The 112,597-nt window shown below is 42.6% G+C and overlaps 1 long non-coding RNA gene and 1 pseudogene across 17 annotated transcripts; both read right to left on the bottom strand.

Moving 5' to 3' along the window:
- Positions 1–4,583: 4,583 nt before the first annotated feature.
- On the bottom strand, positions 4,584–97,748 carry Gm6999. Of its 17 annotated transcripts, none has more exons than XR_874850.1 (15): positions 97,584–97,748; positions 91,714–91,825; positions 90,553–90,716; positions 88,127–90,382; positions 84,924–85,126; positions 55,473–55,559; positions 16,714–16,877; positions 16,296–16,410; positions 15,740–15,852; positions 13,254–13,348; positions 12,567–12,648; positions 10,752–11,057; positions 6,259–6,333; positions 5,793–5,880; positions 4,584–4,903 (listed from the first exon to the last, which is right to left on the bottom strand). It is a non-coding gene; the product is annotated as a predicted gene 6999 (long non-coding RNA). The 17 variants fall into 17 exon arrangements; XR_001781405.1 differs by having other exon boundaries at positions 10,988–11,057; XR_874852.1 differs by having other exon boundaries at positions 10,992–11,057.
- On the bottom strand, positions 40,441–41,041 carry Gm18605 (predicted gene, 18605; annotated as a pseudogene).
- Positions 97,749–112,597: the final 14,849 nt, after the last annotated feature.

Here is a 112,597-nt window from a genome sequence, read left to right as displayed (position 1 = left end):
ATATATCAATAATTGAAGAAGAAAGAGGCTATAAATCTGAAAGAGAATGAGGTAAAGGAAGTACATGAAAGGGAGGAAATGGAAGCAAAGAAATAATGTAATTACCTTAAATCTCAAAAAATTAAAAAAGTAGTGTTTTTAAAAAAGAGTTCTCATAAGGGGACAGGCCATTAGGAGCCAATTAAAGTCAAATTAAAGGTAACATGTTGGTGGAATGTAAGAAAGTAGCAGCTACCAAAACTGAGCAAGTAGGAGCCAGAGAGTTCCTTTAGGAAGTAAAGTCTGAGCTTCCCAAAGCAAGTGACAACAACAAGAACTGAGACTCAGAAGGAGGGACAGGAAAAGAGATGAGGACAAAGGGAGAGTGTCTGCAGTGTCTGAGACTGAGAAAGAAAACGACCTGTTCTGGGAGCTTCACAACGTTCATTATTATTATTCATTATTAGACCATAACATAGAGTCTACAGAAGAAGATGAGAACTTAGACCTCAAAGCAGAGGGACCAGTCCAGGAGGGCTTTGTGAGCTACAGTGAAGACAACAGGCTACCTCCTGATGAGGATGAGAGTTGTTAAGAGATTCTGAGGAAGGCTTCTTGACTGTCTACTTTCTAAGCCCCTCAGCTGAAATGAAGAATAAAGAAACTGTAGGAGAAAGAATGAGGGTCTTTAAGATCCCCTACTGGATGGCAGCAGAGCTAAGAACTCAGGGTCCTGATCCTGACCCCATGAGGCCCTTCCATTGTTCACCTCGCAGAACACAGGCATGTCAGAGCAGAATCGGGGAATGCCATTGTCCCACATACCTGATGCTGAGTACAGAAAGGATCACAGGAGAAGGTGAAGCAAGAAGATTAAGATCTAAACTGTATAATTGTCCAGAACAGACAAAGTGGCCAAGGCACTGCTCACCTGTCTGAGCTCAGGCTAGCCTGAGGAGAGAATTCCCTCTGATAAGAAGAGAAAGTACTGTGGCTTAGCACAAACTATCTTGGGAAATAAGGAAAGCATCCAGCCCAGAAATCCAGCAAGCGAAAGAAGAAGTCTGCAATGAAGTCTTGTCTTAATATGAAGATATGAAAATAACATTTAAGCTGGACACAACTAGAAGGCAGTCCACATTTATCCTGTCCTCTAGCCTGCTAGAGACAAAGAGCTCAGAGGCTCAGCTTAGCCAGCTGTTAGGTGGGTCAAGAAAAAAAAATGTCATTTCTCTAATGACATCCAGGGTGGGAGCTGAGCTCAGAGCCCAAGTCCCCTGGCTCCCTGTTCACTAGAGTGTAAAAAGTGGTTGGAATCACAGTTCTTCATTACTCTGATATTCCACCATTTTGTTCTCTGTGTCAGTGAATTCTTAGCTCCAGTGTCCTCCAGGACACAAATACCTCAAGGAAGGTTCTGGTCTTAAAATACCATCCATTAACAGAAAGTAATCTAAACAAATCAGGAATTGGCCCCTAAATCCCAGGAAAAGTTAATGGTCAGAAGCTAGAATGCAAACTCTTTCAGCCTGCCCCCCCCCCCCCCCGTCTCCCTATCCCCACCCCCAAATCCCGACCCTCAGTGATAAAGGAACCCAAGGACAAACAAAAGACAGCTTTGTCTCTTTGTCTCTTATCAAGTTTCTTGGAACCAGGCCTGAAGCCATAAGCAAACATTTACTTAATGCTTAATGTGTACCGGGCACCGTGCAACCAGCTGAGGCGTGTGTTAGTTTTCCATTCCATTGCTGCTGTAACCAAGCACGGTAAGATGAGTGGTTTAGGTCAGCATACATTTAGCATCGTATTGCTCTGGAGGTCAGATCTTCCACACCTCTCCTGCTTGATTAAAAAGTCAAAATGTGGTCACAGATACATTTTCTTCGGAAGTCTCCAAGGGGGAATCTGTTGTTCCTTTGCCTTTGACAACCTCTAGGGGACAACTGCTTTCCTTAGCCTGCGGCTCCAGTGCCTGCCTGTCTGGAGGGGCTCCCTTCATGTCACATTATTCTGACACCAGTTCTTCTGTTTTTCTTTCTATTTTCAGGGACCTTTATGGTTACATTGAGCACAAGAGTATAATTCAGGATCACCACATCTCAAAGTCAGGTGTTTATCTAGCTTCAACTCCACCTCCAGCCTTCCTTTCCTTTTTTGTGTAATATCACATGTTCCAAGGATGGTGGATAGCAATTTTTTTCTTTCATTTTTGAGGGATATCATTAGTCTGTTTACCCTAGCGAGGTCAAATCCAATATAAAGTTAGTCATAACATAAGGTAGGAACCAGGTAGATCATAAGTGCAGTAGAGTTGAGGAACAAATGTCATTTCCTGCTAGGGTCATTGGAAAGACCGGGCAGAACAATGGGCTATGTAATATGTATAGGGTACACAGTCTTTGTGACCCATGCAATAGCATCACCCCAAAGATTCAGCTAAAGAAACCATGGACTCTGCTGAGATGAGGTGGTAAGGATGGGGGCCATAGGAATCTCAGCATACCAGGCCCACAGGTGGAACTTTGTATCTTGGGCTCTGAGTTGCAAAGAAAGTAGACCCCCAAAATACATCAGGTAATAGTTCAGGGACAACAGTGGGGTAGAGAATGACTTGGTGAGAGATAGGATGGTACTTTTAAGAATACAAAGATAAACAAAGGGAAGGGAGTTCTCCAGACAGAAGAGTGCAGAGCATATACCTCTACTAGCGGAACACAGAGAGCTGGTGACAGGTGGGTTGGAAGAGCTGAGCCAAGAGAGACACACAACAACAGGAGGGAGACAGCACAAAGCAGGAAGCATGTTTCAGCTGGTTCCCAAGAAGAAGTGGTCCAGCTGGCAGAGGAAATGCAGGCTGGCCTGGAATATTGTCAGGGCTGGAAGTCCAAGGGGAATGAGTATCTGTGATTATGAGTAATGTTGAACTGGACAGGAGCATTGAGGACATCCCCTGGGGGACAGGCTACTTAGGGCCTGGGAACTGAAGAAGCCACTGAAAGAGCAAGAGGCAGATAGAATCCCTGGCATGAAAACACCTCGCTTTACCAGGACAGCGGAATATAGTGACTTATCTACCACAGCACTAATCAACTACTAGATTATCAAAGCCGTAGCTCACGGAGAACAAAGGGGTTCCTGAGATGATGTGTATCAAAACCTGGGAATTTGCCAAGGAAATAGGACTCAAGCAAAGCTGTTTCTCTCCAGACTAAAACTGGTAGTATTACCCTTCCTTATGGGAGGGGCTTCCAAAAGGCCTGGGAGGGGACTCAAGCCAGCTGGCTTAGAGTGGCCTCAGCTCTCCTGCTAAGCCCTGAGACCACAGGACCAAATAGGGCCCCTTCCCAGTTTCCCCATAAAGCCTCAGTTGCGGATCTGCAACGTATCTTAGGCAACTGGGTATGGCCACAGTCTCTGGAGCAATGCCCCATGTGTAACGGACCAGCCGTGCCTACTGTTTGCAAGAAAAGACGGAAGTATATGACAGAGCTACTCAGAGCACTGCCCAGAATGATCTTTCTCCACACAAAATTATGCTATGGTGAAAGAAAATGCCTATTATGCAAAAGGAAAGAAAGAAAAAAAGAAAAGGGAGAAAGAAAAGGAGAGAGAGAGAGAGAAGCAAAAGAGAAAAAATACTTGAAGGGTGAAGACACTGTCAGGTGCTACAAGTCAGAATAGAGGGGACAATACGCTTTCATGGTCTGACCTTGTCACATGAGAAAGCTGGCAATGAATTTGCTAATGAGTGTGCATTTGTCTGCATTATACACTACTCATATTCAAAGAGTAGCCCTTACATTTCTTAAAATGTAAGGGCTAGAAGATAGGAGATCAGCTTTAACAAAGATCTAAGTTTAACACACAGAACTGGTCTTGAGAGACAGACACAGAAAGCAAGAGAGAGAGAGAAAGAGGGGGGGAGCAAGGCACACACACACACACACACAGAGAGAGAGAGAGAGAGAGAGAGAGAGAGAGAGAGAGAGAGAGAGTCATAGTATTAAGTACTTATAACCCCCAAACTATGGCAGAAACAGGCTTATCCCTGTCATACTCAGCTCCATACTCAGCCAGCCTACCTGAATCAACAAACAAACCAGTGAAAGACCTTGTCAGAAATGAAAACAAAAATAAACAAACAAAAGGTGTATTATGGCACCCGTGGGTGCCTCACAAGGTTGTCCTCTAGTCTACACATGTGCTTGTACACATACAGTCGTTATTCTCCCTCCCTCCCTCCTCTCTCTCTTTCTCTCTCTCTCTCTTCCCCTCCCTTTCCCCCTCTCCCTCCCCCTCTCCTTCTCTTCTCCCTCCCTTGCTCTTTTGCTGGAGAAGCCTGAGTGATACCATGCCCAGAATTCTGTTTCAGAAGCCCAGAGCATCTTCCTCCTTAGACCTCTGAAAGCAGACAAAGAGTTTGTGGCCTGAGGTGTAAAGTCAAGAGTTCTCTTCTAAGATAAAAGAAACCCCCAATCAATGCAAGGGTCTAAGTGCCAGGTTTGCCTTTACTCTCAGTTCAGCTAAGTCACCATGTGCTAACACTCGTCTCAAAAAGGCCAAGTGCTGAAAGAAAATATCAATAGAAACTCACATGCCTTCAGCTTTTCTGCTAGGGGTCCTTACATGACTTCCTCAGGGTTCCCACAAACTTAAAGTCAACAGCCAAATTCTTGATGGCGTATACAAGTCACCTAAGTCACTCTGACCCACTTAGATGCAGCCCAAGGAGTGGACAAAACAAACAAGAATGTTTGCTGGTGCTTTAATCTTCTCCAAACACTGAAATATTGAGATGTTTTATCTTCTCTTGCACACAGAGGAGATTAAAAAGCCATGATAAATGGCGTGCTCTCCAGGAGGGAATGTCATATATAGGGCAATACATAATTTCCTGCTTCTTCTACCATTTGGGATAATTGTCCTGGTAAAGTGAAAACAGGGGAGATATTAATTTAAGATTAAAGCACAATTATAAGTTCTGTCATACTGCTAATTTCTTTTAAATGTTCCTCTGAATAGTTCCACCTTTGCAAGATGGAATAAGTACACAATTAAAAACTGCATTAAATAAATGAATAACTGATTAATGGATAAAGAGAACTCTGAAAATACAATAGGCCATGCAAATCCTACACAATAATTTTAACAGGTTATTTTTTTATCCCCCATCTCTGGAGGAATAATGCACGGGGGCTGATGGATAACCTTTCCTTTGGATGTGAACCTGGAAGGAGTATGGTTTCCACTCAAATGTTGCCTAGAGGAGCTTTAGGAACCAACACACAGGCAGGCAGGCACAATGGACCTTTTGGACACCCTCTGACTTCCCCGACCTTGCCATTGCCTTCCACACAATGCCTAAAATCCTGCTTCCCCTTGTCTTCCAGTTAGAAGTCCCGCCATGGTGACTCTACCACGGATTAGGATTTCCACTGAAAGGTACAAAGTTCCTGAAAGGAAAAATAAAACAAACAAGCAAAACTCCTGAAAATGGCAAAGGTTGATTGTCCATTGACACTTTCATATAAATCTCTTAAAATCAATTGCTTTCATCCCAAAACTTCATTGAGGCAAGCATTTGGGGGGGGATCATTTTGCAGTAAAAGGTAATAGTAGGCAGTGAGTTCTAGAGGGGCTGGATGTGGCTCAGTGCTTCAGGCTTGAGCTGATGAATAGGTAAAGGGAGTATGGGACATAGACACAATGAAGACCACTCAGCTGTGACAACAAAGAACTTTGTGACAACACAGATGGAACGCATTCTGTTAACTGGAATAAGACCAGCACTGCACAATCTCACTCATACTTACTATGCGTCTAGAACGTTGATCTTATAGAGCTAGACAATAGAACAGTGGTCTCCAGAGGCTGAGGATGGGTCCATCAGTGAGTACATTGCTATTGGAGGGGCAAGTATTTTATTATTACACAAAGTGGTGACCCTAGATACTAACTATATAATGTATATCTCAAAATACAAGATTTTGAACATTTTCACCATAAAGAAAAAAATGTCAGAGGAGACAGGCATGTTTAACATGATTTAAATATTATACAAAAGCTATATGTATTGAAATGTCCTACAATACTTCATAAATGTATAATTTGACACTTTTGTGTGTTAGTGAAAAATACATTTTAAAACTTGAATTAAGAAACCTAACAAAAAGATCCACATATCCACACTACATATTCACAAAGAGGCTGCAACTTAAGCATGGGCCAAGCCCATGAAGAAGAGAACGAGGAAGTGAAGTCTCAGAACTACAATCTAACCTGCTGCCAACATGGTTGTGTAGAATCTTCATGGTCCATTGTACTTTCAAGCCACCGAACTGGAGCCTAGTGTCCCTGTACCAAATGGAAGTGACTATGATTAAACACTGTTATACACTTGAGGAAGCTGAGACTCATACAAAATTGTTGGGAACTCAAGACCACCCAGTACTGTGGCAAATGGAAGAGAAGAAATTAAAGCACTCACCACATGACCCCAGACCTATGCTCTTTCAACCACCCCCACATTTCCTCACAGCAACCCTAGGTTGCTCTTATCAAACCTATGCTCTTATTGTTCCCACTTTTAATGTCAGTAGAGTTAGGCCTGCAGGGATTAAGGTAGCAGTACCATGATTCAATAATTCAGTGTTCAGAGCCTACACCAACCAGGGCCCATGTAGTGAATGCTGGCTAAGCAGAAGGTGAGGTTGAAGTGAGTGAGGCAAATCTGTGGAGAACAAGAACAAAACAAAGCAAAACAAAACAAAACAAAACAAAACAAAACAAAACAAAACAAAACACTAAAGCTGTCCACAAACATAAGACTCAGGCTGAAATCCTTGCCTCCAGACTCTCACAGGACACTCTGGTTTTGCTGTAAGCCCAGCCTTGAAGTCTTGTTTTCATTGCAAAGCACCTTGCTCTAACAACAACTGATAAGAGCTGCAATTAACGTACAGATGCTGGGGGCAAATCTACTGATGTAAGATCCTGTGGTTATTAAAATTATCACTGATAATGAAATAGCTCACTTCAGCAGGTGCCAGGTGAAGAATTGTGATACAAGTCTCAGGAAAGGGTCTGAGACTCAGACCCAAGGAAGGTTCTCATGAGGCTGGTGGCGGCAGACATAACAGAACTCTGTTCTTTGGGGAACACCTGCCTTCCTTCCAAGCGAGGGAGTCCCTAAGGCAACCCCTCCCTACAAACACACAAAAGCCCTGACTTAGAAAGCTTGGGTCATGTGCCAGCAGTCCCTAACAGCCCCACAGGGTCCTCAGAGATATCCTACCACCTGCCGTGCCCCAGACAGTTCTGTGGTTCTAGCCCTTTTTCAGTTCCCCCGGATGCTTGGACAAGCTGGGAACTCAACACCTCAAGTCTCCAAGACCACTGAGGTAGCAAAGGTACCTACGAGAACCCCTTTGTTCCTCGCCCACCCTGGGCCTTAGCTCAGTCCACATTCTCCATCCTCCTGATTCTTCCCTCTCCTAGAATGTTCTGGTAAACTCACAATCCCTGCTACACCTCACTTTCAGGATTTCGGCATTGCAGAGGGATGTGGCCGTGTCTGTCCCACACGTAACTTTATTGTTTCCAGTGTGTCCTTGGCACTGTGGGGTTTAGGACCCTCGTTGCACTGTCCCTGACAGTTTAGGCCCTAAACACCACACAACCCATGGGGCAACATCAAAGATAAGGGATGCATAAAAACAGTCACCAGGTTACTTCTGCTATCTTAAAGTACTTGGGGACCAATGACCAAAAGACAATCAATAGGTTTACCAGTGTAGATAATTTATTTACATCTTAATGAAAGCCATTAATCCTATAAAACTCATCTAACCCTTCTCCCCGGACACACACCCACAGTTCTCCTAATTAGGATTTCAGTTTCTGGAGTCCAAGAGGAGACATTTGAAGGAGAAGCCTTCTCTAACACCATACAACAGGAGCTTTCTGTTACGGGCAGCATTAAAAAGAGACTTGTCCCCCTGTATTTACTGCATAACATCTGGCCACCCTCCCTATTTTACAGCATCTGGGATTCGAAAACTTCAAACAGAGACAATTCTTAAATTTTTTAAATTTTTAAGATTTATTCTTCTCTCATATACAACATCTTGATGGCAGTTTCCTCTCTGTAGTGGCTATTCCTGGTTGTCAACTTGACAATATTTGGAATGAACTACAATCCGGAATTGGAAGGCTCACCAGTGACCCTTATCTGGAGGCTTGGAGATCCTTATCTGGATCTTGGTTTGAAGATCTTGAGCCATAGTGGCTATGGATTCCAGAAGATTGAATCTCTGAGTTTAAGGAACACACCTTTAATCTGGGCTACGCCTTTCATCTGGGATTAAAGGTGTGGTGGAACACACCTTTAATCTGGGCTCCACCTTCTGCTGGAGACAATATAAGGACATTGGAAGAAGGGAGTCTAGCTCTTGCTCTTGCTCCTTTGCCTGCTTGCTGCGTGAGACTGAGTAACTGCTAGATCCTTGGACTTCCATTCACAGCTGCGACTGAATCATTGTTGGGAATTGGGCTGCCGACTGTAAGTCATCAATAAATTCCTTTTACTATCTAGAGATTATTCATAAGTTCTGTGACTCTAGAGAACCCTGACTAATACACTCTCCCTTCTCCGTTCCCAGTCCCTCCCCCACTATCTACCCCACCCCACCCCCCAATTCCCAATCCATGTCTCCTTTGTTTCTCTTCAGAAAAGAGCAGGCCTCCCATGGATAACATCCAAACATGACATATTAAGTTGCTGTAAGACTAGGCACCTCTCTTCATATTAAGGCTGGACAAAGGCAACCCAGTATGAGGATATGGCTCCCAAAAGCAGGCCAAAGCGTCAGAGACAACCCCAGCTCCCTCTGTAAGAAGACCAAGTTGCACAACTGTAACATATATGCAGAAGGCCTAGGTCAGACCCAGATTGCCACTTCAGTCTCTGTGAGCCCCTTTGAACCTGGGTTAGTGAATTGTGTGGGGATTTTTGTGATGTCCTTGACCCCTCTAGCTCCTACAATCCTTCTTTCCATCTCCCCAAGGGTTCCCCAAGATCCACCTAATGTTTGGCTGTCGTTCTCTGTTTCCATCAGTCACTGGATGAATCCTCTCTGACAACTTAGCTAGGCACCAATCTATGACTATAGCAGAATATTATTAGAAATCATTTCATTCTGTTTGGTTCTCTCCTAGGGCTCTGGGATATCTATCCTCTGGGTCCTGGCCCTCCAGGCAGTGTCAGGGGTAGTCTCCCTCTAGAAGCATGGGTCTCAAGCTGGACCCATGGTTGTCATTGGTTGGCCACTCCTACAATTTCAGCACCACCTTTACCCCAGCACACTTTGTAGGTAGGACAAAGATTTTGTGGCTGGGTTGGCACCCCAATGCTTCCACTGGAAGTCTTGCCTGGTTACAGGAGATAGTCAGTTCAGGCTCTACAGCATTCATTACAGGAAGTCTTAGCAGGGGTTACTCTTATAGATTCCTGAGAGTTTCCATTGCACTAGGTTTCTAGCTCATCTCAGAGATGCCCCCCCCCAACTCCAGATGTTTCTCCTGTACTCTCTCCATCCTTCCCAAACCTGATCCCTCCTGCTCCCTCCCCTCCCCCAACTCCCCACCACCCACCCTTCACCTGCTATATCCATTCTATTTCCCCTTCCCAGGAGGATTCATGTGCCCCACCCATTGTGAGTAAAGGATAATGGTGCTACAATCCTCAGACCCAGGGAAGCAAAGGAGAGTTTCAACCACAGTTGTTTCACATGGACCAATGTTGATCTGTAGCATCCAAATGTTATGAAATACATTTCAGTTTGCCACCGGCCTCACTGGCCTCTGTTACCTTACATCTTCTACACTTAACAAGGTAGCATTGCTTGTCTACTCTTACTATAGGCACGCACGTTTAGATTTGTTTATTCGGGGCTGATCTACAGCAATTTAAAAGTTGTTTAAGATCCATAAAGAGGTAAACGGGGACTATCACAGGCTGTACTGTTTTACAGCTAAGCTCAGGCCACAGCTCCATGAATCTCTGTATTCAATAATTTTTGTGGTCCCCTGGTCTCTGTTCTCAACCTCTCTAACTGAGTTTTCAGTCTAGGGTTGTGTCAGTCCCCATTGACTTTTGCCACCATCGTGATGGCTGCTGGGGTCCACTCCTCTGGAAGCCTCAGAGCATGTCTAGAGGCATATCACAGACCTAGAGGTACAGCTTCCAGGGTTCCTTGGTTTCTTGCACACAATCTTATATGTGCTACATGGCGGGTAAGTGTCCAAGACTTCCAACCACTCCTTAGGAAATGTACAGTAACAGCATGGAATGCCCACCAGGTCAGCAATTCTTTCCTGGAGCCCTCCCTTTTCCACCACAGGTAAAAACCATACACAGCACCTGGGAATTTGACATTAGCCAGCTAAGAGGATCATTGTCTATTCTTGACAGTTACATCCTGTAAGTGGGGGAGAGGGTTGAAGTTTAGTTGCCCATTTGAATGTGTCTCTCACATGGAAGAGGACCCAAGCCCTTTTGAAAGTACTTGTCACTAACAGCAACATGGTGGCATCACTGCCCAGGAACACGGAGGAAAGACACTACGTCTCATCTAAATTTATCAAAGCAAACACTGAAGGCACTGGGGCTTTCCTAAAGATGAGGTAGGAAGAACAAATCTAGAAAGCAAAAATGTCCACAATACCAACTCAAGCAACCACACTGGGCCTGCTATACTACCCACAGTACCCACCAAAGCCCCTCACATCTCTCTCATCCAGAAAGATGATGATCCAGTCGCCTCCTTCAAGCATCAAAGTTGATACCAGTGGTCAGGTTAAAAAAAAAAAAGGCAGGTAAACACGGCTCTGCTTGAATCCTAAAGATGTGTGGGGCTCAATAATTAAGCCCTCCTGTGCTGTGCTTCCCTCTGTAAAGTTTGTATTTTAGGAGAATGAGATGTTTTAAGTGAACAGAATGAATCTGTACCCACAGGATTTCCAGCATCAATCCAGCAGTAAGTGGGAGGAAGATATCTTTGTTGCTATTGTGAGAACACCTGGAGAGACAGGACAGGAAAAAAAATTTAAAAAAGGAAAGCCAAACACAGAAGACCTGGGCTTGTCAGAATAATTAAATTATCTCATGTATTAGGCTTTTGATAAGCATTCATTTAGAGAAAATATTGCTTCCCTTTTTAAAGTACAAGACAATTAAAACCACAGTTTGAAGATATTTTAGGTTCTCAACACTAAAAAGCCTTTGATTCCAAAGCCTGCATGAGAGGGATGGGTGAGTGAACGTGCCCACCTCCAAGCCTGACAACTTGAGTTCAGTCCCCAGGACCAACGTAGTTCAGTGCCTGCAAGTTGTGTCCTGACCCCCACGTGCACGCCCACACATATTAAAAAAAACCTGTAATTTAAATTATCCTTTTAAATATTTGATTGCAAAGGTCGGATACCATCTATCCTTGTCATATACAAACCCATCCTCAAGTCTAGCCAAAATGTCCTGGTAAGTATTCATAAAAACTAACTTTAGGGTTTCACACTCTCTGGCTAGCCAATCCCACCCATCCTACCTCAAAGCCAGGGTTTCGGGACCCTAATATTCACCCTCGTCCAAGAGCACCAACATCTACTAGTAAGCTCAGACCAAACAGCCCAAAGTCATAATGGATTTTCCCTTCCTTGATCTCCACATTGCTCCCATTAACAAATTCTTTTGGCTCTACCTCGGGAACACATCTGGAACCTGACCTCCCCAGCCTTCCTGCAACAACCATCAAGAACCCTAGTCTGGACCACAGGAAAAGTTCCTAACTGGTTTCCCATCTTTCTTTCTCAGCTCTTCTCCCCAGCTTGCGACAGCAGGGATTTTAAAGTATAAACTGAGAGGGACCATCCAGACAGCTCAACAGATAACGACCTTAGTCTGACATTGAGGGTCCAATTCCCAGAACCCACATGGCAGAAGGGGAAAATGTCTCCTGAAATGTCTCTGATTTCCAACATGCATACTGTGGCACACATGTATATACACACAGAGAGAGTAACAAATACAAAATAAACGAGTAAAAGTATTTACTAAGCAGACTTGCTGTGCTTAGAATCTATTTCTCTAATCCACACTCTCACCAGAGCCTTGCAGGGTTTGCTATAAATTAGGTAAGTGGAAAGAAACCGAGGGTTCCATCATCTTCCCCCTCTACTTCATCTCCTTTTAACCACCTTTGGGTTCCTTTCTCCCATTGGCCTCGCCTGAAATTGCCTTCTCTATTCAAGTATTAGCAAACACCTACTGGGCAATTAGTGACAGACACTCAGTACCTAGTCTAGGTCCTAAGAATATAGTAGTGAACAAAATGGATTTTTTAAAAAAGAAAAAATCTGCTCTTATAGAGTTCACATGCTGGTAAGGGTGAGTAGGGAAAATTACTTGCTTGATGGTCGTTTGCCTTTCCAGCTAGACTGGCAGTACCTTGGGAATGAGGACTTTAACTGTCTTGATCTGTTTCTCCCTCCTCAGAACTGTGACTAATTGTTGATGCCCAATCAATACTTACTAAGTAAATAAGTGAGTGAGAGACTCTTGGGTCAAGGTTGGTCTGTGCTCTTCTCAGATGGAATATCAAATCGCTTTCTGCTCTGGAAAACAGGACAGCCACCTATGGAAGAGGCTACTAGAGTGTCCTCATCTGTCCTCACCACACACTGGGAAACCTAGGGTCCAGATGTTTCAGCCATTTCTGAGCTAGAAAAATTGGATTAGAAAGTCACTATTCCAAGCCTTCGGGTGCCTGTCTGTTTTGGCTGGGTGGACATCCTCGTTTCAAGTATCTGGCAGGCTGGTCCCAGTCATGATGTCCACATCTATTCTCACCAGTACCTAGGATAAGAATCCCAGAGAAGGACCTCTTTGCTTTGGCCAGGGTGACATCTTGTCTCCCTTTCCGATGTCTTCACAAAGTGAGTCCATTAAACTGACAGCTATTCTAGTTCATCATCAAGTGATGAAGAATAAAGGCATCCCACCCTGTCCCTGGTGAGGCGAGGAACATTAATTTTTCCAGGGTGGGTCAAGAACCTAACCTCAGAAACAATGCTCAGCATCTCTCTCAGAAAGAGCCTCAGACACCTATAGTCAACATCTAATTACTCTCCTCCCCCCAGTCCCTAAGAGCGAGAAATAGCATGTTTTTTTATTATTATTATTATCCTCTTTCAGTGACAGAGGAAACATGTAGACTCACCATTTTCCTCTGCAGTGTAGATCTGGCCACACTACACAGCTGTTGCCTCCACAGAAAACTCTGAGCAATGGACTTGGTTGCATCACCCTGGGAAGCTGCAAAAGAGGAAGAGAAAGAAAACAGAAATCTAAAGACCCCCGAGCTGCGACAGGACAAGGTGTCAGAGAAATCGTGTGTTGTGCAGCTCTCGGGATGCTGCCTTCTTGCTCTGTCCTTGCAAAGTACCAGCATGCTATCTTTGAGACGTAACAAGCCTTCACACTGAAAGATTCTTTTTTATCTCCTTGGGAAGTTTGGATACCTGGAGACTGTGTTTTGAAATACATATATTGACAACCAATTACATAGCTCTGTCTCTGTGGTGCTTTCGCCTTTGTCAGGTGGCTTTCCAGTGTCGACTGTGATCTGCTCATAGCAGCTTCATTTTCCCTGGGAAGTCTCTCTCCCTCTCAGGGCTTCTCCTCAGCTTATGGTCCCCAGGGGAAAATGATGCTGACTGAGCCTGGAAGGAGACAGAAAGGAAGAATTGGGGAGATGAGAAGTGTGGGTGCCCCATAAACTCAATTACATCCAAAATCCAGGATCTGGAAATGCCTGTTTCACTGTTTCCCTATTCTCTGCCTACATCAAGCTGGATCCAATGTTGCTCAAAGGATAGGCCAAGGCTACCGTGAGTCTGATGAAAAAAAAATCAGATAACTCATTCCAGTGTGGACAGAAGCATCTGAGACTTAGTGTCCAAGGAGCAGTGATTCAAACTAGGCATCATAGTGTGTCCCTAACCTAGGGATTCTTAGTGAGGAATTCAGGAGCTATCAATTCAGAAGCCACAGGGGAAACTGTATAGACACATAAATATGTATATTATTAAAGGATTCAAGGTTTACGTTTAATTTGCACATGGACCTGTCCCTTTATAATAAGAAGAATTATATAGCCAACTGGATGAGATTTTTTTTTCCAACAATCTGACAAGAAAATGGAAGGAGAAGTGAAAGACAAGCAAGTCCTCCCCTGGTCCTTAATTCTGACAGCTGACATGCCTGGGAACGTCTCAGGCGCTAGAGGTCATTCTAGATACTCTTTCTTTATAAACTTCCCTATCCCTCCTAACAGTATGTGAAAGTCTATCATAAATCAGCCCATTATACAGTTGATAAAGTCAAGACACCATCAGGCAAAAATTAGGCCTGGACCTGACACCAGATAGCCCAGCTGTGAAACCTCTGCTCTTCTCCACAGCATCATGAGTATAACTGTCTGACCTTCAGCCCCACAACTGAAGGCTCCTCCACACCCAGGCAACCCTAAACCCCACATCATCCACGTGCCATAGAGACCTTGTTCTTGGCAAACCTTCTGCAGAAACCAGACATGAGATGGTCTATTTCAAGCAAGCGCTTTGTAAGCTGCACAGTGCAGTATGAATGTCAATTAGGATGGCAACTGATGTCTACATGTTGCCTGAGAAGGTAAAATAAAAAAAAAATCATCCCAAGTGCTGCAGGACATACCTAGTTGAGTGCATTTGCTTTTTGATTAAGTCTCTGGTGACCACACTTTATACATAGGAGACATCCTTCACAAAGTACATTTAAATGCATGAAGTATGACACCCGTACTTCCAAGTACTGGGTGCATAAAATTCCCCAGCTAGAACATCTGGCACAGATGTGTGCATAGTGCATTCAAAGTGTTCAGGGTTTTATTTTCCTCCCAGTGCTCTGCAGCCACTGGGTGCTCAAATATTTTGTCAGTACCAATGGTGACATCATGAGAGGTTGCATTTCTCCTAATACTGTTATACCTCATTTCAAATTCAAACTGTCTAATATGATCAAGTAAGAGGATTCAGTCATAATTATTCCAATGAAAAATCCTCTTCAACTGATTGAAGGTCTTTTTTTTTTAACAAGATCTCAAAACTCCTGAGATGTAGAAAATATATCTTCAAGCCAATTTGATAAATCTTCTTTTCCAGCACTAAAGAGCAAATAAAACTTGTGATGAAAATTGAACTAAAAAAGATTAGACTACGAGAACAAAATTGAATTAGTCCTGCTTTTTTTCCTTAGTATTAAAATTCCTCAGGATGGCTATCTCTGACTTCGTGTCTATCTGTTCACCTATTCATTCAACAAACCTCTCCTGAACACTTCCTATATGGCAGGCACTGTCCTAGACTCCCCAGATCCATCTATAAGCAGAACAGATTCCAATCCCTGTAGAGTCACCTATGAAACTGTAGAGAAACAAAAATCACAGTAGCAAGTGGATTAGATAACAAGCTATGTGATAATAAATGCTCTGAAGAAAACAAAGCAAGGTAAGGCAGTCAAGACACCTGGCAGACTGAGGAGTTCCCACTTTACATAAGATAGACAGGATGGACTTCACAGAGAAGGCAGGTGTGAGGAAGAATGTGACATGGATAATCTGTAAGGCTGGGCAGGCAGGAGCGCCAGTGAGGAAGAGGCACAACTCACCTTTGAGACACAGGGAGGCAGTATGAATACACCGGGGATGTGGTAACAGAGAAGGAGATCAGAAGCAGGGGGTTAGTCATGTAGAGCTTTCTTCTGTGGGAGATGGGAAGCCGCTGTCATGTTGGAATCAAGAGGAGAGTGATGGTTATTGAATTATTAACTTGACTAGACTGAGAGGGCCCAGGCATTGCCGGTGAGAATTATCTAAAGGGGGAAGGACCACTCCAACACCATCTAGATGCTCAAGTCCGGGACGGAATAGAAGGATAAAGCCAACTCATGATTCCTGGCTGCCGTGAGGTGAGCCGAGACGCTCTGCCACATCCTCCCAGCCATGATGGATCAACACCTCTGAGGCCATGAGCCAAAATAAATTCCTGTAAGTAGCTTTGCTCTGGTATTTTGTCATGGTGGTGAAAATCTAACACAAGGAGATGGATTCTGTTAAGAAGACCACAGCTTCTGGCTATGTGAAGACTAGATGGTATACATGAAAGGACAGAAGCCACTCAGGGACCTTAGGGCAGGAAGATCAATTAAGACGCTGTTGAGTCACCTGTACAGAGAGACGCTCAAGTGAACCTGTGAGAGAGCTGTGAGGCAGTGGGATGTGGCCAGGCTCTGGATGTCAGTTTGAAAGTAGAGCCTATGAGATCTCTTGAGGGATGGATCTAGGGCATAAAATGAAAGAATTCGGAATGACTGGGCTTTAGAGACTGCACTGTTTACCATCAAAACCAACCAATTCCTCCATTCTCTGTATGAAGAGTAAAGGAAAGGAGTGGGAAGAAGAAATGCTCTTGGCTTATGATGGCAACAGGAGCTGTCCCATGACAAAACTCAGGAGCTGCTGTATCCCTTTCAGCCACAATGGCTTCCCAAAGAAGATACTGGAGGCATTTATTCTCTGCCCTTTGACCTCACCTGCTTCCTGTAGACAAGGAAATCAGAGCCTTAAAGGCTGTTGGGCCCACCTAGTTTTAGTATTTCTTTTCTTTCCCTTTATGGTGCATTTGTCTTCATCTTTATTCCTTGGGCTTCCGGGCTCACTCAGAGCCCTGATCTTATGGGACTGGTGAATAAATGTGCTGTTCAAGAGGTCGGAGATGTAGGTTGTATTCCCTTTCGACTTCCAATTCTACAGACAGAACGGGTTAAACACAAATTTCATGGATTAAGGAAATATCATGGACTTTTTCCAAATATATCTATAAAGTGGTTTCGCAAGTGACATATTAGTTACAATCTAACCCAGGCCCCGAAGTTCATATTTGTTCTTTTTATAAAAGGCACCTCATTAAATCACTGTCTAGTCCGTAACTGGCTTTATTGGGACATAAATTCATCTCACTAAACCAATAAATGTTAATTCTTCACCCTGGAGACGCGAGTCGGTCTGGTTTTATCCTGCTCCAGCTCCTGAGGCCGCCATCAATTACTCATGTTTGGGTTTATATGTCATTATGGAATCACTTTAGCTAGAACTAACGGGAAGTGAAAGGACAATAAAGCCAAGCCTCGTTCCAGAGAGAATATACCGAGGAGGGCATTCACCTGAACCCCATTATTCTTTTCTATAAATTAAAATACCCTGGCATTCTGCAGCAGCAATCCATTATATTTAGATTCCCTGCAAAAGCCAGGGCAGGCGAGAGGCGGATACTAATGAAGGCAGCTGGAGGGTCTGGGGAGGAGACAAGTCCGACTCACAAGGTTTGGGTTGGAAACCTACTTTGCAATAACTAAGTGTGACTTTCAGCCAATTGCTTAATGTCACGGAAACTCAGACTCACCGTCAAATTGCATACAAAAAGGGCACTTTCAAAGACTGGGGGAAAAGCTCAAGAGAGAGCCAGGCTGGGAGAGGAAGGGTGCCTAACTGAAAGTTGTTTTGTTTTGTTTTTTTTCTCCCTTCTTTCCCTATTATTAAGCTGGGTACTAAGCCAATTGCTTACATCAGCACCCTTCCATTATGGTCTTAAACAAGTGATGTAACCCCTTTGGGCTTCAATTTTCCCATTAGAAAAATAGGCCTGATCATATCTATCTCCCACTTACCCTGGCAAGGTATACTGATAGAGATCATCTCTATAAAGTCCTTAACATCTGACCAGAAAGCGGGTCAGTTTCAGAAAATCAAAAGACCACTGGAGCAAGATCCCATTAAAAACACAAACACAAACACAAAAACAAAACAAAAAAGCAAAAGCATTATCTCTTCAACCAAATGCTCTCTCCTATGATGGAAGGTTTCTCTTTAAAGCTGTCAGCTCTTCTCCCCTGCCCCCCCAAATAGAAAATGGCTTCCACTCGCAGAACCATATATAACTTTAGAAGCAAGGGTGAGGGGGGTGGGGTGAAAAAGCAGACTTGGCAAAAAATGTAGAGGTGAATTGAATGCCTGTACATCCCATTCAGGATAAACTGCCCTTGGTGTAAAACAGTCAGTAACATTTTACAAGGAAAAAGTGCAGATAAATGACTGCAGTCCCAAGATGGTGCTCCTGATGGCTTTTTATAAACCATGCACGCTGCCTGGACGCCTCTGTGCCTGCTGCTTCTGCTCTGAAGGGAGTGTGAAAGAAGGGCTTCAGGCCAGCCACGTTGGCAGTGCCAGCCAGCTGTAGCCAGCCCTCTGTGCTGCAGGCCAGGGAGCCTCCTCCCATCAGCACCAGCTCCTGTCCTTCAGCTAAGGACATCTGAGGGCCAGACTCAGCCCAGGAGAGGTGAAGAGGGCTTTTCCCACTGGACAACAGAGCTACAGAGTGGACTGGGAGAAGCATGAGCTTGGAGTGACAGTGAATGGGAAGCTGGCTCCCCCATTGACAAGCATTATGACCTTGAATCTCCTTCTAGAGGATGTGTGTTGAGAGGATGAGCCACTGACGGATTCTCCCATTCATTATGTTGGTACCTCTTCTCCTTGTTACTGAGTTGGGCTCTCCTAGGCCACACCAGAGTGTTGCCAAGTAATGGGGAATTTGTACAGAAGGACACTGAGGCATGAAGCGATTTACTCAATAGCCATCAGTGTTCAACTCCATATGTACTCACTGCAGAATCCCAGTTCTTTTTTTTTCTTTTTTTTTTTCCATTTTTTATTAGGTATTTAACTCATTTACATTTCCAATGCTATACCAAAAGTCCCCCATATCCACCCACCCCCACTCCCCTGCCCACCCACTCCCCCTTTTTGGCCCTGGTGTTCCCCTGTACTGGGGCATATAAAGTTTGCAAGTCCAATGGGCCTCTCTTTCCAGTGATGGCCGACTAGGCCATCTTTTGATATATATGCAGCTAGAGTCAAGAGCTCCGGGGTACTGGTTAGTTCGTAATGTTGTTCCACCTATAGGGTTGCAGATCCCTTTAGCTCCTTGGCTACTTTCTCTAGCTCCTCCATTGGGAGCCCTATGATCCATCCATTAGCTGACTGTGAGCATCCACTTCTGTGTTTGCTAGGCCCCGGCATAGTCTCACAAGAGACAGCTACATCTGGGTCCTTTCAATAAAATCTTGCTAGTGTATGCAATGGTGTCAGCGTTTGGATGCTGATTATGGGGTGAATCCCTGGATATGGCAGTCTCTACATGGTCCATCCTTTCATCTCAGCTCCAAACTTTGTCTCTGTGATTCCTTCCATGGGTGTTTTGTTCCCAAATCTAAGGAGGGGCATAGTGTCCACACTTCAGTCTTCATTCTTCTTGAGTTTCATGTGTTTAGCAAATTATATCTTATATCTTGGGTATCCTAGGTTTGGGGCTAATATCCACTTATCAGTGAGTACATATTGTGTGAGTTTCTTTGTGAATGTGTTACATCACTCAGGATGATGCCCTCCAGGTCCATCCATTTGGCTAGGAATTTCATAAATTCATTCTTTTTAATAGCTGAGTAGTACTCCATTGTGTAGATGTACCACATTTTCTGTATCCATTCCTCTGTTGAGGGGCATCTAGGTTCTTTCCAGCTTCTGGCTATTATAAATAAGGCTGCTATGAACATAGTGGAGCATGTGTCCTTCTTACCAGTTGGGGCATCTTCTGGATATATGCCCAGGAGAGGTATTGCTGGATCCTCCGGTAGTACTATGTCCAGTTTTCTGAGGAACCGCCAGACTGATTTCCAGAGTGGTTGTACAAGCCTAATACAGAAACTGAGACTGGGAAAAGTGGGCTGCCTAAGCACACTTCCCAGGCCTCTTGGCAAATATATAGTTCAGGACAGTTTGTTCTGATCCAGTGCTCTTTGCATTAGCCTTCAACATTAGAATCATCTTTTTTTTAACAGATAAGGAGACTAAAGCCCTCCCAAAAGTAATTAGTTGCTCAGAGCCATCCTCCAAATATTAATAAAGAAACCTGAGATCTTTCAAAGTCCCCTTAGGTATGCTGGTGTTCAGTGAGCCCACAGCCTGTTATTCTTGAACTGGCAAGAATTGAGAATCTGATAGCTTCAGCTCTCAAGGAGTTCACAACCTAGTCTGGAGAATATGGTCCAAATCAAAGTCACTTGAGTGGCAGGAGCCACTACAGAGGGAGGGAATGTGGGGGTATGACTTCACGAGAGAGGCAAGACTTCAACTAACAGCACAGTAGACTCTAGTCAGACCAAATGAAGGAAGAAAACTACCCAAGAGGTAGAATTGGGATATCAAGAGTCACAGGCTCAGTGACTGTGGCTTATTAAGAAGAGCAGAGCTGAGAAAGACATGAGCTCAGAGAGAGAGAGAGAGAGAGAGAGAGAGAGAGAGAGAGAGAGAGAGGAGATTAAAAGTTAAGTTAGCTGATTCAGTCTGAAAATTGAATAGAGTTTGGACCTGGTGGTGTCAGAGACACCTGCTGCTTGTTCCATGATGGACTATTTATTGCACATATATGTGACTAGAAGGGCATGAGCAGTGACAGCTAAATCTTTGTCATATACAACATACTTCTTGATTCTGTATCAAAATATTTTTGACTTTATATCACTCAAATTTATATGAGTATGCAGTAGAAAAAATAATTCAGCAGTTAAATAATGATCTCAATGTTTTGTGGGTCACTTCTCCATAAACAATAGTTTGGACAAAACAATAGTTTGGAAAATAGTCCTAATCTAAGGCAGGAACCTAGCTGACTGGGCAGCTATTCAAAGAGCTGATTAAATGGCCAGTGTTTTGCTCAAGCAAATTCTCTAATACAACCCCATAGCACCCTCTCTCTTGGCCATCCACGAGAGATGTGTTCAAAAATGTTAGGGAAGAAATGGAAGACATGTTTGTCAGGCAGGAAGATCATTCCCACTCAGGAGCAACACCACACACTGCAGGAAGAGTGATCTTCCCAACATCGATAAAGTCACAGAAGTAAAATTAGTTGTGAAATGAACAAATGCAAACGCTGTGCTAAAACTCGGAGTTTACAGCAATATGTGGAACATTTTAATAGTTGTGTGTGCGTGAGCACCATATTTTTGTTCCCTCCGTGACGTGATTGCCAAACAAAAGCTGGCTGATAAAATTCTCTATTAGAAATGGAAACGAATTGAATGAATGAACACAATCGGGCTTCTGTTTTAAGATCTAGGGGGACCCAAGGATGGTCCCAGAAGGTAATATGAAGCAGTTAATTGTTTTCCAAGACACTAAGGTGTTCCTGTCTACCCCAACAGTAGTGACATGAAATCTTAATCTTCCCACTTCTATGATGGTTTTGCAGGTAGCTGGAAGATGAGTCATGGATTGCTATGACATCGCCTGAATCTCCACTGTTCACTTCATTAATCTTTTGGAACATGGCTTTCATTGTAGCACTCAAGGACTTAGAAATTTTAAGTATAGCCCTTTTGTCTTAGGTAGGGTTTCTACTACTGTGAGAGAAAGCACCTTAGGGAGGAGAGGATTTATTTCATCGTATAGCTGTTGGGTCAGACACTTATTCTGTTCATGAGGGAAATCAGGGCAGGAACTGAAAGCAGGACCTGGAAGCAGAAACTGAATCAGAAGCTATGGAGGAATGCTGCTTACTGGCTTATCCTTTGTGGTTTTCTGTGCCTTCTTTCTCATACAACCCAGGACCACCTGTCCAGGAAAGGCATCGCCTACAATGGGCTGGGCCCTCACATGTCAATAATTAATCAAGAAAAATGACCTACATAATTGCCTACAGGCAATTTGATGGAAACATTTTCTCAATTAAGTTTCTCTCTTCCCAGATGACTCCTAACCTGTGTCAAAGTTGATATATAAACAAGGCAATGAACCTTTCGAACTCCTGAGACTCTCAACAAATCTCATATTCTGAGAGTTCCATTATATGGTCAACTGTGTTCGTCAGCATTTCTTTTTACTAGTGCAGGTTTCTTATAGATCAAGTAGACCTGCCAGCTAAGACTCCCTGGTCTGAATTCTCTGAGTATGATCTCTTTTTATTTTTTTATTTATTTTATTTTTGGTTTGTTTTTTTTCCCCCTTTGGAGACACGGTTTCTCTGTGTAGCCCTGGAGTATGATCTTTTAGCTCCACATCCCTACATGGATGATTCCTTTTGTGTACTAAAAGAGGCCATGCATTCGTTTTGTCATCAACGTTATCAAATCTATGACAAGACCATTGTTTAGGAGACCACAGTCCATCAAGGCGAGGAGGGCATGACAAACCAGAGATGTTCACATTATGTCAACCCAGTAGCAGAGAGAACAGAATACAGGAAAGGACAAGAATGCCTATAGCCACACAGATATAGATGCACAGTGACCTAGGTTGCTCACTTCCTTTTCATTGCCTCCCAATGATAACATGTAGTTCATGGATAAATTAGAGTTCTCATGACTCTTTTTGACCATCACAGATACAGTTCCCCATGACCAACACATATTCTTTGGACATCATGCTGTAAGGCCATTCTCAAACTAGAATATTTTTAGGAAGAACTTGAGCTCCTTATCTGAAAGAAGAATTAGTATAGATGTGGTACCTGTCTTCAAACATGTAAGCAATTATCCCATAGGTAAAGGGAGCCAGCATATTTTGTAGAGTTCTAACCCAAACAACTCTGTTTAAGATGCAGAAGATGCAATTACCAATATTTTGGGTCTTGATAAGTCAGAGCCTCCTAACAATTAAAGTGATCCATAAATGAAATGACCTGCCTAGAAAAATAATGGCATTCACAAAGAAACTCACACAATATGTATTCACTGATAAGTGGATATTAGCCCCAAACCTAGGATACCCAAGATATAAGATATAATTTGCTAAACACATGAAACTCAAGAAGAATGAAGACTGAAGTGTGGACACTATGCCCCTCCTTAGATTTGGGAACAAAACACCCATGGAAGGAGTTACAGAGACAAAGTTTGGAGCTGAGATGAAAGGATGGACCATGTAGAGACTGCCATAGCCAGGGATCCACCCCATAATCAGCATCCAAACGCTGACACCATTGCATACACTAGCAAGATTTTATTGAAAGGACCCAGATGTAGCTGTCTCTTGTGAGACTATGCCGGGGCCTAGCAAACACAGAAGTGGATGCTCACAGTCAGCTAATGGATGGATCATAGGGCTCCCAATGGAGGAGCTAGAGAAAGTAGCCAAGGAGCTAAAGGGATCTGCAACCCTATAGGTGGAACAACATTATGAACTAACCAGTACCCCGGAGCTCTTGACTCTAGCTGCATATATATCAAAAGATGGCCTAGTCCGCCATCACTGGAAAGAGAGGCCCATTGGACTTGCAAACTTTATATGCCCCAGTACAGGGGAACACCAGGGCCAAAAAGGGGGAGTGGGTGGGCAGGGGAGTGGGGGTGGGTGGATATGGGGGACTTTTGGTATAGCATTGGAAATGTAAATGAGTTAAATACCTAATAAAAAATGGAAAAAAAAAAAAGAAAAGAAAAGAAAAATAATGGCTTCCCAAACACTGGGATTGTTCCCAGCACATTCCTAGAGGTCTTGGGCAGGATGATTGAAGAAAATAGCTTTGCTTTGGTTGGAAGTCAGATGAGATAGTGGGATATTTCCAAATTCCCCCCAAGAATCCAAATGGAGATTCTTCAGGTTGCTAGGTTTTCACTTAAATGAGTGAGATGTTCTGCGTGCTCTGTGGCTCCCATATGAAATGTGCAGGCTCCTGGGTACCTAGACAGGCCCAAAAACAGAGAGAAGTTGACTTTTTATCTAGTCTATCCTCCTGATTTTATTACATGAAATGGATGAGACTCAGGAAATTACATTATTTCCCCAGATAAGCTATTCTAGTTTATATCCCTGATCAGAAAGATTTCTGCTTTTTTTTTTCTTCTCCCTAAATCTCTAGGCCTAACTCTTAAGCCCATTCCTTCTGGCTTTATGCTCAGTGAATATGAAGAACAATCAATCAAATTTCCTCATTATACCAATTCACACAACTCAAAATGGATTGCATAAGGCTTCTCCTCTCTAAACTGAGAGATTCCAGTTCATTTCCTGCTCTTCTTAAATATTCTTCCTAATGATCACTTCCCCCAAGTTCCCCTAAAAGTTCTCTAAAACTGAACACAGAACTCATAATGACTCCCTGTTTTCTATAAAAGTGTTTCCCAAAAGTGCTCCACGGAACATTAATTGATAGTTATTGCTTTTAAGTACTCTGTGACCAAATAAATGTGACACATTCCAGACTAAGTAAGGTTAATTGGATTCCTCAAAGCCCTGGATGTGTACCATGAGTCTCCTAGACCGTAATACTGCATGTCGCATCTCCCAAACTTATTAATGCAGAGATCTCTTTCAGAGCATGTCTTACAGCCAGTGCTCCAGAGAACACCATTTGGGAAGTACTAGTGCAAAGTGTTAAACATGTATCACTCCACAGAGCTCTACAGACTGAACTATATGCTCTGACCATGATTGTAGATAACTGCCTCCATCTCGCCAGGAAACATCCACCCTGACAGGTTCTCCCCTTCCCCCCTCCAACTGTGTTAGCTTCCCCCTCACCAAAAGCAAAGCCAGATCTTTTCCAAACATCAATCCAGGCTGCTGGGGTTGAAATGTGTTTGAATACTTGGACCCCAGCTGATAGTGCTATAGAGAAGGTTGTGGGGCCTTTAAGAAGGTGAAACCTCACAGAGGGAGGGAGTCACTGAGGGAGGGGCTTGTCATTTGACAGGCCAGCCCTACTTTCTGATCACTCTCTGCTTCCTGACTAGAGTTACAAGACAACCAGCCAGCATTTGGCTTCCGCCGCCCCACCTTCCTTTCCTGCTTTCTCTGCCATATATATTGTAATGATCTCCTCAAACTTCAAGCCAAAATAAACCCTTGCTCCCTTAAATTACTTTTTTTGCCAGGGATTTGGTCACAGCAATTAGAAAAGTCACTCACTGGTTTGAGCTGAAACAGTTGAGCATCTATTCTCAAGAGAGAGACAATGAAGAACAGAGAAGTCGACTTGCTCAGATCACACAAGTGGGCAGGGAAATTGTCAAACTGAGACTCCAAGTTCAAAGTGCTTTTTGCTACACTAGTTGACTGGCCTGTAAGCCAAGAACCTGCTAAGAAAACATTTCTGGCCCTCATGTCCATCCCCCTGCATCAGATCACCCCTTAGCTCTTCTTTCCAAAAGCCTCACCACCAAGTTTGAGAACTTGCATATTCCACAGCACCAGCAGCATCTCCGCCATGCAGGGTCCCGCACACAGAACAACCCGACACCTGCCAACAATGTATTGAGCAGTTTATCTGAGCCTGTCTCTGTTTCTGTGTTGGTACACAGAGTTGTTAGACCTGTGTTCCTCTAGGCTCCCTTCTAGCAATTTGAGCCTGTCATTTCTAAGTGCTACCTTAGCTCTGCCTGCAGTGTTCTCTCCAGCATCCTTGTACTTCGATAACTAAGATTAAATTATAATATATTATGCAGTATGCCGACTTAAAACAATGTTTTTGGCTTCTCTCCAATGTGGCAGGTGCTCTACAAATGTTGCTAATGCTCACAGCAATCCTAGATTATGTCCCCTTTCTCACTGCTGTGATAGGAAGCCTGGTATAACAATTTAAAGGGGAAAAGATTTGTCTTAGCTCATGATCTCAGACAGTTTCAGTCTGTGGTCCCTTGACTCTGTGTTTCAGGGTCTGCAGTGAGGCAGAACATCTCAGCAGCAAGTGTATATGGCTTTGGGAGCCTATTTGCCTCATGTCAGGCAGGAAGCAGAGCAAGACAGTAAGGGCTATGGACAAGATACCCACAAGGACTGTCCCCCAGTGACCTAATTCTTCCACTTGGCCTGCCTCCTCAAGTTTTCAAAACCTCCCAAAGTGCATCACCAGGTAAACAGCAAGCATTCGACACAGAAGCAAGCCTGTGGGAAACACTTCACATTCAAGCCAAAGCAAATTCCAATGTGCTAACATCTCCATTTTAACACAAAGAAACATAAATGCGCCTATAAATGTGAAAATTTTAAGATCAAGCCATTTTAAACCTGTAGAACTGGATTTCTTTTTTTATGTATTATTTAGTATGTGGTTATGGTGTGTGCTATTATTTGTGTGTGTGTGTGTGTGTGTGTGTGTATGTATGTCTATGTGTCTCTCTGTTTGTGTGTCTCTCTGCCTATCTCTGTCTCTCTGACTCTGTGTGCATGTGTGTGTGAGAGAGACAGAGACAGAGAGAGACAGAGAGACAGAGAGATACAGAGAGAGAGAGAGAAAGAGAGAGAGATGGGCGGGCATACATGTAAAGGTCAGAGAACAATTTTGTAGAGTTGATTCTCACCCTCTGCTGTGGGTCCAGGGACTGAACTTAGAGCATCAAGCTTGTATGACTCATGCTCCTATCTGCTACACCATATTGCCAAGCTGTAGATCTTTAAACCATGTGGGCCCGCATTTCAGATGCTGTTCTCATGGCCACCAGGCCATGAGCTTCCAAATGTGAGTCATGTTTTCTCATTAAAGGTGGCATCTCTCTTCACCACACATCCCCTACAACAACGGCGCCTACCTGACCATCAAGTAAGCATTCAGTAAATACTTGCTGACTTGATTAGCAGATTAACTCTCCTTCTACCTGGCAGTCAGGCCATATCTTTTTGGATGCTGTGAATACATGTTACACCAAGAGACCATCTGTAAGTTCTCAGTTAACACAGAGCGGAAAATTACAACTGCATAGACTGCACCTGTAGACGTGAGCTTAATTAACAGGCTTATCATGGATTGAATGAGTGGCAGATACAGTACCTTATGCAAGAGGCACTGGAGAACACATCAGTGTAGAGGGGCATTTTTTCATTTTTCTTGTTTCATACTATTAAAACCATGTTAATGAAAATGCATTATTAGTGGTAATAATAATAAAGATGAAAATCCTCCCTCTCCTGATCCCTTACAAATGTTGTTTTTCATTTCGAATCCCACATCCTCTGGGGAGAAGTGGGAGGGAGTGTCACAAATCCAGATAATGATCTTGGGTATTACACTGTTCATTTGGAGCTCTGATTTAGCTAAGCTGACAGATGTTGGGGAAAAACATGTCTAGCCTGAAAACTCTCTGGTGGCTGCCCAGCTGTGGCTGCAAAGAGGAGTGAGGCTTCTCACCAGAGCTTCACATTCATTTAAATTCAGGATTTGACATGCAGAATCGCTTTGCTGGCAAGGTACAAGTTGAAGCACCCTGACATTATGAAATGACTCTAGCCTGCTGCTTTGTGGAAGGATTTGGGACTAACCACACTGCTCCTTCCAAAGCTCCTTCAAATGGCTGTCCCTGGTTATGCTCCGCTGTCTTGACAAAACCTGACTTGTCCTAACGTAGCCGCCATTTACACTAGGAAAGATATAACAAACCAACAGCAAAAATTCCTTTGTTCTACCCACCAGCATGTGACACTTCTCCTTTCCTCTCCCAGAGATGTTTAGAAGAGGAGGAGTAGGGGAATTTGATTCGCATTAAATGATTAAAGCTTCCCTAACAACAGCCTGAACTCAGGGTTTTAGTTTTTCAAAATAAATAGTCAAGGGGCACCATGGGAAAAGCTGACTCTGGAGGGACAAAGCCAGTTGAAGAGTGACTTTTGAGGTCCTTTGGGCCATGATTTTCCCAGATGAAAAAAAAAAGGCAATTTTGATCTCCGAAGAGAAAATCTGCTTATTAAACATAAGGCAGAGGGCAGCTTCTTGTCAGCAGCAGTGCAGGGAGGTCAGTCCTCAGCTCAGCCTGCAGCGAGCACCAGGGAGATGGTGACAATGCCAAGGATGGCTCTGAGCTGGAGAGCTCAAAGAAACAAATGAGCCTGCATTTCAGAAACCTGTAGAACACAATGTGTGTGCTCTGGAGAGGCAGAGCCTTCCTTCCTGGGATCTAGACTATGTGGCTCACTTTGGTCATGCAGCAGGCTGCTTATGACAACAGGGAGGGGCAGAGCCTTCCTTCCTGGGATCTAGACTATGTGGCTCACTTTGGTCATGCAGCAGGCTGCTTATGACAACAGGGAGGGGCAGAGCCTTCCTTCCTGGGATCTAGACTATGTGGCTCACTTTGGTCATACAGAAGGCTGCTTATGACAAGAGGGAGGGAGTTGCTTGTTAGGACAGTTCAATGGATTCACAGAGGGAAGGAAAGGTATCAATAGGTAATTTTTCACTATAGATGAGTCCTAACCACAGGTCTCTTGGAAATAGAAATCGCCTCACTCCTCCTTTGCCAAATAAACAGATGCAGCTGCAAACAAGGTATGAAATGATGTGGTAAGGAAGGAAGTGACTCAGATATCAATGACACCAGAGGCACGGAAGAGCTGTGGGAAGATTCCACGCCTGCTTCACTTCCAGGCTCTTGGACTGATATTCCCTGCTAGACTTGAAGTCCTACACACGTTCTCAATATTTTTTTAAGCGAGCCATCTCCTTTAGGCGACATTAGTGAACTCGCTTTAGCATGAACAGCTCTGTTAGAAGCTCATCAAAATTCACCTGCTTGACACAAGCTAGAACGAAAGTATTACTCTGGGGTCAACTGTCCTTGAGAATGCCTAGAATTTTTAGTGTGCATTTAGCATTAAGAGAATCCAGAGTTGCCAGAGAAAAATCCCTGTGTTTAATTGGGTCACATGTAATATTTATAAGGTAAGGGAAAGACAGCATGGTCCTGATCTCTCCCTCCATGCTGATGAATGAGAAGACAATGAATGGTTCCTAAGCAGAGTTCATGCATCTTCTTAAGGTCACCCAGCTCATCATTCCACTCTCTCACTCAATGGACCTATGGATCTATGGACCACATTCTGATGGCTATTGAGATGACTAGATTTGTAAAGAAACTGCAAAGAGAAATGGTGAGGTTGTAGCTGAGTTACATACAAGGGCTGGAGAAAAGAAAGTCCCTGTGACCTGAAGAAAGACAAAATCCAGAGTAGAACCTGAATCACAAAGCAAAGCAAAACAACTCAAAACCTAGCTGAGCCTCTCCTGGGATACTGCTCCTCAGCTGTGACTATAGACCCTGAGTCATGTGAAAGTTTTCCAAGATGTGGAGTATACACCCTTCTATAGATCAGGTGAATCATGTCTCAAATGCTAGACCCAATCAATTGTCTTTTCAAGTAATTCCAGGCAACCCTGTTACCCAGTATCATTTAAGAACCTCTGCCTGAGGCAAGGCCATCTCCGCAGAAGCCCCGAGCTTAAATAATAATGTAATGTCAGTTTCCAGTTTCTCTTCACTCGTGTATGTGTATTCTCCATTGTCTATACCTGCCTTCAACATCAATGATTCTCAACCTTCCTAATGCTGTGTGACCCTTTAATATTGCTTTCCATGTTGTGGTGACCCTCCGCAACCATAAAATTACTTCATTACTACTTCATAACTGTAAGTTTGCTTCTGGTTTGAATCATGATGTGAATATCTGATACGCAGGATACCTGATATGCAACTCCTGTGAAAGGGTCATTCAACCTCTAAAAAGGCTATTTTCAAAGGAGTTACAAGCCAGTATTCTAGCTCACCTGCCTCTTCAGGAGAAGAACCCAGGAATTCACCTTTCCTACACTCCCGTTAGTCCCCACCCCCAATCATGGGACCATACATACTAGATCTACTTCAATACAGAAAGTAATAGAGCGATGCTTGAGTTGCTCAGTGAATCGCTGATGTTTATGACTCAAAGGCTTATGATGTACCAACCCAATTTAAAAAAAAAAAAAAAAAAAGCAAAGCAGGTAAATGCAATTCAGCTGGATCCAAAAGATATGTATGATCAAATCCAAAGTCAATGATAGACATGATAACCAGCCACCATCTGCTAATGAGTTTTTCCCCCTAAAAGAAAAGTAGAAATAAACAAATGTTGCCCAAGATGATAGAGTGTCTTTAATGAGAGGGCAAAGGACCTCAATTCCAGAGAAATAGAATTAAAAGAAGAAGAAGAAAAAAGTTGAGTTGACAGCATCCAGCTCTCAGCTGGCAATCAATGGGTATAGAGGGAAACGAATTCAGGCTTTTGTTAGACTAACTGCTGGCCTTGTAAAACGGAAGCCACCAAGAAACTGCGCCAAGTTTGGGGTCCACTAAATCAGCCAGAAGTTTCTATCACTGAAGTCTCCCTGAAAATGGTTGTCTGGGACAACAAGGCACATAGCAGTGGCTGTCTGTGGCCTACCTAGCATGACGCTGCTTATTCAGGTGCCCATGCCAGCTCAGCTTCCCCCATGCCCAAGACAAGAGTGGAACTTTTCTGACTGAACTAAATCCTCCAAGCCTCATTAAATCACACTTTAGTACCACATTGTTCGGCCATTGCCGTTCCCAGTGTTGTATGTCAAACCTGTCCCCTCACCGTCTCGGATAATAAAATGTTTTATGGTTTTGCTGGATGATTGCTCCGCGTCCCTTTTATTTTGAAAATGGCACATAATAAATACCCCCGCAGAGCCGAGACCAGCTTGATGGAAAACACTGCACTAGCAGGGCCAAAAGCAATCAGCCTCACCCAGAAAATACAGCACAGCTGGTGGGGATGCTGGAACGGTGTCCTTTGCAAACATTTCCTCTGCCATTCATAAAAAAAGAGCCCAGCCAGGAGGATGTGGCTCTGTGCCCCCAGAGAAGTAGTACCGCCAGTTCAGCTGAACGGTTCCCTCATAGGTCAGCCTATGGCTGGCTACGATGACCACCCTTAAATTCAGTCAAAGACACCCCACAGAATGAAGAGATGGACTCAGGCACTGCAGGTTAAGGAAGGGCCGATGGCTCACGGTCAGCACAGGAGAGTCAGACAGACATTGTGATTCTGGGCACATCTGTACCTTCACTCTGAAGGCTACCACAGTGCTATCATTTCGTTGTCTGATAGTGAAACTGTCGTTCCCTCTCAACCAGCCCAATTTAGCTCATAAAGGAGAAACTTATCTATAATCAAGAACATATGGAATTCTGACTCAACCTCAGCCTGATACTTTGATAGCCCAATTCAATTATTTTAATAATACATAGGCTCGAGTTTTAATCCGACCTAGTTCAGTCGACTTTTTCAAAAATGAAACTTTGATGCCTTTTTTTTTTTAAATTAGCATTTGACTTTGGTTTTCAGTTACTAAATTGGTGTGATAGATTCCGCTCTGGCTTTGGAGCTTTAGTTAAGTGCTTCACTACAGTCAGACACATGATTGTGGAGCTCACCATACCTGTGAATTGCATGCTCAACAGGATGATCACTGCCAGCACATCCTGCATATCATTTAGCCCAGAGTTAGCAAACTCCACTCCCCATCAAGGAGTTATAAGCATGTGTCTCCATTACTGTGCACTAAATCATTTCTCTCCCCCCCTACTAACAGTTATTTAGAAATGGAAGGCCTCTCTGTAGATTACTCAGAAGCGTTCTGATTTATCCAGAGAACTCGTTCGCTTCCTAGCAGAAAATGTAAACATCAACCATCTTCCAAAGGTGGGGCCGGCACATTCATCCGTGGTCACTAATGGCCACCTTTAATCAATGACACTATCTTTTAAGGAAAGAAATGAGTCAAATTTGTCTTGCAAGAAAGAGGTAATTCATTAATGAGGTTATTACTCTTCCTAACCAGGACATTAGCCAGCAACTGGCAAAAATGGGTTCTTCTACCAAGGTCCTATCAATCTAACAAAGGCAAGCGTTTCTCTATCATGAGTCTCATCTCCAACTTAAAAAACTTTCTCCAAAGTGAGAGAGCTTTATAGTCTCTGCAGCACTCAAGGGCAACACACGGCACATGGGAGGAGATGCAGCTACTGTTCTTCACGAGATGCTGGTACCAAGCAGCCAGGTCATCTCCAGCCAACTGTTGCTAATACAGACTAAAATGGCCATAAGCCACCACCTCCACGAAGCAATCAACACACCTCTGAAATCTTTCAAGATGCAGGAGGTTAAAAGATTAACCAGCTGTATTTGCATGATTCTTGGAGTGTACCCTAGAAATGAGAATTCTTCAGAAGGATTCCTGAAGGTCCCAGAAGGTTCCAGCAGTCTTTCAAGCTTCCATTTCCACTCCACCATCATGTCTACAGCATTCAGAAGATGGATAAGGGTCAGGGAGTGACTTGAAGATGTGACATCTGGTAACATTTTTGCTCATTTATAAATTATGTACATCCGTCTTAATTACGAGATACTGTCTTAGTTTGTGAAAAATACATGCAATGCATGTTATACAGGCATTACATAAGAATGAGATCAAAAGCAAACCTGCAAATCTCTCATCTGTTGGGATAGACCGGCTATCCCAATCCTTTCTGGTGAAAACAAACATGCTAGCTGCATAGATTTTTTGTGTGTGTTCATCTGTGTAAATGCGAGGACGAAGCAGCAAGAAAGTAATGAATTTCCAGAGGCCAAAAACTAAATGAAGCTCGATCCTGAGACGTTCAGTGGAGCAAGGAGGCATAATCAGGACATTTGCTTAGTCTGATAAATTTAAGCTTCAATTTTCACAGCCTGATGGGCTGAAGAGTACAGGAAATAAGGACCATGGCCTCTGCACAGAGTCAGAGCTGAGATCCCCGAGAAGCCACACCCCCAAGAAGCCACACCCCAAGAAGCCACATCCCCAAGAAGCCACACCCCCATATTGGATGGAAATAACTCCGCCTCCTCTGAGGGGGGAGCTGAAACCCTGGACTGTTTTATAACTTGACTGGAGAATAAACAGCCCTTCAGAGTTTGCAGCCCATAAATTACCCTGATGCTGCTTTTCAGCCCAGTTACTGTGCCTTAGGCCAAAACCTGACGCTACAGTGGTCCTCAGCATAGAATTCCCACAAGAACACAACTCAAGCTGTAAGAGCTCCACATGATAACAACATCCCAGGACATGGGATCTCGTGACAATAAGCAAAAACAAAAAGATCACTGGTCATGGAAAGGAAATGTGGCAAACTGTAGGACTGAAGAAACAGTTATCAACAGATCCACCCCAGAACATTTGAAACACAAATATTCAGACCACCCAAGAAAAACACCCTACAAAGACATGGGACTCAAACTCCACTAAGAAAGCATCTTACCTCAGTAGGAAAGGCAACCATGACAGAAACATGCTAATGAGAATTTGGACAAGGGAATCTTTGTACACTGCTGGGCAGAATGCAAAGTAACCCAGCCTGTACGGAAGTCAGTATGGAGTTTCTTCAAAGACTAAAATGGAAGTTCCATAAGACCCAGCTGTGGTATGCTTGAATATTTAACCCAAAGGACTTGAGTCAACTTGGCACAGAGATGCCTGCACATCAGGCTTATTGCAGGACTATTCACAATACTCATTATGCAACCAACCTAGATATCCAACAGAGGAATGGATAAAACAAATGTGGTATCCATAATTAACGGACATTTTTCAGCTATAAAATTGAATGAAGCCATTTGCAAGAAAAATAGAGACATATGAAAATAACAATAGTAAGATAATTAAGGTAGACTCAGAAAGACAAATGTTTTCTCTCATTTCTAACTCTAGATTCTATATAGATTCATAAAATCATGTATGTTTATGTGGCATAAAATAGACATGGAACTGGGAACAAAGAGGATTAATGAGAGGGAGTTGGGGCTATGGGGAAAAATGTGTTCATCATGCAATATATACTTTATGAAAAAACTTAATTTTAAGCTATATATATAATCATATATATATATATATATAATTTTTTAATGAAAGAAAGAAAATACATGTTGGAGACACAAAAATAAATTCTCAAACCTATTTGTCAGGAAAAATATATTTGAAATTAAAGCCCAAAAGATAACCTCAGTAATAGCTTATATCTGGGAAATAATAACAATAGTGATGAACAATTTGCAAAACTTCATACCTACAAGGACAAAAATTGAAAATTGCTTATGAGACCCAGAGTGCAGTTTGAAGTGGACTTTCATATACTAATTAAAGCTGCAGAAGGAAGAAGAAGACAGAGAAGAGCTAATTACCAAGATGAAATAGTAAAGGATTTCCCAAGCTGAGGGACGAGAGCTCAGACCCAGACATTGAAAGAATCTAGTAGAGTTTTTTCTTTTTTTATTATTATTAGATATTTTCTTTATTTACATTTCAAATTTTATCGCCTTTCCTCATTTCCCCTCCAAAAAGCCCCCTATCCCATCCCCCCTGCTCACTAGCCCACCCACTCCCACCTCCCCACCCTGGCATTGCCCTACACTGGAGCATCGAGCCTTCACAAGACCAAGTGCCTCTCTTCTCATTGATGTCCCACAAGGCCATCCTCTGTTACATACACAGCTAGAGCCTTGAGTCCCTCCATGTGTACTCTTTGGTTGGTGGTTTAGTCCCTGGGAGCTCTGGGGGTATTGTTGGTTCAAACTGTTGTTCCTTCTGTGGGGCTGCAAACCCCTTCTGCTTTTTTGGGTCCTTTCTCTAGCTCCTCCATCGGGAACCCTGTGCTCAGTTCAATGGATGGCCATGAGCATCCACTTCTGTATTTGTCAGGCACTGACAGAGCCTCTCAGGAGACAGCTATATCAGGCTCCTGTCTGCAAGGACTTGTTGGCATCCATAATAGTGTCTGGGTTTGGTAACTGTATAGAGGATTGATCCCCAAGTGGGACAGTCACTGGATGGCCTTTCCTTCAGTTTCTGCTCCAAACTTTATCTCTGTATCTTGTCCCATGGGTATTTTGGTCCCTCTTCTAAGAAGGACTGAAGTATCCACAATATGGTCTTCCTTCTTGAGCTTCATGTGGTCTGTGAATTGTATCTTGGGTATTCCGAACTTCTGGGCTAATATTCACTTACAGTGAGTGCATACCATGTGTGTTTTTTTGTTACTGAGTTACATCATTCAGGATGATATTTTCTAGTTCCATCCATTTGTCTAAGAACTTCATGAATTCATTTTTTGTAATAGCTGAGTAGTACTCTATTGTGTAAATGTACCACATTTTCTGTATCCATTCCTCTGTTGAAGGACATCTGGTTTCTTTCCAGGTTCTGGCTATTATAAATAAGGCTGCTATGAACATAGTCGAGCATGTGTCCTTATTACATGTTGGAGCATCTTCTGGGTATATGCCCATGAGTGGTATAGCTGGGTCTAAGATCAAGAATTGACAAATGAGAACTCATAAAATTGCAAAGCTTCTGTAAGGCAAAGGACACTGTGAATAGGACAAAATGGCAACCAATAGTTCAGAAAAAAATCTTTACCAACCCTACATCCAATAGAGGGCTAATATCCAATATATACAAAGAACTCAAGAAGTTAGACTCCAGAGAACCAAATAACCCTGTTAAAAAATGGAGTACAGAGCTAAACAAAGAATTCTCAACTGAACAATACCAAATGGCCGAGAAGCACCTAAAGAGATGTTCAACATCCTTAGTCATCAGGGAAATGCAAATCAAAACAACCCTGAGATTTCACCTCACACCAGTCAGAATGGCTAAGATCAAAAACTCAGGTGACAGCAGATGCTGGCGAGGTTGTGGAGAAAGAGGAACACTCCTCCATTGTTGGTGGGATTGCAAGCTGGTACAACCACTCTGGAAATCAGTTTTGGTGGTTCCTTAGAAAATTAGATAGTACTACCAGTAGAATTTTTAAAGATTTATTTTATTTGTATGAAGGGATGAAGATGATGATGGTGGTGGTGGTGGTTGTGGGGTGTGTGTGCATACGTGTGTGTGTGTGTGTGTGTGTGTGTGTGTGTGTGTGTGCATCTATAAGGGAAAAGTGACATCAGAGTCTTGAAGGAAACATCAGATCCTCTAGAACTAAAGCTACATCAAGTTATGAGCCACCAGATATGGATGCTGAGAACAGAAGTTAGTTCTGCTGCAAGCATAGATGTTCTTACCTGCTGAGCCATCTCTCCAACCTCTCAACCAGCAGAATTCTTTGAAAAGAAAAATCTAGCCCTAGATACAGAATACTGAAACTGCAGAACAACACAAAAATAAGACATGCAAGAATACACACACTACCCACGAAAGAGGGGCAGTTAGTGAGCTGAGCGCTCACAGCAACCAGAAGGCCGGAGCTCATCACTGGCTACTGAAAGGGAATGACCTAGAATTGGATGATGTTCCTCAACAAATTCTAAAAATCTGAAGGATGTATAATTCAACCTGGAAAAAAATGTACCTCAAAGTATCTGACAAAGAAAATATTAAGAGGAGAGGAAATGATAAACAGGAATCGACTCTGAGCACATATGTACCATGTAATATATAAAACACATAAAAACAGGGGCTGGAGAGAGGGTTCGACAGTTATAAGTGCTTTCTGCGTATAGAAGACCTCAGTACACTTCCTGGGATCCTTGTCTGTCTGGTGGCTCACAACAAAGCTGTAACCCCAGCCCCAGCTCTGGGGCTCTGGTGCCTTTGTCCCCATGCCAACCACCTGCACACACACACACACACACACACACACACACATCCCCATACAGGCACACAGACAGAGACACATGATAAGAAATTAATAATAATAATAATAATAATCTTTTTAAAGTACATAAAAACATAAATTACAATCTGCATGGCATAACATGAGAAGGAGCCTAACTCACTGGTCTCGTACAACACTTCTGGTTGCCTCTGGTTGCCTTCTTTGTGGTAGTAAGAACCACTGAGCTACATTCCAAGCTGAATGCCCTTCTTTAACTTTTCTCAAAATATTATGGGTGAAATGTGAGAGCTTACAGGATAATGTATATAGAATAACATGCACATAATTTTAAATAGTCCCTGGAACAAATTTTGACAATTATATATAGCCATAATGACCAACTAAAAATTGTATTTCTTTTTTTCACTTCAGAAAATTCCCTTGTGTCTTTTCCTGGCAATATGCCTTCCCTGGAGACAACCACTGTTCTGACTTTCATAATCTTAGATTTTGTATGTCTGTTGCTGAACTTCATGTAAATGGAGTCATATGAACTATTCTTCCTGATCCCAGGTGCTCAATATAATATTCTCAAGATTCATCTTTATTTCATATTGATAGATCGGCCTTTGTGTTGCCAAGTAGCATTATGATATATACCTATAAAAATAACTTGTTGTTTCTCCTGTAGGCAGACATTGGGGTTACTTCTAGCTTGGAATTGTTACTAATAAGACCATTGTAAGCATTGTTATACAAAATTTTTGGAGATACATATTTTTATTTCTGTTCAGTAAATACACAAGAATAGGATTTCTTGAGTTATGAGGTTTGTATAAATTTATAAATATGTAACTACCAAGAATTTTCCAAAGTAACTACATATTTATAGTTCTACCAAGATGCACTCCTGATGCTCCAACAACTGATATAGTCAGCTTCTCACACTTCTACCATCACTCCAGTAGATGTTTATATCCATGCTTCCCCTCTGACTAAGAATATAGAGAATATTTTCACATGCACATTAGCTATTTGCATGTCTTCTTTTTTTAAAATCTCTGTTCAAATGTTTTGTCCATTTTAAATCACATTACGTGTGTGTGTGTGTGTGTGTGTGTGTGTGTGTGTGTGTGTGTGTGCACAGTCCAAGTCAGAGGACAACTTCCAGGAGTCAGTTCTCTCCTTCCAACATGTGTGTTCCGGGATGGAACTCACGGATCAAGCTCTAGCCCTCAAACTTGGCAGCAAATGCTCTTCCTCACCGAGCCAGCTCCCTGGCCCTGTTTTGCCTGCTTTTATTGCTTTCCTTTCCTTTGTACTGCTGACTTCTAAGAATGCTTTGGATACTCGGAAAATGACAATTTCATCAGACATAGGCAATCTGGTAAGTAACAATGTTTCACTTCAATAGCCCGTTTTCCTAAAATTAATCTTTGGATTAAATACAATCCCAATCAAAATTCCATTCTGGTTTTTTGAGGCAGCTGAGAAAGTTAACCTTAGATTTATGTGAAGAATTAAATGTTTATACACAGTTAACTGGACCGTGAGGAAGAGGTGTAACATCTAACCTACAGAACTTAGCACATTCTTCAAAAAACAATGTGAGTTTTGTTTGAGAAACTCAGAAATAAATTCATAGATATAGATGAATCTATTATGCAGTAAAAATGGCATCAGAAATCAATGGGTGAGAACAGAAGGCTTAGTAATATCGTTACCAAAAATGTCTTGCAGCAAAAAGAAACATAAACCAGATTCCTTCCTTGCCTCCTTGCTCTGCACACAAAGATGGACTCCAGGGGATCAAGGACCATAAATATAAAAGGTAAGAGAACAAAGTTTCTAGAAACAAGCATAGCTTTTCTTTATAACATGGTTTGGAAAGGGCTTTTAAAAACTTCAGGTAAGCCATTAGCCCAAATAGTGGAAACTAAGTGCATTAAATGTAAGGATTTCCACTCAGCAAAACTCATCGTGAAAAAGATTCATAAACACCCAGAAAAATCAGAGAACATACTCACAATCTAAATCTTACAGAAGACCGAGGCAAGCAAGAAACGCCTTCAAGCCAACGGGCAAAAGACAGAAATCATAATAGAGGGGAGTTGTTTTGTTTTGTTTTAAAATCAGGAAAATGCTTGAATAGGCAACATACAAATGAATACTGCCAGCAGGCAATAAGCACATAAGAAAAAAACACACCAATAATCAGAGAATGTGAGTACAAATAAGAACACTTGCCATGTTGCAACTATGGAACTCCTAGACATGGAAGGTAAAAAAATCCAAGTGCAGGAATGAACATGAACATAGGAACAACTGTCCCCTGTCAGGACCAACAGCGGAGATTGTCCCTATTCACCCACACTAGAAACATAAGCTTAATGGCCCAGAAAGCCTGATCCTGATTAGGTAAGGTTAGGTATGCCTACACAAATGCATAGGAGACATGGGTATCTATTGTAGCATTGTCTAGAATATAGAGATTTGGGGAAATCTGGGACTCATCACTAAAAGGGCTGATACAATAGAGAATTTGCTGGCAAAACCAAAACTGGATAAAAGACAATACTGACAGACTACTAATATATCAAGATAAAAGGCACAAATATGTGTTCACAGGAATTAAAAAAAGAATCACGTGAAGAAAAGACTAGAATAAATAAGTCTGACACAAAGTTGAAAAGTTGAGGTGAAGAAATTTCTAGAAAAAAAATTCTACAAATAGAAAAAAAAAATTAACCTTAAAATTTGAAAAAAAATCCTGTGAAAATAAATTCAAGCATATTCATTTTCTTTTCTACCATTTCATTGTATCAGGTCTCATTAGTCTGCAGTTGAATTTTATTCAGGATGAGAGATGTGGGTAGAATTTCATTCTTCTATGTAACTACCTAATTTGACCCAACAGCATTTGTTGAATATGCTCTATTCTTCCATGTGTATTGTTGGTCTCCTTATCAAAAACAAAATGGCTATAGGCAGTCATTAAAATCAATGATTGGGGCTGGGGAGTTAAGACTATTCTTAACTCTTCTCCCATAAGACCTGAATTTGATTCCCAGGGTCCACATGACTGCTTAGAGCTGTCTATAACTCCAGTTCCCAGAAATGCAATGCCCTCTTCTGGTGTCTTCAAGCACCAGGCACATATGTGGTACAGACATACATGCAGGCAAGACATCTATATACATAAACTAAATAACAGAATACTTTTTTAAGAGTTCAACAGTTAGCAAATGGAATATCATGAAATTAAGAGGTTTGTGTACAGTAAAGAATATCAAGTACCCAAGGAGCTGAAGGGATCTGCAATCCTATAGGTGGAACAACAATATGAACTAAGCAATACCCCCCCCCAAGAGCTCCTGTTTCTAGCTGCATATGAATCAGAAGACGGCCTAGTGGGCCATCAGTGGAAAGAGAGGCCCATTGGTCGTGCAAACTTTATATGCCTCAGTACAGGGGAATGCCAGGGCCAAGAAGTGGAGTGGGGGGGGGGGGAGCATGTGAGGGACTTTTGGGATAACATTGGAAATGTAAAAGAAATAAATACCCAATTTAAAAAAAAACAAAAACAAAAGAAAAAAAAAAGAATATCAACACTCTAGTGAAAGTAATACTAGAGAATGTGGACAATTCTTCCCCAGCTATGCTCTGGACAGAAGGTTACTCTCTATAGATTATATAGACTCAAACATGTAAACACCAAGAAAATGAGCAGCCCAACTTTTTTAAATGGCCATGAAACTAAACAGAGAGTTCCCAAAAGATGAAATGTGAACAGCTAAAACCATTTTAAACAAATGTTCAAAATCCTTAACTACCAAGGAGACAGGCAAAGTTTCTTAGTCAAGAGGGAAATAGCCAGTTCCATGGAAACTGTTTGGTCTCTGGGAGAAAAGTGGGTTTGCTGCTTTGGGAACAATTTGGTCTACAGATGTTTAGGAGGCATCACTATCATCAAAATGGTACCCTTTTCCATCTTTATCTTTTACAGTGGCAGTGTGATGTCCTCTTCCCATCACTCCATTGTGGTTGGAAACAACAACCAGATTACGGACACAAGAGCCTGCATTAGAATTAATTAGGAATTCTGACACATCAAGTCATTGATAGGAAAAATCAATTAAAGTATCTAAATTGCCTCTCAGGTATCGACTTTAAGAAAAGCTTGAGATGGTCCACAAGTCCTGGAGACAGGAACCATAAATCTAATTTCCCTGTGGTTTGCAGATGTTCTTTACATTTCAGACAATCCCACCAATCTGAGCCCCTTGACTTCCTTCTGTTGTAAAACACTCAATGCAATCTTTTAATCTCACAAATGGCTTTATTTGGGGGAAATGTATTCTACATGTTCATGTTTTTTCATAATCCTTAGTGGTATTTTCACCAAAATATTTTTTTCAAACCAGGATCCCAGTCCAAAGAGAGAAAAGAAAAACTGTATACACTCTAATTGATGAAAACCTTAGAAGTCATAAAAGAGAGATTCTCTACTGGTAGTGTCCAGAAGGGAAGTCATCCACCAATGAAAACAGAAGTCTGCATTGAGGATGTTCACATAGCCCAGTGTCTCTCATCAGATTTCAACTTGTGTGGTCTCAAGGTGAAACACAATGGAAACTTTAGCTGAAATACTCTATTAGTACATTTACAGTCTTGTATTTGAAAGGAAAAAATCTAGAAAATCAAGGATAAATCCCTTTTACATTTAGAAAAACAAAAGAAACTGCTTTGAGATTTCATCTTCTCCCAGTTAGAATGGCTAAGATCTGAAATCTGAATGATGACAAATGTTGGCATGGATGTGGGGTAGGAGGATCTCCTATTCACTGCTGTTGGAAATAGAAACTTGTGCAGCTACTATGGGACTCAGTGAGGAGGCTCCTCAAAAGGGTGAAAATAGACCCATCACATGAGCCAGCTGTACCACTCCTGGGCAGAAAGGACTCTGTATTCTATGATAAAGATACCTAGCTTATCCACATTCATTGCTGCTGTATTCACAATATCCAAGAAGTAGACACAGCTTATATGTCCACCAATTGATGAAAATGTGGTGTATTTACACAGTGGACTATTATTCGGCCGTTAAAAATGAAATTATGAATTTCAGAGATAAGTGAGTGGAGCTTGAAGCCATTATTCTGAGTGAGTTAACTCAGACTCAGAAAAACATGTTTTTGATTCTCTCTCAATTACTAATGTTACCTTTGAATTTTCAGATATGTATATTTAATTTGGAATAGACATGGAGGTCAGAAACTATTAAGGAACCATGAGGAGTAGTTTTCAAGTGAGGGAATATAGTGTGCACTGTTATAAAGGGTTAAAGGGAATAAGGGAGTAGAAAGGATTGAGTTTGAGTGGAGGAGGGGATAACAAGGTAGAGAAAAACATACGGAGAGGGATAAGTAGCACTAAAGATCTATCCAAAAGTTCATATGGAAACCTCTAACTGTAAATCTTACAGATACATACATACATACATACATACATACATACATACATACATACACAGAGAGACACCTAGAGTTTTAACATGAAGTTTCTCAATAAAGGGGCAATAGTGCCCCTGCTAGACACCAGAGGTAATAAATTAAAAGCCTAGTGCCAAGAATGGATAACTTCTTTTGGAGTTGTTGGCAGTAAGATCCCAAAGACACCTCTCCCCCAAACATTACACATATGTGTTATTGACAATGATCTTGGTTACTGTGCTAGACAGTTTTATGTCAATTTGACACATGCCAGGGTAAGCAACCATTTTCTGAACAGGATTTAAGTCCTGCTCCACAAGATGGAATCCAAACTCCCACCATTGTGACAAAACACCATGACCAAAAGCAACTTAAAGAGGAAAGCCTTTATTTCAGCTTAAAACTCTCAGGTCATTCTTCATCACTGAAGAAAATTGAAGCCAGACTCAAGGTAGGAACCTAGAAGCCGGACCTTAAACTGCTTTCTAGCTCAGTTTGTTCCTATTGGCTCAGCCTGTTTTCTTTCACAATCCACTCCCACCTTCTCAAGCTTGGCACCACCCACAATGGGCTGGCCCTTTCACATCAACCATTAACCACGAAAGTACTCAACAGATTTGCTGATAGAGCAATCTTATGGAGGCCTTTTCTCAATTGGAAGTTCCTCTTCCTAAATTGTATGTTAAGTTAACCTAAAACTAACATCACAGAAAATAAGAGAAAAGAGGGTAAAAGCCAGAGGCAGTGGATACCTGCAGTGAAACAGGGACCTTTGGATACAGCAGAGGGGCTGTACATATGAACTCTCAGTAATTGGAACAGCATGCACAAGACTTGTGAAAGTCCAAGCAGGACTCGATCCAGCATGGAGAAATGGCTAAACTACAAAATCCCATCCCTAAGTGTGTAGCTACTGGCAATTGTTATTGTTGGAAGAGGAAGAGTCATTTTTCTCTAAGATTATTGCCCCTGGTAAGCCAACCACACTCCAGTGATCCAAGAATATCTGAGAAAGACAAATCACTATTCATATTGTGTTTTGGTTTTGGTTTTTAAAAGGAGGCGACATTAAGTTGGGTGGATGGAAAAGAGGGTAGATCTTGGAAGACTTGAGATGAATATGATCAAAATATATTATCAGAATGTTAAAAGAATCATAATTTTTTAAAAACTTGGAAGCAATAGTTTTAAATGTTCTCATGCAAAAAATAAAAAGACTTTATTCAATAAATTATACCAAACATTCAAGGAATAATAATTTTAGTCTTTGCAAAGTCTACTCCAGAATAGAACAAAAGAGAACATATTCCTTAATTCAGTTCACTCTATTGGTTTGGCAGCACAACCTTTATTCTAAAGCTGGCAAAGATAATTATAGAAAATTATGTATGCAACCTCATCCATAAACACAGATGCAATATCACTAAGTAAAAATCATCAAACCAAATCTAACAATTTATTAAAAATGCCACAAACAACTTGAATTTGTAACAGGATTAACAGGATTAAAAGTCAGCTTAACATTAGGAAATCAAGCTAATATATTTCACTACATTAGAAGATAAAATAAAGTATGGTCATTTTGATAAATGCAAAAAAAGGTATTGGATAGAATTTCAAATATGTTCCAGAAGAAAATGAAAAGTTCTTAACTGATAAATAACATTCACAGAAAACCCATAAATCCTCATTGTCTTGACTTATGCAAAGCTTTCTTAGATGTTGCACTAAAGGCACACATAGCTAAAAATAAAGGAGTAAAGCCAATGTTGCCTAAATGAAATACATTTGTGCTTAGGAGAATACTGTTAGACTGTGGTGTAGCTCAGGTAGAACACCTGCCTAACAGGTATAAGAATATAATCAAAAGCATTACCCCTCAAAATTGGAAAAGGACCCAAGATACCTAGAACAATCCTGAGCAATAAAAGAACTTCTAGAGGTATAGCCATCCCAGAATTCAAGTTGTATTGCAGAGCTATCTTAATAAAAATAGCATGGTGTTGGCATAAAAGAAAACAGACACATGGGTCAATGGAATCTAATTAAAGACCCAGACACACCTACAGACACCTCACTTTTTACAAAGAAGCCAGAAATGCATGCTTGAAAACAGACAGCATCTTTAATAATCTTTGAAAAGTCCAAAATAGGGCAAAAAAAAGAGACTATTTGGTTTTTAAGAGGAGAAGACATTAAGTCAGGTGGATAAATAGTCGGGTGGAATAAAGAGACTATTCTTTAATTCAATTCAAATTATTGGTTTGGCAGCACAAACTCAATGGCTGCATAGAAAAAAATGAAAATAGATCCATATTTATCACCCTGCACCAAACTCAACTCAAAATGGATCAAAGACCCTGTACTGGCTAGTTTTGTGTCAACTTGACACAGCTGGAGTTATCACAGAGAAAGGAGCTTCAGTTGAGGAAATGCCTCCATGAGATCCAACTGTAAGGCATTTTCTCAATTAGTGATCAAGGGGGAAAGGCCCCTTGTGGGTGGGACCATCTCAGGGCTGGTAGTCTTGGTTTTATAAGAAAGCAGGCTGAGCAAGCCAGGTGAGGCAAGCCAGTAAAGAACATCCCTCCATGGCCTCTGCATCGGCTCCTGCTTCCTGACCTGCTTGAGTTCCAGTCCTGACTTCCTTGGTGATGAACAGCAGTATGGAAGTGTAAGCCAAATAAACCCTTTCCTCCCCAACTTGCTTCTTGGTCATGATGTTTGTGCTGGAATAGAAACCCTGACTAAGACAGACCCCAGCATAAGACCAAATACACTGAACCTGATAGAAGAGACATTGGGGAATAGCCTTGAACTCATTGGACCAGGAAAAGACTTTCTGAACAGGAGGCCAATAGTACAGGCACTAGGAACAACAATTAATAAAGGGGATCTCATGAAGCTGAAGATCTTCTTTACAGTAAAGGACACCACCATTTCAGCAAAGCAACAAGCTACATGAAAGGTATTTATAAATTATACATCTTGTAGATCTTGTTAGTATCTAGAGTATATGAAAAAATGAACATCAAGAAAACAAATAGCCCAATTAAAGATGGGGTATAGAATTAAGCAGAGTCTCAAAAGAAGAAACGCAAATATCTGAGAAACACTTACATAAATGGTCAACATTCTTACCCATCAGGGAAATGCAAATTCAAAGTATTGTATCCCAACCAGACTACCCAAGATTGATGAAACAAATGACAGCACATGGTAGTGGAGATGCTGGGAAAGGGGAAACTTACTCATTGCAGATGGCAGTTCATATTGATACAGTCACTATGGAAACCCTAAGGAAGCTGGGCCTAGATCCACCTCAAGATCCAGCTATACAAATCTACATCCTACTATAGAGATATGTACCCATCCATCTCACTACCACTCCATTTATAATATCTAGAATCCGGAAACAGTTTATATGTCTATCAGTTGATGAATGGGTAATGAAAGTGTAGTACATTTACACAGTGCAATATTAGGCAACTGTTAAGAAAAAATGAAAATTTTAGGTAAATGGATAGATCTGGAAAAAAATACATTCTGAATGAGATAACCTAAACTCCAAAGAAAAATACGTGTTCCCATATTGGAGTTATATTTTTAAGCTTTTGATATGAGTTACATTACAAATAACCAGAAACCATAGTAAGAAACTATGGTTGGGGAAGGAAGCAGAACTCCCAAGAAATGCAAAATGGACCATCTAGAGACTGCCATATCTGGGGATCTATCCCATAATCAGCTTCAAAACGCTGACACCATTGCATACACTAGCAAGATTTTGCTGAAAGGACCCAGATGTAGCTGTCTCTTGTGAGACTATGCTGGGGCCTAGCAAACACAGAAGTGAATGCTCACAGTCAGCTATTGGATGGATCACAGGGCCCCCAATGGAGGAGCTAGAGAAAGTACCCAAGGAGCTGGGGGGGAATCTGCAACCCTATAGGTGGAACAACGATATGAACTAACCAGTACCCCTGGAGCTCGTGTCTCTAGCTGCATATGTATCAGAAGATGGCCTAGTCGGCCATCAGTGGAAAGAGAGGCCCATTGGTCATGCAAACTTTATATGCCTCAGTACAGGGGAACACCAGGGCCAAGAAGTGGGAGTGGGTGGGTGGGGGAGGGGGTGGGGGAGCGGGTGGGGGAGCGTCGGGGGGACTTTTGGGATAGCATTGGAAATGTAAATGAAATAAATACCTAATTAAAAAAACAAAACAAAAAATAGAATATAGTGTTATGTAGAGATAAAGGAGAAACTAAGATGGGATTAATTCTTGGGGCGGAGCAGTGGGACGGTAGGAGAGTAGGGTAAAGACTGGAATATGGGGAGAGGCAATAAACATAAAGGCCATTTGAAAAATCATATGAAACCTATGACTGTAGAAGGTCCTAAAATATAGATACAGATGAAAGGACTCTAAATGGAGTCACAAAATAATAGTTACAACTAAACATCGTATGGCACCAAGTAAAACCTCCAGTGTCAGGATTGGATTACATCTTACTGGATAATTGGCCAAAGGGGTTCCACCAACACCCCTACCCCAAAGATCACAAGCTATAGCTAAGGCTATTAGTTGTTCTCCATAACCTAATGGTGGGATTTTATTGCTAAACACAACTCTTATGTCATCAAGCATGGAGAACACAAGATGACACCTCTCTAGAGTTACTCCCATTGACTAGCATTTATGGTGCTGGAAGGTACTGTCCATGCTACCAGAGGAGAAAGGTGCTCATCAGTACCATCCAACTACAAATCCTGTGAGCTGCCTGCAAGATATACTAGTACAATTGTGGAACAAATGTTATGAGAGGAACTAACCACTTTTTTATTAGATTTAAGGCCCACTCCACAAGATAAAACGCATACCTGACACTGCTAAAGCAGCCAAGAATTTGAGACTAGATCAGCCGTAGGCCTAAGGGAAAACCTAATTCTTATTCTACTGAAAGAGCAGAAAAAATAAAATGATTCCTAGTGGCAGAATGGTATGCTCATAGATCAGTGCCTTGCTTAACCATATCCAAGAAGCTGCTTCTTGCAATAGATTGGAACAAATAAAGAGACCCACAGATGGACAATGGACAGAGAGTAAGAGACAGTGGCGCACTCAGTCTTAAATGGAATGCCTTCCCCAAGCTCCTCCCATCATGGCTCCAGGGTCTATGTGAAAGTGTAGGCAGTGTGATTGTAAGAGCCAGAGGAAATGGTTAACAATGTGACAGCATTTACCAGTCCTACACAGGTTCATGCTAGATGGGGTCCCAGCAGCAGCGAGAGGAGGACATATTCATGAGGTCCCCCCTCTAACCAAGAAGCTATTGGCAATTTATTCTCTCTGGCATAGGGGAAATCAGTTTTCTCCAGTAGAGTGTCACTAGGTGTTATCAGCTGCACTCCAGGGCAGACCCCATGCCCAGGAGTAGAGGGTGACATAAAACAAACTCCATGGCTATATTTTTGTGTGTGGGTTTTATTTTATTCTGTTTTGTTTGGGATTTTTTTTTTTGTCTAAGGCTTTTTGCTTATTTTAATTGCTTGTGTTTTGTGGAATTTTGTTTTTGTTTTCTGGAATAAAGAAAGAAAGGACATAGAATTGAGTGGGTAGGGAGGTAAGGAGAATGTGGGAGGAGCGGGGGAGAACATAAATAAGTTGTTTGGAATTTTAATTTTAAAAAGTAGAGGGGTCTGGAGAGATGGCTCAGCAGTTAAGAGCACTGGCTGCTCTTGCAAGGATCCTGAGTTCAATTCTCAGCAATCACATGGTGGTTCAAAACCATCTGTAATGGGATCCGATGCCTTCTTGTGGTGTGTCTGAAGACAGCTACAGTGTACTCCCATACATAAAATAAATAAAGAAAATTAAAACATTTGGAGAAAGTGTGAGGGGGAGGGGAAATCAAGAAAGTGGAAAGACCACATCTGGGGGATAAATTCTGAAAGCACAAATCTAGTAAGAGACCATATCTCAACTGCATGAAGAACACAACTCAAAATAAGGAAATCTGGTCAATATTTCTCAAAAATTGGGGGGGGATAACAAAGATGTTCTGTATCATTAACAATTCCCATACCCTGATGAGGTAGCCCTTTACGTCCTTCAGGATAGTGCTGACCAAAAATAAGAAATAACAACAACAACAACAACAACAACAACAACAAATGTTGGCAGTGATGTAGCGACATGGAATTCTTGTGGAGAGATAAAACAGTGCAGTTACTTTGGAAAGCAGTGGCCTCAAAAGATTACGGTAAGACCCAGAATGCCACTATTAAGTATATTAGAGGATTTAACAGAACAGAAAACATTTATCCACATAAAAACATTATTCATAATGGCTAAAACATAGTAGTAAGCAAAATGTTCAATCAGCTAATAGATGAATGGTTAAATGAAATATGCATCTCCATAAAATGTAACATTTGTCAATAAAAAATAAAATAATAATAAGCACTATAAGATATGAATTTTGAAATTATTGGCCCAAGCATCAAAAGCCAATCACCAAATATCACATATTCTATTTTTATATCTTGTGAAAATGGACAGATCTGTAGAAACAAATTATATTCGTGGCTTCATAGATCCTGGGAAGAGACTCAATGTTAGGAGGGACTGTGAATGACTTTCATAGATATAGAGTTTCTTTTGATGATAAATAAAAGGTTTCTAGTATTAACTTGTAGTGATGATCGAGTCGTTTTGTGATTTACAATAAACACTGAATTATATTTAAATGGATGAATTGTATTATGTATGAATTGTATCTCAGTAGAGCAGATTTCTAAGCAGCAGAGGCTTACCATCTGTTCAGCATTGTATTGCAGAGCCTAAACAGATGAAAAACCATGAAAGAAGAAAGAAAAGGAGGGAAAGCAAAAGTAAATGATATAGGGATAGGCTGGGACAATAGGCCTGCACTCAGAGCACAGAGACAGGCAGAGCTCTGTGAGTTCGAGGCCAGCCTGGTGAGTTCTAGGACATTCAGAGCCGCATAGTGAGACACACACCCCCCATCTCAAAAACAACAACAAAGACACAGGAATAGAAAATATAACTGGAAAAGACCATTGAAATTGACAATATTAATATTACACGGTTGCCTAAAGGAAACGCATATTTATTAACAATAAAGTTACATAATGTTGTTAAATACAGAAATCAATGTTTTAAAAATAAATTTAATTTCTATACATGATTTATGGCACTTGGAAAGCAGAATGTTTTTAAAGATATTAATTAATACTGCCCTTCCAAAGACAGAGACTACTATAAATAAGTCCAGTAAGAGAAATACTAAATAAGCATGACAAAAACCTATAAAACCATTTTGAAACATTGAAGACCATCTAAATGTGCAGAGATATACTAAGTTCATGGATTAGAGAGCTTAATTTTGCAAACGTTATCAGAGCTTTCAAAGTTCATGCAGAGATATAATTCCATGAAAATGTCTATGTCTATTTATGGAATTTGACAAATGATTCTAAAATAACTGTAGAAAATCAAATATCAACAGAATAGTCGAGGTCTAGGGAGACTTCTCAGTCAGTAAAGTGCTTGAAGACCTGAGTTCTATACCCAGAACTTATGTACAAAAGTCAGGTATGGTATGGACTCTTGGAATCCCTGCCCTGGGGCAATGGAAACAGTAAGATCCTGGGGCTTTCCTGGCCAGCCTAGTCTACTTGAAGGTTGCTGGCCAGCAAGAGACTATGTTTTTAAAAGATAGATGACGCCTAAGGAATGACATCTAACATTGCCCTCTGACTTCAAGTGCTCATGCAGAAAGAGGGAGGGGAGAAGAATACACAAGATATTCCACACGTACCAAGTAGACAACGCGGTGTAGCATGTATGTTCAAGGTCCTGAGCTAAGTCCTTAGTACCAAAAAAAGGAAAAATAATTTTATGACTAGTAATTAATTTTCATGCAAAGTAGATCTAGACTATACAAGGAATAAGAATTTTATAATTTTTCCATAGTTATACAGAAACCACAGCAATACAAACACAAAACACTAATGTCCATGCACATTAGTGATGCTGGAGTAAAGAAGACACAAAGAGGTTTAAGACTCTTCGGCTCTGTTTGCTCATTTGTATTGCTGCAATGGAATACTGACAACAGAACTTTAAAAGGAGAAATTTTGTTTTGGATCCTAGTCTAAGAAGGCTTAGTCCATGACACCGTGGCCCTGTACAGTTGAACAGGGAGGCAGGAGTGTGTGGTACAGAGAGCTCTGCCCTGTGTGCGGGGTGTGAAACAGAATAGACAGTAATGGACCAGAAACAAGGTGGCCCAATCTCCAAGGAGATCTGCCAGTGATCTACTTACTCCTTCTAGGGCCCCACCTCCCAAGGTTTCCAGGGCGTCCCAAGATAATGGCAGTAGCTAAGGACCTAGGTTCTATCAACATGAGAATTATGTCACGTTGAAACCTCAAGGAGCATCTCTGTAGATCCACATAAAGCTGCATGGTAGTGTTGAATTAAAGAGAAATACCAACAGAGTCAATGTAAGGGCCCCAACCCGACCTGCCCATAGGTGTAGATACTTGACGAGAGATTAAGGTGGAATTGCAGATCAGATGGAAAAGGATGGGCTTCACAATACTAGAGTAATTAATTACATTGCAGATTCCTGCATAACATAATCCAAAATCAATTCCAAGTTAATTAAAAATTGTTAACATGGAAGGCCATCCTATAAAATGTATAAAAGAAAAATGCTTATACACACACACACACACACACACACACACACACACTATGGAGATTTCTTTACTGTTTCACATCAGAGAAGAGTTGTTAAAATACAAAATGGAAATACTGTGGAAGAAAACATGTTAAAATTGGACTGCATTAAATTAAAAACAAGTTTGCATCCAAAAAATATAAAAAGATAATGAAACAAAATACAAATTGAGAGACTATATTTTAAAAATACACTTAATTGCCAAAGGATTAAAATCTAGAATATATAATATTTCATCATTATAAGATGCAAATTTCTTTTCTGTCTTAGCATCCATTTAATCAGAGTGCATCTTACAACCCACTGTGCGTATTTCTGTATTTGTTACTATATTTCTTTCACGGCAATAAATGAAAGAGTAGCACCTCTTATAATATAAGAGATCTCAAAGATTCAATGAAATATACCATAGAGAACTAGAGATCAACATGCAAAAGAGGCAAACAAAACTCAATCAAAAATGGGCAGGATATTTGAACAGGCACTTCACAGAAAAGAGCACTTGAATAGCCTATAAATATGTGCAGAAAAGGCTCAGCCTCATTAGTAATCAGAGAAATGCAAATTAAAACTATAATGAAATACCGCTTCACACTTGCCAGCTTGGTAAAAATTAGAGGTTTGACAACACAAAGTGATAGAACGTTGAACTAAAATGCTTAAATTTGCTTCTGGGAGTGTAAATTCGTACAATTACTACAAAAAGCATTTGGGCTTTATCTACTCTTGGAGGCACATAACCTATGACTCAGCAACTCCAATCCTGGATCCAGAGTGGGATATTGTACATCAGGGAAATAATGAAACTACAGCTGTACTGTGGACAACCATAGCCCTTGCAAGCATAATCCTCCATGAGAGCTCGCTTCTGAAGACTGGGCCCCACTTAGAAACAATCACAAATATGGGAACTTAAATAAAATAGTGTTCAGGTTTCAAAGATGAACTTTGAAGCCTCCAAAATGGAAGATAATTAAGATGAAAAAAAATTAAAATAAAGTTTTGAGGAAAGTGGTTAGAAAGAATTACCTGCATCTCTGAGAAGCCACTGAAATATCCTATTTTTAGAATGGGGTTGGAGACAGACACAGAATTGTGGTACTGTTATTCAGTTTTACTCTACTGATAATTTGAAAATTTTGAAAATATTTTAGTAATGACTCAATATTCCATTTCTTACATTAAAAAAAAAGTCAAGGTCTGCATAGCTAACATGCTTCTTTACCCCATATATTATACAAACTTGTAGCAATCAATCATAAGTACATTTTACTTTCTAATGTCCCTAAAAGTTGACAGCATCACCAGAAAAAGGATTGACATCAGTGTGTTCTTTCAAGAAAAAAAGAAAGAAAGGAAGGAAGGAAGGAAGGAAGGAAGGAAGGAAGGAAGGAAGAAAGAAAGAAAGAAAGAAAGAAAGAAAGAAAGAAAGAAAGAAAGAAAGAAAGAAAGAAACAACAAAGAAAGAAAGAAAGAAACAAAGAAACAAAGAAAGAAACAAAGAAAGAAACAAAGAAAGAAACAAAGAAAGAAACAAAGAAAGAAAGAAAGAAAGAAAGAAAGAAAGAAAGAAAGAAAGAAAGGGAGGAAGAAAGGGAGGAAGAAGGAAAGAAAGGAAGGAAGGAAGGAAGGAAGGAAGGAAGGAAGGAAGGAAGAAAGAAAGAAAGAAAGAAAGAAAGAAAGAAAGAAAGAAAGAAAGAGAAAGATCTCTGTACATAGTAGAAATACTTTGTTCAATATAAAATATATTTTAAGTGTTTTTGAACCGAATAAAGTAAGATGTTTATTTAGAAAATTCACTGAAGTGGGAAGACGTGAATATTCATGATGACAGATGAAATGTTATAGCGCATCGTATTTAAATAAATTCATTATGAATAGAGGTTTCCATTTTTTCTTTGCACGTCCAGTAGAACAAAACCCCACAAATCTCAATTCCCCAATTCTGCTCATTCACTTCTCCCAGTCCTTCATCCAAAGGTCAACCTTCCAACCAACATAGTCAGAAAGAAAATTTCCACAAAACTAAACTCATAGAACATCTATCTTAAATCAATAAATAGTGAATAAATATCCTGGTTAGTTTTTATTACCAACATGACACAATTCAGAGTCACCTGGGAGAAGAAGGACCCTCAATGAAAGAATTGTCTAGATCAGACTAGCCTGCTACCATGCCTGGGAGAGGGTTGTCTTGATTAATGTGAGAGGAGAATCCAGCCCACGGTGGAAAAGGTCATCCCTACACTACCAGGCCTAAGCTGTAGAAGAAAACCAGTTGAGCCAGTCAGAGTGCAAAGTCAGTATATACCTCCCAGTTTCTATTCTGGTTTCCTGCTTTGAGTTCCCATTCTGATTTCCGTCAGTAATGGATTGTGACCTGGAAGTGTGAGCTCTTCCCCCCTCAAAATATTTTTATTCATGGTATTTAAAACAGCAACAGAAACCAAACTAGAACAACTAAATAATAAGTAAATAAATCTATGTGTGTGTATATATTTGTTGGGTCATTTTGTTTTGACTTGTTTTTAGGTTAGTTTGGGTTTATTTTGTTGTTATTGTTGTTGTTGTTGATTTCTGGTAGTGGTGGTCATAGTGGTAGTGGTGGTGGTGGTGGTGATTTGCCAAGCTGGAGATCAAACCCAGGAATTCATGGCTGACAGGCAAGTTTTCAACCCCTGAGCTCCACCTGCAGCTGCAAAGCGGGGTTTCAACGGTTTAACTGAGCTCCTACAAAAGGCTGTGGATGAGACAGAAGCAAAAACCAAACAGGACCTTACACTGGGGATGCTTCCTCTCTAGGGAGTATGCAGTCACTAATCAGAACAATCACTCAGATCAAAATCCAATTTTGGCTGCTACATAATGCAGTAAACATTTAAAATAAAGAGAAAAATATTAGTCAAAGCCAGCTGAGATGTGCCATGAAGAAAGAGGAGGCATGAGGTGGACTTGCATGTTGTGGTAAGGGAGTAGTGAGGGCCAAAGGGAAGAAAATTCCAGGCAGAGGGACAGATAGTGCAGAGCACAGTAGTTACTGCATATAATTTACAGTCAGTACTCACAACAAGGAGGACGGAATACAAAGTAATGATTGTATGCATGGAGTGGCTTGCTCAGGTGTAAAGACTGTGTGAACGTTTTGAATAAATATCAGCTCTTTCTTATCCAGACTTAAGTATTCAGAGCTAATCTTTGTGTGTGATTGATAGTAGTTGTACTACCCACTTTTTGGCTCCAATTCAGGTTATACTTGGGAACATATGAAAATTTGCATAATGAACTCAAGAGTATAATGTAAAGACAAGAAGAAAGGAAACTGATGGATTCAAACAATTATATTACCATATTTTACATCTGAAAGTAAGCTCATTCGGGCATATAAAGCCTAAACTCATTTGTTCAACACGCTGTGAAAGTGCAGTCATTCATTCATTCATCAAATAGTTGATGAACATCCATCTAATACATGCAGATGGAAGGATACAGTGCTCCCATCAAAAAGCATGACACATGTGGAAAATTCACAACAAAGGCAAAATTATATGGAAGACTGAGAAAGGGGGACATATTTAGTTGGGGTTTGATACAGCCTTTCCAATGAGACTGGATTCATTCAAGGTGGTATGGCCAAAGATTGATAGATTCTTTGAATGAGAAGACCACAGAGGTTGATGGGGAAAAGATGATCAAATTACATCTTATTCATATATGAACATATCATACAGAAATTCATTGTCATATTATTCATACATGCTAAGAAAAGACTTCTTAAATATGAAATTATCTAGTATGTGTCAAGGACAAACAACACACAGAAGAAGGAAGTCAGTTAGAAACTGAGGAAAACCAACAGCTATTGAAGAAATTGCAATCATGGAACTCCACTGACTCTTAAAAAAAGTCACTGCACACAGTCAGTCATTCTAGAAATTTCCCTTGGGAGAAATGTATTCTACAGAGAGGTATTTAGAAAGTTATAACAGTGTAGTCACATCATTTTGATATCTGAGAAACATTTTTTAAAGGACAGAGGAAGAAGGTTAAGGAGTGAATTATAAAGTAAGCGACCATAATGCACAAGGAGAATAATTAACGCCTCACATTGATAAGCCTAAAAACAGCAGTAACTGTGAGGAAACAGCTATAACTGTTCAAAGAGGTTGTTTCTGAGAAATAGACAGCTGAGAGTAAGGCAGCTTCTGCTGCCTTCCACAGCAAGCCTTGAGCAGCCTGACACTTTTCATTACATCCACATACTATGTTGATCATCTTTAAGAGATGCTGATCTTAATAATGTTTTATTTTGTTACTTGAAAGTTTAATGCATGCATATAATGTGTTTTGATCAAATCCACCCTTAACAGATGCTGTTCTTAAAGGAGACTATTACAATACAAGGCCTATCTAACCATTTAGGTTATGTATAAATAAATGAGTGACCTTGTCTCCAGAGAGACACAGTGAAATCTCTGCTCAAAGGCTCAGCAAGTTTGCCTGCTGTCATTATGAGGCCATTTCCATTTTCACTGAATCATGCTAATCAGCTTTCTAGTGCTTTGGCAAAACACCTTTGATAATGACATCATAAAGAAGGATGTTGGATAGTGACTCACAGTTTTGAGGATTTTAGCTTATGACCAATGGTTACCCTTGTTGGTTTGGGTCTTATGAAAGGCACATGGTGATCGCATCATAGCAGCCTAGAAGAGAAAGAAAGACAACGAGACTGGAATTCCGCAGTCCTCTTCAAGGACAGGCATCTAATACCTTACCACTGTCCGTTAGATGCCACCTCTCTCTTACAGGATTTACCACCTCCTGCTAGCACTATGGACCAGGGACAAAGCCTCCCACAAACAGGCGTTTAGGAAATTTCCAAACCCAAATTATAGGCAGCCATGTTGTTATACTTGGTAGGGTCTCCACAGTTCAGCTTTTAGGACACCTAACCTATGGAACTGCTGTGCACACTTCCATTTTTCTCATTGTTCGTCTTCTCCTGAGAAATCATCATATCACCCAGTTCTACTTCCACATCTACAGAGTAGTAAACTCTCCATTAAAACAACACATGTGCTTCAAAAATAAAAAATAAAATAAAGGAGTCACTAAACATGTTCAGTTGTTCTAAAAAGCTCTCTAGGGAGAGATTTATTTTACAGACATTTTCTTTTGCATGGAAAAGAGATACAACAATTAGCTTATTCTCTAAATGTTGGGCATCGTGCCTATAATGCCACATTCACAGAGTGAGGATGGCAGAGTTGAACATCAAGAGCAATCTGGGCTATATATGGTGTTTCAAGCCAGCCTGAGCTTCACAGTGAGATCCCCTTTCACACAGAAAACAAGAAGAGAAGAGAAGAGAGGAGAAGAGAGAAGAGAAGGGGAGGGGAGGGGAGGGGAGGGGAGGGGAGGGGAGGGGAGGGGAGGGGAGGGGAGGGAAGGGAAGGGAAGGGAAGGGAAGGGAAGGGAAGGGAAGGGAAGGGAAGGGAAGGGAAGGGAAGGGAAGGGAAGGGAAGGGAAGGGAAGGGAAGGGAAGGGAAGGGAAGGGAAGGGGAAAAGGGAGGAGGAGGAAGAGGAGGAGGAGGAGGAGGAGGAGGAGAGAGAGAGAGAGAGAGAGAGAGAGAGAGAGAGAGAGAGAGAGAAATGCTGACAACCAATTTATCCCTGCTCTACAGAGCCATGCAGTCAGTCACTCACCTGTCTTGGGGAAATGTGAACATTTAGAGTGAATCTCTCTCCTGGATTCAATACATGAAATAACCATTTAGCTTTGGGTGATTCTGAAGTATCTATCACCCAACTCACCTTCGCTCATCTATTCTGCTTCCTCCAAGCCCAGAAGGATTAATGGAAAGCTATTGATCTTGTTGAATGAAATGCTGAAAAGGTCACGGAGAGTCAAAGGGACCCAGCTATCAAGGAGCAGGAAGCAGCCAGGCTTCCAACTCCATCAAGCGTTTATCTTCAGAGAAACATGGTGTATACTGACAAGAAGCCCTGCCATTTTGCTCTGAGAGAAAGATGGTGGCTCTCCTTTGCGTGATGCCAAAGATTCTGAGGTAAGAGCTTGGATAGGTTTGTTGTTGTTGTTGTTGTTGTTCTCCATAGCTTTCAAATGAGTGAACAAGCTGCTGTTGCTGCTGTTGTTGTTGCTTAACCCTCTGTATTCCAGATCACAGACTAGCTTATGACTTAAAGGGTAAGAAACATAGAAAAAAATCAAGGGTTTCTGAGTGTGGAAAGGGCAACCAGAAAGATTCCGATGACCCAGACTCTTGTTTAACAGTGACAGAGATTCAGAATGGCAAGTTCTGGAGAAGAAAGGAAGGAAGCTTGGTTGCATTCTCCATGGAGAGCCATTTGCCACTTGAAGTCAAGACTTCTATCACTACTATCATGGTGAGTGACTAGAGACATGGCAAGATTCGGAGGAAGATATTATTAAAATAATATGTGTAGGAGTGATTAAAGAAACAATATGCTTAATGAAATGTATGGATATACCTAAGTCGCACTTCAGCAGGGAGCCTTCTGCAGAGGGATGCTCTTCAGGTAGGTGGGTAGCCTCACCATCCATCTTCTTTATTAAGGCAGGCTCTTGGGTAGCCTGGGCTAACGTCAAACTTTCTGTATTGCTGGAAATAACGTTGACTTTGACTCTGCCCCCATGGGTTGGAATCACAGGCATGTGACATCGCACATGGTTTACATGATACTGAGAATCGAACCCGGGGCTTTGTGCATAACAAACAAGCATTCTACCAAATGAGCAACATTCCCCCACAACCATCACTTATGACAAGAGGGTCTGGACACTCCTTGTGCCTGTATGTTGAAGATAAGGAAAATGAGGCACAGCATGCCTTACCTTCCACAGCCAGAAAGTGGCAGAAGCAACATAAATGCCCACAGGCTTTTGGGGTTTCTGAACTCAAGTCTATAACCATCAGACCACTTTGCCTTTCTACTGTGAATTCCCCTAATGAGGACTAGACTCCATAGAAGATACCACCACACACCTTTGTGGGGTGCACAGTGCACCAGGAGTAAGGAGAGAGAGATTAATCACAGCTGAGGAAGTGTGTGAAGTCAGATTTGCCCTCTCTGTCCTCTCCCTCTCCCAGTCTCATAGACTCTCCAAGCAACCAATTTTGGAACCAAGTTCAAAACTTCAGAACCAATTGACATCCAATCAAATTCAGTGCCCACCATTTATATGGAAAACTGAGGACTTGGTTCTAATAAATTTCAACACTGGGCCACAAATTATGCTGTGAGTGGAGCCGGTAAAATTCTTTACCTCCCAGATGAGAAAGAATAAACTTGCTAAATATTATATATGGCACAATCTGACATAAAATATTTTTAAAAGAAAGGACTCTTGTCCTGACTTCTATATTTATGGGCTTGAAAATTGAAAAGGTTTAATATGAGGGGTTTTATTCTCTTTTCTTTTTATGTTTGGCTTTTCTTCTCTTTTACTGCTTTGAAAATAAAGTGGCAATTCACAGCCGTAATGTAAAACTCTACCGTTTTCTGTCTGGAGAATAAGAAACAAGGCACCCTTCATAGTTGATATCCATGGGTTCCTGGAGGTCGTGAGCTTGACCTTGTGACCTTTGGTGATTAATGGGAAAAGCCAAACCCATGTCCTTCTCATTCTTGATCTTGTTCAGAAGGGACCCCTGGCATCTTCAAAGGACAATGAAAACATTCCAGGGCATCTAGTCTCCTTAACCCCATCCTACTAACAGCTTGCTCCATCTTGGATGAGATCAAGATTTAATATTGTACTAACAATCATCTTCATACTTCCTGGCAGCAGGAATGGCTGAGAACAGCTGAGGAAAGGCAATTCTCCAGGGTAGAAGAGGAGGCAGGCTGAATGTCATCAGTCAGAGTTGTTTGGGTGCTTACCAGAAGTCTCTACGAGAAATCACTGAAAGTCATCTTTATAAAATAGAAATTCCTAACTAAGGTTTTTAGACTCCACTACTTTATACACATACTTTTCCTTCCTTCTGAATTTAAACTTCAGGAAAGTCCAGAATGGTATCCATTTTCTTCTCCACAAAGACAAGAGGGTGACACATTCCCCCACAACCATCACTTATACCTTCCTGATGGGACATTTCACTGGTAGAGCAATTAACGCATCACGATACAGAGGAAAACCACAATGAGGTCAAAGCAGAGACAACATGGCAACATGCCCGGCTCTGGAGACAGCTCAGTTGGTAACTTCCTGCCTGGCTCTGGAGACAGCTCAGTTGGCAACTTCCTGTCAGGCTCTGGAGACAGCTCAGTTGGGAAAGTCTTCCTGCACAGGTGTTGAGGACCCAAGTCCCAGAACCCACATGAAAAATCAGAAGAACAAAAACAGATGTGAGAACAGTGCTCTTGTAATCCCAGGGTGAGGGAGGCTGAGACAGGCAGATCATGGAGATTGCTGGCTAGCCTCCCTGGGAAGCTCCTTTAGACTCCATACAAAGAATCTGTCAAGCAGAAACCACCATAACACAAAGTCCACAATTATCCTTCAAGCAACTGCTAAGCATCCTTCTATTGACAATTAAGTGAATTATCTCTCTCCCCTCATCAGCCAATTCCTAGAAGAGTTACTTTTTCCTCAGCACTTTCATCATTATCATCACTCCCACCATTATTATTATGACTACTGTTCAGAGAGCTGTGCTAACAGGCAATGTTCCCAGCATGCATTGCTTAATTTACTTCACAATAGTGCTCTGAATCAGGCAATATTTTTCCATAAAAACTAAACCACTAAGAAGTTAGTAAAGTACTTGATGTTATGAGGAGCACAACTAGGATCCAAATCCAAGACACCGCCTCTGACACCTTACAGGCCCTCAGACAGACCTAAGTGGTATCTGTTTCCTCATGTTTTGTGGGTTTATAGTGGCAATTCAGAAGACATGTGGGGCTGGAGTTGATATTAGCTCTTTGCCATCACAGAGGAAGAATCTAACTAAACTGAGAAATCACCAATTCCCCAACCTGGAAGCTGCCTTAGGATGACTTCTTAAGCCTTTGTACATTATAATCTAATCATCTGGAAGCCTTGTTCAAAGGCAGAGTCTGATTGAGCAGGTCTGAGTGGAAGAGAGCTCTACATCTCATCTGCCCCCTGAGTAATAAGTGTTGCATTTCAGAAACCACATAGGAGAGACAAAACCCTAGATGAGATCTATTCCAATTTCTGTCCCAGCATATGTTCTACCCAGACTTCCTGTGGTGGTTTGAATAGGTTTGGCTCCCCATAGATTCATGTGTTTGAATGCTTGGCCCTTGAGGAGTGGCACTATTAGGACGTGTGGCCTTGTTTGAATGGATGTGGCCTTGGAGAAAGTATGTCATTGTGTAGGTGGCCTTTGAGGTCTCACATACAATAAGCTCACACTCCACCCAGTGGAATCTAGTCTCCTCCTGGCTACCTTCAGATCAAAATGGAGAGATCTTGGCTCTTCCAGCACCCTGTCTGCCTTCATGATGCTTCCCACCATGATGATAATGGACTGAACCTCTGGAACTGTAAGCCAGCCCCAATGGAATGCTTTTCTTTATAAGAACTGCCTTGGTCATAGTGTCTCTTCACACCAATAAAACCCTAACTATGACGCTTCCCAAGGTCTGAAAAACCCTAAGGAAAGACCCTGAGGCTGATCAATCATAATCTAGAAATCTGGAGCCTCAGCTTCTTAAAGGAAATGCATTCCCACTCAAGCAGTAGAGTAAACGCAGAGTTTTGTACTGTGAGTTTCCTGTGAACAAGAGTTTACCTATATGCATCCCAGCTGATGTTCAGGCAATATCAAAATAAAGGGAGAAAGAGCCCCCCGGAATGCATTTAGTCATGGAAAAACACACTGATCTTAACTTGTGTTGTGACACATGAAGGTTTAATTATTTACCAGTTCTTAATGCCTGATTCATAATTAATAGCAGAATATACTTCTCTCCCTAGCTGCTCCTTGATTGCTGCCACAGCTAGGGGATTAGCATATCAAGATCAAATTCATCTTTTCTTAGGAAACCCATGAATATGTATCCAGCTCATTGAAGGGAGAGTTTAGAATGCAATTTGCCAAAGCATTAAGGAACTAATAGGAAAGGAAATTGATAATGGTCACCTTCTTAATTTGAGTTAATTTAATTAAATTTAAATTAAAAATTAATATAACCAGAAAGTATAAGTGGGCCTTTTTCACATTGACAAAATAGCAAAACTCTGTGTGTGTGTGTGTGTGTGTGTGTGTGTGTGTGTGTGTGTGTGTGTGTTTTAAAATGTCCCTTGTGCAATGATTAGAAGTAATGCCAGCTTTGTCCATAATAGCCTGTGTTAAAATATACAATTTGTCCCTGAAAATTTTCCCTTCTAAAAATCCAGAATAGCAAGAGTTCTCATGACAGTGTCTCCCTTAGGACTGGGGACATGGCTCAGTTGGCAAAATGCCGTGCTGTGTAAGCATGAAGACCTAAGTTCAGACCCCAGCACTCTTGCAATAAACCTGTGATCCCAAAGCAGAGAAGGCTTAGGCAAGCAGATCTCTGGAGCTGGCCAGCCAGGCTAACCAAATGGGTGAGCTCCAGGCTCATTGAGAGACCCTGTATCCAGGTAAAACCACCAACAATCAATAAATCAGGTGAATATCAATAGAGAAAAGTTCCTGATGTTCATGTCAACCTCTGTCAGTCTCTCTGACTTCCACCCACACATGCACACACATACACATGTACACATCTCCATAATAAGAATCTGTGGCCTTACTGACCTACAGCCTTGGTCCCTGGATCCTGGCCTATAAGCAAACTGCTTTCATCCTCAGAACTAAATGAAGGATGAAACAGATGTTTTAAAGTATATCTGTGGCATTCTTGCTATGATCATCTCTCTGGGAAATTTGAAGGCTGTTCTCAATAACAAGCAGAGGATTTAGAAAAACAAACAACATTAATTTGGGCTTCTAGTTTGAAGTATAAAAATGAATTTGCATTTGGAAGGTTTGAATGTGCCTTGCTTGCCTACTTTTTTTTTTTTAACTGCTCCAGTTCAAAGTCAGAATGTATAATTTTGAGAGCTTCTAAGATTTCATCTCAGTAGCATACTAATCAACACTGATACACAGAGTCCCAGGAAGAAAGCACTGGCCTCCTTCCACCTGCCTTGTGGGCTCTGTGAGCATCAATCATACCTTCATCGCCTCCTAATGGCTGGACCACCTCACCTCCGATTTCCACTGTCCATCATCATCTTGTCCTGACAACTCTCCTCTCTCAGAACCCACTTCACAAATCTCCTATGAAAATCCCCATAACCGAACTGTCGACCACCAGCTCTGACGGGTGACTGGCTCTGTGCCCTCCCCGCATTCAGAGAATATCTCCTCCTCATCACACTATTTCCTTGAGGGTCTGTTGACAGGCACAGAAAGGGTTGAGCTCCTCAGGGAAGATTTCTCACTTTTCCTGGCATCTTAAAAAAAAATCACTTAGTGAATGCTCATTAAGCCTAATCAATGAAAGGATGACTGGATGCATGGATGATTAAATTGTGGACTCATTCTTTTCATTCTCTTGATCCAAACCAGATCCACACCAGCCCTTCAACCTATTGCTCGGTGATCAGAGGTTCTGACTAAGCTATGGACCCCAGAAGGACATAAAGTACATCTGTAGGCCTGATGCCTAGCACGCTGTTTGCACATCCAGCATGTTCAACACATATTTCAAATGACTGACAGATACATCCGTATAACAAACATCAAACTATTCAACCCAACACACCGCAGAGAGAATCCCTGAAGCATCTCTCCGTAGACAAGTCACAAAGCGCATGCTCCAGGCCTGGCAGAGCTTCGATCTGTGCCCTACTATGGCTCAGCTCTAGCCCCTGAATTTTCCTCTTCTCGGGCCTTTCACTAAACAGCGTCCAAAGACAGCATCCCCCGTACCATAGTGAATCACCTCTCCACTGGTTTCAATCCAGATTCATTCATTTTTTTTTTCCATTTTTTATTAGGTATTTAACTCATTTACATTTCCAATGCTATACCAAAAGTCCCCCATATCCACCCACCCCCACTCCCCTGCCCACCCACTCCCCCTTTTTGGCCCTGGTATTCCCCTGTACTGGGGCATATAAAGTTTGCAAGTCCAATGGGCCTCTCTTTCCAGTGATGGCCGACTAGGCCATCTTTTGATATATATGCAGCTAGAGTCAAGAGCTCCGGGGTACTGGTTAGCTCATAGTGTTGTTCCACCTATAGGGTTGCAGATCCCTTTAGCTCCTTGGCTACTTTCTCTAGCTCCTCCATTGGGAGCCCTATGATCCATCCATTAGCTGACTGTGAGCATCCACTTCTGTGTTTGCTGGGCCCCGGCATAGTCTCACAAGAGACAGCTACATCTGCGTCCTTTCAATAAAATCTTGCTAGTGTATGCAATGGTGTCAGCGTTTGGATGCTGATTATGGGGTGGATCCCTGGCTATGGCAGTCTCTACATGGTCCATCCTTTCATCTCAGCTCCAAACTCCGTCTCTGTAACTCCTTCCATGGGTGTTTTGTTCCCAAATCTAAGGAGGGGCATAGTGTCCACACTTCAGTCTTCATTCTCCTTGAGTTTCATGTGTTTAGCAAATTATATCTTATATCTTGGGTATCCTAGGTTTGGGGCTAATATCCACTTATCAGTGAATACATATTGTGTGAGTTTCTTTGTGAATGTGTTACCTCACTCAGGATGATGCCCTCCAGGTCCATCCATTTGGCTAGGAATTTCATAAATTCATTCTTTTTAATAGCTGAGTAGTACTCCATTGTGTAGATGTACCACATTTTCTGTATCCATTCCTCTGTTGAGGGGCATCTAGGTTCTTTCCAGCTTCTGGCTATTATAAATAAGGCTGCTATGAACATAGTGGAGCATGTGTCCTTCTTACCTGTTGGAGCATCTTCTGGATATATGCCCAGGAGAGGTATTGCTGGATCCTCCGGTAGTACTATGTCCAGTTTTCTGAGGAACCGCCAGACTGATTTCCAGAGTGGTTGTACAAGCCTGCACTCCCACCAACAATGGAGGAGTGTTCCTCTTTCTCCACATCCTCGCCAGCATCTGCTGTCACCTGAATTTTTGATCTTAGCCATTCTGACTGGTGTGAGGTGGAATCTCAGGGTTGTTTTGATTTGCATTTCCCTGATGATTAAGGATGTTGAACATTTTTTCAAGTGCTTCTCTGCCATTCGGTATTCCTCAGGTGAGAATTCTTTGTTCAGTTCTGAGCCCCATTTTTTAATGGGGTTATTTGATTTTCTGAAGTCCACCTTCTTGAGTTCTTTATATATGTTGGATATTAGTCCCCTATCTGATTTAGGATAGGTAAAGATCCTTTCCCAATCTGTTGGTGGTCTTTTTGTCTTATTGACGGTGTCTTTTGCCTTGCAGAAACTTTGGAGTTTCATTAGGTCCCATTTGTCGATTCTCGATCTTACAGCACAAGCCATTGCTGTTCTGTTCAGGAATTTTTCCCCTGTGCCCATATCTTCAAGGCTTTTCCCCACTTTCTCCTCTATAAGTTTCAGTGTCTCTGGTTTTATGTGAAGTTCCTTGATCCACTTAGATTTGACCTTAGTACAAGGAGATAAGTATGGATCGATTCGCATTCTTCTACACGATAACAACCAGTTGTGCCAGCACCAATTGTTGAAAATGCTGTCTTTCTTCCACTGGATGGTTTTAGCTCCCTTGTCGAAGATCAAGTGACCATAGGTGTGTGGGCTCATTTCTGGATCTTCAATTCTATTCCATTGGTCTACTTGTCTGTCTCTATACCAGTACCATGCAGTTTTTATTACAATTGCTCTGTAGTAAAGCTTTAGGTCTGGCATGGTGATTCCGCCAGAAGTTCTTTTATCCTTGAGAAGACTTTTTGCTATCCTAGGTTTTTTGTTATTCCAGACAAATTTGCAAATTGCTCCTTCCAATTCGTTGAAGAATTGAGTTGGAATTTTGATGGGGATTGCATTGAATCTGTAGATTGCTTTTGGCAAGATAGCCATTTTTACAATGTTGATCCTGCCAATCCATGAGCATGGGAGATCTTTCCATCTTCTGAGATCTTCTTTAATTTCTTTCTTCAGAGATTTGAAGTTTTTATCATACAGATCTTTCACCTCCTTAGTTAGAGTCACGCCAAGATATTTTATATTATTTGTGACTATTGAGAAGGGTGTTGTTTCCCTAATTTCTTTCTCAGCCTGTTTATTCTTTGTATAGAGAAAGGCCATTGACTTGTTTGAGTTTATTTTATATCCAGCTACTTCACCGAAGCTGTTTATCAGGTTTAGGAGTTCTCTGGTAGAATTTTTAGGGTCACTTATATATACTATCATATCATCTGCAAAAAGTGATATTTTGACTTCCTCTTTTCCAATTTGTATCCCCTTGATCTCCTTTTGTTGTCGAATTGCTCTGGCTAATACTTCAAGTACTATGTTGAAAAGGTAGGGAGAAAGTGGGCAGCCTTGTCTAGTCCCTGATTTTAGTGGGATTGCTTCCAGCTTCTGTCCATTTACTTTGATGTTGGCTACTGGTTTGCTGTAGATTGCTTTTATCATGTTTAGGTATGGGCCTTGAATTCCTGATCTTTCCAAAACTTTTATCATGAATGGGTGTTGGATCTTGTCAAATGCTTTTTCTGCATCTAACGAGATGATCATGTGGTTTTTGTCTTTGAGTTTGTTTATATAATGGATTACATTGATGGATTTTCGTATATTAAACCATCCCTGCATCCCTGGAATAAAACCTACTTGGTCAGGATGGATGATTGCTTTAATGTGTTCTTGGATTCGGTTAGCGAGAATTTTATTGAGGATTTTTGCATCGATATTCATAAGAGAAATTGGTCTGAAGTTCTCTATCTTTGTTGGATCTTTCTGTGGTTTAGGTATCAGAGTAATAGTGGCTTCATAAAATGAGTTGGGTAGAGTACCTTCTACTTCTATTTTGTGAAATAGTTTGTGCAGAATTGGAATTAGATCTTCTTTGAAGGTCTGATAGAACTCTGCACTAAACCCATCTGGTCCTGGGCTTTTTTTGGTTGGGAGACTATTAATAACTGCTTCTATTTCTTTAGGTGATATGGGACTGTTTAGATGGTCAACTTGATCCTGATTCAACTTTGGTACCTGGTATCTGTCCAGAAATTTGTCCATTTCGTCCAGGTTTTCCAGTTTTGTTGAGTATAGCCTTTTGTAGAAGGATCTGATGGTGTTTTGGATTTCTTCAGGATCTGTTGTTATGTCTCCCTTTTCATTTCTGATTTTGTTAATTAGGATTTTGTCCCTGTGCCCTTTAGTGAGTCTAGCTAAGGGTTTATCTATCTTGTTGATTTTCTCAAAGAACCAACTCCTCGTTTGGTTAATTCTTTGAATAGTTCTTCTTGTTTCCACTTGGTTGATTTCACCCCTGAGTTTGATTATTTCCTGCCGTCTACTCCTCTTGGGTGAATTTGCTTCCTTTTTTTCTAGGGCTTTTAGATGTGTTGTCAAGCTGCTAGTATGTGCTGTCTCCCGTTTCTTCTTGGAGGCACTCAGCGCTATGAGTTTCCCTCTTAGAAATGCTTTCATTGTGTCCCATAGGTTTGGGTACGTTGTGGCTTCATTTTCATTAAACTCTAAAAAGTCTTTAATTTCTTTCTTTATTCCTTCCTTGACCAAGCTATCATTGAGAAGAGTGTTATTCAGTTTCCACGTGAATGTTGGCTTTCCATTATTTATGTTGTTATTGAAGATCAGTCTTAGGCCATGGTGGTCTGATAGGATACATGGGACAATTTCAATATTTTTGTATCTATTGAGGCCTGTTTTGTGACCAATTATATGGTCAATTTTGGAGAAGGTCCCGTGAGGTGCTGAGAAGAAGGTATATCCTTTTGTTTTAGGATAAAATGTTCTGTAGATATCTGTCAGGTCCATTTGTTTCATAACTTCTGTTAGTTTCACTGTGTCCCTGTTTAGTTTCTGTTTCCACGATCTGTCCTTTGAAGAAAGTGGTGTGTTGAAGTCTCCCACTATTATTGTGTGAGGTGCAATGTATGCTTTGAGCTTTACTAAAGTGTCTCTAATGAATGTGGCTGCCCTTGCATTTGGAGCGTAGATATTCAGAATTGAGAGTTCCTCTTGGAGGATTTTACCTTTGATGAGTATGAAGTGTCCCTCCTTGTCTTTTTTGATAACTTTGGGTTGGAAGTCGATTTTATCCGATATTAAAATGGCTACTCCAGCTTGTTTCTTCAGTCCATTTGCTTGGAAAATTGTTTTCCAGCCTTTCACTCTGAGGTAGTGTCTGTCTTTTTCCCTGAGATGGGTTTCCTGTAAGCAGCAGAATGTTGGGTCCTGTTTGTGTAGCCAGTCTGTTAGTCTATGTCTTTTTATTGGGGAATTGAGTCCATTGATATTAAGAGATATTAAGGAAAAGTAATTGTTGCTCCCTTTTATTTTTGTTGTTAGAGTTGGCATTCTGTTCTTGTGGCTGTCTTCTTTTTGGTTTGTTGAATGATTACTTTCTTGGTTGTTCTAGGGCGTGATTTCCGTCCTTGTATTGCTTCTTTTCTGTTATTATCCTTTGAAGGGCTGGATTCGTGGAAAGATATTGTGTGAACTTGGTTTTGTCGTGGAATACTTTGGTTTCTCCATCTATGGTAATTGAGAGTTTGGCCGGGTATAGTAGCCTGGGCTGGCATTTGTGTTCTCTTAGTGTCTGTATAACATCTGTCCAGGCTCTTCTGGCTTTCATAGTCTCTGGTGAAAAGTCTGGTGTAATTCTGATAGGCCTTCCTTTATATGTTACTTGACCTTTCTCCCTTACTGCTTTTAATATTCTATCTTTATTTAGTGCATTTGTTGTTCTGATTATTATGTGTCGGGAGGAATTTCTTTTCTGGTCCAGTCTATTTGGAGTTCTGTATGCTTCTTGTATGATCATGGGCATCTCTTTTTTTATGTTTGGGAAGTTTTCTTCTATTATTTTGTTGAAGATATTAGCTGGCCCTTTAAGTTGAAAATCTTCATTCTCATCAATTCCTATTATCCGTAGGTTTGGTCTTCTCATTGTGTCCTGGATTACCTGGATGTTTTGAGTTAGGATCCTTTTGCATTTTGTATTTTCTTTGACTGTTGTGTCGATGTTCTCTATGGAATCTTCTGCACCTGAGATTCTCTCTTCCATTTCTTGTATTCTGTTGCTGATGCTCGCATCTATGGTTCCAGATCTCTTTCCTAGGGTTTCTATCTCCAGCGTTGCCTCGCTTTGGGTTTTCTTTATTGTGTCTACTTCCCCTTTTAGTTCTAGTATGGTTTTGTTCATTTCCATCACCTGTTTGGCTGTGTTTTCCTGCTTTTCTTTAAGAGCCTGTAACTCTTTAGCAGTGCTCTCCTGTAAATCTTTAAGTGACTTATGAAAGTCCTTCTTGATGTCCTCTATCATCATCATGAGAAATGTTTTTAAATCTGGGTCTAGATTTTCGGTTGTGTTGGGGTGCCCAGGACTAGGTGGGGTGGGAGTGCTGCGTTCTGATGATGGTGAGTGGTCTTGATTTCTGTTAGTAGGATTCTTACGTTTGCCTTTCGCCATCTGGTAATCTCTGAAGCTAGCTGTTTTAGTTGTCACTGTTAAGAGCTTGTTCTTCAGGTGACTCTGTTAGCCTCTATGAGCAGACCTGGAGGGTAGCACTCTCCTTAGTTTCAGTGGGCAGAGTATTCTCTGCAGGCAAGCTCTCTTCTTGCAAGGCATGTACCCAGATATCTGGTGTTCGAACCAGACTCCTGGCAGAAGTTGTGTTCCACTCACTAGAGGTCTTAGGATCACGTGTGGAATCCTGTGTGGGCCCTTGCGGGTGTCAGGCGACTCAGCTGGCAAGGTAGCCGGGGCTCGAGTGGAGTTGAAGGGGTTTGTGCCCCAGATCAAGCCCGGGTAGCCTGCTTCCCTATGTACCGCAGTCTCAAGTTCCACGCGATTGGATTGGGGCAGGCACTGTGGTCCACTCACCAGAGGTCTTAGGGTCCCGTGGGGAGTCCCGTGTGGACCCTTGCGGGTGTTGGGCAAGACTCTGCTGGCAAGGTAGCCCGGGGCTCGAGTCTCGAGTCGAGCGGAAGGGACTTGTGCCCCAGATCAGGCCCGGGTAGCCTGCTTCCCTATGTACCGCAGTCTCAAGTTCCGCGCGATTGGATTGGGGCAGGCACTGTGGTCCACTCACCAGAGGTCTTAGGGTCCCGTGGGGAGTCCCGTGTGGGCCCTTGCGGGTGTTGGGCAAGACTCTGCTGGCAAGGTAGCCCGGGGCTCGAGTCTCGAGTCGAGCGGAAGGGCTCATTCATTTTTTTAAACAAAGCTTTTCAGAGCCAAACTGCTACCCAAGACTGCCAAGCCAAACAGGTTTGCTGCAAATCCTGGAGGCGGCATAAAAAAATTAAAAAATAAAAATAAATTTTAAAAAATTAAAAATTAAAAAAAACACTGGGCTGACAAGCATCTGAGCTGTGGCCACATTCTTGTTTTGTAATTAATGATGTGCACAGTGCATAGCAACCTGTCACTGCCACTCACCAGCAGGCTGTCCCTCTGGAGAGTATGGTGTGCGGTGAGGTAACAACTATGGAGAGGGTTGGACTACTTGGATCTTATTCTAACAGACATCCCTGAGAGCCATGCTCTGGGATTGATCCTTCTGTCCCTACCACTCACAATTTTGGTTCAGTCTTCCCATTAGATGTCCCTTGGCCTTCAGTCAGAGAATTTAGCAAGCCTCATTCTACCAATACTAGCAACCTCGCTCATGGGGACCCAGCCCCGCAACAGCTGAACGATGGAATCCCTGTGATATACTAGCACTAACTCTGACCCTCTTACCCTGTGGCAGCTCAGGAGAGAACATCTTTACTGCAAGTATTCATGAATGCCAACATCTGGAGCACAAGAATTAGAGCAACCCTCTGTGACGCTTCTCTCCTCGGGCAAGACTAAAATATCAGGGCCTGGGCAGAGACCTGGGGCTCAGTTCAAAGGTTTCCTTCCCTGTGAGACTTTCCACGGTGTATTAGTCAGGGTTCTCTAGAGTCACAGAACTTATGGATAGTCTCTAGATAGTAAAGGAATTTATTGATGACTTACAGTCGGCAGCCCAATTCCCAACAATGATTCAGTCGCAGCTGTGAATGGAAGTCCAAGGATCTAGCAGTTACTCAGTCTCACGCAGCAAGCAGGTGAAGGAGCAAGAGCAAGACTCCCTTCTTCCAATGTCCTTATATTGTCTCCAGCAGAAGGTGTAGCCCAGATTAAAGGTGTGTTCCACCACACCTTTAATCCCAGATGAAAGGCGTAGCCCAGATTAAAGGTGTGTTCCTTAAACTCGGAGATTCAATCTTCTGGAATCCATAGCCACTATGGCTCAAGATCTTCAAACCAAGATCCAGATAAGGATCTCCAAGCCTCCAGATAAGGGTCACTGGTGAGCCTTCCAATTCCGGATTGTAGTTCATTCCAAATATTGTCAAGTTGACAACCAGGAATAGCCACTACACACGGCCAGCCCACTTTCACCAACCGTAATAGCTAGGACGATTTCTTCTGTTCTGTGTCCTCCTGGCATTAGGTCAGGTTTTTATCATAATCTCACTGTTTGTGTATGGGGTCTCTATGGGAGATTAAAGAGAAACCTCAGAGCAAGCTAATCTTCCCCTAGTAACTATTTACACACACACCCCACATCCATCTTCACCTTTGATGATACCTCCTTTTGCCTGGGAATCTACCCTTTCCATGTCAGAATCATTCTATCTTGACTTTCTCTGATAAAATAATAACAAAGAGAATAAAAGAGGTTTGGGAACAATGGAAGTATCTCTCATCCTTCACGGTACCCTATAAGGAGATTCTAGACCCAGGAAGCCAATGGGAATAAACCTTATATGCAAGGCATGGCTTTCTGAGTTGGTGGCGCTTGCTACAGAGAGGGAAAAAAAAATAAGGGTCAATTCTCCTCCTAAACATGACAGACATTGCTCGAAGATTACTATGTGCCAGCATTATATAGAGCTTTGGAAGGAGGCAAGAAAGAAAGAAGAGACACAGGACATGGTCTACCCTCACAATAAATCCCAGCACAGATTGTAGGTACAGTAGGGGACCAGGGGAGGGAGAGAACACATAGATAGAAAAAATCTTCATGAAGCAGATGGGATTTAATGAGTCTTGAAGAATGAATAAAATTTAGGTAAATGGGTGCTAATGGGAGAAAGGAGGGAGTTCCAAGTGGGTTGAACAGCACACACAGAGGTGGGAAGGATTCCAATGTGTGCAGAGAACAGATTTACAGGCACAGCCTGCATGCTCGCACTTCCTTAGCGGGTTTTCCAGGGTGTGGAGGGGCAGGAAGGTCTCTCCAAAGAAAGCCATTAAAACAATAGTCCCAGAGAACTGCAGAGTCATTCTGATGGGTTCAGTGCTACAAAGGTCCCTGTGGCTTTAAGTGGACATGCATGCCCGCCCCCATGAGTAGCTGGCACAATTCTGAGGATGTGTTTTTACTCTGCTTGGGGCAGGAGCAAGAGCAGCCCAGTGTGGGCTTGGAGTGGGGGATACTCATCAGCCCCATGTTTCTTTATCCAATACGGCCAGATGGCAAGATGCCAGCCCATTTGCTGCCTGTCTAAGAGGATATTTATGGACACATATTTTTTCTTTGCTTTCCTGGTAGGTTTGAGGAGATGGGCAAAGGGCAAGAATTCCCCTCTAATAGCCGGAACCCATCGTGTTCCTGGGAGCGTTGTGTTCCCACTAACTCAGCAGCTGTTGCCAGAGCTGTTAAGAATTCTGAACCTTGAGCTGCATGTTGGAGAAGAATAAAAAGAAATCCCAGGCAGTAAAAATGAGCACCCCGAAATGAATTCTCTCACACAAACCATTTCTCCTGGTTGAACATTATCAGCCTTTGGACCTTGGCTGAAACCGAGTAGCTTCACCGTCAATTCACAAAATACAATTATCCGCTGTCTGCTTTTCTGATAGCAATTCTTTCATAGGTGAAAAATGCAACTGTTGAGTCCAGTAAGGAGGAACCTTGATGCAACACAGAGCATCCAGCAGCAGGCAGCTCATCAAACTCCAAGCCTATTTTCTCTGAGCCTGGGGGGAGGAGGGGGTGAGCTGGGACATTTGCACTTTGGAGTAAACACTAGAAAATTAAGTGTCTAAATAACCATCATCACTAAGCCTGAAGACAGAAATGTCTGCCCCATCTCTAGCTTTGAGGTAGCTGCTTCTTTTTTTCTTTTTTCTTTTTTCTAAAAACATGCTTGAATTGTCACGCAGGAGTGGTCTGGCTTAGAAAGACCGGCTGCCTTTTTCTCACCCACGTAATATCAAAGCTCATCCATTCTCTCTCAGCCTTGGTTTATGGGATTGTAATTCCCACCAACAAGGCTGGGAATACCAGACCCCATTCTGTCGTGAGGCAGAAAGGACAAACTCTTCTCCCAGGGAGCCAAGTGCTCACTGTGTGAAGTAAATTACCTCTTCCAAAGTGCAAAATGGCTGGGATCCTACCAATTGGGCCCAGGAAAACACTCCCTCAAGGGCAATATGCTCAACCACATGTGATAACATCACGCTATTTTTAAACCATCCTTTCTAGCATGTCTGAGTGTGAGCCCAGGTGAGGAGAAACAGCCAAAGCAAGTCAATCAACTTCACTTTCCCTCTGTTGTGTCAGCTCCTTCCAAGTACTCTTCATTTGTCCTCCAGACAAGTATACTGCATGGAAGCATGCATACGCTCAAATGCACATACACACACACATGCACACACAGGTGCGAGCACACGCGCACACACACATACACACATATGCACACACTCAAACAGAGACATACACACATGCACACACAGAGACACATGTATTCACACATACATACATGCACACACACAAACACAACAAACTTGTGTACATACATATCGCACATGCACACACACATACACACATACACATATACATGCACATACACATGCACACACAGAGACACATATATTCACACATACATACATGCACACACACAAACACAACAAACTTGTGTACATACATATCGCACATGCGCACACACATACACACATACACATATACATGCACATACACATGTGCACACACAACACACTTATGCACACACACAACACACTTGTGCACATACACATGTACATGCACACACACATGCACATGTGCAAAAACACATACATACACATATACACACATGCATACACAAAGACACACAGAGATCACCTTGCCCTGCACCTTGATCTCCACCCTTTTTCCATTCACATCCACTTCCCTCTCTCATAATCCTATCCAGACTCTACCCTGCCCCCGGATCTTCCTCTCAACATCCATTAATATCCCTCCTCTTCTCTGAATGTCTTCCTTCTACTTGCCTGCCCTGAAATGAGTCTTGATAGGCAAAGAGGTCTGGCCTTTCTGTCCTCTTTATTTAATAGGACGAAAAAAAACTCATCAGAAACAAAACAGGATCCCTTCTTAATGCACAGTTTAAGCCTTCCAAAGTCTTGATGGAAATTTGGCACGCATATGGCGTGTGAAGCTTGCATCTCTGCATTATAAATCTGACATCAACTCACAGATACAATGATGCTGGCCTTCTGCCTTTTTAAAAGGAGAGAACATGTTTGCAGTCATTATTGACATTACTGTCTAACGAGAAAAAGGAAGACTCTAATTATGACTAGACAAATCATGAGTGAGGTTCATTTCATTGCAGTCCTGGGAAAACAATTGCTGGGAAAAATAAATGAAGCCAAGGGGTGAATAAAAGAGAAATGTCTTCAATTTGCTAAGTGTCCTCAATCGCTCCTGCAACCCAGCCATCTTGGATCATGAATTTCTTAGTCATTCATTTTCCTGCAACTCTCCCTGCCCGGGCGGGCACCTCTTAGATTGCTTTCAACCTTGAGTTCTGTACTCTATGTCTCAGCCTTCCCTGCTACCATTTCAAATCTGTACTCTTGGGAGCTTTACCCTAATATCACTTGGGTGAATTCCCATTCTCCAGGGAGGAGATCTGAATATTTGGAAGGATTTAGGGGAAAAGAGACTTGTAAAAGACATAATCAATGGGTGCTTTCCTGACCTCCAGAAGAGCAAAGAAAAGATGAAAAAGGTGACAGTGACATGGAAGAGATATTTAATCTGAGGCCTACCTCAATTCACCCTGTCAATGCTTTAGTTGATGAACCATAAGCATAGCAATATGAAGAACTGCCCCCACCGGGAGACCCCAATATGCCCAACTTCCTGGCAATCTGCACCCTCTTGGGCACCATCAGAATATTCTGAGGTCTTTGTGCCAACTAGCACCTGCTGTTTATTTACTTACGCATGCACCCCAGGTCTAACTATCTACATAATCCCATCTGAGGCACTTTGAAACCCTTCACTGAAAATCCAAATGACAGGTACGATTCTCTCTAACCACTGGTTTGGGGGGCAAAGATGGAGGATGACATGGTCCAGTATGAATTTGGATTTTCTATCTCTTCCCAGTTCCTGCATGCTGGCCTCTCTCTGGCTAAAGGAAGGTTTGAAGATTGATAGTGGAGCACATCAATGTGCTGTCCCAGTTGCCCGTTGCCATGGATAATTAGCCATTGGTTGTTTATTTACATAGGTTCCATTTGCCTAGGGACCAATAAGTTTATTTATTCCAATAAGCCCTATACACCTGCATAAACAGGAAGAGAAAATGCATGACTTTTTTACTGGAACAGACAGGACTCTTTTATTAATAAACATACATGTGACAGTAGTAGATTATAATCAATATTGGACTTGGTGTTTTAGAACTGTCTTCAATTTGCAAAATAATAAAACCTTATTAATTTGAAGCTCTAAGGACCAGAAAATCTCAACAGCTTAACTCACTTTAGAGCATCTCATATTTTTGCCCAATAAAGAGTGGGACATCAGGCAGCTGAGGAAAAGCAGTTGCATCCAATCAAGCATGATTTTGGATAACCAATATTGATTTAATGAGGTTTTAGTCTATATCAGCATTTCAGCCACACTGTTATAGCTGAACAACCTTCCAAGGTCAAGCCCAGAGGTTTACCCCTTACCTGAGGTGGAAAATAATGAAATCTATTTTCCCCTGGGGGGAGAAAAAAAACCTATAAATCACATTTTCCACACCTCATGTGACTGCCTTAAACAGCCCACCTCTGCAGCATATCTACCTGTCACTCCTTCAGCTGCCTCAAGGAGACTCCACCAGGCTCTAGGGAGGGGAGCAGCAGGAAGAAAATGACAACCTGGGCATCAGACTGACAGTCTGAACATGGGCTGTGCTGCAGAGAGACTTGGAGTTTAGGGAAAGACTCTCTCAATATTTCAGGGTGTTGCTTTTTTTTCCCCCTCAAGAAAAATGAGCCTGAACCATGAGAGTCAGTCAACCTAAAAATGGGAGCAGACTCAGAAGACAAAGATCCTGCTTACGGGAGTGTGGAGTGTGTTCTTTCTTTTCCTAGAGTCACAACCGCGCGCTACAACCCCACCATTTTGAATGTCTGTGTGTACCCCTCTCCTGCAGTTAATGCAGACATGTAACATGATGCCAATTGGTAGTCTTATCACACAGACTCTAAACCATCCACAGAACTCAGGGTCCTTATCAGAACAGAATTCACAGGTCTCCCTATGGAATGTAGGTTGTTGCTGAAACCTGATATGCAATTAAGTCTCTGTGCCCTAAGAAAAAAGAGGAGGATTTTGGGCTTCTGTCAAGCCTCCTCCACAATGGATTGAGACCTTGAAGAGACATATAGGGAATAAGCGTCTTGCCCAGGGAAAAGCAGACGAACAGAGTTAATGCTTTGTGATATTGTAGGATTTGCATGTTTGGGGATTTCAAGATGAAAAGCTTTCTTTGACAGATGTGCAATATCCAGTGGCCACTAGAGGGTGCCGCAGGGATGATGCCAAGAGACACCCTGTGTAGGTGATACTGGGAGCTGTTAAATTGGGTCTGGGCAAAATTGGCACATATGACGACCATGTGTGCATTTTTAATTGTCCTAAATAATCTACTTTTCTAGCACATCTTATACATATGGGAAGCATCATGGAAGACAGTCACTTCTGAACCTTGGGCCCTGGGATGACTCTGGCACACCATCAGTCATCCGTAGGTGATTTCTTTTCTTGATACGCCTTTGTTATTCCCTCTGACAAAGCCTTAATTCCCATTCAGCTCATTTCGATGCACCATCCTTGTATGCACTGAGCATCTACTATGGGCTTGGGATAGACCACACAGCGGGAGAAGGACACAGGTCCCAATCTCAAGGGAATTACCACCCAGTGCTCCTTCTGTACTCTTTCACTCAGTGGGGACAGAGAAGCAACATTTGGGAAGCTATTTGGGGAGCACCTTATTCATGCTAAGGGGTCTAGAATGAAAGATTTGAAGTCGAAAGTTTCAATCCAGCTTTGAGTTTCTAAATGATCTGAAAGCTTTAAAAAGTCTTTATTAGCAGTGCAATAAAAACGTCAAGATGATATTTTTACCTAACAGATCTCCAAGGTTGTTCTTAAAGACAGTACTTAGTCTTGGCAAAGGCTCACATGAAATTAACAATATTATCCCTTGCTGACAGGAAGGTAGTTTGGCAAAACTCACTGAGGCTTATTTGGCATACATATCAAACACACGGAAAATGATGTATCACCTTTGACCCAATAATGGTTCTAATCCAAGCTCAAAGTGATAGAAGCCCAATCTAATATGATGATGGGGAGATAAAGAAGACAGCCCCAAGACATGTCCGTTCCAGGCAGGTAGACATTTGTGCTACTGTCAATCGACATAGAAGCTATTACCAGCAACACTGGAGGGTGGGGAGGAGGAGAAAGAGTTGAATGTGGTCCTATGGGCTCTTGGCTGAGCAACTAGGTCTATGCAGATGCATTTAAATTAAAGCAATTAGAGAAGAAAGAGGAATAAATTGCAAGAGGGCAATTAAAGTTAACTGTTGGACATTAGGGAATATGGAACGCTGGGGAAAATGTCTGCAGGACACTAATGAAAAAGCCTAACTAGATATGAAGATGGCTGGAGATGGAATGTGGGGAACACTTGTGATGTTTCTTAAGGAAACTGAGTTTTCAAAGTGGAAGTCATGTTATAAAACCTAAGTGATGAAGGCAAGTAAGAAAGTTGGAATAGCAGGTAGGGCAGGTACTGGCTTGAAAGAGGCCAGAATCAAGGGAATGATTCATGTCTGTTCAGGTTTTGGGGCAGAAGTGATCAGAGCAGATCAAGCTAAATGAAAGTACCCAGTAGAAAAGGAGAAGGAGAAAGGGGAATAGAAGCAGGGGTAGGGTTGTCACTTTAAATACACACACAGACATACATAGACACAGACACAGAGAGACACACAGACACACACACAGAGACACACAGGGACACACACACATGTGCACATGCATGTATACATGGAGAAAGAGAAGGAGAGAGAGAGAGAGAGAGAGAGAGAGAGAGAGAGAGAGAGAGAGAGAGAGAGAGCATGCAGGTACATTTGAGCCCGAGATAAGTTGAGTAAATGCTCTACCAGAAGTATACCCTTCATGCAGGACTTGAGATACACCTACACTACTGCTTGTTTGCTGTCTATCTGAAATTCTAAGTTCACTAAATTAATGTCCTGTGTTTTTCAAGCAGCCTTGGGTATTGAGAGGACAGAGGGACAAGGGAAGAAGAAAGCAGGCAGAGAGGATGCAGAGTTACCTCTGCTGTGAGAAAGGGAGAGGAAACAAAGGAACAGGGAAGAGAAACCTAATGTGAAGAGCTCTGAGGCTGTTCCTTCTCCTGCCTTAAACATGGAGGCCACGTCATACAGAAAGCGGTTATGTCAAAGGTCAACCCGAGGATCTGGCAAAAGCAGGTAAACTTTTGCCATATCAATGAGCGGTGGACAGGACGGCAACCAGCTCTGGAAACCATCTACCTGTACCAGGTAGGACTAGAGAGACTGAGAGAGTCAGGGCCTCATAGACTACACCTTCTGGCTGGCATTTCATTCTTACCAAATCATGGGAAGCTCTGTGTGTGTGTGTGTGTGTGTGTGTGTGTGTGTGTGTGTGTGTGTGTGTATGTATGTGTGTGTGTGTATATGTGTGTGTGTGTATATATGTGTGTGTGTGTGTGTATGTGTGTGTGTGTATGTGTGTGTGTGTATGTGTGTGTGTGTATGTGTGTGTATGTGTGTGTGTGTGTATGTGTGTGTGTATGTGTGTGTATGTGTGTGTATGTGTGTGTGTGTGTATGTGTGTGTGTGTATGTGTATGTGTGTGTGTGTATGTGTGTATGTGTGTGTGAGAGAGAGAGAGAGAGAGAGAGAGAGAGAGAGAGACAAAAGGGGAAGGAGTGGGAGGGAGAAGACAAACTGAGTGAAGTGACTTCTCTAAAAACAAACTTAGAGAAGCGATTTTTTTTTTTGAAGGAGGTAAACGACAGAGCTTCACAGTGATTCCCTGGTGTCTGACATAAACAAATGAGCCAGCAAAGAATGGTGACAAAAGAAGACAAAAAGAGGCTAAAGCTGAGAAAAAGGGACCCTGAGAACCACAGGGGACACAGAGACAGCATGGGTCCCCGTTACCTAGCTATTCTTTGAGCATCTCAGTACAAGCATTTCACATTCAATCTGAACTCTACAACAAGCTTCGGGAAGGATGTTATTATCCCTGTGTGACAGGATAATATTTGGAATTATTCATTGATTTTCTGTTTTGCACTGGGTAGCTTGCTTTTTTTTCACTTAGTCACCACTCCCAATTCAAGCAGCTCGACAAGTCAATACTCATCACATTAGGGGGCAGATGAAACGGGCAGAAAGGAGAGAGAGAAAAAAAAAATAGAGGTGAGGCTCCAGTATTATATTCCAAAATTTTGATGTTCTTATAAAACTCAAAAAGACCTTGGGCAGAGGTTAAATGTTTGTGTGAAATTCAAGAGCACACGTTTCCCTGGAGACTGGGGAAAAAAATCTGTCTGGTTAGGGAGAGGGAAGATACAGAGAAGAATGACACAATAGATGCTGTTGTGCCCAAGAGAAGACATCATATGCCTATTGACAAGCAGAGCCCAGGGAAGCACGAGGCTTCCAGAGAGAAACAGACAATGAGTCAAGACAATGGTACCCTAGCAGCAGGAAAGAACTGCATGCCCCATTATCACCATAAAACAACAAAAGTATTGCAGAAGCTTCACAAAAGAATGAAAAGAGAACCAGGGAACACGACCAAGCTATGTGGCCAGGAGCAAGGGGTATATACCTTAGATGTACAGGGGGTGAGCAGGTGGCCAAGACCTAGATGGGACCAAGGGTGACTGCGCTAGATTTGGGTGGACAGGTGGTCACAGGGAGAAGATCTGCTTTTCAGTACTTTGACACTGGCAATGACAAGCAGAGGTGAAAGGCTCTCTAGTTGGCTATAAAGCGATGACATCTCAATAGAGCAGTGTTATAAAAACGTAGAAAGTCCAGTTGCTAGAAATGTTCAAAAGCTATATATTTGTTCAAATTCGTTATAAACTGGACATTTGTTCAAATTAATTAATAAGCTAGCGGGGGGGGGCGCTTAGGAGGTAGTTCGGTTGGTGACATGCTCCCCAGACCTCGTGGATTGTGGGAGAGAGGTAGTTACTGTCACAGAGAAGCCTACAAGGCTCCAATGAACAGTTCTGAACCCATGGTCGCACAGATGATCCTGGTTAAACTCAGTGGGTCACATAAAAAAGAAAAATACTAGAGGATTGTGCACTTATAGGGAAGTGGGGAAGAGGTAGACTGGAGGGTAGATCAGAGGCAGGACTGAGATGGGATAAGAGGAGACATTATATACCTGTATGAAATTGTCTAAGAAAACACTTAACAAAAATTTGTAATTACAGAGGACAGCTCACAGGTTCAAAACACTTGCTGCTCTTACAGAAGACCTGGATGCTGTTCCCAGTACCCTCGTGGTGGCTCAAAACCATCTATAAATCCAGTTCCAGGAAACCCAATGCTCTCTTCTTTTCTCCTCAAGTATCTGGCATGTACCGATATGCATACATATATACAAGCAAACGCTTGCATACATTATATTAAAAATAACTAAATTTTTTAAATTATACTTTAAAAAATTAAGCTAGGTGGCCAGACAGATATCTCAATAGTAATGAGTGAAGAGGATTCCTGGGGCTCCAACCTAGCCTGCTTCATGAATTTTACATCAATGAGGGGTCGTGTCTCAAAAGAAAGATAAATGATATCTGAAAAACACCAAAGTGCCCCCCCTCTCTCACACACACATACACACACACTCAATACATCAATAAAAAAAATGAACTGAGATCGAAGCCTACTACCTACATTTTATAAGTACAAAAATCGGTGCTAGAAGTGTTACTGAGTCTTCCCCATGAAGACAGGGACCAAGGGCAGATTCAGGGCAGGGTCTTGCTCGCAAGCCCATTGACTCTCAGTCCACATGAATCTCTATGCAGAGAGAGAAGTCTCTAGCTGTCCGCCACCTGTAGCAGAGGTTCTTTACAGATCAGCCTCATGGAGTGCTGGAGCTGGGAATACCAGCAGCCAAACGGGTACTTTGAGATCCCCAGAGCTGAGAAACCTTCCAAATTAGAAACTTTCTTTAACAGTCAGTTACTTGGATGTGATGCTGTCGGACTCACTAGACCAATGAAGGCAGTGAAAACCACAATTTGCATTCTGAGAGCCCAAAGCTTTGCCACCCGCAGTCACAGTGAGATTTTTATGCTGCCATTAAAGTCAAGCATCAGCAATTCCTCAGGGAAGGGGAAAGCGAGAGTTCAAAGGACACATTAGCAAGTTTCTCAATTAAATGCCAAGCAGTAAGACAAGTGTGTTTTAGCACCCTCTTACTTAGTCATTTAATTTTTCTTGAAAAAGGAAAGCAACCCTCAGGCTGTCCAATCCAATGCCTATCTAAAGCAGACAGAGTCGATGCCTTCTCAGAAAGGCTACCAAGCAATGTATCTGGGTACGTCTATTTCTGAACAGAAAAATTGATCAATTAAGGAAAAAGAAGATTTGTGGAGCCAAAAGAGGGGGGAGGTGGGAAGGAGAGAGGGAGGAGGGAAGGAAGAAAGGGAGGGAGGGAAGGAAAGAAGGAGGGAGGGAGGGAAGGAGGGAGGGAGGGAAGGAGGGAGGGAGGGAGGAAGGAAGGAAGGAAGGAAGGAAGGAAGGAAGGAAGGAAGGAAGGAAGGAAGGAAGGAAGGAAGGAAAAAGAATAGCTATGGCCCATGCTCCTGCTGGGAACTAATGAAATTTCCACACAAGTTGGATTCCAAATTGGAGGCCATGAGAGTTGTGTTCACCGCAGCCAAGCCAAAGTGAATGAGCATGTTGGGAAAGATGAAATGAGAATGGAGTTTGGATAACTAATGTATGTATTTATGGAACAGATATGTGAGCACAAATGGCCCCTGAGCTCCACAGTTATCTAAAGAGTTTTTTTTTTTTTTGAAAACTGTCAGCCATCAGAGGGCAGGTGATAGATGTTTCATCTGATCTTTATGGACCCAGCAAAGATAACACAGAGCCAATTGCTTCCAAAACGATGAGGCCTTATGTGCCGGATACAATTTGGACTTGCTGTTAAATGATTAATGGGCAGTTCCTGAAGAAAACTGAGGAATGGAAATGTGGTGTGTGTGTGTCTGTGTGTGTTCAAAATGTATCAGAAATGTTCTGCTACAGAAATAAAGACAGTATCCACTTTGATCAAACCACAGTAAGTCAGGGCATAGTACTCAAATATACATTTGTGGGGAGTTCCTGACCCATCTCCATCACTGCTGGTCACCAGCACCTAGTAAATACTAAGCATGTATTATGCACTTGAATGAGGACAGGCCATTGAGATCTGCAGTCACTGGGTCTATGAGCAGTCTCTCTCAGGTTACTGGTTAGTCTAAAATCTCAGCACTAATAAATAGGTGGATCTATCCCTACTCATAAGAAGGCTTGAGACAATAAACATCAGTTGAGACAGACAGGATAATGGAATGCTATGCTGGACCTGCCTCTGTCTTTAGTGGGAGATCTTGAGGAAAAGATACAATCTGGTGTGACAGTTTAAGTGTGTCCCTGTGCAGGAAGAGATGGGTCTGGGGAGGAGGGAAATGTATATAATGGCCCAAGACTTCATGGCTTCTCTTGGCTGTGTCATTTATAGGACATCCACATTGTCATTAGCCTATATCTCTCTCAGTTGTCCCTGTAATGAAGCAGCAAGACTAAGATCCCCTTTAACAGCACTCCATCCAAGGCCTCAAAGAGTCAAATAATTAATTACGTCTTTTCTCATGAGTAGTTTCCTCATATGCAGGGGGATATTTCATGTTCTGAATTTGTCCTATATAAGGACAAGTAAGTCTGATTAACTTTTAAGAAATCAAGTGCTCCGAAGTCTTCTGTCATCCCACCTCAACTCAGGCAGTGTTGGCACCTGTCTTGAAGCACGTACTTCCTGGTTCCAGAAAATTTGTACATCCTAAGTCCTATGATACAGAGGCTGCTGTCCTGAGCCAAGCCAATCACAGTTCCTATCCTTTGCTCTCAGATAGTGTGATTTCTAGTCCTGAAAAAAAAATCAAATTATATATCTAACATCTGCAGCAAGTGACCCACAAGTTCCCCTAACCTTTCTAGTAAAAATTAGCACCAATCATGACCCAGAACTTAGCAGCCTGATACACAAGAGCTTTTACCCCTTTCAAAGGATTTTGTGGGAGTGACCTTTCAAGAATCAAGACAGAATTCCTGTGTGTCCCAATGAACTCTCTCCCAACCGCCACCTCTGCCTCCCGCCTCCCACTGACTGCAATTCCACAGTTTGTGACACCATATGGCAAAGGTTGAGGCCAGACATATAAAAGCCTTTCAGAGCACCAAAGAATGGTTAACAAATATGTGAATGTAAATTCTAACACATTGCAAAACTGTGGCAAACCAGGCTGAAAAGGAACTTTAGTGAAGGGAAGAAATCTGCTTTTCAGCTCCACCCAGCCATTCCAGTTCATTACAGGTATTGTGGGGAGAAAATAGAGCTTTGTGTCCTTGCTTGGCAATCTGTACCCTGCTCTCCTGCCAGACTTCCCATGGCTTTCTCATGATGATTTACAAAGTTTCATGGCTGCAAGTTGGGAAAGACTTCTGTCCAGTGTGTTCCTTCTGCATCTTGCATCCATCCACTGACATGTGCACACACAGAGAGACTCCCGTCCACAGGACCAACCTCAGCAAATTTTGTCCGAGTCTCACTCCGTAAGTCGATGTCACAATAGTTCTCTGAGATCACTGGGTTAATCTAGTAGTAAGAGAAACCCTTCCAGAGCTCAACGGCCTACACTAAGAACTGGAGCTATGGTGATTTGTAAACAGCGTCCTGCTGCCCTACCACCGGAAAAGAAACACCAAATCCCTACTGAGGAATCTGAATGGGAAAGAAACCTTTCTCCAAGCCATCAGCCATCATTCAAAGCAACTACACATACACATGCACACACTACAAAAGTCCTATTGAAATAACTTAGCCTTCAGACTTCCCCTTTAACACCCAGAGTAGAAAAACGCAAGGGGCTTGGGAGAACTCTAGGGGAAATGTACCTAGGGAGAGCTAGGCTCAAAGATAAAAATCAAGGAGTAGATGAACCGCTCTTTCCAAAGATCTTTCTCTCATAGTCATGGTAGAACGCAGAATGGAAATCCCTCAATAAAAACTAAAAATTGGGGTATGAAGTTGGTAAAGTGTTTGACTCTCAACCATAAGTCCAGGACACTGAACCCACATCAAGATAGACTAGTCATGGTGGTCTACATTTGTAATCCCAGAGCTAGGGATACAAAGGCAGTTGATCTCTGAAGTCTAGTCCACTCAGCAGTCTCTAAGCCAGTGAGACCCTGCGGAAGGATTCTTGAAGTTACCATTCCAAGTGTGTCTGTAAAGGAGTTTTTAGATTTGGTTCATTGAGGTCATACAAACTACCTCAAATCTGAGTGGTACTCCCCCATGTACTGAGCTCCTCAATTGCACATGCAAGCTTCACGCTTCCACCACCATGCCTTTCCCACGATGGTAGACTCTACCCCCAAACTATGAGCAAACCCAAACCACTCCTTAAGTTGCTTCTTACCAGATATTTAGTTACAACAGTAAGAAAAGTGACTACTACAGTCAGTTAAATATTTTATAAGAGAAAAGGAAGGAGAAAACCAAATCTCTCCTTTACCCAGGCATCTTCCATACCCTTCCTTCTATCTCCATCTTCACTGTGTGACTCGGATGATGCAACATTAGCGCCACCTCTAACCTCTATGGGCCTCAGATACATTAGAAAGAGGGTCATTCTCCAGCTGCTATCTGTACAATCTTGCCCTAGACTGGGATACTTGATGTAACAATCATTCCATTCATTCCAATGATAGGCAAGCCAGTTTCTTTGATGTATCAACCACAGGACTCCTTGTTCCTCAATAAAAGATTCTCCTCAATGCTAAATCCACTTCTCACTACCACCTAACAACTGAGTCTAACTAATCCATGACATATGGAGATGCTGAAATGGACACTGAAGAACATCCAAATGTTCTCTTCACTAGCTCCTTGGGCTAACATGAAGTCACCAGGAAGCCTGTAGTTCTTACTTGATTCTCTCAAATGTCATAGAAAGGCATTTCAGCTTTTGGGTTTTTCCACCCCCAAAAATAGCAACCACCAAAATCTATTTCTCTTTTGGAAATGGCACTTTGTTCCTGCCATTTTTTTTTCCTCTGTGCATGCACATCCCAATAGGTACCAGGGATGACTTTTCATGTCCTCACTGGTTGCTATGCAATGGAATATTGACTAGCAAAACAAAACCTCGGACTATGGTAAGGTCATGGATAAGCACTTACTAACGGTGTCATTTATAGCAGTCCCCTGAGTACTTGGCTGTTCTTGATTGAACATGCTCCATTTTCCACCACTCAGGGATGTTCTTAGGGGTTCTCTCAAGAAGATGAGGTGAATGGGATAACTTATAAAGTCAAACTCCACTCCAAAGCTTGTCTTTCAATGGTTCCAAAGTCCTTCAAAATATCATGTAAATATCACGTTGCTGCCAACACAAGACATGAAGAAAAGCATATTTGTCATTTCCATTGTCAAAAACTAAAACAGGTATAGGTATCTACTTGGAAGAGAACTCTGAGCCAGTGTAGGAAGAGGTCCGAATAAGCTGATTTGATGACTAGGGGGTGACAAGGGGTGGTTGTCCCTCAATTCTGTTTCCCATCAGCCACTGGACCTTGAGTTCCAGACAAACACCAACAACTGCTGAAAGATATTTTGCTTTCTTGCTATTTCTTACAGACAAAAGAAGGGAGTTAAGATAATAGAAGCTGATTGAGGTAGATTCCTTTCTGGGGAGAGCCCTCTAGTTCTCTTACTTTATCTAGAAGTGAAAAGTATGGAGGTGGAGTGGGGAGAGAGCCAAGAGTCTGGAGTCAGACTCTTCTACCCTGGAACCTTTGAAATGAGTGTCCTGAAGACCTACATCAGAGACGCTGTACTCAGCATAGAAATTTCCAACATTCTGGCATTTACAAACCTCCCATACTATCAGAATAATAATCCCAGGTTGCCATCTACAAAATACGATTAAAGATGTGCGTGGTACCTGTGGGGTTAGAGAAGGCGAGGGAGAGTAGCATGAGAAGCTGCGTCCAGGGTGCAAATTATTTATAAGGAAGTAGCTCTTTCCCATCACATTAATAATATTTGAATAGACAGAGAAAACCCTTCAGCATTTCAGCAAGCAGCCTGGGACCTTGCTGTACCCCTCCTGACTCCTGGATTCACCTCCTCAACCCCCGGGAATGATTGATGCTTGACGAATGGGCCTGCTGACAGCCTCTTTCTTCTCTTCCTCAGACTCCCTTTTTCCTCCTTTCTCCTTCTCAGGGGGAAAAAAATAGGCAGAGGGCAGTGGGAGGGGGTGATTGTCCTTTCAAATGCCAGCCTCAGAAAGAGCTCCCTCTCAGCAGGGAATAGAGAATTGAAGTGCCAGTCAAGAGCTAGCACTCTGGAAATGTTTGTCTTGGACATGCAGAGGGGTAGGAGTAGGCTTGGGTAATCCCAGTACCTCATCCCTGTCTTCATCCCCTCTGTCTGCCTTGCCTAGACCTTATCCTGTTTTCCCACCTCTCTCCCTCTTCACACCCCCTCCCCTCTGCCCCACTGCTACATTCCAATCTTCATCTACAACTGGAGGAGAAAGAGGCTGGGCTACCGAAGGAAGGAGGGGAGGGGTGAGCCATGCCACCAAGGACTTGACCATGTTGGGTTAGCACCAAGGTCTCCAGCTGGTCTTACAGCTCCTACACAATGCGTGAATATTAGAGCTGCCTGTAATTAAAATACAAGCCTGATATAAAGAGGGCATTTCACTTAAAGATTTGATAGAGATGCATTAAGGATTCCTATACATGAATGAATTCATAGCAGCCAAGTGACATATTTATGCCATGCACTTAGTTACGCTTTTGCTAACTCTGTGATTCTAATTTATTTGCTGGTAAAACACCATCCCTGCTGATGTGCTCCACTGAGTATACTTCTGTCAAATACCATTCAATAAATAAACAGCGTGGCATACGAATAACAGTGCCCATTGCAGAAAATTGCTATAGCTTTTACCTTGCTGGTGATAAACCCTGAGCTTCTGGTACTGCCCCGACCTGCTCTATGGGAACATCCACCCAACCTCTTCCCAAGCAACCTCACCCAAACTTGGTGTCTCCTTTAAGGACTGGAAGCTCAAAACCCCAGTTTACTAATATCACTACTGAGCTTATCTTCCTACCATGCAAGATGTCCTCCCTCCTCTGACCTCAGGTACTCTTGAAAGACTGAAAATGCTTGCCAGGAGAGCTAGCAGCCACAGCTATCATTGACAAAGCTTCTATCTTGGAATAAGAGCTTAAGACAGCACCATTTTATTTACTTAAGAAGAGTTTGACAAATATCAGTTGGCTGGGCTTCATAGGTGAGAAATTTGGGCACTGAAACTCAAGCACCTTGCTGGAAGTTGGGCACTCAGGAAGAGAAAGAGGTATGGCTGGAACCAAGAACTACCCATCTCCAAAGCCCATGCTCTTTACAGAACATAGTACTGCCCTGATCGGTAAAGCTCAATAGAGAACAAAAATCATAACAATTGATGGAGATCTTCCCATGCTCTGGGTAACTTTTGGGTGTTTTGTGTGTAATTATTCATCTAACAAATGAGGCAAGGATTGTCATTATCACCCTTTTTCAGATCAGAAAACAAACACGGAGCCTAAGTAATTTTCCTCGCTCAGAATCCCAAGGATGGTTAATGGTGATGCCAAGATTTGGACCTATGCCATCTGCTCCAGAGTCTGTACTCTGGATCAATATTTTGCTCACTCTGAGAGCCACTAATAAAACTGTAAGTGGTGTCTCCAAAGACTCTGTAGATCTTTCTGGAATTAATTGCTTGGAGCCAGGAGGGGATGACTAGAGCAGAAAGAAATACCCAAGGAATTACTGGAAAGTATACATCTACTGGACATGTGGAAGGACCCTCTCTAGAGCCTTCTTGGGCTTTCTGCACACAGATAGTCTCTTGTTTGTTACATTTATTTATTTATCTATCTATCTATCTGTTTGTTTGTTTATTTATTTATTTATTTATTTATTTTTACTACCCAGAATTCAGCCAGACTTTTCAGGTCAAAGTCCTCTACAAAGCTGTATATGTTTAGTCACCAGATGTAATTTTTGGGATCCCCAGACTACTCTCACTTCTGTCCAGCTAGCTACAAATTGCTCCTCCTCCTTTCCATTTCAATAATTTGCCATAATAATTCATAGAACTCAGGAAAATATTTTGGTTACTACAGCAAAAAGATAATATTCAAAACCACTGAAAGAAGAAACCTATGCAAGGTCTGGAGGGTCCCACTGTGAAGCATCTAATGTCCTTAGGGATGCATTACTCCTCCCCCCATCCCCATCCCCACCCCAACCCCCACCCATGTATCAGGGATAGAAATGTATGTATGCAAGAATACTACTCAGCAGGGACACTCACTCAAGCTTTGATGTATGGAGTTTTTGTCTGGGTTTTGTTACATAGATGTGTTAACTTGAATCATGTGACTTCTGTTGGGTTCTGTGTGAGAGAACACAATCTCCAGTTCCTCTTCTTCCCAATCAATCCCCAGACTTCAAATGACAGGTGTGGTCGTTCTGGCATAGGCAGCATGTGTCTTCATTTATCTCGTTTGTAGAAACGATGGAGGCCACTGTTTCCTGGTTACTTCGTTACCATGTGCTCTCCAATGGGATCCAGAGGGCCCACAACAAATAACCAAAAACAATCACTGAGAAATCCCTACATAATAGAAACTACCTGCAGTAATCGTGAACAGAGGTCAGCTGTAATCTTTACTATACATAAACAACTCAGACTTTAGAGCAAAATACCTTTCCACAAAACATGGGATTACATGCTGAAAACAGCCAAAACTGAGATGCCTACTAAAGGATCAATCCGATTTTTAGTCCATTCTATTTAAATTAGAAAGATCACACAGTAGTCCCATTAGCTTCATATTAACCAACAGACAACTAAGAAAATGATTCCTGTGTGTTTTGAACAAGTTATTGATGGTATATAAACTCTGCTGAGATGTGGACTCCTAAGAGAATTCAACCATTCATCTTTGCCAGTAGAGCCTCTTATCTTTTGTGAGGGGGGAAAAAAATCAAAGAATGAAGTAGACAGAATATCTGAAGCTATGTATCTCAACACTCAAAATTTATAATTGAGGAAACCAAGAAGAGATGGCTTCAACGGTTCAGTCAACAAACAGCCAATGAGACCCTGGGCAATGTCTCCTGACTTGAGAGTCTCTCCTCAGACTTTCCCTTCCAGCTCACCTCTTTAAATATATATATATGTACATGTATATTAATATGTATATTAAGCAAATGTGACAGATAGGACCAACTGAGCCTCAGTTTCTCCGTTTTTAAAGTGAGGCCATTACCTGGTGTTCCATCAGTCCAAGATGTACCCACCTACCTTGAAGCAGACAAGTAAATTGACTGACGTAAGCAGGTAACTGTGAAATAGCATGGAATCCTGGACTTGGGGAGAAATAGAAAATCCATGCCACACCGAATAGCCTTCATGTCTGAATTTAAGAAATAAATCAAACTCCCGGGTTTGTAATCATGGCTTCCATGGCACCCCAGGTCTCATCAGGCCCTCTCACTGTGTTACTCTGTTTTCCTTAAGGGTTTGGGAAGCCTCTCTAAGAGAATAATCCCAGTTATCTCTATGGTAGTCAGTTATGCTAAGGAAAGCAAAGCAGGTTTGGTGGGTTGGGAGGGGGCAAAAAGAGAAAGTTTTAAACCAGGGAAATCCGGTGACTTTAGCACCTGAGAATTCATGATTTATCATACAAGAAAGTGGGCATGTGGAATGGTGCGTGTCTCTATAGTGTCCTAGGTTACCCCTAATTGAATAATCTATGTGAAGAAGAACGATAGCCCCTGGGATCATTCAGTGCAGAAGCCCAAAATAGCCTGACTCTTCCAAATAAAAGTTCTAGAGACCTCTAGACCTCAGAAGAATCGCTTGGCTTGTGCCTAAACCTAATGCAGCCATTAACCCAGTTCTGTTTCCTGAACCAGCTTTTCTTCCCGATAATCCTCTCTGCCCCAAAGGCATTTCAACTCGTGGACCATTTTCGCAAGAAATTGCTTCAGAGGGAAAGTCTCCTTCGCCCTCCCCATACAAACACACAAACCCTCCTGGGCAACTTAACATAAAGGATGTTTTCCTGGGAGTCTTTTTCTTTCTTTGCAAGGTGTCCTATCAGGCTCTATTGAGGAGAAGGGGGACACAGGCAGGGGTTAAGCTCTCCTTGAGTCACCCTTGAGCTTGATTTGCATAAGTTCCAGTCTTCTAGCCTAACTTCTATCCCTTCTCCAAGACCAGCCACCATCTCTGGAACACTGCACCCTAGGCATCCCAGCTGGAACCCAGGCTGAAAAGAAAGCAGGCATTCTTTCTTCCAAGAGCAGGGGTGAGGGTGGGAGTCAGGGAGCAACCTTGTGAGAGTCCCACCTTCGTCCCTTGAGGTGGATCAGGGCTTCTCCAGCTAGCAGCTGCCAACAGTCTTCACATTCTTGTGCACGGGAGGCCTCTAGGACAGATCCAGCAGGAGTGAACTAATAATTGCTGGCGACAGCGTTCCTGCAGCAAGCAGCTCCTCCCCCTTGGGGACTGTTTGCCCTTCTTCAGAGAGTCCTCCACCAAGGCTTTGCAAACTTCCTTCTGTGAGAACAAAAGGCTTGGAAGTGTGTATTCCTGCGGGCCCCTCTCCTTTTCAGAAAAGCTCATTTTCACCTCATCCTGGGTGTCAGAACACCATGCTCGGCTGGCTCAGCAGCTGACTGCCAGTTTAACCTTGAGCCCGTTAGAATATTTGCATATTGTTTCCTTACCTGTAATTGCAATTGAAGATGTATGGGCCATAACTTTTCTGTTGTTTCTGGATCCCATTACTGTTACCTGGATTTAAGTCATCCTCCCATGCCTTAGAACACATGGCTGGGTCATTGAGCCTTGGCTCTCACCCTGTCACCACCGGCTTCCCAGTAGAATCCACCTGGACATAGGAAGGACCAAGGAACACACTATAGAGTTCAGGCACTTTCCATCCCTCTGCAGTTGAGCTGTCTCAACCCACAAGGCCCCACCTTCTACATCCTACCTAGTCATTTCTCTCTGGGATATGCTTGGGATCCATGCCAAATCCTTGCTTTCTCACTCCCCCTGCCCTCCAAGCCCTGGAGGCCTTAGGCAAAAATAGGATTATAGTGTGCAACCATCTAGTTCCATAAATAATCCAGAATGAACCTGCATTATGGAAAGATACCAAGGTGCAAGCTAAAATTCCAAATGTTGTTTTAGGAGTTTGTGATCCATTTTTGGCAAAAGTTTCCCAAAGTTGCATCTCTCTAGCTGTCTCCTCAAATGGTCCAAGCAAGTGTGTCCCCATCACCCAGTTTGATTGTCCTGATTGTTGGCCTCTCAGCGAAGCTGCTTGGACGAGTGTCACCTAACAGGGCTGAGAAAATGTGAATCTTCAAGGGAAGTGTCTGAACTAAGGCTCAGTAAACAAGACTGAGGTAGGTCAGCACTGGGACTCTGCATCCTGGCTATGCTGGAGATAGTGAGTGAGCCGTGTCAAAATGTTCTGCCTCTGAGGCTAGTCCAGGAAGAAAGAGAACAGATGTGCCATCTGGAGACCGAGGGACTCCACAGGGAGGCACACAGTCACAACAGACAGCTTGGGGAACCAGGGAGCCTTCAGCCTCAGCCCTTGCAAGTCAAGCCATAAGACAGGATGCTGGCATCAGTTCTACTCTGCTTCCCCTTGTTACCCAAAGTGTGGCCCAGGAAACAGCATGAAAGGGATCCTGAGATCATCTGTCTGCCTCAAAGTGTACAAGACTGGACATGTGAGGGAACACTTTAGCACAAGGTTAGAAACATAGACCCTCTTGCTCCCCCTGAGCAAATGAATGCATGAAGATATGCACTGAAAGAGCTCCCAGGAGCTTAGATAGACATTTATCTGCTTTGAGAGGAGTTCCCCTTACCGTTTAGAGCCCTCACGCACCCCTGTCCAATCTGGGGCTCCATCCAGCATCCCTAATATCCATCCTCCTGCTGCAGCCTCTCAGCACCAGCCCAGTGTCTGGGCCTCCACACCTGACAAACCCAACAAGGAGTAAATTAATCAAGGTCGGCCTCTGGGCCCCTGCTGCCAACTGGCTCTTCCTTATGGGAGGATGCTTTGCCCTTTCTTACAGAGTCCACCACAGCTGTCTGCTTACCTGACTCTCATCCATGTTGAATGGCACCTAGAGTATTTTTTTTTGGATCCTACCCACCCTGAGCTTTCTCAGTTGTGCCTCTTCAACCAGTTCTACCTACAAGCCAGTTTCCCCAATCCTATGGCAAAGTAACCCACCCTTTGTCAACATACAGATGCTCCTGGGACTTGGCTACCAAAGGTGTACCATGGTAACAGATGCTGGGCCTGAGACCCAGACAAATACAGTTCTCAGAGACCCTGACTGACACCCAAGAGCTAAGAAGTCTAGATTTCAATGTCTTGAGCTTCATGAGAGGTTCTAAGATTGAGTGAGACCACCTATGAGTGCAGAGAAACACCATTTTATGAGCTATGCAAACACAGTTCCCCAGAGCCAAGTGCTCAGAGTGCTGGAGGAAGCTTACTCCACAGCCAACCAAGTCTTCAGGCTTCTGAGAGGGTAGGAAGGAGGCACTAAGTCCTAATGTTCTTTCTGGGCCTCCTGTTTCCCATAGTCCTGTGTCTATGTATATCCAATCCATATTTGGGTAAATCTTCCCTAGAATTACATAAAAACAACCTATGGTATCACATTCTACAGAGCCTCTCTGGGCCATATCTCCTGAAATTTTCACAAGAGATCCGGGTCACTCTAAAGGTAGGCTGAAGGGGCCTGGTTATTGCCCCAGTGAGGAACCAGGGCTCTCAGAGCTCAAGTGAGGTCTCCACAGTCACACAGAAGTGCTGAAGATACTGCTTAGGTAAGCATTTTCTAACTTTGCTTTGTCTTCTGATGGTCCAGGGGGCCAGTTTTCTTGGAGGGAAAAAAAAAAAACCTCTTTTGTGGTGGTGGTGGTGGTGGTGGTGGTGATGATGGTGGTGGTAGTGGTGGTAATTTTCTATCTCCCAAACATTTCTTAACACACTCTAGCCATCTTTCTTATTTTCTCACCAAAACCAGCTCTCAAAGTTACCACTAGCTTTGCCCAGGATGGTGACACATGCCTTTACCTTTAATCCTAGTACTCAGGAGGCAGAGATAGACAGATCTCTGAGTTCAAGGCAAACCTGGTCTACAAAGCAAGTTCTAGGACAGTCAAGGATACACAGAGAAACCTTGCCTCAAGAAGAAAAGAAAGTTAACATTGGCTTCTGTTTTGAGTTGACCGCGTCCTCCAAAAAGATGTGTTCACGTCCTAACCGCAGACCATGTGAATGTGACTTTTTTTGAAAACGAGTTTTCTTTAGACATTATCAACTTATCATGACTACTAAGGTGGGCCCAATCTAACATGACTGGGGTCCTTATTAAATGGAAATTGAATATAGACACACAGGCATTCAGGAAAGAAGATGGAGGTAGAAGATGCAGCTTTAAGTCAGGAAATTACAAGAAGAAAAGATATGGAAGACTCCTCCCTAGAGCCTCCTGGGGGAGGTCAACACCTTGATTTCAAGTGTCTTGGTTCCAAAACAGTGAGAGAATACATTTATGTTGTTTCAAACCACTGAGTGGAAATGTGTTGTAGCAACTATAAAAACAAATATAATCCCCATGTTGCCGGGTCCCGTGGCTATGATTTCCATCCTTCAGGAGCACACTGGACTCATCACCCAGCCTCTCCCGTGAGTGCATTCTCTGCAGAAACTGTGTCATCACATCCTCCTGGCGTTTAAACCAGGCTGCCTCCTTTGCAATCCCCTTGATGGGCTGACCTTCCTCTGGATGACCATCACTCATTAGAATCCATTAAGGCTGAGTCTGTTCCAGGTGCTCTCTCCTTGAGGTCTCCTATTTCATTCATTTATCCATAAGCACCTTCTAGAATCAGAGTCTGGCCCTTTGCTTTGAGCACGGATTGCTCCTACAAAACTCATCAAACTTCACAAATCCAAAGTAGAACTCACAATTCCCCCCATTTGACAAAACTGAAAAGAGTTGTCTTTGATAGCATCTTTCTGTCCAATCCTTTCACCAGTCTTGGTTTACTCTAAACACATTTTCCCTTTCAAATCAATCTGCTCCCTTCCATGGCTACCGCCCTCACACACATGCTCTTAGCATCTCTCACCTGGAGCCTGTGACCGATACCAAGCTTCCTCCAAACAACAAATGCTACCATGTTTCTTTCCTGCTTAAAATATTCATTAGCCTCCCATGATTCCTAGGGTAAATACCAAAAGCCCACAAGGAACTCTAAGACACTCGAGAATGCTAGGAGAAGTCACTTAGCTTCCTTGCACTTCAATTTCCTTTCCTATAAAATGAAAATAAGAATTAATACATAATTTTTTAAAGTAGACTTTGCATAGTGTTTGCCTAGTATGCATAATTCCCCAAGTTCATTTATCTACACCACAAAAATATAATGAACATTTAATAAGTTCATCAGAAAGAATAAATGAGTTAATACATATGAAACACTTAGAGCAGTACCTGGGACGTAACAACCTTGAAACCATTAATTAATATTATTAACACAATCATTGTTGACATTTCTGACATTACATGGCAACATGTTCCATTTTGCTTCCCTTATCCAGACCCACGGGCTTTCTTGTGTCCCTGCTTGCACAGAGTCTCCCACACACTGGTCAGACCTTCCTCCTCATCATCATGTTTCCTCGACTCAACCTGTAGTTTTCAGCAGTATCGCCTCTTCAGAGAAGCCTTCCCTGACCTTCTAGACTGAAATTAGACTCGTAGTCATAACAACATGTTCTCTTGACTGCTTTTACCACTGTTGTAATTAGGCTTGTATTCAGGCAAGTTTTATGAACATATGCCTCTTTGACTAAGCTCAAGTTCTGTGAGACCAGGACATATGCCTGCCATTCTTGCCATTTATCCCCAGTGCTTAGCAGAGTAACTCTTATTAAGCCTCAAAGAATATTAGTTGAAAAATATAAGTGAACATTTGATCTAGCGCACTTCCTCCAGTTAAACGCTGCCTCTCTGAGTCTCCCTCAGGCCCAGGGTGCTATGGTACTGAAATTACCACTAGGACAAGTAAGATGAACAAGTCCATTGGCGGGTTCGTGAGCATCCGTGCTCAGCTCCCCGAGCAACAGGGAGGCAAGTATTCTCTGTTCTGTTCCTTCTCTCTGGGCAACCCATTCTAGGAGCATTGAAATCGTCTATCATGCTGTTTATCACAACATATCCAGATGCTCTGAGCAATAAAGCCACTCACAATACACAGGCATCCCATTTCAGAAAGATGCTCCAATCAAGTCTTCCCAGGGGGTGTTTCAGAGGAGCAGAGACCCCCATCTGTCTTGGGGGTGGAGAGCGCTGCTGTCTTCACGGCTCCTTTTCAAAGCCCGGTGGCATATGTCGGGGGACCTGCTTTAGCAGCCTGCAGGTAGCAGACCCTGAAGTGGAGCCTTGTCCAATCAGGCTGACAGCAAGCTCTGCATTTGTTCAGGGTATTAGGAAATGCCATGCTTAGCCTGATTTTCTAGGAGAATCTCCAGTTCAAAATAAAGAGGGATTTTTTTCCCCCTACAGTCAAATAAAATCAAACTTTGCAGAAAAGGCTTTCTGCTGAGAGCAAAAAAAAATCAAGATCCATAAAGAAACGAGGCATCAGCCCCCTGAATCAATGAAGCAAGCCTAACAAGATGAAGTTTTAGAGGAATTAGTTTAAGGTTCTTCATTTGGGCCCAGAAAGCCAGGGAAAGCACTATAGAGTTGTAGGAGCCAGGATGAAAGAGATGTAGGGGTTTTGGTTGACTCTTTGCTCAATAGGAGTTGTCAGTATGACATGGCTTCCAAAAACCCTTAAGCATCTTTAATGAATGATTGGGCCCTGGGAAGTGAGAAGGACAAGTCCTTCCTCCCAACTAAATGGGACATCGTTCTTGGTACAAAGCACATAGCATAATGTTCCCCATAAGATAGTTAACCTGGAAAGTACCTTCATTTACATGAGGAGTGACAATTTTCCAGAGCTCTGTACCAAGTCACCCACCACTCAAGAGCCCAGAAATCAAGGTTACTTGATCTAGAGACCCTGGTTCATCAGAAAAGAGCCAAGCCCACAAAGGTCAAACACATGGACAGATGAAGATCTATCTGGGGGTTCCAGGGGACTCCATGAGCAGCCCCTAGAACAACAGAGAAAAGTTTAAGCAAAGTAGCCTGCAGGCACAAATAAAATAACACCTAGATTGTTATTTTTTTAATTACCCCAATCACTGTAGGAGAAAATTTTGAGTAATACAGACAGAAAAAAATCAAATTTCTCATTGAGTTTCTCTAGTATCTACAGTCACTCTCCCTACCACAAGGAACCACATTTAAGTTTAGAGTATGTCAATTTGTCTATTTGAGGGTTCTTGCCCTCATTGGTGACATTGTTACTGTTAGGAAAAGCTTAGCAAGCAAGACTAACCAGAGAGGTAGAGGGTGTCCCCCAAAGAAAATGGGGCCTTCTCTCCTGACGACACTCACAGACATGCGATCAGTAACCATGACTCTTCAACAGAGCTCAAGTATCCCAGGGATCCTTAGCTCATCCAGATTTCAGCTTGAAGAATCACACAGGGTTCTTATGGAAGATTCAGATTTCTAATCCCCAAATCAGAGATTCTGGCAGAGTAGGTTGTAAGGACCATGAATCTTCATTTCTCCACAAGCACCCAAGCTCAATTGAATGCAAACATCCACTGTTCCAATACTAGAAATCATAACACAGACAGTTAAGCCAGCTGACCTTGAGGTTGCCCTCCATCTATAACCCTTAGTGTGGACAAGAACGAACTGGAAAACCTTTCTTTCTACCAATTGTCTATTGTAAGATCACAGCAATGTTCCTCTGCCTGACCAGTTGACCCTCCTCTTTCAAACCCATACCACATCCTGGACTCTTTCTGAGCTGAAGAAAGGGTGTACAAGGATTAGCATGAAATGAGCACTTAGCTCAGAAAGCATAGTTTGGGGCAGCCCAACTCTAGACCTTCATTTGGCCCCTCCTGCTCATCCTTCACTTCCAGGGACCAATTTTGAGAAAGGCAGAGACTCTGCCCTGCCCCGAGGATCCTGGAAGAGAGCAAAGCAGTTTGAGAGTAACTGGAAGGCAGTGACACCTATGGACATACATTACTCCGTTTGCTCTGCAGTTCTTTACAACCCTGGAAGTGAAGGTTGGAAATTGTTTCAATAGTCATAATGGTTATAAGGGTGTTGATATGATCATTCAGTGGGCTAGACTGCGCAGATTAAATACCTGAATTTTAAGAAATGCATCAAAATGGCAAAAGTAGTTATTCTCTTCCTATTATGAACTTTCTCTCACCCCCATCCCCACCCCCACCCCTACCCCCAGCCACCAACTATGCCTCCAGTGTCAATATAGCTGGTTTTTGTCTAGCCATGTTGACTTCTGCTACAAAGCAATAGGAGATACTATAAAAGGGAGCAAATATTCCAGCAGAAATACAGCTAAAGTGCATGTCCACCAGCAAGGTTCCCCCGGCCATCCCCGGGCTAATCGGGTCTCACAGACCTGACAAATCGTTTCTGGCCCTGACAGGTATTTTCAGGCAGGGTTCCAGCCCCTAGAAAGGAGCTGCCCTGAGAGCAACAAAAAGGCAGCTTGTTTCCAGGCTATCTCTGAAAGACTGGGGGATAAAAAGGCTTTTTCTCACCTCAAGGTGCTCTTGGCTGGTTCAACAGGAGCGTTGTGCACAGCGGGACCATGTCCTCAAATGGTTGAGGCCATTCGCTTTGTCAACTGACAAATGTCATTTATCATTTGAGACAGAGATTGGATATTGGAGCCTCTGGCTGGTAAAAGCTGTTGAATATTTTTTTTTCGGGATGGCTTAGCAGAAACTTGGCAAACTGACATGTTTTCTTGAGCTGTGGATTTAAAGGTACAGTCTTCCTCTGTAGGCTGAACCTTCAGTTGGCCTTCAGACTTTGCCAAATGACTTAACCCAAAAGCAGATGGCAATTAACTCACAAAGCAAGGCCTTTGCCAGGACTGTCTCACTCCTACCCCTGTTCCCCAACCCACTGCTAAAATTCCTAGGTTACAGCAAGCACACCATGTCCTGTGGCTCTCATGGCCCCCTGCTTTACTCATACTACCCAATACTAATGTGTCCCAAACGTATTATTGACTGGCTCTTGTCAAGCACATCTTTATTGTTTTTTTTTTTCATTGGCCTTACTCTTTTTGTTCTCCAGACATATCCATTGGTCTCCTTCTCCTCTCCCATCTTTTCCCTTTTGCAGGACGGGATGTTATGCATGATCTCACGCACAATGGCTCACCTTGAGTGACCCCTAATCGTTCTCTTTCATTGTGTTTCCCTGGATTTAAATGAAACAGCCAGGTAAAAGAGGCAATTGCTTACACACTGTTTTGGACCCTGCCTTTTCAACTAGACCACAAGTTTCTTGAACAGAGATGTCACATTTTTTTGCAGCCTATTTTATCCCCCATTGAAGTATGTACCATGCTAGACTACCAATAGATGCTCATCAATGAGTATAAGAAAAGGAGAAAAATGAATAAATGCTTTATACTCCTGAATCAACCAATACTTTAGAGTTTAAAAAGCATTTTGCATGATTTCAGCTCATTTCTTATAGATTATCTTGCTCAAGAATTAACAGCCTGATGAGAAAGCATGTTCTCACTATGGAAGCGAAGGAGCGCTCTTAAAGCCTGTACTGACTGCAAGGTCACATAACCAACAACCAGCAGACTCGGGCTTAGATGCTCTCAGTCTAAACTATGATCTCCCCACTAAACCAAACCACCTCACTGATCCAAGTTAATCTCCAAGGGGTCTGAGCTTGGTATTTTCTCTTGTTACTAAATTCGTGAGCATCAAAAGTACAACTTCCATTTGTTTGCTGCCTGTGTTTAGTTATTAATAATGCTCTGAGTGACTAATTTAGAATTTATTATTTTGAACCATGAACAACCGCTGAATATATTTCATTATTTAGGATAGTGAGCTATACCCTTGCCTAATTAGTATTTTCAGATCTGTTTACAACTTTTATAGTAGCAGACTTTCAATGCGGGCTCTTCCCAGGGGCTTTCCAAGATTTTGCATGTTACAGTTGCTCTACTTGCCCCAGGGAATTTCGAAACTCTCTATACTTTAATTCATTTACATAATCCTCCCAGGACAGAAATACAGTACAATGATAATAGCCAACATTTGTTGAATACTCACTGTGAGCCATGCACGCGTTGAACAAACCTTTTTACATGTACTATTTAATTTACATGTGAAGCTGGTTGCATTAAAATCACCTTTAAAGAAGAGAAGCTCAAGTCTCCAAGACTGGAAGTCATATTCCAAGGTTAGTTTAGAACATAAATGGAGAAGTGCTACTCAAACCTGGGGTTATTTGACTCTACAGCCCTAATTAGTAGCCACTTTATTGTAATGACCCACTAGCAGCTGGGGGACTTGAATATGTATATGAGCTTTCTGCCACTAATTGTATGACTTCGGGGAGGGTGGAATTCATAGGAGTGACATTTGAGCTTGAAGGTGAGTAAGTATTTGTAGACTAGTAAAAATCACTTCTAGCAGACAGCAGAACATCTTCAAAGGTTTAGGGAGCCAAGAATATGGTTGATGAAGCCATTGAGATTCCACCAGGGTGACAAGAAGAGATCCTTGTCTTTAGATATATTTAAAAGACATAGAAGAATCAAAGATATGAAAACTCCTCAAAAAAAAATAAAATCTGACAAAGACCCATGGAACTATGCTTAAGTTCTGTAAGTCAGAGGTCCTTTTAGAAGAGCAGATCTGAGTTGATGCCCTACCTGTTTCAGCTCACGGAATTCTTCCTCTGGAGAACTCTGCTTCTCCTGATTTCTTCCTATTGAGTTGGCAATCACAATCTTTCTCCAAAGACTTTCAGCTTTGAAGAGCAAGAGAGCCAACTACTTCAAGCTGCTGTCTTATAGTCATACCCCAGAAAGCACACAGAGCTAAGATGCTGAGACCTGCCCTGCTTCTGCCCTACAGGGAATTAGTTGTTCACTAAGCCTCATGAGGCATTCTGAAACCTTCCATTAATGGGCTCTTGCTTTTGTTAGTCAAAGTCTGGTGTTTATAGCCAAATTATTCTAATATTCATTGTTGAAGAAAATGAGGGACTAATAAGAATGTTCCAAGTGGAAGGTAGGGAGGTGGTTTGACAGGTAAAAGTACTTACCATGCAAATCTGAAGACCCAAGTTCAATGCCCAAAACCCATGTGGAATGTTGGATGTAGTGGCACATATCTGCAATCCCAGCACACCAACAGTATTGATTGAGTATCATAGCCTGGGATGTGTATTGCTGCAGAAATAATAGATACACTGCCTCAACAAGGAGGAAGGCAAGGACAGATTCTGAAAATTGTCCTCTGATGCCATGTATGCACTATGCCATACATGTACACATACACACACACATAATTTAAAAATATTTTCAGTATGATCTTGGGCTTCTCAAGTCTTGAACAGTCAGTATTATACAGCTGGTTCCGCCAGATTGAAGCATTATCTCCTTTTCCTCCTAGAAGGAAGAAAAGAGATTGTGAGGTTCATGAAAACCACAAGTTTGCAGAATTCCCAAGACTGCAAGATTGACAAGGGTCTTCCCTGAGGTTCTATAAACAGTAAATGGGAGAAAGACTCTTCTCTAATGCTGCCTCCAAGTCACAAAAGAGACTCCAGTGACACAGCTGTTAAGAGTCACCACCCATGCTTGCATTAGCTTCTCAGTGATGCAATTACCCTGAAATCACCCAAGATCCCACCAGACATCCTGTACCATATTTCTGGAAGTAGCCTTGATATACTTAATTGGTTCACCAAGCTGGACTTGAATAGAATCTTTTTTTTTAACCTTTGTTGATTTTGGTTTGAGTCTTTATTAACCTTTTATCTTGGGTGAATAAAAAGACTCCCCAGGAAAATCCACACAACAGCTATCATCTAGGAATAGTATCTGAGCAGCCATAACCTGGTGCACTCCAAGAGAACTCCTTGGGGAATACTTCTATACCCAGCAAGACCTACCTCCATAGCATGTCCTAAGAGCAGGTAACATCTTATTAGACATTGCCTTCCAATTATGGAGACATTGGGGGATGGAAAGAAAGATGGCTCAGAGGTTAAGTGTACTGGCTTTTCTTCCAAAGGACTTGGGTTCAATTCCCAGCACCCACGTGGCAGCTCACAGCTGTCTAATACTGACATCTTCACACCGCAGACATATACATACAGGCAAAATACCAATGCAGATGAAGTAAATAAATAATTTTTTAAATGGAGAAATTGAAACAACATCTCCCTCCCCACATACCATGAGCATCATTATTCAGAGCAGTAGCTTCATTCCCTCCTGTTTCTCTTTCAAACCCTTACAGCCTGAAGGTCAAGAAACCTTTAGCCAGTGTTTCACTCCCAAAACAATTAGCTATTGCTGTTGTCCTTGGCTGCCCCTGAGAAGCTGAAGGCAAGTGCCCATAGCTGAAGACACCGTGCACTGTGGACATAGAACTCAGGATTCAAACTGGATTCGACCTGAAAACCTCCTCCTCAATGACTAGCTTTCATAGAACTGAAAAGTGCTATACAAGCTGCCAAAGGAATTCAATGGTGCTACCCAACTGCAATGTCAATAAACATTAACAATGGCCAGTATTGCAAGATATCCCTATAGGTACATTAGTAGAGCTTATGTCTTTGTAGTAATAAACAGCTGTCTAATTTGACTTAAGGCATACTCAGCAAGAGGGAAACCGTGCATATTCTGTAAACCTAACCAACTGCCCAGGACTAGTCAGGTCCTAGATCTTAGAGGAGAACCTACTACTGTTACTCTTCTGAACCAATGTAATCCCTAACTAATTCCTATTATAGTCTACATAATTGCCCTTAGAGCCACAAACATGTGTCACTCTCACCCTTTTTCAAAGCTTCTCTTTGAACAGATGAAGAGAGCATCATAGAAAGTGATAACTGGCCCAAATGTGGAGAACAACTGACTGTAGGGTGGCCAGTCCCAACTGAGACACCTACAATAAACCTCTGATATCTAAGACTCCAAAAACATGGCAGCAGAGGGAGTAGAAAGATTCTGTGAGCCAAAGGTCCAGGAAGTGTGCTGCAAAATTGTGTCTCCTAGAAATGACAGGGAAGCTACAGCCATGAAACCTCAACAGTGGCCTAAGAACACCTGAACAGTGACAACACTAATAGACATGCTAACATGGAAGAGGAAAACTGCATGGGGCCCCAGCCCTAAGCAAAGAACCACGGATACCTAATGACTACTGAGGAGGATAATTGGTCTTCCCAGGGGTGAGGCCCCTAATTGGTTAATTAATACCAAGTGGACATTCCTGGAATCATATCCATGCAACTAACACTGAACTGTCTCGGCAGGCTATATTTATTATATATTTACATACATATGTAGTGATTACAGTTAAACTTAAAAAGACCATCAATTTGTATGGGAGTAGGAAGAAGTCATGGGAGGGGGTTAGAGGGGAATATGATGTAATTCTATTTCAATTTTTAAAACTTGCAAAAGAAGGAGGAGAAGGAGGGAGAGGAAAAGGAGAAAGGGGAGGAGGAAGAGGGAGAGGAGGAGAAGGGAGAGGAGGAGGAAAGTAGAAGGTGGAGGAGAGTAGAAGGAGGAGAAGGAAAAGGAGGAGGAGTAGGGGGAGGAGAAGAAGAAAGAAGAAGGAGGAGGAGGAGGAGGGAGAGGAGGAGGAGTAGGGGAGGAGGAGGAGAGGAAGAAGAGGAGGAGGAGAAGGAGGAGGAGGGGAGGAAGAGGAGGAGGAGGAGGAGGAAGAGGAGGATGAGGAGGAGAAGGAGGAGGAGGAAGAGAAGGAGGAGGAGAAGGGGAGGAGGAAGAGGAGGAGGAAGCTATCTTCTTTCCCCTAAATAAACAGAGAGAAGAAAGCGATGCATGATACTATTCATTGCAACATTGCAATGTAGACAGCATATTCACCACTTTATCCAGGGCAAAACTGAGCCATAGAGACATTAACTCACTCAGCAGTTTGCACAGCTGGCAGCAGTCAAAGCCCATCTGGAAACTTTTTGCTCCATGGAGCTGACAGATCTCCAGCTCCTTGGCCTCATCTCTTGTTTCACCTCAGTCCCTACCTTGCTGAACCACTTCCTGGGGCCAGCTTGATGCTTCCCCCTGAAGTTGGACATACACCCTGTGCCAGGGGTCCCTCAGGCCCTATGACCGACTACAGTACTTATGGCATAGAGCTGTACTCACAACTGTAAGTTATTGTAGCAACAAAATCCAAAGAACAACCACCAAAAGAAAAGAGTACATGGAGCAGAATCCACTGGAAACCAGGCACAAGCTTCCTAAAGACTCTCTTAGCTCCTCTAATGATAGGCTGCACCTATGCATATAAAACATTGTCATCTAGTAGGAAAGGTCACTAGAGATTCCCAGAATATCCCTGAGCGTTTTCCTGGGGGCTGGCCAGATAGGTACCTCCTGCAAGCAAATATCAAAATTCTAGCCCCTTAGAAGGGAATCAAGGGTTCAATATAAATCACACTGATCACTTGTACACAAAAACAATTGAAAGAGTGAGTCATTCTTACCATGGGAATGTTGAAAACTCTTCTGAAATTTAAGTCCCAGATTCTAGTCAAAGACCAGCTCGGACGCAGGTCTTGTTTTATAAAGACAATAGTCACCTCTGCATTCACTAATAGCAACTGAGCAATTTGGATGCTGTCACCGCATAGGCACAGGCTTGCTTCCTGGTAGGCTTTTAAGAAGATGGAACAAGCCGGGCGTGGTGGCACACGCCTTTAATCCCAGCACTCAGGAGGCAGAAGCAGGCGGATTTCTGAGTTCGAGGCCAGCCTGGTCTACAAAGTGAGTTCCAGGACAGCCAGGGCTATACAGAGAAACCCTGTCTCAAAAAACAAAAAACAAAAACAAAAACAAAAACAAAACAAAACAAAACAAAACAAAACAAAAAAAAAAAAAAAAACAAAGAAGATGGAACAGGGGCTGAGAAGATGGCTCAGCTGGGAAGTACCTGTTGTGCAGGCTTAGGAATCTGAATATAGTCACCAGAACTCACATCACAAATCCCAGCTGAGCAGCATACATCTGCAGTCCTAGAACTAGACAAGTAAGCAGAGATGGGGAGGCAGGAGTACTAGGCATTCACTGGCTAGCCAGACAAACACACACACACACCAGATAATACTGTAAGAAAGTCCTCTTCCCATGCTATTTAATTTTTATCTATAGCAGTAGATGTTTGAGGGCAAATCCCTGTCCCTTTTCCTTCTGAGAACTATGCTGTGGCATGATCTTTCCAATCTCTATCCAGAAACATTCTGTATGGCTGAGAAGTGTACTAGCTGAGCAATTGGCTATGCATTGGTTAGTTGGTTGGTTGAGTGGTTTGTTGTTGGTAGCAATGTTCTGTATTCTGTACCATTATACAGTGGTGGCAAGCACAGGGGCACCTAATCTGGAGTTGGCTTCCTGGTTCCTTTCTTCTTTCACTTGTGTGATATCTTCAAATAACGTGTTGACATCTAAACCTTGTGTTAACCTCTGATTCTCAAGAAGATCTCCCTGAGACCCCGTAATCTGTTAATATGTTGGCATACTTATCACAGTTTCCATTGTACTCTGGGATTAACCCAACCAGGTGAAATGGTCTGAAAGTGTTAAAGGAAGATACATTTATTCTCTAGAAGAATTAGAGAGCAGCTCGAAAGTACATGCCGACATGGATAAAATTCCCAGCATTGTGATGGACCTAGAGAAAAAACAGTGAGTTTAGTAGACATGGTCTCTCCCTTGAGGACAATGCAGCCTTAAGGGGGAGATTGATTAAACATGCATTTGCTGGAATGGCTGGGATGGGTGTGAAAATAAAGAGCGGGATACACAAAGGACCAGGGAGGAGATCTAACTTGGCACAAAGACCGAAACCTCTCAGAGCAAATGCTGCTTACATTTGCTTAGATGTAAGGGGAGTAGAAATTGGCCAAGAGAGAGGCTCATGGGAAATAGCTAGTCTGAAGACGTGGATTTAGGAGTCTTGTCCATATGTGAGTAATGGGAGCCAGGGGAATGGTTAAGACGGTGCAGAGAAAAGTGTATCTGGTAATGACTAGGCTCTGAATCATCTCTCCCTCCTCTAAACTCCCGGGGAACTCCGAACTGCCAAATTATCCTCAAGCCCATGTTTATCTGGCACCTCAGCTGTGGCTTCAAGTGAGTCTTTTGTCCGTAGCTAAGTTGATGCTTTTTTAGGACAAGGGGATCAAGCACTGGGAACAAGGTGAGGCAGAAATGTTCACTTGTCTGCCTGCCCAACTGACTGCTTAGTATCCCAGAATGGGAGAAGCCCTTGAAAACTTAAGCTATTTAAACTTCCTCATAGGAAAATGAGGAAACTTCTTTCATAGGAAAATGGAAAGTCAAAGGATGAATATCCTTATCCCAAAATGTTGTACATATTTATACTGTATTATAATTGTCCAGTAACATCTCTAGCTCCCTTGTTGACGTCTGAAGGCTATGGGAAGGAAGGGCTTGCATCTACCACAGATGTTCTCCTCTCTCCAGGTACTCCATATAAATCTTTTGCATGCATGACTTGGTAAAAATCTAGTACTAGCAGCACTCACGCACGGAAGCGTGTTCTGCGATCAAAGCCCAGTGTTGCGGCCATCAGCACAAAGTCTCTCTTGCTCCTCACGTACAGAACTCACCCAGCTTCTAGAGGCTGATAATGCTCTGGTTTGAGGCCCAGGCACAGAGTCCACCCCTGGCTGCTTCCCTGAGTACCCGACGTGTGTGGAGAAAGAGCTTTAGTTTAAACACAGCATCCAGCTCGGCCCCGAACCTCTGCTAGCACTATTGATTTGTGTGGGGTTTTGAAATGGAATGAGTGGCTGATTTTCTCCAAATGGCACATTTCATTCATGATGCATGATTGTAATCGTGGCTGCCTGAAGCCTGCAGTTCCCAGCTCGGCAAAAAAGAAAAAGAAAGAAAGAAAATGGCTATTTTCTGGAGTGGATACACCGAAAGGGCAAGAAATCCATATTCATTTTCTTGCCTCTCGGCTGGACTCTATATTTCTCAGGCAGGTGGAACAAAAATCTTTAAATATCATGCTGGTCCAGGAAATGCTGGGCATTATTTAAAGAGCTCTGTATCCTGCCTTGTGCAGCTCTCCAGTCTCCACCGGCTGGCCCCCACATCACTGGGCTGGACAGCCTACTGCCACAGCTACTGTGCGCTGGGCTCCAGACCCTGGGTTCAGATTAACTGGCGTGTGACCTTTACAAAGTACTGTAGTTTATAGGAATGTTGAATTTTTCAACAGCTCGGGAGACCTAGTACAAGTGGGAAGGAAAGAGTGGGAAATGACTTCAGGCCATTTAAGCCTCTAAGGGGAAAATGAACTCAGCTTTGAGTTTAATTATGTCCATCGTCCTCAGAACTGCATGAAGAAGACAATGGGCCGGTACCGTTAATAACTACTCTTTACCCTTGGCCACTATAAATAACTTGAAGAGGGAAGGTCTGCAGAACATTTAGAGTCTTCCATTTTCCTGGGCAGATGGTTGGAAATCCTTCCCCCTACCCGTGGGCCTCACCGCCTTGACCTCCCGCAGATGTTAGGTTTTGGATGAAGTGTGGTCTGGGACTGCTGGGAAAGAAAAGAGTTCTAATGTGCCATAGCACAGCAAGCAATGGGGTGGCCTGCTAACTGCTTTTTTATGATTGTCACTTACCGGTCCTGATTTAGCCACACTTAAAAGAGTGGTGTCAACTATTGTAGACGGCCTCAAAGGGAGGCCCAGGCCAGTGAGGGTGAAGTGTTATTGGAAGTGGGGCGATTGGGTGATGAATGGGTGATTATGAGGAGGGGCAAACGGCCATCGTTAGGAATGCCGTAACAAACTAGACATTGATATATTGTCCTCTCTGAGATCCTCCGGCGGGCCATTATGCCTCCCCTAATGAGATTGTCATGCACTTCTTTTTATGTAGCTATTAAAATCTTGTCTACATCTGCTGAGGTTTTCCTGGGGAGGAGAGTGAGGGGTCAGCCAGGAGAAAGATGCTCAATATTTTTCTGTCTGCAGCAATCCCTCCCGATGTGCCAGATAGGGCTCTGGATCAACCTGACAGCCGCAGAGAAATCTTCCAGGGGAGCAAAAGGTGGAGAGCGGCCTTGGCTTGAAGGAATGTGGGAGAAGAGAGGTCAGCAGAAGCCTTGACAAAGGGCATTCCTAATCAAAGGGTCTGCTTGCCATGGTCAACGAAGTGTGGCTTGGTCCAGAGCTTCTTTCCCATCCCTGATGGTAAACTAGCAAGCTGTGGCTCTTATTCACTCAAAATCCCTAGAAGGTGGTATATAGATGGCAACCCAACTGATTCTACTTAATGTTCTTCCACTCAACACAGGCACTTCAGGGTTGTATTTGGAAAGTGTGTGTGAGCGTGTGTGCATGCATGCATGTGTGTGGCTTTAGTTTGTTCTCTATAAGACTGTTGGAGGGAAGATTGAAAGAAAAAGCATGCAGCCCCTCTGTCATTCATGGCCCCTGTGCATGGGACAATGTACAAGCCCTGGTGTATGCTGAGAGGGAGAACAGCTCGCCCAGAGTCTGCCACTCACCTGCCATCCAGCTCCAAATCCACTTGCTTATGAGACACTGAAGTCTCTGCCTGTGCCTCTTCTGGGATACCATTTTGCCCTCTCGGTTTCAGCCATGAAATATGTGGTTTTTGCTGCTCACCTCTCAGAACCAGATCTCAATGTTTGTGGTTGGTTCATTTTGAAATAAAAAGCACTTGTTTTTATAATTCTTCCAACAATAATACACACAGACACACACAAGAGAGAGAGAGAGAGAGAGAGAGAGAGAGAGAGAGAGAGAGAGAGAGTAGAGCAGGATGATTGAAGATCTGTATAAAATGTCTCCAAAGGAGAGTTTACAATGGGTGTATCAGATATGTCTAGAAAAGCTCCACCATAGGAAAGTCTTCCTGCTCTAATGAGATGGTCCACAATGGGAGAATGCACTTGAATACACGATGCCTCAATGTCTTGTTTGTCTTAGAAAAAAAAGAACCCCCTTTCCCCTTTTCCAGGCCACATGCTACACAATAGAGCAAAGCCACATGAATCTATTACGTGTTCTAGGGCTTTTAGTAGGAGTATGACTGTTTAACCAGGTGGTGACACGAGAAGAATTACTATTAGACACTCCAGCTGAAAGTGGAGATTTTATTGATTCCCACACTAGCCTGCCTTTTTATCTTTGATTGAGTGGCTTTCATGAATCCAAAAAGGTAACACTCCTGCATTGAAAGCAGCAGCAAGCAGTCCAACCCAGACTGAAACCATCTGTCAGTCTAAAAGAAAGATGAAGGTACTTCCCAAAGTGTCATCTATCTAGCCCCTCTCCCCCCAGGACCATCCATCGCCTACCGGAGTACAGGGCCCACCCCCTCTGTCTTATGGCTCCTAGAGTCAACTAAATCTCAACAAAGGGTTTAGTGAGGAGATAAGCAAAATACACCTTGGTATAATTAGGACACTAATTGCACCCTGAGACAGAGTAATTATGTCCCTCTTTTTAGGAAGCATTTAGTTCTGCACATTCCCAACTCTCCAGGTTTTTGTGATCATTATTTTTTATTGTTTCTGAGGTCTCATTTAGAAAATGATCAGATTTGTCTCTCTGTTTACTAAATATCAAACACGATGTACAAACATCTTTCAATTAGGTGTTCTGCAAAGAGCCCGCTCTCCCCCCTCTCTATTTTAAACAGGACTCATTTGCATTCATGGGCAAATTAGAATGCAGAAAAGCGTATGAGCAATGTGCAGGTTTACACTTCAGTGAATATTCATAAAGTACCGATTCTCCTTGCAACCATTTCCCTGCAAATGGCCCGCCCACTGTATGTGCCGTGTTTGTCATTCAGGGCCCTTTTCATTTGTTTTAAAGTGCCAGGTTTGGAGACAATACAAATGCATTCGGGCAGGCCCTGGGAAAGCAGGAACTGAGAGGAAATGGCATTTGCGTTCCATGCCACAACAGCAATCCTTGCAATTGATGGGGCTGCCGTTATGTGCCAGGTATAAGGAAAATAATCCGAAGTGACAAATAGATCAGGCTGATGCTGAAGGAAAGACAGGCTCCTTTAGGAGGCCCATTCTCCAAGCTCCTGCCAAGCAAGGTCCTGGGTGCACAGTTCTGTGGGAGTAGGGGCTCTCTGACATGCATCCTTTGGACACCCATCTTCTCCACAGTAACATGGATGGCTGTGTACAGACAACAGAGACTTTATTAAAAAAATACTGGCTTCTGCTTTTATTGTGCTGCTCAGACAACTCAAATATGCCCCATCTGTGAAATGCAGGGAAGAGAAGCGTAGGCAAAGTCCTAGGTAGGCATGTTTTCAGTCCTTTGCATGTCTGGGCATCAGGTGAAGGATCACTGGAGTGTATAGTAAGATGGGGTGGGGGCAAGATGTTGGGAGAAGAAGAAGGGCCCTGAAAAGACAGTGAGAGCCTGAACCCTGGGAACCTACACTGGCAACCTACTGAGCAGGCATGGTCCCCCTCCCCCCATGGCTTTTAAAAGAGTCCTGCTAAGCAAAAGCTTCCCAACTGTAACCCTGGCTCTAAGACTTACGACTTAGCCCAGACCCAAAAGCAACTAAAGAGCAAAAAGAGAAAAGATATAAAAATAAAAGGCAGAATGGGGGAGAACTGGAGAAGCGGCGTGCACTGGGGCAGCGAGAATGTCATAGAGCTTCTGCCTGACCGCCTCTTGGCACGCGCGCACATCTGTCATCCCTGATGATATGGCTGTGGACAGCATTCATGACCAAAAGTCAATGACCTAACGCCTCCACAGGGAAAACGCCAATGTATGTTTTGCCAACTCGCACTGGTCCATCTGCTGACCAGACTTACATCTTGAAGGCTTCTCAAAGACCCAGCACGTGCCCCACTAATGAATCCCCAAAAAGGAACCAACTGTGCCTGCCTGGAGGCTATCCCCACATTGGACAAAGGACCATTGCCTTCCCACTGCTAAGGCCATTGCTTCGCTCCTCCTCTCAAACTGACAACCCTAGAGTCGTGCTTTACCAAGGCTGTGCTTCCAGCCAGTTCACTGGGAAGCATAAGCCACCGAGATAGACTCACAAGAAGCTCAGAACCCTCCAGACTCATGCAAGGGTGAGGGCTCACAGATGTGCTGTTCCTGGAAGCCGCTTTTAGAGGACTCTCAATACAACTGATGATTTGCACGAGGCTCTTTGAGGAAAGGGGGCCCACAGACACTTTCTTTTAGGCATTCATTCTCCCCCAAACTAATCGGGAGGAATAAGACAACATTTTAATGTAACTGGGTGCTGCTCTGTAAAGCTGTGCCAGGCTCTGATGCATGGGAACTCTGACAACTGTTAAACTCTTAGCAAGTTTATGGTATAATTTCACATACAGGACTCTGTTACCCGGACCAGGGTATTCTATGCAGGGCTATGAGCAGGTGAGGTTATCCCCAAAACACTCAGTGAACACAGATGAGACAGGACACAATAAACGGTCAGGGAAAGGAGGAGAGAGAAAAGGAAAGGGAGAGATAAAGGAGAGGAGAAGAGGGAGACCCCCCCCCTCTCTACTTTTACTGCACTCGTTTTCCTGGCTGCAGCTAAGCTGTCTTCAAACCTTGCCTCATCCCCTCCTGCCGCTTCCTTCTTCAAGCTCTTGGCCAACAGAACTAGAAAAGCAAGTCCTTACCAGGGATAATCACTAGTCAAGTGAGACCACTTGACTACCCTGTACCTTGGGACCACCAGCCTATACCAAGCCCACTCCCAGCACTGAGGCTGCCACAGCGTGGTTCTGCTTGCTTCCTGCTTGTCATCCCTTGTGCCGGATTCCTCCCTACCTAGGGAAGTGCCCAGGAGACTGGCAGAGCACACCTGGAGAGGAAGTACTCTTTCTGACAAAGGCTGCCCTCCTTCCCCTCCCCAGGGCTTCCACCCCCTCTCTTGATTATGGCTTCCACTTCCCAACCTCTGCCGGCCCCTCCCACTCAGCTGCAGTACTGATGTCACCCTGATATTGGCTCAGGTGCTGTTTCTTTTTTATCCTCCTTTCCTTTCCTTTCCTTTTCCTTTTCCTTTTCCTTTTCCTTTTCCTTTTCCTTTTCCTTTTCCTTTTCCTTTTCCTTTCCTTTCCTTTCCTTTCCTTCCCTTTCCTTTCCTTTCCTTTTCAGGAATCTGGGGTCCCAGATGCTTTTAAAGTCCCACCTCCTGGCTCTCACTTGTCTACTGTCCCCTGACTGCCTCCCCTCACGAAGTTCAGGAATGATCTCCCAAATGCCATAGAGTTGTCTTCACTCCTCTGTGGAATGGTTAAAATTGACCACCAACTTGATTAAATTGAGACAAGCCTAAGAAATCAGTAAAGCACACCTCTAGTGTATTCATGAGGTCACTTCCGGGAGAAGATTAACCAAGTGAGGAGGGCCTGCCCTGAATGTGGGTGTGGCCATACTTGGGAGTCTGGATGATACAAAAGGAGAAAAGCCTATTAATGCAGACATATTTCTCTCTCTGCTTCCAGTCCACAGGATGTGAACTGTTGTGTCCTGCCACACCTTTCCTGCCAGGATCGATGTCTCTGAAGTCACCAGTCCGCCTTCCTTGTCCTTTATAGAGACTGCAAGCAGAAGCTGTGGCCCAGATTAAAGGTAGATCTACAAACCTCAAAAGATCTGGATTAAAAGTGAACCTTCCAGAAAGATTTCGCTGGCAGGACCCTGTTACAGCTCTCTCTTGTGAGGCTATGCCAGTGCCTGGCAAACACAGAAGTAGATGTTCACAGTCATCTATTGGATGAAACACAGGGCCCCTAATGAAGGAGCTAGAAAAAGTACCCAAGGAGCTAAAGGGGCCTGCAACCCTATAGGAGGAACAACAATATGAACTAACCAGTACCCCACCAGAGCTGTGTCTCTAGTTGCATATCAATGGGAGAAGCCCTTGGTCTTACGAAGATCATAAGCCAGGGGAATGCCAGGGCTAGGAATCAGAAGTGGGTGGGTTGGGGAGCATGGTGGGGGGAGGGTGGGGGGAGCTTTGGGGATAGCATTTGAAATGTAAATGAAGAAAATATCTAAGAAAAAAAGAAAGAAAGAGTGAATCTTCCCACTTCAATTGATTAACTGAGAGAAAAAAACACCCCTCACAGGTGCACCCTGTGGGGGTTTAGTTGATTCCAGATGTAGTCAAGATGACAACCATGAAGAACTCTTACACCCATCCCCCTCCTCTCCAAGTCCTTGCTAGGTTACGACCCTAGGTGCCTAACCACCTCTCATGAAAACCCCTTCTTAGCTTACTTCACTGGTATCTGTCCCTCAATCCCTCAAGCCCCCTTCCTAGTCAGGACCCCTGATAGATCCTTTTCTAGAACTTTTGCAGGATACTCACACTCTGTCTCTGTCCCTCTGATCCCTGACCAGAGCTCCAACCCAGGTTTCTAACTCTGGCTATTATCCAAGCTCCTTCAAAATGGCATAGGCTATCTATGTATGCCAGCGGATCTCTAGAACAGGCATTGAA

The sequence above is a fragment of the Mus musculus genome, chromosome 14, assembly GCF_000001635.26.
Source record: "Mus musculus strain C57BL/6J chromosome 14, GRCm38.p6 C57BL/6J".
NCBI lineage: Eukaryota > Metazoa > Chordata > Mammalia > Rodentia > Muridae > Mus > Mus musculus.
This window is presented reverse-complemented; position numbering and strand designations above follow the sequence as displayed.